Genomic DNA, 144,179 nt, shown 5'->3' with positions numbered 1-144,179 from the left:
GTGAATTTTTTACAATAACTCTAGTATAAATATCACAATAAAGATGCACTAAAACTAGGAATAAACAAACCAAACACAGTGAATGTTACGAGGAGCACTTCGATATTTACAATGTATAATGTTACCGGCCAAACCCGATTTCAGGACAAACTAGTTTGACAGCGTTAGGATAAACTTCTATGGCCTAGGCCAAACTAGTTTGTCCTAGGCCAAACTAGTTTATCCTGACATAAATAAACACACTTCAGGCCAAACTAGTTTGTCCTAGGCCAAACTAGTTTATCCTGATATAAATAAACACTTCAGGCCAAACTAGTTCGGCCTAGGCAAAACTAGTTTATCCTGAAATAAAGACGCACACTTCAGGCCAAACTAGTTTATCCTGATATAATGAAGACTCACACTTCAGGATAAACTAGTACGGCCTAGTCTAAACCAATTTAGCAGAGTCGAAAGTAATTTAGCGAATATGTAAAGACATTTACATGCGGGGAATTCCCAAATCACGTCCTTTATAATTAAAGGATGGTACTAAAAGTAAGAAATTTTACCTAGGCTTTCTGTCTGTCGGTCCGTCCGACCGCGAATATAACTGCTCCGTCACTGTCCCAGGTAGAATGACAAATGAAGTGTCAAATGAAAGCTTATAATCCAAGGATGGTACTAAAGGTGAGAAATTTGAGCTAGGGTGTCTGTCCGTCGGTCCGTCCGACCGCGAATATAACTGCTCCGTCACTATACCAGGTAGAATGAAAAATGAGGTGTCAAATGAAAGCTTATAACCCAAGGATGGTACTAAAAGTTAAGAATTTGAACTAGGCTGTCTGTCCGTCGGTCCGTCTGACCTCGAATATAACTGCTCCGTCACTATACCAGGTAGAATAACAAATGAAGTGTCAAATGAAAGCTTATAATCCAACGATGGTACTAAAGGTGAGAAATTTTGAGCTAGGCTGTCTGTTTCTCTGTCCGTCCGACCGCGAATATAATTCCTCTGTCAATATACCAGTAATAATGACAAATAAGGTGTCAAATGAAAGCTTAAAATCCAAGGATGGTAATAAAAGTGAGAAATTTGATATAGGCTGTCTGTCTGTCGGTCCGTCCGACCGCGAATATAACTGCTCCGTCACTGTACCAGCTAGAATGACAAATGAGGTGTCAAATGAAAGCTTATAATCCAAGGATGGTACTAAAGGTGAGAAATTGGTTCTAGGTCTTCCGGTTCTAGACGCTCATTTCAGGCCAAACTGGTTTGGCCTAGGCCAAACGTGTCTACCCTGAAGTGTATGTTTTTGTATCAGGATAAACGAGTTTAGACTTTGCGATCATTGATATAATACAATTTTACTAATTTCGAGTCATCTTTATTTACATTCAGATCATATTTTGAGTGACTTTAAAACAGTACTTATGATTGCAACCCCAAAACCGAAGTCCGATGACAAATTTCTGATCTTTAAAACCATCCTTGGATTATAAGCTTTCATTTGACACCTCATTTGTCATTCTACCTGGTATAGTGACGGAGGAGTTGTATTCACGGACGGACGGACTGACAGTCATGAAACTGGAAGTATATATTACCGGAAGTCGCGTCAAATAATATATCACTTGTATTGTTCCGGTGACTTTAAAACAGTACTTACGGTCTTATTTAGTACCAGCCTTGGATTATAAGCTTCCATTTGACACATCCTTTGTCATTCTACCTGGTATAGTAACGGAGCAATTATATTCGCGGTTGGACGGACCGACAGACAGACAGCCTAGCTCAAATTTCTCACCTTTAGTACCATCCTTGGAGTAAAAGCTTTCATTTGACACCTCACTTGTCATCCTACCTGGTATAGTGACGGAGCAGTTGTATTCGCGGTCGGACGGACCGACGGACAGACAGCCTAGGTCAAATTTCTCACTTTTAGTACCATCCTTGGATTATAAAGAACGTGATTTGTGAATTCCCTGCATGTAACATGTTCGCTAAATTACTTTCTACTCGGCTAAATTGGTTTAGACTAGGCCGTACTAGTTTATCTTGAAGTGTGACTCTTTATTATATTAGGATAAACTAGTTAGGCCAAACTAGTTTGGCCTGAAGTATATTTATTTATATTAGGATAAACTAGTTTGGCCTAGGACAAACTAGTTTGACCTACGAGCGACAGGATAAACTAGTTTGGCCTAGGCCATACTAGTTTATCCTAACGCGGTTAGGACAAACTAGTTTGGCCTAGGCCAAACTAGTTTGTCCTGAAATCGGGTTTGGCCGGTAACATATATACATTGTAAATCCCAAACCATGATACTTTCAAGCCGGCGCGTCGCAGTAATTTGCTGCGCAAACTAAATTTTTCCAGATAAACTGTAAACGGGATGTGCTATGACATGTATAATATACATGCATATGTATAATATCATAATATTATGATCTTTGTAAAATTCCCTTATTGGTTAATCCTCAGTGGATACCCATCATGGTCTTGTGAAATTCAAGTACAGTTAGTTAGTTATCGTACTTACGTACTTTGTTGTGAATCAAATATTCTAAATGGGAAATAAGCCACAATGTAACTAAAAAATGATTTTATTATCGTTTCGACGCCCAAATCGGATTCGTTGTCAAAATACAAAATATTACTAAATTAAACAAAAATGTTGTTGCTTAGTAAAAAATTATTCTAATAATTTATTTAATCTGATTCATTTATATTTGCAATTCAGACATATATATTATACATTTTAAAGTAGAAGACTTTAAAACGATATTGCCAATATTTAGGTATGAATCTCTGCACTGAACTCTATGTTTATTATAAGTATAGTCCTGAAAGAAACAGATAGTAAAAAGAGAAAAATCAAAGAAGCGGCTTTAATCATGCTAAATGAATCCAATTGTGTCGCAAATTCCTCGGTAGAATGCAGTAGGATGTGGTTACCCATACTGAAAGAGGAAGTCAATAGATATAAAATACCGCGTTTACTAAGTCAATAACATATAGAGTTAGTACATTTTATATTTTATATTTTATATTTTATTATTATGTATATATATATATATATATATATATATAGATATGTGTATTATTAATATTATTTATATTTTAAAATAACATATTAAGGTCAGAATTTGGTATTAGTTTTGAGAGTAAAATAAATGTAAGAGCAAATACTTACGATGTCGGGATAGTATCACGAGTAGTGTTGCCCAAATGCAAGACCAAGACGAGACTTAGATAGTCTTGGTCTTGGTCTTGCGCCAGTACACCTGGTCTTGGTCTTGGTCTTGGTATTGCGCTCCCGATCTTGGTCTTGGTCTTGGTCTTGCAGCAAGAGTCTTGCAAGTCTCGCAGTTGCCCATTAGCATATTGCATATCTTAGAACAACGTAACAGAGTAGGTACATTTTAAGATTGAATGTCATAGCCATAGGAAAAACCAACCAAATGAATACATGTCTGACACCGGGTGGGGGTTGAACTCACGGTGTAAGTGATCCGTGCCCATATTCTAACTAACTAAAGTTTATTAGAAACATGCAATTTTTAGTGTATTTGCTATTCACTATCTGTGATTTGAAACATTTTTTCGAATTATGGATAAATGGCGCTATAATCGGAAAAAACGATTGTTGGAAATGGAAAATTAAATTAAAAATGGAAAGTCACCACTAAAATGGAAAACTTTACTTAACTTTTTTTGGTTTTAGAATCTACTCTTTACAACCCAATAGGTCTCCAAAGCGCTCGAGTGACTGCACATTTAGCATATTTTCCTCCCCTACTATAATAATTTACTTGGAATAATCAAGGCGAATCATAATCAGGTACAACCGATTATGTCTTAATATGTCACAAGAATTTACCAATATTTATATGATCATTAGTAATAGGTTTATCTTAAAAAATGACCAAAGCGGTATTGTTTCGTCAAATATGTTTGAATATACCACATTGGGCGGCCTACCGCCTATCGGAAACAGGGATTTTGACTATTTCTGTTGTTATAAAACTAAGTGTTTGTTTCAGGGCCGGATTTAAGGGGGGCAGGCTGGGCAGCTGCCCGGGGCCCCCACATTTTGGGGGCCCCCACAAAGTCCCAAACTTAAAAAAATCAGTACATTATTCACATAGAATAATTTTTGTCAATCAATTAACTGTAAATTTCGTTATATGAAAGGTTTCTCTCCTATTAAAAATGTATTTTTGGCAAATTACGGTCATAAAGCAGAAGATATATTTAAGACATTCTTGCAAGAAGATGATATCGATTTGAAAAGCTGCAGGAGACAGTCCTACGACAATGCGTCAGTTATGAGTGGAAAATACAATGGTGTTCAGCTAAAATTTAGATAACACAATATCTTGACGTTGTAGATTCCACGTGTCGCCCACTCTCTAAATTTAGTTGCTAAAGCTGCAGCTAAGTGTTGTCCTGTTGCCGTAGAATTCTTTGATTTCATGGAAGGACTGTATGAACCCTATGTATTTTTCACTTCCTCTACATATAGATACAACTTGTTAATCGAATGTTTAAAAACGTCTTTAAGCGAGAGCAACGCCGACCATGGCAAAAATATTATTGTTCCTAAAAAAGAGTAAATACTACTAGATGGTCATCTAGAAGTGATGCCGCAGAAGAACTAGTTAAAGATTATAATCAAATTAAAGGAGTATTATCCAAAATTTCAAAAGACGATGGGCAACAATTTGAAACTCGTAGCGATACAAATCGTTTGTATAATCGAGTGTGTTTACTGAAAACAGGGATATTTGCAATATTTTGGAATGAAATCTTAGAGAGGACAAGCAGTACAAGTCGTATTCTCCAAGATCCAAATATTGACCTTATTTCAGGAGTGGCGGCACTTAAATCAATTAAAAAATTTATATTCTTTTAAGGATTATTTCAAAGACAGAAATGACAACATCAGAGAAATTTAGGACTCAAAATTTTATAGCTATGATAGATCACTTCATTTCCTCTTCAAGTTATAGGCTTTCGGCATATGAATCCATTCATTCCAATTTTGGATTTTTACATTATTTGGAAAATATTATAGCAATGATTTGGATAAAAAAAAATTAGGTGTTGAACTAGTACAATTTGTAGAATTTTTCAATTCATTTAAAGAGGAAATCGGCTCATCAAATATAAGTAAAGAACTTCAATTGTACCGACGGTTAAAAGAGAAAAATGTGAATGATGCGGTTCCAAACGTTGTAGTCACACTTCTTTATATTTACATAGTCTGATGGTAACTAACTGCAGTGGAGAGAGATCATTCTAAAAATTTAAGTTAATTAAAAATCGACTTCGGTCTATGAGGCCAAGAGCGTTTGAACCATCTCCTTATAATGAGCATTGAACACAATGCCTTAAAGCAACTAGACATGCCCGATATAATCAAGGAATTTTCAGTTAATAAATCTCGAAAAGTACCCGGACTTTAACCATACCATAGTCATAACAACAATTTGTTTAATGGTAGGAGGTAGGGCCCCACGCCAATTCTGCCCAGGGGCCCCCACACCAATTCTGCCCAGGGGCCCCCACTGAGTTAAATCCGGCTCTGGATTAACATTAAAATAATTATTGTAGTGTTTATCGCTGATCGGTGTCAGACCTACCTCAACAATTATGTAACGAGTAATGTAGTTTAAATCATCAATAAACCTGTTTTTTCAAGGATGTGTTAAAATATGTTTATGAGTGAATTTTTTACAATAACTCTAGTATAAATATCACAATAAAGATGCACTAAAACTAGGAATAAACAAACCAAACACAGTGAATGTTACGAGGAGCACTTCGATATTTACAATGTATAATGTTACCGGCCAAACCCGATTTCAGGACAAACTAGTTTGACAGCGTTAGGATAAACTTCTATGGCCTAGGCCAAACTAGTTTGTCCTAGGCCAAACTAGTTTATCCTGACATAAATAAACACACTTCAGGCCAAACTAGTTTGTCCTAGGCCAAACTAGTTTATCCTGATATAAATAAACACTTCAGGCCAAACTAGTTCGGCCTAGGCAAAACTAGTTTATCCTGAAATAAAGACGCACACTTCAGGCCAAACTAGTTTATCCTGATATAATGAAGACTCACACTTCAGGATAAACTAGTACGGCCTAGTCTAAACCAATTTAGCAGAGTCGAAAGTAATTTAGCGAATATGTAAAGACATTTACATGCGGGGAATTCCCAAATCACGTCCTTTATAATTAAAGGATGGTACTAAAAGTAAGAAATTTTACCTAGGCTTTCTGTCTGTCGGTCCGTCCGACCGCGAATATAACTGCTCCGTCACTGTCCCAGGTAGAATGACAAATGAAGTGTCAAATGAAAGCTTATAATCCAAGGATGGTACTAAAGGTGAGAAATTTGAGCTAGGGTGTCTGTCCGTCGGTCCGTCCGACCGCGAATATAACTGCTCCGTCACTATACCAGGTAGAATGAAAAATGAGGTGTCAAATGAAAGCTTATAACCCAAGGATGGTACTAAAAGTTAAGAATTTGAACTAGGCTGTCTGTCCGTCGGTCCGTCTGACCTCGAATATAACTGCTCCGTCACTATACCAGGTAGAATAACAAATGAAGTGTCAAATGAAAGCTTATAATCCAACGATGGTACTAAAGGTGAGAAATTTTGAGCTAGGCTGTCTGTTTCTCTGTCCGTCCGACCGCGAATATAATTCCTCTGTCAATATACCAGTAATAATGACAAATAAGGTGTCAAATGAAAGCTTAAAATCCAAGGATGGTAATAAAAGTGAGAAATTTGATATAGGCTGTCTGTCTGTCGGTCCGTCCGACCGCGAATATAACTGCTCCGTCACTGTACCAGCTAGAATGACAAATGAGGTGTCAAATGAAAGCTTATAATCCAAGGATGGTACTAAAGGTGAGAAATTGGTTCTAGGTCTTCCGGTTCTAGACGCTCATTTCAGGCCAAACTGGTTTGGCCTAGGCCAAACGTGTCTACCCTGAAGTGTATGTTTTTGTATCAGGATAAACGAGTTTAGACTTTGCGATCATTGATATAATACAATTTTACTAATTTCGAGTCATCTTTATTTACATTCAGATCATATTTTGAGTGACTTTAAAACAGTACTTATGATTGCAACCCCAAAACCGAAGTCCGATGACAAATTTCTGATCTTTAAAACCATCCTTGGATTATAAGCTTTCATTTGACACCTCATTTGTCATTCTACCTGGTATAGTGACGGAGGAGTTGTATTCACGGACGGACGGACTGACAGTCATGAAACTGGAAGTATATATTACCGGAAGTCGCGTCAAATAATATATCACTTGTATTGTTCCGGTGACTTTAAAACAGTACTTACGGTCTTATTTAGTACCAGCCTTGGATTATAAGCTTCCATTTGACACATCCTTTGTCATTCTACCTGGTATAGTAACGGAGCAATTATATTCGCGGTTGGACGGACCGACAGACAGACAGCCTAGCTCAAATTTCTCACCTTTAGTACCATCCTTGGAGTAAAAGCTTTCATTTGACACCTCACTTGTCATCCTACCTGGTATAGTGACGGAGCAGTTGTATTCGCGGTCGGACGGACCGACGGACAGACAGCCTAGGTCAAATTTCTCACTTTTAGTACCATCCTTGGATTATAAAGAACGTGATTTGTGAATTCCCTGCATGTAACATGTTCGCTAAATTACTTTCTACTCGGCTAAATTGGTTTAGACTAGGCCGTACTAGTTTATCTTGAAGTGTGACTCTTTATTATATTAGGATAAACTAGTTAGGCCAAACTAGTTTGGCCTGAAGTATATTTATTTATATTAGGATAAACTAGTTTGGCCTAGGACAAACTAGTTTGACCTACGAGCGACAGGATAAACTAGTTTGGCCTAGGCCATACTAGTTTATCCTAACGCGGTTAGGACAAACTAGTTTGGCCTAGGCCAAACTAGTTTGTCCTGAAATCGGGTTTGGCCGGTAACATATATACATTGTAAATCCCAAACCATGATACTTTCAAGCCGGCGCGTCGCAGTAATTTGCTGCGCAAACTAAATTTTTCCAGATAAACTGTAAACGGGATGTGCTATGACATGTATAATATACATGCATATGTATAATATCATAATATTATGATCTTTGTAAAATTCCCTTATTGGTTAATCCTCAGTGGATACCCATCATGGTCTTGTGAAATTCAAGTACAGTTAGTTAGTTATCGTACTTACGTACTTTGTTGTGAATCAAATATTCTAAATGGGAAATAAGCCACAATGTAACTAAAAAATGATTTTATTATCGTTTCGACGCCCAAATCGGATTCGTTGTCAAAATACAAAATATTACTAAATTAAACAAAAATGTTGTTGCTTAGTAAAAAATTATTCTAATAATTTATTTAATCTGATTCATTTATATTTGCAATTCAGACATATATATTATACATTTTAAAGTAGAAGACTTTAAAACGATATTGCCAATATTTAGGTATGAATCTCTGCACTGAACTCTATGTTTATTATAAGTATAGTCCTGAAAGAAACAGATAGTAAAAAGAGAAAAATCAAAGAAGCGGCTTTAATCATGCTAAATGAATCCAATTGTGTCGCAAATTCCTCGGTAGAATGCAGTAGGATGTGGTTACCCATACTGAAAGAGGAAGTCAATAGATATAAAATACCGCGTTTACTAAGTCAATAACATATAGAGTTAGTACATTTTATATTTTATATTTTATATTTTATTATTATGTATATATATATATATATATATATATATAGATATGTGTATTATTAATATTATTTATATTTTAAAATAACATATTAAGGTCAGAATTTGGTATTAGTTTTGAGAGTAAAATAAATGTAAGAGCAAATACTTACGATGTCGGGATAGTATCACGAGTAGTGTTGCCCAAATGCAAGACCAAGACGAGACTTAGATAGTCTTGGTCTTGGTCTTGCGCCAGTACACCTGGTCTTGGTCTTGGTCTTGGTATTGCGCTCCCGATCTTGGTCTTGGTCTTGGTCTTGCAGCAAGAGTCTTGCAAGTCTCGCAGTTGCCCATTAGCATATTGCATATCTTAGAACAACGTAACAGAGTAGGTACATTTTAAGATTGAATGTCATAGCCATAGGAAAAACCAACCAAATGAATACATGTCTGACACCGGGTGGGGGTTGAACTCACGGTGTAAGTGATCCGTGCCCATATTCTAACTAACTAAAGTTTATTAGAAACATGCAATTTTTAGTGTATTTGCTATTCACTATCTGTGATTTGAAAAGCATTCAATTCGGTGACAGATCTGCACAGTATACCGGACAGTAAAGTGTCATTGTATACCGGATACCGGGTATACCAATCAAACTGTGTTTTTTTCTCAAAGTTCGCATCATTTTGTGGAATATTCTAGCATATAAAATACTGAAATTAAAACCTTACTATAGTCTAATGTTTTCTTAACATTCTGTTTTTGATTCATTCGCTTATGTTGTATAACAAAAAAGTTAGGTATTTTATCAAATAGCCATGTTTTTCATTAATACAGGGTGTTTTTAAATAAGTATGGCAAACTTTAAGGGGTAATTCTAAACAAACGAGTCATGTTAAAATGACGTATGCCTGACTTTTACGTATGCATGCCAATGGTGAATATTAAATTCTTAATTGTATGTCAAAAATGCGCAATAACTACCTCATAAAACTCACCAAATTTCATTTGCATATCTCAACCGGTTTTAGAGCAATAAATAAATCCTCAGTTTGTAAGAACAATTTTAATACCCCTATTTCGGAAACGAAGCATTTGCGGACATACCCTCCTATTAGAGGTGAAACTCCCAAAGTGCACTTTTTTGAGATTTTGACATTTTCATCAATTTGAACTCAATACGGTACTGTCCAGCTCTGAAGAAATCAACTGGGGCTCTATTCTAATTGCTGAGGTAATTTATGGTATACTTTACTAAGTGCATGATTGTGAATTTCGGTTTCAAGGTAAAACTCATTAAAACTTATTATTGACCTTAGTGAATTTTTCCTTACAATCTGGAGTGCCGAATCGGTAATACATATTATTTAGTGATCTTTCAAACAATACATTATTAAACATAACTGTTTATTATTTTTGTGTTCATTATCTATTCGGAGATTAATTAAAGAAATGAGCTTAAATTATTTCTTTGTAGCAAATATTTTACATAATCTATTTTGCGATCAAGCAGGCGACTTGTGTGTTATATTGTATTGTTGAAACTGTATATTATTCGTGTGCATTATCTGTTCGGCGATTGATTAAAAAAATATGGGTTTAAATTTCTTTGTAACAGATAGCCTACGCTTACATAATGGGTAATACATTATCTATTTTATGGTTAAGCAGGCGACTTTTGTGGCTGTCGCCGAAAATAATGGCATTTATTTTCAAACAACGAAACTTATTGTTCATTTTTTAAAGAATATACTGTTATTTTTGATAAATCGTTAGTAGTTGTAAGTCAGCAAAATTTTGTATAGGTACCTTTGTATGTATAAAATGGATGTTGATATTTTAACAGTAACATTACTTCTGTTTCTATCACATGTGATTTTCTATAGAGGCAACTGTATAAACTTATTTATGTACTTAATAATTATTTATTAACATTGTATTCATTACCTATTTCATTTTGAATCCCAACGTCATGATACTTTATGGAGATAAATTCATTAACTTCTCAATATCCAATAATTGTGTTCATGGAAAAACTCATCAAGTACAAAGTGTAACTATTGAATGTTACCTCTAATAGGACATACCTATGTTTATAAATCAAATCAAACTGTCATTATTTTTCGTGCTGAATTACCCTGTAAGGTTACCATACTTATTTAAAACACCCTGCATTGATGAAAAACATGGCTAGTTAAAAAAGTACCTAAGTTTTTTATTATCCAACATAAACGAATGAACTAAAAACAGAATGTTAAGAAAATATGTATTTAAAAACACAGTTTGATTGGTACACTCGTACCAAAAACCTGGACAATTAAGTCCAGAGCAAAGAAATCGTCTGCTGTTAAAGGTGTGCAAAATATTTTATTCTCCTATATACTTCCTAAAACGACTTTCAGTTCTAACCGCAAGACGCAAGAGTCTCGCAGGCTTAGTCTTGTTCTTGCTTAAGTCTTGCATGCTAAGTCTTGGTCTTGGTCTTGGTCTTGCTAAAATTAGGCGGTCTTGGTCTTGGTCTTGGTCTTGCGAAAACGCAAGAACAAGACCAAGACTGCAAGACCAAGACCGATTTTGGGCAACACTAATCACGAGGTTTTTTCCTGGTTTTTCCTCGTGATTTACTATGGAATCTTTAACACGAGAATTTTACTGTCACCGTTGCATTTGGTTGTCTTTTGAGACAGATCACATGCTATGATTTTTTTGTTGCGGATATTCTTGAGTTGGGATTGATTTCATGTAATCGAATGAACTATCTTTCAGTAAAGTCGTCCAAGGAACAGAACTCATAAATATTAGCAATATCATTTTAAAGTATTTTAGTTTAAAATGTATAATACATGTCTGAATTGCCGATATAAATGGGAGTGTTCCTCGTAACATTCAATGTGTCTACGTTTGTCTATTTCTAGTGTATAGGGGAGTGCAATTAGAACGAGAAGATACAATGTTTCGGAAAAAATCAAACAAGGTTATATTTTTCTAAAACTTTTTTTGTTAGTTTATAAATATGCTAAAGTAAAAAGTTCTACTCACAAATTTCGCCGCTAATTGTTTATTAATTGTTTATACAATAACAATTGTTTTGTATAAATAATGTTAAGAATATGGGTGAATTCAACATTTTATTTTGATAAAAAATGTTTTTATTTTAGTTTTGATTATTCAGAACCCGAATCTGACATTACAATTTTCAAATTCAAAATGGCGGATTCAAAATGGCGGATGTTTTCCTAAAAATCCTTAAAAAGTAATTGTAAAATCCGATTTTTTTTATAAAACGTGTTTGTTTACATATATGTGGATATTTTTGAGAGGTTCCTGAACCTGAATTAAATCTTGATAATTTAAATTATAAAATGACAGATCCAAAATGGCGGATAACTTAAAAAATAGTTGTAAAATCATAATTTCTTTACAAAATATATTTATTTCTACATATATTTATTTTTGAGAGCTTTGATAAACCTAACTTAAATGTTAACATTATAAACTATAAAATGGCGGATTCAAAAGACGGATTTTCTAAAAAGAACATAAAAAGAACATTTTTCTAAAACATTTATTGTCTTTATTTTTAACAGGTTGTTGAATCTGAATTAAAGATTAAAAATTTAAATTTCAAAATGGCGGATCCAAAATGGCGAATATTTGAAAAACAAGTAGAATCCAATCAAACAAATATGGAATTTCATTCTTAAAAAAAAGATAAACAAATAATTTTCACAATAATATTAAAAATTAAAATTTATTAGAAAGAATATTAAAAAAAACAAATTTTCGATTAGAAGGATATAATTACATATTGGAACATAGTTTTTAATTCCAAACAACTTTTCTTTACAAAAATTTTCGATATTGTGAAATATAAAGGTACTTTACTCTTGAGTGAAATTCATATTTTTTAACATACCTCGTACAAAATTAACAAAATTTGATATTTGATGGTTGCATCTTATGTTATATATGATGCAGAGTATTTTAAAAAGAATAACTTTTTTTCGTAAAACTGATATTAAAAAAGTTATCAATAGGTTCCAAGTTACGCAGACATACTGTACAAGAGCTAAAAAAAATTTTTTTGTTAAACATTTATTATTGTTGAAGCTTATTATTAAATGTATTTTAGGTGAGTTTTACAGAAAAAAGTTTTGATCACTCTGTATATACATTTTTTCAGCTGGTAATTTTCGGTTTTTGTATTACATTTTTGTTATCTTTCTTAGTTTTCTCAAAAAGAAATTGTTTATTTCATTTTTAAACTAAAATAGTTCAGTAATTTTTAAAGATTACATTCCAAGATTTAAAAAATAGCAAAAAAATTGTATTAGATGTATTCAAACTTGAGTAATACCGTCTTAAATTGGTGAAAATTCTGTAAAACTACGAAGTTTTCAAAAATTACATTTTTTGAGACATCGTATTATTTGAATTAAATTTTTGAGATTTTTTTTGAATGAAACATCGTTTAGTAAGATAACTAAGAGGTAAGTTGTGCAAATTTGAGAGTTTTATAAGTAAAATTGTATTAGTTACACATTTTTAAATCATTTTTAAACAAAATTCATGTAAGGCTCACCTTCCTCCCACACCGTACTTATGTACATACATTTTATTTCTTTATATTACAACCATAAGATAGCTTATTTTGTCCTCTTTCATGCCCAATTTGTAAAATTTATTTTGATCCGTTAGTTAAAGAATTACATTAAAAAAACTCAACCGAGCAATTCTTCCAACGCTAGTTTACAGTGCGCCAATGTGTGTGAGAAGGGTGACTTCAGCGTTATAAATAAAAAATTACAGAAGCTAGAGATTTAATTTTAAAAAAATCTTTATATAAGGTTCTTTTGTAAAATTTTCTGAATTTTTCAATGGTTAAGTCAGTTTTATTCTAAAAATTATATTTTCGGAGTTATTTAAAAAAACATCTAACTTCGCTGTTCATTTGTTTAATAAAAAATGAAGCACCTACTTCTCGAGTAGAACTTTTTGATATGTTGTTTATTAAACATTTCTTAATGAAATTACAAAAAGTTTTATCTTGTTTGATTTTTTCCGAAGTGAAAATCTAAATGCACTCCCCTAAATTATTTAAAGAATCGGAGTAGAACTTTTTGATATGTTGTTTATTAAACATTTCTTAATGAAATTACAAAAAGCTTTATCTTGTTTGATTTTTTCCGAAGTGAAAATCTAAATGCACTCCCCTAAATTATTTAAAGAATCGGAGTAGAACTTTTTGATATGTTGTTTATTAAACATTTCTTAATGAAATTACAAAAAGTTTTATCTTGTTTGATTTTTTCCGAAGTGAAAATCTAAATGCACTCCCCTAAATTATTTAAAGAATCGGAGTAGAACTTTTTGATATGTTGTTTATTAAACATTTCTTAATGAAATTACAAAAAGTTTTATCTTGTTTGATTTTTTCCGAAGTGAAAATCTAAATGCACTCCCATAAATTATTTAAAGAATCGGAGTAGAACTTTTTGATATGTTGTTTATTAAACATTTCTTAATGAAATTACAAAAAGTTTTATCTTGTTTGATTTTTTCCGAAGTGAAAATCTAAATGCACTCCCCTAGTATCTTTATTGTGATTTTAATATACCTACCTATATCACAATTTATTGACTTTGTACATACATATATTAAATATGTCATGTTTTGTTGCAGCTCTGCAATCAGTGACGGTTTAAGACATCATGGGGCCCTAGGCGGCCATAAGAAGTAGGCCCCTTTATATCGACCATTTACTTAAAACAAATTTACAGATATTTCTGTTGTTTTGGGAAGTAGTTACTCCAAAAATAAATTACGACAATGTAAAAAAGATCATTTTTCTTTTTTTTTACATTTCGCAACAACTTCTAATTAATATTCCATAGCGAATATGCCAAAGAAAAAAAAGGGATATTGTGTCGATATGTGATTTTGCCCTGGGTATGAGTGCCACTTCTTCGGGGGTGAAAAAACATACATTCAAAATAATGGATAACTGATTATTTCTAAGTAACTTTTGTTCTATTGAGTTTTTTCACTAAATCAATACTTTTTGAGTTATTTGCGAGTGAATATGTTCATTTTTTAACAACAAAAAACACCTTTTTAGACGGTTTTTCGCAAATAACTCCAAAATTAAGTATTCTATCAAAAAATATTCTTAGAAAAAAAATAGCGTATACAAAATTTAAAAAAAAAATGGTGTATGTATGAAGTATGTCGACCCAGTATAAGTAGAACTGGAGCTAATGAAAAGTAGATTCTTATTCGACAAATTCCAAATCAAATATTTCAACGTAAATTACCCAACAATTAAGCACTTTTCGGTGAAAAATCATCACAACTTTTTTAAAGTGTTAAAAAAGCTTTATTTTTGTTTTTTTAAGCAAGTTTCAAGTATCAAAATTAAGCAAGTAAAGCTTAAAATAATGTGGATTCCTTTTTTTTTGGCTCAAAAATCTTGAAAATTTATGAAAATCTTGAAAAAACTTATAGTATATTATTTATATGATCTGTAAGTTTCATCGGTTCACATTGCTTATATTTCAAAACATCGGGATTTAAAGTAAAACAAATTTTTTAAATTTTGAAAAAAATGTCTTAAAAATTATTAGTGGTACCAAAAATCTTAAAGAGTAAAAAATATAGGTTTTAATTTTCTGAATATTTCAGATTTTTGTTTTTTTGGGAGATACAAATTGGTTAAGATATGACTGTTCAAAATTTGCATACCCTGGGTAGAGGATTTTTCATTTATTAAAAATTAATAAATGAAAATAGTTTCTATCCTTGTGGGATCGGTACTCACCGGAGGGACCGCAGACGTTCGGATACAATTAGCGTCTCTTTAAAAAAACAATGAGACTTTGCTAAGTAACAAGACATTTACTCAACACACACACACACACTACCTACTACACTAGGTACCTGATTGGAAAAATCCACTGTACCATGTCAATGGCCATTAGTTGTCGAGGCATTAAGCTAAATAAAAAAATTGCATATACTCGTGATTAGTGACTTGTTTAAGCCCTTTCTACTACAGCCCTTTTATAAATAGGCACTTTATACCGATAAAACTTACAAAGCATATAAACAAGACAAAAGTAAAATAGCTTGTGAAGCGGTAATGATTAATTTCATTTGGGATGCTAATTAGGAAGTTATTTTTACCAGTTTTTTTACCCAAAAAATGAGATTAACTTTATTCTGAGCGTATCTTGCTTACTTTTTATGATATAAATTTTTTAAATAACAAGAATAATGCTTTTTTAAAACATTTAAACAAGTTATGATGAGTTTTCCATGAAAAGTGCTTCATTTTTTATTATTTCACGTTGAAATATTCGATTTGGAATTTGACGAATAAGAACTTAATTTTCATTAGCTAAAACTCTGCTTCTACTGGGTCTACAGACTGCACACATACACAATTTTTTCAATTTTTTAAAAGCTATATTTTTGCTAAGAATATTTTTTCGATAAAATACTTACTTTTGGAGTTATTTGCGAAAAACCGTCTAAGAACGTGTTATTTTTTGTTGAAGAATGAAGATATTCACATGAAACTAACTCGAAATGTATTGACTTGATGAAAAAACTCTATTGAACAAAAGTTTCTTAGAATTAGTCAGTTTATCCACTTCCGGACATATTTTAACGGTATATTTTTTCACCCCCGAGAAGGGGCGGACTCAACCGTAGAGCAAAAACACACATTGTCACAATATCACTTTTTTATTTGACATGTTAGCTATGCTTATACCAAATTTTATGTCAATCCAAGCTCTTGTTTCAAATCCAAAGGTTCTTTAAAATCCGGAGGTTTTGCAATATTTTACCGTGAGTGAATGGACTATAAGCCCCATTGGTGGGTCGAAATTGAAAAAAAAACGTACCGTACCAAAATAATTACCAGATTGTATCAAAATTTGCTTGCAAAATTGATTACCAAATTGAGGGAATGATTAGAACATGGAATATAAAAATACCTTTGAAGATAACTGCTTAATTTGTCTTGAAGTCGGTTGTATTTTTCTGATATTTGACAAAAGACAGAGCAAAAAACTGAGTTTGATTGGAAATCATAAATGAACCATTTTCTTTTTTTGTCTAAGTTAGCCCTATTTGATTTTTTTAACATTTTAAATTGTTTTTAAATAACTGCTTAAATAATTAAATATTAATTAATGCATTTGTGTGGGATGCGGGCCCCATCAAGTGCCCGGGCCCTAGGCGGCCGCCTAGTCCGCCTAATGGTTAATCCGGCACTGTCTGCAATTCACGGTCTGTTTTATAAACAGACAAGCTAAATGCACAATATTGAAATTTGTATACTTAACTAAACTTACCTATAACGGCTGCAAAATATAGAAATGCACTGGTCCTTTTTTCTGCATTGTCTGTTGTATGTTTTTCAGTAACTCCATTTGGCACATACTCTATATCCTGAATATGCACTTGTGTTTTATCGGTTACAGAAACTGTCATCTTGGAGGTTTATGGCTATTATTTGTTAAAACATCACTTAATAATTTGACCACTTTTTATATCACACACCATTGTTTAGAATAAAATTTAGTTAGTTTACTAAGTACAATTTGTTATCAATTGTTTAATAATACATTAATAGTTCATTACTAATTTATAAATCTACAAAACGTTGTTTATACTAATTAATTTAAGAAAGTCTGTTAGATTCGTGATATTCTCTTTATGTGATTATATTGAAGTAACACGGTATACGAATAAACAAAGATAAATATATTCATTTTATCGATACTTCTTCTCCCGTTATTGTCACCAATATCAGTGGCGTCCACGTTCTACTCGACAAGAAAGAAAATTGGTACCTACAGTCGGAAAAATTAAAGAATACCCATGAACGAACATATAAAACACGCTGTATTTTCCTGTTACTGAGTCACAAAGAAAATTGCCCAGCGCAAGTACATGTAATAATAATTATTACATGTACTTGCGCTGGCCAATTTTTTGTGTGACATGATGACAGGAAAATACAGCGTGTTTTATATGTTCGTTCATGGATATTCTTTCATTTTTCCTACTGTACTTATTATGGCCGTGCCCAATTAGACCGGGAGATATTATACAGAAGTTCAGCCACGATTTTCTAAGTCCTGTCTTTTGCAATAGTGGAAGGGTAGACGAGGTACATACATACAATTTGTGGAAATATCCACAAATTTCCTGTGACATTTTCCTATAAAAATTAGATTTTCCCAAAAAATAAAAATAGGGTCTTGCGATGAATTTCTGAGTCCTCCCATATCCGTAGAATGACAGGATACTATGGGTTTTATAAAGAAAATTTTTTGGGCAGGAGAGTTGCAAACGGGCTAACGGAGTATATATGTATACAAATATGTAAGGGAAATAATGAAATTGTTATGATTTTATTTGTCCTGCCAACTAAATAAATTAAACATATTTATTTCAAAATGATCAAAAAAAAATGTTGGCATGACGTCTGCTACTGTTTAAGTATACTTGTCCCTTGGAAAATTATGCGCAAAATTTTTACCCTAATTCCGTGATTTTCTGAGTCCTGCCTTTAAAAAGTTGTAATACTCAAATGCAATCAATACTTTTTCGGTACTCGGCAGGAAGGTTAAACGGTTCTTGTAAGACGGCAGGAGTCCTAGATTTTTAAGAAAATTCGTGAAAAATTCCACGATGTTCTGAGTCATGCCATTTTGCATATGTTTCAAGAATCTTAATATAAGTCTATTTACAAAGGGGCAAGATGGTTTTATTGTTATTTCGTATACAGGGTGGGGCATTAATGTGGCAAAGTCCAATTACTCTTTTGTCGTAAGAGATACGAAAAAAAGTTATTTAGGTAAAACGTGGGGCAAAGAGAGGATCGTAATTTAAAAATATATTCTAATATACAGGGCTACCCGTATTGAGAGGTTGACACAAACTTATGTTTTTTTATGGAACACCCTGTATATAATTTTAAGATTCCTAAGATAATTTTAATACAATTCAACACAATTCACATAATCCAAAAATGTTTCCTAAGGGAACTAAAACTCTTTGAAGATGGCGCCTTGTGATTAGATTTTTTTTATCTCCAGAACGCTTCCATTTCGATAGACAAAAACTAGTCCGCCTTTTTATCTTCCAGAGATAAATCGATTACATCAATTGCGAATCTCTAGTACCGGTCATAGGAGTCCGTTTTGGGTAGGGCAACGGTTATTTTATCGCATAACTTTTTTGTCTTTAACTTTAAAGCATTTTTGACACTATATTATTAAATGGTGAGGTATTCTAGTACTAAACGGTACTCTTGCTTGAAGTCGGTAGAATGAACCGTTTTCTAGAAAAATCAATTTCAAAATTTTTCGTATTTTGAGTTTAAAAAAAATTTGAAAAAATAAAAAAAACAGTGTATTTACCGACTTAAAGCAAGAGTAACTTTTAGTACTGGAATACCTCATAATTTAATACTCTAGGTCTACTGTCAAAAATGCTTAACAATTAAGGCAAGTTATGAGATTTCGTTTATCTCCCCAAGACGGACGCCTATGACCGATACTAGAACTTGACAATTGATAAAACATTCATCTATGAAAGAGAAATAAACGTACCAGTTTTCGTTTTTCTAAATAGTTTTTTTATTTTTTTTTCAAATTCAAAAACCGAAAAATTTTTCACATCGATTTTTCTAGAACAGGGCGTATCGTACCGACTTAGAGCAAGAGTACCTTTTAGTACAAGAATACCCCATAGTTTAATAATCCAGTGCCAAAAATCTTAAAAGTTAAACACAGAAAAGTTATGCGATAAAATATCCGTTTCGCTACCCTAAACGGACGCCTATGACCGGTACTAAAAATTGACAAATGATGGAATCGATTTATCTCTGGAAGATAAATAGGTGTACCAGTTTTCGTTTTTCTAAATAGAAGTGTTCTGGAGCTATTAAAAAAAAACTAATTAAAATACGCCATCTTTAAAGAGCTCTATCTTCCTTGGGAAGCATTTTCGGACGAGGTGAATTGAGTTAAATTTTCTTAAGATTATCTGAGGAATCTCCGGGCTTGGATTGTTAGAAGAGTTTCTGGACACTCTGTATAATAGGTACAATCCCTACTATAATCAATTAATTGTAAAATTATTGATTTTCTTCCTATTATTTTTATTACGTTTACTTAGATACAAATATGATCTAATCGCTTAAAATAAATAGGTTACAGTTTGGTATTAGATTTGAACGGTGTGTAAAAATCCGAGACTTTACTCAGGAAAATAATATTTAATACCGTACGATTCTTTTAACGATGTAAAAATTAATTTTTATGTATTAAATATCTTTGCGGTTATCCTGCCACGTTGTAAACGGTTTTAGATTAGTGTTTTTTAAGTAAAGTACAACCTGCAGTAATTTTACTGACTTAAAATTTTATTTTTATACACGAAATAACTACACAACCATCCTGCCTCTTTGTAAATAGCTTTATATTAACATTCTTGAGATATGTCCAAAATGGCATGACTCAGAAAATCGTGTAACTTTCCACGAATTTTCTTACACATTTTTAACTATGTGTAGTAAAAAAGGTGTAACTAAACATCCTGCCATTTTGAATAATGTCTACTTAAATTATTTATTTTTTAATACAATTTATTTTATGACTCAGAAAATCACGGAACCAGGGTGAAAATTTTCAAAGGAACAAGTGCAGTTAAACATTAGGAGACGTCATGACAACATTTTTTTCGATAATTTTCAAATAATTATGTTTAATTTATTAAGTTGCTAAAGGACTTAGTCCTTTAGCAACCCTCCTGCCGAAAAAATTTTCTTCATAAAATTGATAGTTAGTATCCTGCCATTCTATGGATATGGCAGGACTCAAAAATTCATCGCAATTTCACATTTTTTTCCTCGTGGAAAATCTAATTTTCCCAGAAAAATGTCACAGGAAACCCGTGGACTTTTCCATAAATTGTAAGTACCTTTTCTAACCTTCCAGTATTGCAAAGGGCAGGACTTAGAAAATTGTGTTTGAAGTTCAGTTAATATCTCCCGGTTTAAATATGTTTAGATAAAACATGTTGGAGAAATTGGAATTCAGATACATTTTATGGGGAATATTCACTCGATCTCAAGTTGTGGACCTAATTGATTTTTTATGAAATAAAAAAATTTATGAACTAAAACAAACAATCGAAAAACGCGGGTATTACCATATCGAAAACTTTGTTTATTTACGTGTTTAAATTCATAATATGGAACATTGCTTTTATGAAAAGTTGTTTAGAATTAAAAACTTCGTTTTAATGTGTAATTATACGCTCTGAGCTTCGCTGGTGTCGCTACTAGCGGATTACTAATGCAACTTCCGCCGGTAACTTTAAATTTATTATTTAATTGTTATCGCTTAATATTTACAACGCAAAAAAGTAATTAAATTGAAATAGATTTTTAAAAATGTTGCTAATCATTTAAACGTTTTATTAATGAAATATTAATTTCTTACTTCGGATACTTTCACAATTATCGTGTAGATGGCGCTTAGATTAATTTATAATTACATAATATTACGATATATTAAAAAAACTTAAATTCGGTAAATTCGGTAAAAGTATACACCACAGCTTGGACCAACTAATATTTTTTATAATTAATGTTTTTATTTTTAATTTTAAATTAATCATTTAATTAATTTCCCATGGACTTTTTTAATCTACACATCGAGGAGTATCATTGACCAAACTGTCGTTAAATTTAACCGGGACCACTTTTCCATAAGGAGTGTTGCGGGGTCCTTTGTTTAAAATGCTTAACTTTTTGGTAATAGACGAAAAAAGCGAAAATTTACCGTTTTTTGATTTCATTTGTTTATAACTATGTTGTATATCATCAAAATCGGCTGCAGGAAACATATAGGTTATTATTATAGATGTCCATACTACTCAAAAAATTTGGTTTCGGCCTGGAGGGGTTGTGTCACCAACAGAATATTTTTTTCCTTATTTCTCTGAACTAAAAATACATAGGACGTTTTCGTAATCTGACGTTCCAAATTTTTAAACTGTTCCACAACTAAAACTTCCCCTGTTCCAGTGTTCCCGTACATAAAAGTTTGTCCGACTAGACACCGTTAAGCTATTAACAAATTTTCAGCTTGCTATTAATCAACTTTTTTTTGGTACGCGGGATCCAGGTCTAGACTTTCGGCCCTCGTAGTCTTTCATTCTGTGTTTAAATTTTTCAAAATATTATTAGTTTTCTCAGGATTCGAAAAAAAATGAATATTACAGTTAAAACACATGAAAATTTTGACGCATGTCAAAAAAATGACTTGGATTTGGCTCCGTCCCTCTCCTTGCTTTAAATTGTCAGACTCGGATGATTTCATACATCAAATTTTTTAGTTTTATTGGCAATTTAGTTACTTTTTTTTCTTCAATAATCTAATTACTTTTATTGAATAATACAGTGATAATAAATAAAAAATAATTCGAATAATCTTTGTTTTGAATAATAATCAAATATAAAAATATAAAAAATAGATGTGAGTTTTGTCTTCACATCATTAAAAGATAAAATGCATGTAATATTAAATTATCTGTTAATAATAGATATTTTTTTTGGATTTACAATAACACTACTTACTGTGATTTTCGTTGACGTGTTGACTTGTGAAATGTTCTTTTTTATTGCGTCACGTAAAAGATTTATGTCTTAATCTCTGATATTTACTAAGTACATATGTATGTGTCATAGTTTTAGTAAGATTGATAATTTTCTCAAAAATTACATGGCTGCTAATTGCAACTAAAAGTATACGATTTACAAAATATTTTACATTTTACTGTAATTCATAAAAAATACGTTTTTTACCTACTAATGTTGGTATCTATAGTCCATCCTACCTTGACTTTACAGTATAAGGAACCTAGGAAATGCAGTTCTTATTAGAGTTTTAGAGCCGTGATGCCGATTTTATCAAAACGAATTTGTAATCGAACGTTAGAGAGATTAAATTAACCCGGCATCCGACAGGTGGGGTGTAGCACACCCCAACAATGCTGAAGCGCCTAAAACATAAGGAAATTTTGCATGTAGTGGAACTAGCGGCTAGATAGCTTTCTATTGTATATTCATCTATGCCATGACACATAGTTTTTAGTCGCCTGTTTAGTTTCAGCAAGTACATTTGGATTGAAAGTGGTCACATAATCGGATTTTGTACTTTCTGCATAATTGCCTTTATTTTGTTTTACTCCTATAAATAAATAAGTATAGGTAAGTGAATAATAGTCCAGGGCGCATCTGTTTTGAGATGGACGTTGAGAGATGACTGAAATTTTTTTGCAGAAATTGCTTGAAAATAACTCAAATAATAATATTTGAATTATCCTCCCACTCAAAATTGTCCGGAACATTGTTTAAATAATCAAAATTGATTTTTTAATTGGTTTTTTTATTATAACTTTAAAACTATTCATTTCTGAGAAAAGTTGTAATAACATAAAAGTTGCGTAATTAAATTTCCTACAATATAAATTTGGTTAAAACTTTAAAAAATAGTCACCCTTGTTGAAAAATAGCAATACTTGCGAAAAAAACCATACAAAAACAAGTATTCGCATTTTACGTTTTTCAACCATTTATGCTACACCTAAGACCTTCATATTTTACCCAGAAAAACTTTATGATATAGTAAAACAACACTGTAAATTTTATTAAGATCGGTTTAATAGATTTTGCAATCCAGCTTTCGCAAAAAAAATTAATTTTTTAAAAATGTTGCAGGACTGAAAATAAAGCAGATAGCAAGTTTAATTTTTTTTGCTTATAGAAGTGTACTGTACCTTTCATTTGCAATTTGCAAAATTAAAATAGATTAATAACCACGGCGTCAGGAAATTTGTTAAATAAACATTATTTTTTGGTGCTACGCGCAGGACAGCAGTGTTCGATTCACACAAGTTGATTTCCATCAAAATTTCTTCCAATCTTTATCTAAGATATTATTTCCTTACCCTATATTTTGTTGTGTTTTAATATTTGAATTCCAGAAAAATCAAACTAGTTTCATTATTGTTTGTGAAATATTGTTTAAACAATTGCATATGTTTAAAAATAATAAACTTTTATTCTCTAAGTTAAATTATATTAACAAAGAAAGTTTTGCTAAAAAAAGTGTTATTTCAAAGGATAGAGTATGTGTTTTTATTTTGCAAAAAACAGATTTATTTATTTATATCGAAATGTAATAAAAATTAAAATGTATCAATCATTATCAAAGGTCATTGGAATGCCCAATCAGAGCAAACTATCCGCTGTCCTGCGAGTAGCACCAATAATTAATGTTTATTTTAAAAAATTCCTAACGCCGTGGTAGTTAACCGAATTTAAATTTGCAAATTTCAACTGAAAGGTACTTCTATAACCAAAAAAAATTCAACTTGCTATCTGCTTTATTTTCAGTCCTGTTACATTTTGAAAAAATGAATTTTTTTTGCGAGAGCTGGATTGCAAAATTTATTTTGCAAAATCTCTTGAACCGATCTTAATGAAATTTACAGTATTGTTCAACTGTATCATAAAGTTTTTCTGTGTAAAATATGAAGGTCCTAAGTGTAGCATAAATAGTTGAAAAACGTAAAATTCGAATACTTGTTTTTGTATGGCATTTTCGCAATTATTGCTATTTTGCAACAAGGGTGACTATTTTTTAAATTTGTAATCAATTTTATATTGTAAAATATTTAATTACGCCACTTTTATGTCAGTACAACTTTTCTCGGAAATGAATACTTTTAAAGTTATAATCAAAAAACGAAGAAAAAAATCGAATTTTTCCTTAATTTTTTGACATTTTGATTATTTAAACAATGTTCCGGACCTTTTTGAATGGGACGATAACTCAAATATTATTATTTGAGTTATTTTCAAGCAATTTCTGCAAAAAAATTTGAGTCACCTCTCAACGTCCAAATGTACTAATATTTTTACAGATGCGCCCTAGTCTATAATACTTATTACAGAGTTTAACTTATTTTTCTATTAGTCTAAGCTAAAATGAATTACGAACGAGAATAAGCACGCTTTCAGTCCTTATGGGATGAAGCAGACAGTGACGAATGTATTGACAAGAGTGATTCGGAAGTAAGTAAAGAAATAGACAATGTTAGTGTAAATATTGACTATCCTGACCAGCTTCAAGATGTTGACGTTCCACATATCACAGAAAACTAAACGTAAAAATGTTTTTTGAGGTTCTTTAACTCTTTCAATTGTTAAGGTTTGTCCCACCCCACCTGTCTGTTAGTGGCAAAAAAGTTCACCTGTCGGATGCCAGGTTAAAACTGTTTTAGAAAGATAATCTACAATTTTAGGATTTATATACGTAATAACTATGGTATACAAAATATATTTAAACGCATATAAATCCTAAAATTGTAGGTTGATTACAAATTCTCTTATAATCGTCAGCACCGCGCTAAAAACTCTCATAAGCACTGCATTGCCTATGTTCCTTATCGGTGGCGCCCAAAATCCCGACAGCCAAAATTCCGACAGCCAAAATCCCGACGACCAAAACACCGACACGCCAGAATACCGACAGGCCAAAATCCTGACATGCAAGTATTGAAATATTGACATATTATAGAGTATTGAAATTGAAAGATTAATTACTTACTAATAAGTACGGGTACTAATTATTGTACTACAATGGAAGGTTATAAGTGACATGATACTATTATGTGTAAAGTGACTATTATATGAAAGTAAACTTGAATACAGGATTTGATTATACATATATTATTGGACAATGTCAAATAAACGTCAAATTGAAAGGCAGTTTATTTAGAAGTTCTCCTAAAAATTATTAATTTTTAAGGTTTTTTCTTAACTTTTTGAGTATTACGAGTAGTATAAAGAAGTACTAAACCAGTGATCTGTAAGAAAGTGTGAAATTTAGCGCCTAGAAGTTAAATTTCAGAAAACAAATAATATGGAAGGTATACCACCCGAACCTCCAGATAAAGGTAAATTTTATGTAGAAATGGAAGGAGATGGGATGATGGAATATGAGGAATTAAATAAAAATAACAATAGAGTAAATAATAAGGTAACAAACAAACAAAACCAAACAAGTAGTACTATTGAGGTAAGTAACAAATTTAGTTTCAATAACGATGAAAATTTGACAAATTTAAATCAAACAGATAAGTCAGGTAAGCAAAATTTAAATAAAGTAATAAATTTAAGATTAAAACATAGATATCAATTTGGAGATAGTGCACCTTATATAGTACACATAGAAAATAAAAACGGTAACATTGGTCGATTACACAGGATCGGCACGGCCCGTTTGATTTTAAGTGCAGTACCTGAAATTGAAAATAATATCACACAAATTACAGTAGTTGGTAGAAATAAAATCAAGGTAGAACTAAATAATTTTGCTAGTGCTAATAAATTAATTGATTCTCAAATTCTTAAAAGCAAAGAGTATGAGGCATATATTCCAAAGTTTTTTACTCAAAAGAAAGGTGTTATAAAATTGGTAGATAAAGAGATAGAAGATAATGATTTATTATCATTAATTAAACCTAGATTTGGAATTAAATTCGAAGTATTACATGTAAAAAGAATTATGCGGAAAGTGATTCAAGATAATGGTAATACTAATTATGTAAAAACAGGAACCGTAATTGTCACTTTTAAAGGTCAGTCTATACCAAAAAATGTAATAATAGAAAAAATGATATACGAGGTGGAAAATTATACACCCAGAATAATCCAATGTTTAAAGTGTTTGAGATTTGGGCATATAAGTGCCCAATGTAGAGGAAAAGATAGGTGTGAAAGATGTGGCGAAGAACACAACAAATCTAATTGTTCCAATCCGAATAATTTACTTTGTGTATTGTGCAAAGGAAAACACAGCGCTACTGACAAGGGAGCAGATTGTACAGAAAGACAAAAACAGGAATATATTAAAAAAATTATGAATAATGAAAATATAACATATTATGAAGCTAATAATAAATATAAAAAATGTTATTCAACAGTAAGTAAAGACCAAGAAAATACTTCAAATAAATATACAATATCTAAACGAAAAAGATCAAGTAGTATTGATTCTAGTAGTGTAGATAAAGAAACAATGGAAGCACGCAGAAAAATTTTGCAAACACCAAGAATACAAAGTCAGCCTTGTTATAATTTTAATAATCCCATTTATTCTAACACAACACAAACACAAAACGATAATCAAAATAATATAGGAGAAATAATAGTAAACTTTATTTCAGCAACATTAAATCAAATTAATCACAATTTAGATAAAAAAACGTTGGAATTATTAAAAAACAATATTTCACAATTATTATTACCTCGTGATGGCTAACGTTTCATTTCTTCAATGGAATGCGAGATCAATTAAAACAAATAAGGGTTATTTAGAAAAATTCTTGTATGACAATAAAATAGATATAGGATTAATATCAGAAACTTGGTTAAAAAAAAGTAATTTTATTAACTTTACTGGTTATAATGTCTTTAGGAATGATAGAGATGATGGATATGGTGGAGTAGCCATCCTTTTGAAAAAATTAATAAAATTTTACGACAGTCCTACTTTTCACCAAATTAATGACATAATGTGCAATAGCATATCAATTAAAATTCAATCCGGAAAAAAGTTAAACATTTATTCAATATACGTAAAACCAAATCTTAAAATCACTCTAAATGAATGGAAAAAGTTTTTTAATAGTCTAGAGAAGCCTTTTATAATTGGTGGTGATTTTAATAGCCACAATTATGTTTGGGGTTGTAGTACTGTAGATACTATAGGAAAAAATCTGTTAGAAGCTATTGAGGACTGTAATCTTGTAATTTTAAATAATGGTAAAGAAACTTTGATGCGTAGACCGAATAGCAATAATAAATCTGCAATAGATCTTACAATATGCTCAGCAAATATTAGTCATTTTTTCGATTGGGATGTTGTGGACGAGACATTAGGATCAAATCATTTTGCTATTATTATTAAGTCAAATATTAATGTTAATAAAGCGGAATGTGTAAATACAAAATTCCAATGGAACATAAATAAAGCGGATTGGTCTCTTTTCTCTTCTATCACTGATAATTTCATGGAAATAGATAATAATTTAAATTACCAACAATTTTTAAATAAATTAAACGAATATTGTAAGATATGTATACCGGAGAAGAGAACAGGGACTAATCCACGATTTAGAAAAACTTGGTGGAATGACAATTGTAAAAAGGTAATAGAAGAACAAAAACTAGCTTTACGCAAGTTTAAACTACAGTCTAATATACAAAATTATATAAATTATAATAAATGTGTAGCGAAAACCAAAAAAGTTGTATTAGAGAGTAAGCGTAATGCATGGAGAAATTTTTGTAAAACTTTAAACAAAAATACACCAATTAAAGATATGTGGAATCAAGCCAAACGATTACAAAACATTTTTAAACCACAAGTAAATCCAGTGACTGAAGGAGAATGGGTTGAGGAGTTTTTAAGAAAATTATGTCCAGATAATATATTTTCAAAAATTAATGTAATGGAAAGAAAAAACTCTATGCATCCACTTTCAATTCCATTTAGTTTCTGTGAATTAGAAATAAGCCTTAAGAATAAGAAAAATACTTCTCCAGGTATAGATAATGTACATTATATTATGTTGGCCAATTTACATCAAAAAGGGAAAGAAACACTATTAAATTTTTTTAATCAAATATGGTTATCAGAAGATATTCCAGATAACTGGAGAGAGTACCGGGTGATTCCTATTCTCAAAACAAATCGGAATCCTGATTCAGCAGAATCTTATAGAGGTATTTCATTGAGCTCCTGCATAACAAAAACACTGGAAAGAATGATAAAACTTAGGCTCGAAAGTTGGCTAGAAAAAAACAATAAATTATCACAAACACAATTTGGATTTCGAAAAAATCATTCTACTGTGGAAGCTGTGAGTCATTTGGTAACAGATATAAATTTAGCGTTTACGAAAAATTCTTCAGTAATCGCTCTTTTATTAGATGTTGAAGCAGCATACGACAACGTTAATTTAAATATACTATATAACAAAATGATACAAATAGGTCTGCCAGAATGCTTCTGTCAAAAAATAATAAAATTGTATGACTGTAGAAAAATTTATATATCGGTAAATAATAACACATTTGGTCCAAGAGTAGCGATGGGTGGTTTACCTCAAGGAGGAATATTAAGCCCTTTGTTATATTTAATTTACACTTCTGATATAGAAAAAAATTTAAACTCAACAAAAATTTTACAATTTGCAGATGATATAGTTATTTATCAAGAAAACATTAAAATAGAAAATGCAGTCAAATCCATTGAAGAAGGAGACAAACATATTAAAATATGGAGTGAATTACATGGACTAAATATATCTGATTCCAAAACCAAATTATGTATTTTTACAAGAAAACGAAAAGAAATACCCAATCACATCTTAATAAACAATATATCCTATCCTGTACAAAGTTATGTTAAATATTTGGGTATTACTCTGGATAGACAGCTTCTCTGGAAAGAACATATAGACAATATAGTTAAAAAAACAGAAAAAGGAATAAACCTTCTTCGATTCGTATCACACTTACGTTGGGGAACAGATCCAAATATTTCTTTGTTGTTATTTAAAAATAATATAAGAGCTATATTCGACTACGGATCAATATTATACAGTGACGCATCACAGTGTCATTTAAATAAAATAGACAAAATCATTAATAAATCCCTTAGATTGTGTATAGGAGCCCTAAGAAGTACACCGATAAATAATCTACAAGTTGAATGCTGTGAAATGCCGATGGATATAAGACGAAAAAAACTTGGCATCAACCTTTTAGTTAGATTGTATGAAAAAAAGGCAAGTTTAATTTCCAAAATACATCAACTGTTTTTAGCAGACTTGACAGAAAAATATTGGATAAAAAAGAAAACTCTAAATATGGTAGATTTATATTCAAAAATGACAATATATGATAAACAACTTTATAAATATGACATAAACCCAAATTATAATATTGACTTTAATAGTATGGAACAAGTTCAGGTATACTTTTTAAGGGACTATAGCAAGTTGCCTATATCTTTAAGAAAATTAATGTTTATCTCCGACAGTTCACAAATGTTCAAAGATTATTGTATGCTATATACAGATGCATCAAAAAATATTGAAGGTGTGGGATGTGCCTATTGGGATAGCAGTAATAAAATTAGTAAAATGTTGAAACTAAATTCTATTATGAGTATATACACAGCTGAATTAATAGCGATAATGGAAGCACTAAAATATTTATCTAATATAAATCATTCAAAGTTTATAATTTTTAGTGACAGTAAAAGTTCTCTTAGTAAAATTAGTGCTATAAATCCTAAATCAAAAGTGAACTACATTGAATTATATATCATAAATAAAATTAAAGAACTTCAGCAACAAGGAAAGTCTGTTAAGTTGGCATGGGTTAAAAGCCACTGTGGAATAACTGGAAATGAAATGGTAGATGAATTGGCAAAAAACGCGGTGACACAAGGAGTATTAACCCATTATCTTTGTACGCCAAAAGATATTGAATCAAATTTATTCAAAGAGATTAAGAAAGAATGGAAAGAAAGGTATATTGATGAAAACGTAAATACAGGAAACCACTACAGATCAATCAGAAACTATATAACGGATAAACCTTGGTTTTCTAAAATGGAGTCGACAAAAGATATGATAAGAACCATATGCAGAATGAGATTTGACCACTGTCTTACTCCATCATATTTATTTAAAATTAATATAGCTGATAGTCCACAATGTATTTGTGGACAGTTGGGCAATCTACAACACAAAATTTTGACCTGTTCTCTTATCTCTAATAAAGTTAATATATTTTTAAATTCACTGTATTCTTTGACTGATGTCCACCATCCCATTAATTTAAATTATTTATTAACATTAGAAAATAATGAGTTGGTATACCGACTATTGTATAAACATATTTTAGATATTAAGCTTAAATTGTAATTGTAAAATATAGAGTAAGTATTTCTTGTAAATTGTTATATGTTAAAAGAAAAAGAAAAGAAAAGAAAAGAAAAAAAAAAAGAAAAGAAATATAAAAAAAAAATCATAAAATAAAAATAAAAAAAAAATAAAAAAATAAAAAAAAAATAAAAAAAAAAAGAAAGAAAAAATATAAAAAAGATATATAAAAAAAAAATAGAAAAAAAAATATAATAATTAAAAAAAATATAAAAAAAAAAAAAATATGTAGATAAAAATGAATGACGAACTTGGACAGTCCATAGTAAAATAGCTTTCGAATGAAGTAGAGGGCTAAAGAAGAATGTTGCAGTTTTTGCTGTGGAACTCTGAGAACATCATTTGGAAAAAAATTAATAAAAAAATATATATATAAAAAATTATTAAAAAAAAATAAAAAATAATTATTTATTAGTAGAATTGTTTGTTATATTAGTATTAGTTTTAGGATAAGATACGAAAAAATGACTAATAAAATAAAAAATAGTAAAATTGGCGAATGGATTTAGTGTCCGCAGTCATATAAACCCAAACAAACAACAACAATATTATTGGACTATATATTGACACAAAAAAAATTTATTCATATACCCATGTAAGAAATTTTATTTAGAAAATTAGTTCATATTAAATGGTAAATACTTTTGTTTAGCAACAAAAAATAAAAAACAGATGGCCATAAACAAAAAACAAGAAATAAGTGTAATTATATGTTAAAAAAGAACTTATCAAACCTGTCGGGATTCTGGCGTGTCGGCATTTTGTCCGTCGGGATTTTGGCTGTCTGAATTTTGGCTGTCGGGATGTTGGGGTAGACCCGTTCCTTATATACTGTAAAGTCAAGATGGGAGGGACTATAGTATAAAAATCTTAGTACTAGAAAAAAATTCGATTGAATGAGACATCAGTCAAATATGAATACTGTCTGATGTCTATTGATCCTGAATAATCGATTGAAACAGACGGTACTTTTCGTGTCTCAATATCTTTTTTTTTTTTTTTTGGACTGAGGTGGAACGCTCTTAGCTGACTAGGGAAGATGTCCCTAGTACTGTTGGACTCGGACAGGAGAGGAGAACACGCCAAGGCACAGAGACCAGAGTATGACCCATGTGTCCCGCGTGCCCCCCATAACCAGCCGCCTACCAACTAAAACCACCCCCTCTTCCGACCCGGAATATCCCTGAACGTGTTCAGTGGATGAACGAAACATGGGGATATTCCGCGCAGTCTAAAAAGGATGTCTGGAGATATCTTACGTGTTATGAAATCCTATTATGCTTGCCTAGAAGCGGCAGGCACATAGCAGGAAGTCTGTATCTTAAGTTTGAATAACTGGACCCAAAGCACCTGCCTAAAAGCGGCAAACGCTTGTGGACTAGGTCCTGGCTCAAAAAGTTTCACCAGAGCAGCGGAGAAACTTAGCTAGAGGCATTATCGTATCTATGGTCCTGGATCAAGGATTCCTCTCAAGAGGAAAAGAAAATTGTCTTTAGTAAAGAGAATTAAGGTGTTGAAAATTTGTATTGGACCACCATAATAATTTTTTTAAATATATACATATATATATTTTTTATATACATATATTTCATACACGCATATATACATACACATACACACATACGTACACATATACATATATTTTTTTATTTTTTTTGCATTTTTTTTACGTTTTGTAATGGCCTGGAGTGACCCACCTCAGCCATTTTGCTCCAACCTTTCCATTAGGGACTTACGCTTCATTATTTTTGTTACAATATCAATAATGGTTTCAAAGTTGCTCTTACTGCTAGTCGCTATTCGCAGAAAATTATCAGGTCCAAAGTCGCCTAGCCTATTTCGCAGGGTGCCCTGCTCACGGGCGAAAACATTGCATCTAAAAATACAATGTTCCGCATCCTCCCTCACGTGGCAGGTTTGACACGTGTCATCGTTTGATTTCCCGATTGCGAAAGTGAATGCTCTGAAGGATCCATGTCCTGTTAGAAATTGGGTAAAATAATAATTGACACGCCTAAACTTGCAGTCGTACCACGTCCCAACATCTGGGATCAGCCTCTTAGTCCACTGGGCTTTCGTGTGCTCTGCCTCCCATTCCCTTTGCCAGTCTTCTATGATCCGCACGCGTGCGATTGACCTTACTTCCGGTACGTGACCATTGCCGTTTTCGTATAATAATTGGCGTTCCTTGGCTAATAGGTGAATGGGGGGCTCGCCCGCTATCACCTGCAAGGCCTTGGTAGAAGTAGTTTTATATGCACTGGTGACTTTCAACAGAGGTTTACGCTGCGCTCTTGTTATCATATCCCTGTACTTTTGGTATCTTAGTACCCCGAACCAGACTGGGATTCCGTACAGAAGGGTAGACTGAACGATATGTAGGTATAGCCTTCTCCTGGAACTGCTCGGACCTCCAATATTAGGTGTAATTTTTTGGAGGGCCGTCGTCTGCACTTCCGCCTTCTTCACCACTCTTTCCAGGTGTTTAGTGAATCTAAGTCCTTTGTCGAGGTCTATACCCAGATATTTAGCGCAGCGCGTCGCCTGGACGTTGTTATTTCCTAAGCGGAACAACAAGTCTGGCCCATTTCTCGGGGCTTTTAGGATGGTGACCTCTGTTTTGACATCTGCAAGTTCAAGGTCATTGTCAATCATCCAATCATTCACTTTCTTGTAGCAATCTTCTACGGTCTCAACTAACACCCGATACATGTCACTAGTCGTGAGAATGGCCAAGTCATCGGCGTAGGCCACGGCTACACTATCTCTGCCATATGGAATCTCTAGCACTCCATTGTATAGAATATTCCATAAAGTTGGGCCGAGCACCGAGCCTTGAGGTACCCCGGCTGTTAGCTTTATATCTATATTTTTCTCCACAGTTACATACCTATCTGTGAGGTAGCTTTTAACAATGTTTATTAGGTATTCTGAGATATTGGCGGCTTCCATTTTTTGTATAATATAACCCCAGTTTGCACAGTTAAACGCATTTCTGACGTCGAACATAGTTATCACGGCCCACCTCCTTCTTGTATTCCCTACACCGTCGGTGATGTATTTTACCGCGTCAATCGCCGATCTTGCCTTTCGAAAACCGTATTGCCTAGCCGAAATTACGTGCTTCTCCTCTAGTTCTGCTTCCAAGCGGTTTTTGATTATATTTTCGTACAACTTGCCTAAGCAATCTAAGAGACAGATTGGTCGAAAAGAGCTAGCCTCTCCTGGGTCCTTTCCGGGTTTCAGGATTAGTGTGAGGCGTGCCCACTTTAGCGCGTCGGGAAATTCCTGGGCCGTAAGGAGCTGGGACATGATATTCGTTACTAGTTCCGGTTTCGCATTAGTCAACAGTTTGATTGCTTCGGATGGCACACGGTCTGGTCCCGGAGATTTCCCCGTCTTTAATGATTCCACAGCTCTGGTAAGTTCCATGGGGGTAACTGCATCCGGGCGCGTGCATACATTCGGGACGAACGAAGTATCCGGTTTACTGGGGAAGAGGACATTCGCGATTTCCCTTTTTCTATTTTCTGATAGTCTATATGGAGTTTCCATTCTCAGGCTTTTTGTTGCTATCTTGTAGGCCTGACCCCATATATCGTTTTCCAGCGCATCGCACAGATTTTTCCAGCAAGTACGCTTGGAGTTCCTGATAGCTTTATTGAGTTCCTTCTTGGCTTCTTTGTATGCTTCTCTTGCCTGCTGGGTTCTGGCTCTCTGTGCGATACGTCTCATCCTAAAGGAGTTAGTGCTCTTATTCTGTATATCCTCATTCCACCAGTATGGCACAGTATACGATGTGTATGTGCTGCTTTTGCTCGTTTTGTATGCACGTATTACCGCACTTCTGAAAGAGTGGAAGTTAATATCTTCTCCACGCAGATTCCCAATATTCTCGGTAAATCTCTCCTTATTGAAGGAGAGGATCCTTCTGCCGCTACCTGACATCCCCTTGGTGCCGATCTCGTAGAAAATGTATCTGTGGTACGTGAACAAGTTATCGTCCAGCACGTCCCAGTTCGTTACTTTCCTGGCATACTTACTTGACACCAGCGTAACGTCGATGTGGCTTCGTGAAACTCCTCTCTCAAAGGTATGTTTGCCATTATTGGCAATAATCAGGTCGCACGACAAGATCCAGTCGTTCCACATCTCACCCCTGCGGTCATTTCTCGGAGATCCCCATAGAACAGATTTCGCATTTATATCTCCTGCGATTACAAAGTTATTCTCCACCAAAGCTGTTTCCATGATGCTGTCCACCTTGTCCCGATAAACCGTCATATTGATGTTTGGAGATATATAGCAAGCAATGATAGCCACGTCAAGCATGTTGATCTTGACTACCCCCTCCTTCTTGGTTATCTTTTTAATAGCAATATTTTTGTTCACAAGGTAAACAGCAACATCCGAGAGGGTGTCCGAAATCCAGCCAAACTTCGTAGATATGTTCTTGTTCGGCTCCGGGACAACGATCATGTCCGCCTCGATGTCCAGGGCTTTCGCGTGGACCAGATCATGCGCCACCTTGGCTCTTCCTACATTAACTTGCAAAACTTTAAGAGGTTTATTCCTGGGTACCGCCATTGCGCGTGTATGAATCTATACGGGTCAGAGTCTAGGCTCTAGGCTCTGTCTAACGGGTAGGTGGACCCACCCTGAGGGGATTGTTCCCTGGAGCAACGCAGGCCCTCGGTGGCCGCGCCCAGCATGTCGTCAAACTGTTGTAACAGCTTACTCGCATTTGGAAAAACGCCTCCATGGAACACCTCGTCGTCCATTTTCTCCATTTCTTCTTCGGTGGAGGTGCAACCGGAGGCCTCGTTTGTTGGAGTCCCCTCATGTTGCCTGCTTGTCGTAGCGGTGAATCCGGAGGTCTCGTTTGCCTTGGTCAGAGTTTTTTTCGTAGTTGGTGGGTTGGTTGTCCCACTGGTTGTAGCCTCCTTCTCTTTGCTTGTGGCAACTTCGTCTATGGAACCGGTCCCGTTGGTGGGCGGGAGAACTCGGAAAAAGGGGGCATCAGATGTCTTGTTTCGCTCCGCCGTTCTTGCTCTTTGCAAGGCTTCTCTGAAGGCGGTGCATTTGCCGCTTCCATGCCTATGGGCCTGATTGCATGTCACACAAAACTCCTCTTCCTTACAGCTCTCCTCGTTGTGACCGGCCTTGCCGCATCTAAGGCATAACCCCGTGCGGTCCGGACCGTCGCATTTCGATACCTCGTGTAGGAAGCTCCAGCATTTCTGGCACTTCCTCACTATGTATCTCCGTTCGACCTCGCATCGGGCTAGGCCCACCTTCAAGTATCCAATATCCAGTAGTCGACCTGCTGCCTGCGCGCTTAATATTAATGTCGCTGCTTTTGTGTCGCTGCGCATAGGCCGAATCTGTTTGATAGCGAAGTTCGGCTCCCATGCCCCCAGCTCTTGTATTATGGCTGCCTTTATCTGGGCCTCCTCTGTGTTTGCCGTCATACCCCTGAGGTGTACTATGGCTTACTTCTCGGTGCCCACGAGTTTCGCCGTGAGCCCGCTTTCCTTAGTAGCGATGGCGTTCCTAATTTCACTAGCCGCGTCTTGATTTTTGTCGAGAGTGATTAGAAGCCCTCCATCTTTGGTGCTGCGCAAACTCTGGATTGCCTCCCTAGCTTGCGTGCAACCGACAGCCTTTTCCACGCCCTCCAATAGCTGGGAATATGTTGCATCCTTCTTTGTGACTATGAACCCATATGTGGGTCTCTCGCGTCTCGTCGCCGTGGTATGTACTACGACTTTCGACACGTCGGTCTTAGAAAAGATGACCTCCGCCATTTTCCTTAGGTCGGCTACTGTCATATAGCTCACGTGGTGGAGTGCCACGGAGTCTCCGGCTTTTACTTCTTCTCTGACGCGCACCAAGGCTTGCCAAAGCTGCTCAGGTGTACGGGATGTCATCTTTATGATTTTTTCTTCTGTCGTCTCTCTTACTCCCCCCCTTCTCACTGTGTAAGTATTTTCAAGTACTTCGAAATCCCCTTTGAGGGTGGACAATGTAGGGTATCTGTCCCTAAACAATCTTTGTATAGAGAAGGCCATTTCCTGATCATTTGGTTCAAGAGCCACCACTTTAGTGTTGCAGGTGGACTCTAGCGGGCTTCGGACCTCGGTTTTAGTTTTCTTGAATATCCTCTCAGGCCAGTCAAAACGGGCATGTCTCATAAAGTCGACGTACGTATGCACTCCCTCGAGACTCGCCATCTTGACCGCCCCGGGAGGGCCGTGCCAGGCGTCAGTTTGGGTTCCGATCTCAGCTGTGGCTGGTTTTTTGATCTCCAGGTCCACTTGTGTCTCGGTATCAACCGTTAAGGGCTCCACTGGTTCTATAGAGTTATTTATTAGCCACGTCTTTAAACGTTCAAATCTTTGTAGAGCATGATTCTTTCTCATAAGGCAGACCTGCTCCTTTATTGGCTTGGCCGTATTCGGAGTGTCTTTTATTTGCTTGCCAATCTTATCTAACTGTACAGTTAGCTCCTCAAGGTAATCCAGTAGTTCAGTAGCTTCGCTACATGGTCTCTTTTTGTATATACCTTTGACTGCTATGTCATCAATGTTCAGTTTCCGTTTTAGATTATTTTCGATACTATTTTCTGGTAAAGAGTTTTGCCTCCTCCTGAAGTCTCTGTTTCTTCCCGGTGTACCGCCCGGGTCGCCTGCGGTTTTTTGTGTTTGCTGTGTTGCCATTTTGGTCCCACGAGTAGCTAGGGAAATACTATTCCGCCACCACAGAGCCCCGCATGTGGTGGTAAGGCTACGTTTCAACGGGGTTTCGCCAGGTGCCCCGAGGGAACCGTTTATGACCACGTATCGTGTGGCCATCCATCCTTCGACACGGTGTCTCACATCTTGGATTCCGGATTATTTATTGAGGTTTACTCCTCTAGGCTTTTGTCACGGTTGCCTCCGGACGCAGTGGCAGTCTGTATTCACAGTCTACGTGGAGTTTCCGCGCAAACTGCTGCCTCCCCAGTTTAGCGGGATTGGATTAGGAATGTGGTGGGGACATTGATTGGGTGGGGGTAAGACATGTCGGCTACATTTGGAGAGAAATGTTCATTCTAAGAATGAAAAGAGTTTGGCGGAGATCGAGTAGGCCCCGAACCCCGTTCATGTTTGGATGAGGCGATCCGAGCAATGTGGGGTTTTTGTAGCCGCAGGAAAGTTGGAGGGTAGAAAGACAATTGCTGAAGGCGAAGACGCAGCATCTGCTCGCCCCAGTTGCTGCGCCTTTTAGCGTCCAGCGGCGGTGTCCGGCGACCACCCGGTGCACAGACGCTGGACGCTGGGACTGTGTTTGGTTTCACTGGTCGTGCTCTCCTCTCAAGAATCAGAGACCAAGACCAGTTACTCGGCCTCCCCACCAACGTCGAGGATAAATTACAGTTCCCAGAGGAGGAATATCTGGCCTGGAGGAATATCGTGTCTCAATATCTGGCCTATATATTTAAGTGTCCTTTGTTCAAAATTGTGCTTAATATTTCTTTATTTTTTCCAATTCTGTGAATTACCCCTATGTTGGTGAACTTTTCGGTCAAGAAGATATAAAAAATGCGTGGGTAGATCCACATTTCGAAGGCTTCCATTACATAGGATCTTTCGTATTTCGCAGTTTATATTTCCAGACTTACTGCCTTGTTATTACCCAGTGATGCAGTGACATCTTCCATACCTGATTTAACGATAGAAGGTCCTGTTTCTGCTTCTTCATGTTGCTGATTATCAGTTCTGTCTAATGAAAATAATTTTTCCATATAGGATTTCTATGTTTCTAGGATTCTTGGTGGCTTCAAGGTAATATTTCTATCGCTATATATTAACTTTTGGATGACTCTTTGAATTTGTTCTTGTTTGGCATTTATTTTTTTCTTCATTTATTTCATCTTGTAACTGTCGTATTTACTTTCGTATTGTTTTATTTCAGCAACAGGCTTAGAAAATAGGAAATATGAACGACAGGCGCCACAGATGTTATAGAACACATGGAAGGACTGGTTGAGCCATGTGGCCATGACGCGTGGTGTACCTAAGAAATTACAGTGTGGAAAACATGGGCAGACAGAAGCAGCAGAGAGAGAGAGAGAGAGAGAGAGAGAGAGAGAGAGAGAGAGAGAGAGAGAGAGAGAGAGAGAGAGAGAGACAGAAAGAGAAAGAGATAGAGAGAAAGAGAAAGAGAAAGAGAGGGAGAGAGGTAAACAACCTACACGATGGATAGACGATATTAAAATAATCGCTGAGAATTGGCTGGAGTTAGGGGAGGCCTATGTTCAACTTTGGACGCAAAAGGCTGGATGATAATAATATTCATCGCGTAGATTTCGTATTATTTCGACAATGGTCACATTACATAGCAAATTTTTAGTTATTTCGTCTAAGATGACAGTAGATTAAAAATGTAACTTAACACCCACTGATGAATCCATTCCGACCGATCTTGACTTAGTATATTAACTTATTATAAACAAAACTGTATTCTTCTGGAAAATCTATTTTCGCAGCCCCTATTAGGTACCTTCCATTTTCTATATGTGGTATTTGACCAATACCAGGATTTTTGGGAATGTCGCATGGAAAATTGATCGTTGATTATCCAATTTCTTCGTCAAATATCTAGCATCTTTCATCTACCTGTAGGTCAACAAGCTGATATTCGTAAATATTGATTCGAAGATGTAAATTTTTGCATGGTGTTCTTAGCATAGATCTGTCCTAATTAGATTCATTGGTGGATAATAAATCTAAGCTACTTTTAATGTAGAGTTAGCGCATAACGTATCAAACTTAATAACCTATAAAATTCTGATGTAGTAACAGCACTTATGGTGAACAATTGGAGAAAATTAACAGTAGGTATACCTACCTTGGTTTTAATCTAAATGAGAACTGCGGCATGAGCATTAATGAGCAAAGAAGCATTCTTTTAGATGAAGAAACTTCTTGAAAAGCTGTTACTTAAAAGAATTATGAGCGACCTAGAATTCCAAAATTGGATCCCCGAACACGAATTTGGATTCCAACAAGCTCAATCTACATTTGTTTATTTATTTATTTATAGTAAATAGGTACAAATGACCTGGCCTCTTGAGACTAATCCAGGTCGTTTCTTGATGGGATTACAATAGTTGATACATATAATTTTTATTTGAACAATTTTTTAATTTAATTCAACTAATTAATAATGGCCCTAATCTATTACTAATTCTGAAAATTATAAATTATTAATAATTCTAATGAATAATAATTATAATAAACAAAATATTACTTAATTTTCGAAAATTGTTCTGGAAAATCTATTTTCGCAGCCCTTATTTTAGGTACCTTCCATTTTCTATATTTAATCCATGTGGTGAGACTGCTCCCGTCTGGAAAAATTTCTGATTTGGTTTCTTTGTGGATTCCTATTCAAAATTGTCCCCTTTAAACAAATCTGAAGGTTGCCTGGCGGAATTTTTGGGCAGAAATTGTTTAAACAATTTTTTTAAACAAATACAAAAGGTTTTTATTGTTTGACACTTTTAATATTAAAAAATTTTAGCAAATTTTACCTAATTACTATTGTTCAATTTAATTTCAATATCTCCAACAAAACAAATTAAAATATTTTCACAATCACACCACAACTAATACACAACTGACCAATTCTGGTTTAGGAAAATTTCACAACCAATCTTACATCTATTAGTTCTTGAACATCCAGAACAACATCTAATAATCCCAACTAAATTAAAATATACACTATTAATTAAAAATATAAAAATAACATCACTTTATATATAACTAACAAATTTTTTTGGTTTCACGGTTTAATGTCGTGTTTCCTTACTAATCCCCTCAAGATCCTGTCAATTATTTTGGTTTTGTTAATGCATTACATTCAAATCTGTCCCTCTATGATATGAAAAAGTATGATATTGAATACTACTATATTCTTCCCTTATACCGGAAAGTAAGTGTATATTTTATACTTATACTTAACATACTTTTGTTGCCACTACATTTGAATGCGTGCATGTATGTGAGTGTGAGGGTTGTAAACTATATTTACGTACATGTTAGTATTTATATGTATGCATAAATATATATACTTTAATATTGGCTTGATCATTACCCTTTTGATTTCAACGAGACCACTTAACTAACTCTGGTTTTTTGTTATTTGTAGCATTTAATTTTACTTTTACCGTGACCTGAAGATGCTGTGAATATTGTAGACAGCGAAACCGGTCGTCAGTTGTAAAATAAATTGTTTGTGAGAACGTCTCTCGTTTCTTTATTACAATAGTATGGACTCAAACATGCAACCCATTCATTTTTTTTTACAAAAGATTACGTTTTTTTGCTCCGGAACATATATTCTTAGTTTTGTGGGTCATTCCAAACAAGAAAGGCATCTTGTGAATTTTTTCAAAAATTGATATTTTTTGAGTTATAAGCGATTTAAAATCTGAAAAATGCGAAAATACGCATTTTCGATGCCTAAAAACTCATATTTAAATTAGTATTTTTGAGGTTTCCAGATACTTAAATTGAACATTAAACATTCGGTTCAAGATTCTAAAGAGTGATCGCGTCTAACCTTAATTTATACCGTTATTTTTTAGTTGTTAAATATGCGTGTTTACCCGATTTTCTTGCCGGTGCGGGGAGCTCTATTTCAAAAATCTTTTATTTTCCTCCGAAAAATTTTTTCTAGATTCTTTGGGATATTCTAAATAAAATAAGTTTCTTGACATTTTTCTCAAAAGTTAATAGTTTTAAAGTTACAAAGCGATTTAAAATCTAAAAATGCGTTCTTTTGACATTTTTCGGATTTTAAATCGCTTATAACTTTAAACTATTAAATAACCCAAAAAACCTATAAATATATGATCCAGAGCAAAAAAGGTGATCTTTTGTATTTGTTTAAAAAAATTGTTTAAACAATTTCTGCCCAAAAACTCCGCCCGGTACCCTTCAGATTTGTTTAAAGGGGGCATTTTTGAATAGGAATCCATAAAGAAATCGAATCAGAATTTTTTTCAGACGGGAGCGGTCTCACCACATGGACTAATTTGGTATTTGACCAATACCAGGATTTTTGGAAAATTGATCGTTGATTATCCAATTTCTTCGTCAAATATCTAGCATCTTTCATCTACCTGTAGGTCAACAAGCTGATATTCGTAAATATTGATTCGAAGATGTAAATTTTTGCATGGTGTTCTTAGCATAGATCTGTCCTAATTAGATTCATTGGTGGATAATAAATCTAAGCTACTTTTAATGTAGAGTTAGCGCATAACGTATCAAACTTAATAACCTATAAAATTCTGATGTAGTAACAGCGCTTATGGTGAACAATTGGAGAAAACTAACAGTAGGTATACCTACCTTGGTTGTAATGTAAATGAGAACTGCGGCATGAGCATTAATGAGCAAAGAAATTAGAATACTTGTAGAGAAGGTCAGAGATGCATTCTTTTAGATGAAGAAACTTCTTGAAAAGCTGTTACTTAAAAGAATTATGAGCAACCTAGAATTCCAAAATTGGATCCCCGAACACGAATTTGGATTCCAACAAGCTCAATCTACATTTGTTTATTTATTTATTTATAGTAAATAGGTACAAATGACCTGGCCTCTTGAGACTAATCCAGGTCGTTTCCTGATGGGATTACAATAGTTGATACATATAATTTTTATTTGAACAATTTTTAAATTTAATTTAACTAATTAATAATGGCCCTAATCTTTTACTAATTCTGAAAATTATAAATTATTAATAATTCTAATGAATAATAATTATAATAAACAACATATTACTTAATTTTCGAAAATTCTTCTGGAAAATCTATTTTCGCAGCCCTTATTTTAGGTACCTTCCATTTTCTATATTTAGTCCATGTGGTGAGACTGCTCCCGTCTGGAAAAATTTCTGATTTGGTTTCTTTGTGGATTCCTATTCAAAATTGTCCCCTTTAAACAAATCTGAAGGGTGCCGGGCGGAATTTTTGGGCAGAAATTGTTTAAAACAATTTTTTTAAACAAATACAAAAGGTTTTTATTGTTTGACACTTTTAATATTAAAAAGTTTTAGCAAATTTTACCTAATTACTATTGTCCAATTTAATTTCAATATCTCCAACAAAACAAATTAAAATATTTTCACAATCACACCACAACTAATACACAACTGACCAATTCTGGTTTAGGAAAATTTCACAACCAATCTTACATCTATTAGTTCTTGAACATCCAGAACAACATCTAGTAATCCCAACTAAATTAAAATATACACTATTAATTAAAAATATAAAAATAACATCACTTTATATATAACTAACAAATTTTTTTGGTTTCACGGTTTAATGTCGTGTTTCCTTACTAATCCCCTCAAGATCCTGCCAATTATTTTGGTTTTGTTAATGCATTACATTCAAATCTGTCCCTCTACCGTCTCTCCCTTTAGCATAATATAGAGAAAAAGTATGATATTGAATACTACTATATTCTTCCCTTATACCGGAAAGTAAGTGTATATTTTATAGTTATACTTAACATACTTTTGTTGCCACTACATTTGAATGCGTGCATGTATGTGAGTGTGAGGGTTGTAAACCATATTTACGTACATGTTAGTATTTATATGTATGCATAAATATATATACTTTAATATTGGCTTGATCATTACCCTTTTGATTTCAACCAGACCACTTAACTAACTCTGGTTTTTTGTTATTTGTAGCATTTAATTTTACTTTTACCGTGACCTGAAGATGCTGTGAATATTGTAGACAGCGAAACCGGTCGTCAGTTGTAAAATAAATTGTTTGTGAGAACGTCTCTCTTCTTTATTACAATAGTATGGACTCACACATGCAACCCATTTATTTTTTTTACAAAAGATTACGTTTTTTTGCTCCGGAACATATATTCTTAGTTTTGTGGGTCATTCTAAACAAGAAAGGTATCTTGTGAATTTTTTCAAAAATTGATATTTTTCGAGTTATAAGCGATTTAAAATCTGAAAAATGCGAAAATACGCATTTTCGATGCCTAAAAACTCATATTTAAATTAGTATTTTTGAGGTTTCCAGATACTTAAATTGAACATTAAACATTCAGGTTCAAGATTCTGAAGAGTGATCGCGTCTAACCTTAATTTATACCGTTATTTTTTAGTTGTTAAATATGCGTGTTTACCCGATTTTCTTGCCGGTGCGGGGAGCTCTATTTCAAAAATCTTTTATTTTCCTCCGAAAAATTTTTTCTAGATTCTTTGGGATATTCTAAATAAAATAAGTTTCTTGACATTTTTCTCAAAAGTTAATAGTTTTAAAGTTACAAAGCGATTTAAAATCCAAAAATGCGTTCTTTTGACATTTTTCGGATTTTAAATCGCTTATAACTTTAAACTATTAAATAACCCAAAAAACCTATAAATATATGATCCAGAGCAAAAAAGGTGATCTTTTGTATTTGTTTAAAAAAATTGTTTAAACAATTTCTGCCCAAAAATTCCGCCCGGTACCCTTCAGATTTGTTTAAAGGGGACATTTTTGAATAGGAATCCACAAAGAAATCGAATCAGAATTTTTTCAGACGGGAGCGGTCTCACCACATGGACTAATTTGGTATTTGACCAATACCAGGATTTTTGGAAAATTGATCGTTGATTATCCAATTTCTTCGTCAAATATCTAGCATCTTTCATATACCTGTAGGTCAACAAGCTGATATTCGTAAATATTGATTCGAAGATGTAAATTTTTGCATGGTGTTCTTAGCATAGATCTGTCCTAATTAGATTCATTGGTGGATAATAAATCTAAGCTACTTTTAATGTAGAGTTAGCGCATAACGTAACAAACTTAATAATCTATAAAATTCTGATGTAGTAACAGCGCTTATGGTGAACAATTGGAGAAAACTAACAGTATGTATACCTACCTTGGTTGTAATCTAAATGAGAACTGCGGCATGAGCATTAATGAGCAAAGAAATTAGAATACTTTTAGAGAAGGTCAGAGCTGCATTCTTTTAGATGAAGAAACTTCTTGAAAAGCTGTTACTTAAAAGAATTATGAGCGACCTAGAATTCCAAAACTGGATCCCAGAACACCAATTTGGATTCCAACAAGCTCAATCTACAGTGCAACAATGTCATAATAGAGCTTTGGACAATAAACAATATTGCACAGCAGCCTTTCTGGACATCAGCCAAGCATTTGATAAGGTATGGCACCCAGGATTACCTTATAATTATTATACTTAAGGATCAAAATAAATAAACAAGGAGTCATAAATTTTAAATATAATTTTATTAACAATGCTATTTCAGTACAACAAAATATAATTAAAATACGAAAATAAATTAAAAATCAGTCTTTAGAATATTGTTTATAGAAATATAGGTAACCGTCGCTATAACTAAGTATAAATATGTCAAAACTGACAAAAGATCAAAAACGGCGTTTTAAATCTTTACCTACCTAAAAAGTTCACAAGAAATTCTGCATTTCAGTAATAGGTACCTTCAAAAACAATTTAGTTCTAACGTATTTTAACAGAATAAATTAAATAAATGAAGTAAAGAACTTTTGATTTTAAAAATGAAAAATAATTTTATGCCTAGTTGCACCAACAGATCTTAAGCTTCAGCTTACCCCAGCTCACCTTATAGATAGGGCCGCCCTAAGTATCACTTACGTTGCACCATAATTTTCGATTCTAACCTTATTATCAATTATATCTCTTATTTTATTATAATATTCTTATTATATTTTATTATAATTATATTATGTTATGTAATTTTTATCTTATTCTCGTCTTGAGCTTAAGATCTGTTGGTGCAACCAGGCATAAGAGCCTTACAAAGGTTGATCAGTTAGTAATTGAAACAAATTATAATCAATCAGGTGTATCTTACCGTTTGACCTTCCCATGACCAACCTTTTTTTGTTACACGGATAACCAAGGGAGGGAAAAATGACCCCAGGTCAAAAATTTCAAAAATGACAATTAAAAAAAAATTAAGTTTTTTTTTAACGTCAACTTCAGAATATATTTTTTATTCGTAAAATATAGCGAATTTTTTTTTATTTCAAAATATGAGAATATCTAGAATGATATTAAAGTCAAATAAAAAATAATGAGTTAAAAATTGAAAATACTTTAGAATTTATTAAAGAAAAACATACGCTGGGGTAACAATTTCCCCCGCTTGGTCATCCGAAGGTTAATATGAAAACCTAATACAGTGATGAGCGCGCTAATAACCGGGAAAACACATTGTGAAATAAAAAGAGATTAAAAAGAAATAGTAAAGGTGAAAATTGTCGATATAAACGTATAAATTAGCAGTGCATTATATATTTTCCCACCTTTAGACGTCTATGACAGGAGTATTTTATAAACTTCTCCTGTCACAGTGACAGTTGTCATACTACTCCGATACGTCTAAAGGAAAGAAACCATGTAATGTCATGTTAATTTGTACGTTTATATCGATAATTTCCACCTCTACCAGTTTTATCTCTTTTTACTTCACAATGTATTAAGTTTTCCATTTTGTGCGTTATTTTGCCGGTTATTAGCGCGCTCATCACTGTATAGGTACTATTTGCAACCACAAATGTACTGCAAACAATTAGGCGTGGATCCCGAGTACCAAATAAATAGTTTATTAATAGCAAGCGGAAAATTTGTTAATAGCTTAACGATGTCTAGTCGGACAAACTTTGATGTACGGGAACACTGGAACAGGGGAAGTTTTAATTGTGGAATAGGTTACATGTTTCGAACGTCAGACTACGAAAACGTCCCATGTATTTTGTCGGACAGAACTTTTAATTTATTTGTTACTCTTTCATCAACCTTTCATACACAAATCAGACTGCTATTTATCACTAACATAATTCCAATCATTTGACATGTTCTACGTGTCGGACTTGTTAAAATGCCCAACATATTGTCGGACAAACATTATTTCATATATTATATAAAGTTTCCTATTGAATAAACTTAAAATTAACCTGCTAGATTTCACAATCATAAACTTGTTAGGATGACACGTTCCACAATTAAAATCACGTTCCACAATTAAAACTTCCCCTGTTCCAGTGTTCCCATACATCAAAGTTTGTTCGACCAGACACCGTTAAGCTATTAACAAATTTTCAGCTTGCTATTAATAAACTTTTTTTAGGTACGCGGGATCCAGTACTAAATGCATTATACTATTTCTAAATTACACAGATTTACCCATATAAACTTACGTGCATAGAAATCGGCACACTTAAAAATTTGGTCATTTTTGATGTCTTATATTTGCTAAACCTGTTGGCCGATTTAGGTGATTTTTTAAACATGTTATAGCCTGATTTTTTAACAATACCACTGTAATAATACTGTCTCTAACCAGGTAAATTTTCATTGTATACCGGGTGTACCAATCAAACTGTGATTTTTTCTTAAAGTTCGCATCAACCTGTGGAATATTCTAGCATTTATAAAATACTAAAATTAAAACCCAACTATACCCTCAGGTTTTATTAATATTCTGTTTTTTGATTTATTCGGTTTTGTTGGATAATAAAAAAGTTAGGTACTTCAACAACTAGACATGTTCTTCATCAATACACGGTATTTTTAAATAAGTGCGACAAACTTTAGGGTGTAATTCTGCATGAAAAAATAATGACAGTTGGCTTTATAAACGTATGTCCGCAAATGTTTCGTTTCCGAGATACGGGATGTTGAATTTTTTCTTACAAACTGACGATTTATTTATTGCTTTAAAACCAGTTGCGATATGCAAATGAAATTTGGTAGGTTTTAAGAGACAGTTATTGCGGATTTTTTGACATAAAATTAAGAACTTTATATTCAACATTAGCGTGCATACGGGTAATATGATCAATCATATTACATGTATGCGCGCTAATGGTGAATATTTAAATCTTAATTATATGTCAAAAAAATTGCAATAACTACGTCTTAAAGCCCACCAAACTTTATTGGCATATATCATCCGGATTTAAAGCAATAAAATAAATCGTCAGTTTGTAAGAAAAGATTCAACATCCCGTATATCGGAAACCAAACATTTGCATACGTTTATAAAGCCAACTGTCATTATTTTTTCATGCAGAATAACCCCTTAAAGATTGGCGCACTTATTTAGGAACACCGTGTATTGATGAAGAACATTTCAAGTTGTTTAAGTACCTAACTCTTTTATTGTCCGACATAAACGAATGAATCAAAAAACAGAATGTTAAGAAAATCTGAGGCTATAGTTGTGCTTTAATTTCAGTATTTTATAAATGCTAGAATATTCCACAGGGTGATGCGAACTTTGAGAAAAAAACACAGTTTGATTGGTACACCCAGTATACAATGAAAATTTACCTGTTAACCAACAATATCATTACAATGGTATTGCTAAGGAATCAGGCTATAACATGTTTAAAAAATCACTTAAATCGGCCAACGGGTTTAGGAAATATGAGACATCAAAAATTACCAAATTTTTAAGTGGGCCGATTTCTATGCACGTATAGTCCAGAAAGCCACTGCGCATCTGCTAGGAAAAATATTCTAATTCGGATTTTTTGTACAACCTTACTCAAAAAGGACCCCTTTTAACAAATGTGCATGTTGCCAGGACCAAAAGTTTGTCAAAAATTTTTTAAACGTTTTTTTTTTGTTTTTTTCCTAAAACTATTTTTTTTGGAACAAAATTTTTTTAGGTTTTTTTGGATCATTTCAAACAGAAAAGGTCTTTAATGGCGTTTCTCTAAAGTTGATAGTTTTTGACATATAAGCGATTAAAAATTGAAAAATTGCGAAATCGGCCATTTTTAACCCTCAAAAACTATGTGAAAAACTGAAAATTTGAATGTTGCCAAGGCAGGTAGATATTCTTTAAACATCGATTGATGAAATCTCGAAGAGTTTTTTGCAATACAATATGAAAAACCCCTTTGTTTTTTAACTGCCAATCAATCGTGCGCGACACTATTTTCCACCGTTGCATGGGTATGCAGTATGGTGGAAATGAAAGGCATAAATTCGTTATTTCGTAATCCGGCGACTTTAAGGAAAAATCCCGAAACAGGTCGATTTTTATTTTTAAGTTATGATATTGTGACATATATGGTACACTAGTGACGTCATCCATCTGGGCGTGATGACGTAATCGATGATTTTTTTTAAATGAGAATAGGGGTCGTGTGCTAGCTCATTTGAAAGGTTCTTCAATTCTTTATTTAGTAACATAAACATTTACATAATTATTTATACAGGGTGTCCAATAATTTAATTTTTTTGTCAATTTGCCAAATGATTTAATTTAATAAAAATTTTTTGGACACCCTGTATAAAAAATTATGTACATGTTCATATTACTGAATAGAGAATTGAAGAACCTTTCAAATGAGCCAGCACAGGACCCGTATTCTCATTTAAAAAAATCATCGATTACGTCATCACGCCCAGATGGATGACGTCACTAGTATACTATATATGCCACAATATCATAACTTAAAAATAAAAACCGACCTGTTTCGGGATTTTTCCTTAAAGTCATTGGTTTACGAAATAACGAATTTACTCCTTTCAATTGCACCATACTGCATACACATGCAACGGTGGAAAATAGTGTCGCGCACGCTTGATTGGCAATTAAAAAACAAAGGGGTTTTTGATATTGTATTACAAAAAATCTTCGGGATTTCATCAATCGATGTTTAAAGAATATCTACCTACCTTGGCAACATTCAAATTTTCAGTTTTTCACATAGTTTTTGAGGGTTAAAAATGGCCGATTTCGCAATTTTTCCATTTTTAATCGCTTATATGTCAAAAAATATCAACTTTAGAGAAAAGTCACTAAAGACCTTTTCTGTTTGGAATGGTCCAAAAAACCTAAAAAATTTTGTTCCATGCAAAAAAAATATTTTGGGAAAAAAACAAAAAAAAAACGTTTAAAAAATTTTTGACCAACTTTTGGTCCTGACAACATGCAAATTTGTTAAAAGGGGTCCTTTTTGAGTAAGATTGTGCAAAAAATCCGAATTAGAATATTTTTCCTAACGGATGCGCAGTGGCTTTCTGGACTAGTAAGTTTATTATAAAACTAAAATGGATTGTAGAGTTTATTGGTACATTGTTATTAGTTGATTTATTATGTCGGACTGATAGACAACATAACAAATCTAAATGGGTTTTTATACCTAGAATTAATAGATAAAATAAATTAAATTAATCTATTAGTGTAATACAGAAATAAAGGCTTTAAGACATTAAGTCTTAACAGACAAGGCGAAAACGGCGGGTTTGTTGGGAAAAATATTCCCATGAGATTTTTCTACATAATTACATTCGTGAGACATCCCAGAATAAGGTTCAAGAAGTCGCCCACGTGAAAAGTGGGCCAAATTTTTTTTAACAATTTTTTTAATCAAATTGCAAAAATCAATATTTTTGGCCCGGACAGTTTTTTTGGACCATTCTGGATAAAAAGGTCTCTTATAATTTTTCTCTAAAAGTTGATCGTTTTCGAGTTATAAGCAATTTAAAATTGAAAAAAACGAAAAATGGCGATTTTCAAGGCTTAATAACTTGGTTAAAAATTATTATTATGAAAGTCAGAAAGTGACTAAATCAAAGTTTAATGCCCCTCCCCCCCCTACAAGATCCCGAAGAAATTTTTGTCATTATTTTATTACTAGTTATTTTTAAGTAATAATATTGAGCTCCATGCACGTGGTAGGCGGCCGTAAATGTGAGTGCAAGTAAAATGCACAATTGGGCTGCCGGACTCAGCACTCGCAGCTCTCGCACTCAGCATTTACGGCCAGATACCACGTGCATGGCGCTCAATATTATTACTTAAAAATAACAGCTTAGTAATAAAATAATGACAAAAATTTCTTCGGGATCTTGTAGGGGGCATTAAACTTTGATTTAGTCACTTTCTGACTTTCACAATAATAACTTTTAACCGAGTTATTAAGCCTTGAAAATAGCCATTTTTCGCTTTTTTCAATTTTAAATTGCTTATAACTCGAAAACGACCAACTTTAGAGAAAAATTAAACGAAACCTTTTTATCCAGAATGGTCCAAAAAACCTACAAAAAAATTGTCCGGGCCAAAAATATTGATTTTAGCAATTTGATTAAAGAAAAATTGTTAAAAAAAATTGGGCCCACTTTTCACGTGGGCGACTTCTTGAACCTTATTCTGGGATGTCTCACGAATGTAATTATGCAAAAATATCTCATGGGAATATTTTTCCCAACGAACCCGCCCCGGCGTTTTCGTCTTGTCTATAAACAAGTTGTAGGCTAATTTGATTATTAATTACACCTAAAGGTTAGGAATGTAGTTTTTATAACTATTTGATATCAACTGTAAAAAAGCAAAGCCGCCTGTAAAGGTTTAATTAACACACTGAACTATTTTATGAGCATTAACGTTTATAAAATTTCGTTATATAGAGATAACATTTAAAGAGAAAATAATATAAGTTAAAGAGAACACTTTTAGTCTAAAAATCAAGATAATTAAGTAATTTATTGTACATATCAGCAAAGTGCGAATTAATACTGTTTTTATTACAAAAATATAAAATTACTTTATTACTTGATACCCACTTTACCTGATGCAAGTAATTGCGCAATTATTAATTGCAAAATTTTTTGTGCAAGAACTTGTGCAATAAGTTGCAACTAACTTACTAAAATATAGTGATTAGACAGTACAAACAATTGCATAAACTGACATGAAATAAACAGAAATTTCTTTGACAGTTAATAGAGAAGAAACTCTCAAAAGTCTTATTTGATTTAATCTGCATTTATTTACAGTTGTTCTGCATTTCTGCCATTTCCTTCTCAGCCGCCTTTTTTCCATAATTACCATAATACTGTTAAACTGTTACTTAAATAAAGGTTTAAAATGAACCTATTTTATATCGATTATTTAACATTTTATTGTACTTTCATCGTTACTTACACTTAAGTCCAGGTTTCTTTACCCGTGCGTCATTAATACCTGGCGAAACACATACTTTTTATCTAGCATCATTCTCTTTTACGCATAAAGCTACCGCCTGTTATTAAGTAAAATCATAGGTTTTCATTTTATGAACGCTCTAGACTTAGTACATTGAAAATAGATGGTTACAAAAAAGACGTTTGGGCATGTTTTCAGATCTTAAGTACAATAATTTGTGACGTTTCTGGTTTGTTTACTTTTGTGGCTGTCAGTTTGTTGAATTTTTTGCTGTTATTTTGTCTAATTTTTTGCATTTTGAAGTTGTTTATATTACACAAACCGATATTTTGACAACTAATTTTATATTAGAGTTCGAAATCTTATGTAAGTATATTTATTATTAATGTTTACAACATACAAAGCTAACCTCATTCACACAGTTAAGGAATGGTGTTTACGTTTCCGTCAAAATGAATAAAATTACAAAAAGAAAATATGTTATTGAATTTTTTTTATAAATTATTTATTTATTTATTTATTACTAATGATATTAAAAGAATTTATTAAGTTACTTCAAATGTAGCTGTAATTCTACACCAACATTTAAAAGCAAAACTTACATTTTTTGACATTCTATTTATTTGATAACGTCAAATTTTATAATATGTATAACCCGTGATCGGAGCAGTAGCAACTTTCTGTCACTTGCTTTTTCGTTTAGTAAACCGACTTATTTCATATGCTTTAAATGATGACGCACGGGTAAACAACCCTGGACTCAACTGTATTTTATTATTACAACTTAATAAAATTGGTACACAATCAAGCTTGCGAGAATGGCAGAATGTTAATGTCATCAAAATTTGACAGAAAAGTAAAAACACAAACGGTGTAGCCTCAAAAGCACAAAATTACTAAAAATATAACCAAATTGCAGAAAACATTGCATGAAAAATAGCGCATGTTCTATTTACCTGCAACTTCTTGACTGTGCAATTTTCGTATGATATGCAATTTCTACTGCTATAAGAAATTATGAAATTATTTTCGCAATTATTTGCATATAGTCTGGGCAGATTATCGAAGAACAGGCCATTTTTGGGAAAAGTTATTTACCAGCAATTTTATTGCTGGAATCGGATCTTATGATTGTATATATTAATAAAATAGGTATGCACAGTCCGCAGACAGTGTGCTACTTTTTTTATAAACAAAATGGCGCCCAAAAATGGTGTTTTTTTTTCAATTTCTGCTCTATAACTCAAAAAATTTTAACTTTACACCAAAAACACCCAAATAAAAATTCACCGCAATTAAATTCTGCATAGAGACGTGTTTTTTCCGATTTACTTCGACGAAAATTTTCCCCGGAAAATGTGCCGGTTTTTCCAAAAAATCTTTAATTTTCAACTAAAATTTTAGATAAGTAATTGTTCATAAATAACTAAATAACTTGGCAACATAAAAGCTCTTTTCGTATAGATTATAATTCCAGAAGCCGATGGAAAGTGAATGAACAGTTTAGCAACAATTGACCACAATAACCACAATAATTATGATACATAAGAATAAACACGATTTTTGTTTAAAAATACACTGTACCTATCTAACCTATTTTACAGAATTTAAATTAAAAAATCCACAAGGAAAAGAAAAGGTTTTCCTGTAGTTGGCTGTATACCATCAATCACAAAATTGGAAAGAAATCCTTTGTAAAAGGTATAAAATTTTTTTATTAAAAATCCCTTAAAAGGGCTACATCACAGCAAAACGTTTTCGATTTTTATAAAAAATCATCATCAGTGTTCGATAAACTGGATGCTAGCTGAGCCACAAAAGAAAAATATCTGGGTAACTGAGTTGCCATTAAGTCATTGAAATGTGATCAACTCAATTTGGATCCCACGTGTTGGGAAACCTGTATACCTTACCTTAGGGCATTATCCTGTTTGCCATGTGACCATCACAGGCCTTTTTATCGAAGTATGCACTTTTAAGGCATCTATATTATATGTAAAGGGTTTTTACCCAGATATTTTTCTTTTGTGGCTCAGCTAGCATCCAGTTTATCGAACACTGATGATGATTTTTTATAAAAATCGAAAACGTTTTGTTGTGATGTAGCCCTTTTAAGGTATTTTTAATAAAAAATTTTTATACCTTTTACAAAGGATTTCTTTCCAATTTTAGAATTTAAATTGGACTATTTAAACGGTCTCAGGAATATTTAAAAATATAAACAATGTTTTGGCTTATAAACAAATAAAATATCTCGGGAAATATTAAATTAAATTAAATCACGAAAACGGTATTGGAAAAAAAGCGGCAGGACGATTCTCTTAAAAGAAAAAATGTTTAATTGTGATAAGTGGTTCCTGAGACAAAACCGGTCAAAGTTGACCGGCACTTACGGCAAAGATATAAACAATAGGATCATAATTTTCGAACCATCACCTTTTTATTTTTATCCTCTTTCTTCACATTTATCACTTATTACACATTATTATCACATTTATCACTTAACCTTATTTTTGATTGGAATTTTGCTATTTTTGGCAATTTTCACTCGTAATATCGATAGTTTTTATTATAATAATATATGTTATGATTATTTTAAAGATATGAAAATTGGTGTGAAGAAAGGGGATAAAAATAAAAAGGTGATGGTTTGAAAATTATGATCCTATTTTTTATATCTTTGCCGTAAATGCCGGTCAAATTTAACCGGTTGTATCTCAGGAACCATTCATCACAATTAAACTTTTTTTGTGTAGAAGCGTTCTGCCTTTTTTTCCAATACCGTTTTCGTGATTTAATTTGATTTAATATTTCCCGAGATATTTTATTTGTTTATAAGCCAAAAAATTGTTTATAATTTTAAAATATTCCTGAGGCCGCTTAAATAGTCCAATTTCAATTCTGTAAAGTACATTAGATAGGTACAGTATCTTTTTGTACAAAAATAATACTTATTCTTATTTATCATACTTATTGTGGTTATCATAGCGACCGTAAATTTTAATTAACAATTCAATTGTTGCTAAACTGTTTATTTAATTTCCATTGGCTTCTGGAATTATAATCCATTCGAAAAGAGCTTTTTATTTCTAAGTTATTTAATTATTGATAAACAATTACTTATCTAAAGTTTTAGTTGAAAATTAAAGATTTTGTTGGAAAAACCCGCATTTTGCGGCGAAAAATTTCGTCGAAGTAAATCGGGAAACACATCTCTATGCAGAATTTAATTACGGTGAATTTTTATTTGGGTGTTTTTGGTGTAAAGTTAAAATCTTTGGAGTTATAGAGCAAAAATTGAAAAAAAAACACGATTTTCGGGCGCCATTTCCTTTATAAAAAAAGTAGCACACTATCTGAGGACTTCGCATACCTATATTATTAATATATAGAATTATAAGATTCGATATCAGCAATAAAATTGCTGGTAAATAACTTTTCCTTGTATTTGTATTTTGCTAATTAGCCCAGGTTTAATTTGACACACTCTGTATCTCTGTGCCACATTGCTCTATGTGCCATTTGTATTGCTTTCACTTATTTTGAGAAAATGTGAAAACCTTGAATTATCCGTTTCTGCTTGTCCCAGAGACTTTGTCACACAGCGACTCCGTCATTAGACAAGATAGGATGACAAGTGAGCTATTGAATAAAACCGTGTAGCCCAAGGGTGGTATCAAAGGTGAGAAGTTTGATCTAGGACTTTAGGTTTTAGAGTTGCAATCGGAAATACTATTTTTACTTGCCGAAATAGTACAAGCGATATATTATTCGATGCGCCTTAGCAAGACGAGCACAAATAAACACTGGGGAGTGCAATTAGAACGAAAAGATACAATGTTTCGGAAAAAATCAAACAAGGTTATATTTTTCTAAAACTTTTTTTGTTAGTTTATAAATATGTTAAAGTAAAAAGTTCTACTCACAAATTTCGCCGCTAATTGTTTATTAATTGTTTAAACAATAACAATTGTTTTGTATAAATAATGTTAAGAATATGGGTGAATTCAACATTTTATTTTGATAAAAAATGTTTTTATTTTAGTTTTGATTATGCTGAACCCGAATCTGACATTACAATTTGCAAATTCAAAATGGCTGATTCAAAATGGCGGATTTTTTCCTAAAAATCCTTAAAAAGTAGTTGTAAAATCCGAATTTTTTTTATAAAACGTGTTTGTTTACATATATGTGGATATTTTTGAGAGGTTGCTAAACCTGAATAAAATTTTGATAATTTAAATTATATAATGGCAGATCCAAAATGGCGGATAACTTAAAAAATAGTTGTAAAATCATAATTTCTTTACAAAATGTATTTATTCCTACATATATTTATTTTTGAGAGCTTTGATAAACCTAACTTAAATGTTAACATTATAAACTATAAAATGGCGGATCCAAAATGCGGATTTTCTAAAAAGAACATAAAAAAGAACATTTTTCTAAAACATTTTTTGTTTTTATTTGTAACAGGTTGTTGAATCTGAATTAAAGATTAAAAATTTAAATTTCAAAATGGCGGATCCAAAATGGCGGATATTTAAATGAAAAACAAGTAGAATCCAATCAAACAAATATGGAATTTCATTCTTAAAAAAAAAGATAAACGAATAATTTTCACAATAATATTAAAGGGAAATAAGCCACAATATTATTAAAAAATGATTTTTATTAACGTTTCGACGCCCAAATCGGGTGCCGTTGTCAAGTACAAAATAATATTATTTTGTATTTTGACAACGGCACCCGATTTGGGCGTCGAAACGTTAATAAAAATTATTTTTTAATAATATTGTGGCTTATTTCCCATTATAAATAGTTAAAATTGTAAAAAATGCCACAAGAATAATATTAAAAATTAAAATGTATTAGAAAGACTATTAAAAAAAACAAATTTTCGATTAAAAGGATATAATTACATATTGAAACATAGTTTTTAATTCCAAACAACTTTTCTTTATAAAAATTTTCAATATTGTGAAATATAAAGGTACTTTACTCTTGAGTGAAATTCATATTTTTTGACATACCTCGTACAAAATTTAAAAAAATTGATATTTGATGGTTGCGTCTTATGTTATATACGATGCAGAGTATTTTATAAAGAATAACTTTTTTTCGTAAAACTGATATTAAAAAAGTTATCAATAGGTCCCAAGTTACGCAGACATACTGTATAAGAGCTAAAAAAAAATTTTTTGTTGAACATTTATTATTTTTGAAGCTTATTATTAAATGTATTTTAGGTAAGTTTTACAGAAAAAAGTTTTGATCACTCTGTATATACATTTTTTCAGCTGGTAATTTTCGGTTTTTGTATTACATTTTTGTTATCTTTCTAAGTTTTCTCAAAAATAAATTGTTTATTTCACTTTTAAACTAAAATAATTCAGTGTTTTTTAAAGATTACATCCCAAGATTTAAAAAAATAGCACAAAAATTGTATTAGATTTATTCAAACTTGAGTAATACCGTCTTAAAGTGGTGGGAATTCTGTAAAACTACGAGGTTTTCAAAAAATACATTTTTTGAGACATCGTATTATTTGAATTAAATTTTTGAGATTTTTTTTGAATAAAGCATCTTTTAGTAAGATGATTGAGAGTTAAGTTGTGCAAATTTGAGAGTTTTATAAGTAAAATTGTAGTAGTTACACATTTTTAAATCACTTTTAAACAAAATTCATGTAAGGCTCACTTTCCGCCCACACCGTACTTATGTCCATACGTTTTATTTCTTTTTATTACAACCATAGGATAGCTTATTTCATCTTCTTTCATTTCCAATTTGTAAAATATCTCTTGATCAATTAGTTAAAGAATTACATTAAAAAAACTCAACCGTGCACTTCTTCCAACGCTAGTTTACAGTGCGCCAATGTGTGTGAGAAGGGTGACTTTAGCGTTATAAATAAAAAATTACAGAAGCTAGAGATTTAATTTTAGAAACATCTTTATATAAGGTTTTTTTTGTAAAATTTTCTGAATTTTTCAATGGTCAAGTCAGTTTTTTTCTAAAGATTATATTTTCGGAGTTATTTAAAAAACATCTAACTTCGTTGTTCATTTGTTTAATAAAAAATGAAGCACCCACTTCTCGAGTAGAACTTTTTGGTATGTTGTTTATTAAACATTTCTTAATGAAATTACAAAAAGTTTTATCTTGTTTGATTTTTTCCGAAGTGAAAATCTAAATGCACTCCCCTATCCAGTTTCATGGCTGTGTGCCAAATGAGATATCGACTGAGAGCTCATAACTCAAGGATGGTATTAAAGTTAAGTTAAGAAATTTTACCTTGGATATTCGGTTGCAGAGTTGTTATGAAGGACTGAGTTAAATACTTTCTCAATGTTTACAAATAATAATATTAACGGCTTGTTCCTTATTAAAGGTGATCATTAGACATTAAAAACAGCAAAAATAAGGTTAACACTCAAAAAAAAAGAAACAAAAGTGAATTAAATACGTATAGGACATAAAAAACTGCACTTAAAAGACAATAATTTCATACACTTCAAAATATTCAGCTTTGTTTGGGCGGTATTTTTGATAGCTTTTATCGATGAAGCAATCAATTTGACACAAAATTTAAATTTATTTAATATAGTGTGATGCATAATTATAAGCAATGTGCTTACATACAAAGTTTTAAATGTAGAAGTAATCTTTGAGCTCTAAAAAAAAATCCAAACTTAAAATATAGAAGAAATATTCGGTTATATTAAATTCCTTAAAATGTCTTGTATTTCTGCAATAGTCATGTTGATAGTTTCTGGTACTAAGAAATATACAAATATTGTTCCCAAAACACAATTTCCAGCAAAAATCCAGAAGCACCACTGAATTCCCACTGTTTCCATAACGAGTGGTATACCAAAAGTCACAATAGAATTAAGAATTCCAGATGATAAAACCGTCGTCGCTACTGCGGTAGCCTTCATTTGGTTTGAGAACAAATCGTTCATAAGAGCTGCGGGAACAGACGCATTTCCTATGTTATTTACTAAGGTAAATACTACCAGTGCAACAATAGGAAACCAGGTATGTTGTTCAACAAAAGTAAATCCGCTATACTTTAACTGGAAATATAAACCAAATAATATTAACGGAATTATTGACGTACTGGTTGAAAATAGAATAAGGTTTCTTTTACCCACTTTTTCAACAAAAACTGATGAACCAAGGTAGCAAAATATTTGAACTATAGTCACCAGTAGAGCACAAATATTACTAGGGATTGGAGATTCTGCTTTGTCAAAGATGGGTTCTAAATAACTTGTCATAGACTGACTGCCACTCAATACCAGCATATTATACGTGACTACAGCCACGATGAAACCATTACGGGAACTTTTGTCTGACAGTAATTTGAAGCAACCTCCTTGTTTATTATTTGAAGTTATTGCTAACTCATTTTGTATTCTGGTAACTTCTATTTCAACTTCCTTTGGAGATTTTTGTCTAAGCCGTCCTAATACATCTTGTGCTTGGCGTAGAAGTTTGAATTTAACAAGTTGAATTGGCGATTCAGGTAAAATGGTGGCAAAGAAAATAGCATTTAAAGCGACCGGTATAGCACATATTAGAGTGTAATATTTTACTGAGAGGTATGGCCCTGTTAGAAAACTTAACATCATTCCTATCGGAACTCCAACTTGGACTAAACAAATAAATCTACCTCTATTATGGTCTTCGGTTATTTCACCCACATACACCGTAAGGCCTACATTCATTGCACCGTTACAGACTCCCGCTATGAAGAGTAAAGGTATGTACAGGTATATGGTAGAAGAAAATGATAATAATATCAAAGATGTTGTCATGGTTAAGCATAAGTATAATAAAGTTGGTTTCCTACCAAATATGTCATAACATTTTCCAATGAGTAGAGGTCCAATGACAGAACCAGTTGCTTGAGATGCTCCAATTAAAGATAATTGTAAAATTGTGACTGGTTTTCCCAAAGGATTAACATCCATGTTGGTTGATAATATTTGTTCTGAAACTGGTGACATCCATGCTCCCATCAATCCAATTGTTAGTTGAGCTAAATTTGCTGTAACAAAATAAAGTTCTATAACGCAGCAATGCTCAATGTGGTATCAAAATGAATGGCATCAATATTAATAATTTGAGATACGTGGATGACACGGTGTTAATTGCGAGCAATTACGAATAACTTTAACATCTGATAAATAGGATTACCATAACGTGTGATGAATATGGAGTCAAGCTAAACACCGTAAAAGACTAAGGTGATGTTTGTCAGTAAGATGCCAATACAACCGGAAGTAGTAACAGTTTATGGTGAACAATTAGAGAGAATTAACAGTATCAACTACCTTAGTTGTATTCTAAATGAGAACTGGGGCATGAGCAACGAAATTAGAATAAGTATAGAGAAGGCCAGAGCTGCATTATTTAAGATAAAGAATCTTTTATGTGGAAACAACATTACTTTGAAGCTGAAAATTAGATTAGTGAGATGTTATGTGTTCTCTACTCTTTTGTGCGGTGTCGAAGGTTTGACTTTAACAGATACACTTCTCAATAAATTGGAAGCCTTTGAAACTTTGGTATATCGTAGAATCCTACGAATGAGTTGGGTGGATAGAGTTTGTAACGAAGTTGTTTTGCACCAGATGAGAAAAGTCACGGAAATCGTCAGAAGAGTTAAAAATCGAAAACTTGAATATTTTCGCCATGTTATGCGACACCCAGAGAGATATAATATGCTCCATATACAAAGCAAATTAGACGGAAGAAGGGGGCCAGGTCGACGAAAAAAATTACTATAGCTAAATTAGATAGCTAACGTTGATAGCCAACGCTCGATAATCGAGTACAGCACATGAAGAAGAATATAACGCAGTAGTCGAAAGCCACAAGGTAATGCCGGACATTGTTCTTCAAATGGTACAACTGACATTACCATATTAAAACTATCCAAAACCAAATTCATATGGAATCGCCACGTATTTCACACCAATATTTATTTATTGTGAAAAAACTGTTTAGTATTGCGAAGAATCAAGATTTTTGTTGAAAATTAACAAACCAATCCAACAATCAGATAACGCAACTCGGTACGTTCTATTTTTAGATTTATAGTTTTAGTTCTAATTTGAACAAAAATAAAAACACTAACGTTTGGGTTTAAAAACTAAATTGTGCTTTATGTAAGCCTAACAGATGTGCAAAGTTTCATTACGACTGGAAAGTTAAAAACTAAAAGCAAGAAAAAAGCGGAGACACGACACACAGAGCAAAGAAGAAAAACCAGGGCAATATTACGAAACAAAAAGAGACAATTCTATGAAGTTCAAACATATAAAAAAACCATAAAAATAATGTAATTAAAAATTTATATCAATAAAATATATGAATTGTTTATTACCAGAGAACGCCAGTTTTCGTCAGTGGCGCACAATACCCCTATACATGCGACACTATATTATATACATGAAATTTTCGATTTTCTAAATCTGACTGAATTGAAAATTGGGACAAATCCCATCTTAAAGTTTAGGAAAAGACTTGCTTATTTATCTATATGTCAACTCTCCATTTTGGTCCAAGGTTGTGGATTTTACGGCCCTTCCCACTTAGGGTCTGTTTTTCGTTCTCGTCCCCAAAACTCCCAAAAATTTCAAAAATTTAAGTCCGATCTTCACGGCATCTGATAGTACTAATCATGACCTTTCCAAAGCATGTTTAATTTTGAAAATCGGTTATACCATTCAAAAGTTACAGAGCTCAGAAGTATGACTCAATTTTTATTTAAAAAGTGGAAAATGTCTGTGATGTATGTATTATGTAGGTATATGTGGAAAAGTTACACCGATATGAATTTTTTTCTGTGTTTGTGTCAGGACCGATTCAGAACCGGTGTAATTTGTGACTTCTGACTACCCATAAGCCAGCTATAGGGCTACGTAGATACAAAATGGTATATTTTTTGGGCGTATATATCTTGGGTTCAAGGAGAGACAGGAAAACTGAAAATACACCAAATCAATAGCGTTGAGTTAGGCTTTCAAATGGTGCCTAAATGGTCAAGATCGTGCCTACATACGGCTCAGTATAGCCGAAAAGCTTGAAAATTAAACTTTGAAAATTTTGATTTTTTGACAATTACTCAAAATTTCAACCTACGAATTGCGCCAATAACTGAGCGTTTGTAGGAGGACTCTAGTCGCGTCTAACGGTGTATATCTCATATCTGAAAAAAATCGAATTTTTAAGTTATAGGCTTGATAAGTATGATCAAATCTATTTCTTATGAGGAAAACGGGTTTTAAAGCTCAATAATTCATGTAGTATCTTCAGTGATCATACTTGACCTTGGATGCATTAGATACTACTTGTCAACTACGTCTTAAACACATGTTTAATGATCAAAATTGGTTAAGCCGTTCAGAAGTAATCGAGCTCCAAAAGTATAATCCAATTAACTATTATCGCCGAAATGGTTTATGTAGTTGTAGTGGTTACGACGCTAACATAGATCGTACAATCCGAGTTCATTTGCCGGCCATAATTATTAGGATAGCTGGGATATATGAACTCGGATTGTCTTATCACATGTCTGCAGTCGTAACTACTAGATCATTTGGGAGAGGATGCGACCAAGGCGACCATTTGGAACTCTTAACGTGTAATGTAAAAACATTACATTCAACTTCATACATTTAAATATAAAAAAATCTTTGAAAAACTCCTGATACAAGATTAAAAAACCGCTAAACGCCGTAAAAATGAGTCATACAACATTTCTGGTACAAAAGAGCTGATATGATTATTACGTGGCGCAAAAATGTATTTTCATTTTGATGTTAAATAAAATTCTAGTTTTATTTTGAAAAATTTTTCCATAATATTTGCTAAATTTGAATTAAAACGCGCCACAAAAGAGCCTCAAAATGCAACCTGTATCAAAGTTACTCTTTTGTGGCGCGTTTTATTTCAAATTTAGAAAATATTATGAAAAAATCTTTCAAAATAAAACTAGAATTTTATTTTCCATCAAACTGAAAATACATTTTTGCGCCACGTACAATATTGTAATATTGTAATATTCATATCAGCTCTTTTGTTCCTGAAATGTTGTATGCGCCACACTTTTTTACGTCGTTTAGCGGTTTTTTTATTCTTGTATCATATACAAGTATAAAAAAACCGCTAAATGTCGTAAAAATGAGTGGCGTCTACAATATTCCAGCTACTAAAGAGCTGATATGACTATAAGGTATGTGGCGCGAAAATGTATTTTAATTTTGGTGGAAAATAAAATTCTAGTTTTATTTCAAACGATGTTTCCATAATATTTGCTAAAGGACACCGCACACATCTTATGGAAAATATAATGCCACTCAAATTCAATAAAATTTATATGAATAGATTCGTTTTAAATTAACAATCAATTCTTATCATTGCGCCAACTCTTAATTATGATTAATTACGGCGCAAATTGCAATTAAAGTTTATCGAAATCACACTTTTGGAGTCCATAAATGTGTCAGTTACAATCACTATTCCTCTGGGTGCTATTCAAAACAGCTTAAACCCCGCTGGTCCTAAGCGGATTAAACATATCAAGGACAAAGATCCTGCTAGTAGATATACCACATAACAATCATCCACACATAACCGCAATTAACCGGTTTGAGGTTGTGAGCTTATACTTATATCGGGGATCATTAATCACAAATACAGGGTCACTACAAGAAGAAATAAAACGTAGATGTGATCTAGCAAAAGTTGTCACAGCAAAGATGATCACAATATGGAAGGACTGTCAAATTTTAAGAGAGTTAAAGATGAGGTTAATCAACTGCTTAATATTCCCAATATTGAACTACGGATGTGAATCTTGGACCCTGAGAAAATCGGAAACAAGAAAGATAGACGCCACTGAAATATTCTGTTGGAGATGAATGCTACGAATTCCTTTTACCGACCATAGGACAAATAATTCAATTTTAAGAGAGCTAAAAGTTAGCCAACGACTCTCCAGTATAGTCCATCTCCAACAATTAAAATACTTTGGACATGTTATGAGAGCAAACACAGAAAACATGGAAAGAGTAGAAAAGGTGGAAGACTGAAGTGCACGAGGAAAATACCTAACAAGATGGATCGATCAAATTACAGGAATATGCGAAAGACCTATGCATGAGTTAAAAGAAAGAACAAGAGACAGATATCTTGGAGACGGACAATACACGACATCACATCGACCACTACACTCTCTCGGTGGTTCATGGTTGAAGAGAGAGAAATGTATACCCATTAAAACTAATAGATTAATAAATAGTACAGAATAGTATATACACTTAATTCTAAACTTACATGTAATAGCAGCAAAGTAGAGAAACCAGGTTGTTTTTGGTCCGTTTTGGCTATGTCCTATTTCAGGTGGTATGTCTTTCACTAAAGGTTTGTACACAGTACTATCTGAAGTACTCATTTTGTATGGTTGAGCGTACATTTCATGTGCAGACATTTTCAATGGCTTTAGAGATTGGTTGATAATCTAACTAGGACAGAATGTAATATTTAGTTTTGTATTCGACGATTTATATAGTCTCTCTCTAAGGTGTAATATAAATACTAACAACTTTAAGCTTCTGGTATTGTCAGATTTTATTAGTTAAATATTTAGTTTATTTATATTTGACGTAGATGTCAATTAAGTTATTAGAAGATTAACTTGGTTGGAATCTTTTTTAGATATACCGATATTTTAAGATGTGTGCAAAAGTAAACTGCTTATTTTTTCTAGTATTATTAGTGTAATTAAATTTAAGAGGAAACAGTAGCGATCAACAGGTAGCAAAAACGCGTTCCAAGATTGCGGCTGTAATTTTGAATATTTTTTCGAGATATTTGGCACACGTATTCGTAAAATAATAAAGAATGGCGGTACAGAGCCCAATTTTAAAAATATATTAATATGTGGAAATTACTCTGTAATTAAATACAATATTAAAAAACGAGCCTGCGAATTATATTGCGAATAAGTGTGCCAAATGTCTCGAAAAAATATTCAAAATTACAGCCGCAATCTTGGAACGCGTTTTCGTTACCTGCTGGTTGCTACTGTTTTACCATTTCATATGAAAAATTTTTCTTAATAAAAGGTATATTTATTTAAAAACCCATAAAAGGGCCACAAATATCTCAACAAAACGTTTTTGATGAATTCGCGCACATTTACATTTACTCTCAATCGCGCCTTTTTCTTCTTCATGTGTCATCTCCTCTGAGAAGGTTGGCGACCATCACGGCAATTCGCACTTTCGATACCGCTGCTCTAAAGAGATCAGCAGAAGTGTAATTAAACCAAGCTCTCAAATTGTTTAACCAGGAGATGCGTCTTCTTCCGCGACTCCTTCTACCCTGTATTCTTCCTTGTATTATTAATTATAACAAGTTATAACGCTCTCCCCTCATGACATATCCCAGATATTGCAGTTTTCTAACTTTAATTGTATTTAAAACCTCTTTATCGTTTCCCATTCTTCTCAACACCTCGATATTCGTGACTCTATCCACCCAACTTATTCTTAATATTCTTCTGTAGGCCCATAACCCGAAGGCTTCTAATCTGTCCGAAACATCCTTCTTTAATGTCCAAGCCTCCAACCCATAGAATAATACGGAGAACACGTAGCATCTCAGAAGTCTTATCTTTAAAGAAATTGTAATGTCCCTCGCGCCTAAAGAAGTGCAATTTCAAAAATCATAATAATAAATTTTCTCTTAAAACAACCCATATTATAAAATAATGAATTTGTTATAGTGCAGGTGCTATCTCAATAGATGTCTGGATTTCTTTGGTTTGGTCTACATTTGATATTATCTAAATATTTGTTGATAACCACACTTTTAATTTGAGAATCTTCAAGAATAAATTGGATGTTTGCATCTGCATTTAGTCATGGCCAGAACTAACTTTCGTATCCTCTCGTCTGAAAAACGTAAATTATTCAAAATTTCGAGCACTTCTTTAATTACTGCTTCACTGTAGACATTGAAGAGCTCTAGGGACAGCACGCATCTACCAGATTTTTATGGTAAACCTTATCAAATGCCTTTTTAAAGGCTACCAAACATAAGTACCCCCATGTCCCGATTTATATCCATGCATCACTGAGCCAACTCATTGAAGCATCTCGTGTGACCATACCATTCCTAAACGTAAATTATGTGTCACTAATTTCATATTCAAGAGTTTTAACAATTCTAATTATTGTTTATTAACTATTATTTGCAAAAAAGCTCAAAAAGTGTGCGACTGATTAAATCTATTGTTCTGTGATCTCAGCAGGTTGTTGCATTTTATTTTTTGGGAATTGCTACAAAGGCCCGTTGCAGTGATATGATAGCCTGCGGATTGTAGCCGTTGGATATAATTATATTAAAGAGTTTAACTATTATTTACATGTACATCAATAATTAATCAATATCATCTTCACCACTGAGTGTTAGTAATTCTGATGGTCACATCATCTGGTCCAGTAGATTTGCTATCTTTTGTATTGTTGATTATATACATAGATGACTTTTTCTCGTAATATTGGCGGTTCGCTCTCCTCTGTGGTTTCTAATGACAGTTCTTTTCTACCATCGTTAAGTAGTTGTTGGATGTAACTTATCCAGTCACACAATCTTTCTTTCACGTCGTTAATAACTTTCCCTTTATAATTTGTAAGTATATTCGTTCTTGTGTAATTTCTAAAACTGTCATTTCTTTGATTATTTGTGTAAATTAAAAGTGTCATACTTTTTATCCAGATCTCATATTTCCTTGCACCTGTCACAGGGCCACTTCTCTTTTGCCTCTCGAATTTTTTTCCCTGCTATATCCCAGAATTTCTTTATATTAAATCAGGTGTCTTTCTTTTTGTTGTCTTCGTTCTGCCATAAGTTTAGGAATTTTTACTGTCATCCAAGGTTTTCTTTTTTCTCCAAACGTTTTGAGGGTTTATGTTCCAACTGCCACAAGGGCATGTTGAAATGTTTCCCCTTTATAATCAGTATTTAGAGTTTATGCATTATGTTCTTTGACTTTTCTTAAGCTGTTCTATCCATACTGCGATATAAATTATAAATTATTTTAATTTATATCGACAATCTACGGTCGGAATGGTAAAAATCTGTCTTCCTTAGAACCTCATTGACAACAGGTAGACCTAGAAATAGTGCTATCGGGGGATGGAGGAAGACAGATTTTAATCAAAACGAAACCGTAGATTTTCTTATTTTGTTAATGCCATACTCTGCATAGAGTACAAAGACTCGTTTCATATGGGCTCTCTGAACCGCAAAGTGGAATATTTTCCTGGCGGTGCCTTTTGGTATGTTATACCTGGGTTAAGCAGAAAGCTTGAATTGAGTCGAAATTCATTTCGCTTATTCCCCGTTAGAGGGCGTTCTATCCATACTGCGATATCAATTATTTTAATTTATATCGACAATCTACGGTGGGAATGGTAAAAATCTGTCTTCCTTAGAGCCTCCTTGACAACAGGTAGACCTAGAAATAGTGCTATCGGGGGATGGAGGAAGACAGATTTTAATCAAAACGAAACCGTAGATTTTCTTATTTTGTTAATGCCATACTCTGCATAGAGTACAAAGACTCGTTTCATATGGGCTCTCTGAACCGCAAAGTGGAATGTTTTCCTGGCGGTGCCTTTTGGTATGTTATACCTGGGTTAAGCAGAAAGCTTGAATTGAGTCGAAATTCATTTCGCTTATTCCCCGTTAGAGGGCGTTCTATCCATACTGCGATATAAATTATTTTAATTTATATCGACAATCTACGGTCGGAATGGTAAAAATCTGTCTTCCTTAGAGCCTCCTTGACAACAGGTAGACCTAGAAATAGTGCTATCGGGGAATGGAGGAAGACAGATTTTAATCAAAACGAAACCGTAGATTTTCTTATTTTGTTAATGCCATACTCTGCATAGAGTACAAACACTCGTTTCATATGGGCTCTCTGAACCGCAAAGTGGAATGTTTTCCTGGCGGTGCCTTTTGGTATGTTATACCTGGGTTAAGCAGAAAGCTTGAATTGAGTCAAAATTCATTTTTCTTTCATGCTCTCATTTATTTTAAATACCATTTATTTTTTTATTTATAATAATGATAGATAAAATATAAATAAACTTGCGAAGACATTTCTCCTACTTTTACTATTTTTTACAAAAGCTCAACTCTATAATATATTGCATTTATTAGATCATTTTATTTCTGTAATTTTTTATTATACTATCTACTTTTTCTCGGTTATAGTGTTTCCGGCCACGGAAAGATTCCTTCTTAGAAATTGCACTTAGGGATAAAGACAAATAATAAAAAAAATTATAAATTTTACATATAATTTTATTAACAAAGCTATTTCAGTATTACAAAACATGATTAAAATACGAAAATAAATTAAATAATCAGTCTTTAGAACATTGTTTAAAAAAATATAACCGTGCATCGTCGTAGCTAAATATAAAAATGTTAAAACTGACAAAATCTCAAAAACTTCGTTTCAAACACCTTCAAAAGCAAGATTAATATTTATACTGTAATAGTAGGGGAGGAAAGTATGCTAAATTTGCAGTTACTCAAGCGTTATGGGGACCTATTCGATTGTGAAGAGTAGGTCCTAAAATCAGAAAAAGTTAAGTTAAGTTTTCCATAAAGTGGGAAACTTTCCATTTTTTAATTTAATTTTCCATTTCCAACAATCGTTCTTTCCGATTATAGCGCTATCTATCCATAATTCGAAAAAATGTCTCGAATAAAAGTTACTTATTTTTACGTAAAGAATCTAAATCTAGAATAAAAATTGGGGGCACCTATTTAATTGGGGGCACTAATTAAGATTTTAAAGTAACCCCCCACCCCAACTCCATGGGAGGTCGTGTTTGGTGCCATTCGATAGATTTTTCAAAAATATTGAATACGTGTATTTTACAATTTTTCGATCTGATGTTCATTTCGCGAAATATCGCGTAGTTCGTATTTAAAACTTTTGGGGCGTCGTATTTGTTTGATATCATCATCATCATGCATCCACACTCCTATCGGAGTGATTGCCGCCCTCTTTGGGCTCTTCCGATTTGTTTGTCGCGGTGAATCAATCCGCATTAACATTTTGGTTTTACAATTGGTTGTGTGCCTTGGCCTCTTCTACAATTTTTCTCCATTCGTTCCTGTTTTTGCTTATGGTTGCCCATTCTCTGACTCCCATCTTCTTAAGATCCTCGACTATCTGGTTCTCCCATCTAGTTTTGGGTCTTCCTCGTGGTCTGCTTGATACAGGTCTCCATTTGAAAATTTTCTTGATGACGGCTTCTGGATTTCTCCTTTCTATATGTCCCATCCATCTGAGTCTCTGTGGCTTGATAAATCTGATGATATCTTTTCCTTTCAGAAGTCCTCTTACTTCGTGGTTCATGAGTTTTCTAAATTCATTATTACCTAAGTCTAGTGGGCCTGCCATCCTCCGAATTATTTTCCACTCTAGGATCCTCAATCTTTCTTCCTCTTTCTGGGTCAGACACATTACCTCAGCACCATATGTGATTACTGGTCTAATTGCTGCTTTGTAAGTCTTCAGTTTAGTATTCTGAGTAAGCTTCTTATCTTTTAGGAAGTTATTGTATTTCCAGTAGGCTCTGTTTCCTGCCTGGATTCTTTCACTGATTACGATACTTCTATCGTTAGTTCCATTAACTGAGACTCCAAGATATTTAAAGTGTTCTACCTTTTCAAACTTATATTCACCAATATTTAAACTTGTTACATTATCTGCATTGTTTTTGAGCAAATTAGATATTTTGTTTTGTTTTGATTTATTTCTAAACCCCTTTTGGATGCTTCCTTGCAAAACTTCGTAAATTCTTCTTTTAAACTGTTCAGGTTTCTGTTAAGTAATGCTATGTCGTCAGCATACGCCACAAGTTGTGACATCGACGTTATAATTGTACCTTTTATTTCTGTAGCTCTTATTGTTCCTTCTATTGCGACATTAAATAATGACGTTGATAGAGAGTCACCTTGTCGTACTCCACTTGCTATTTCTATATTTTTGGTGATACCGTAATCTGTAATTATTGCTGCAGTGGATCCTTCCATTGTCATTTTCGTAAGTTTTATAAGTTTCATTGGTATATCTAGGTTTTTCATGTCTTCTATTAGGTCGGGTCTTGTTAAGCTGTCAAAGGCTTGCTTGAAATCTATGAAAAGGATGTGTAAGTCGATATCATGTTCGTAGCATTTCTCAATTGACTGTGTGATTATGTGAACTGCATCTATTGTTGACCTTCCCTCTCTAAATCCGTACTGGTAGTCTCCTATTTTAGTTTCAATGTATTTTGAGAGTTTTTGTCTGATTAGTGCTGTCAACATCTTGTAGCAGCTGTTTAACAGTGTTACTCCTCTATAGTTGTTGCATTTTGTAGTGTCCCCTTTCTTTAGGATCGGAAATATCCATCCAGTTTTCCATTCTTCGGGCATTCTTTCTTCTTCTCAAATCCTTAGTATTATCATTATATTGTTTGATATCATTCGATAGATTTTTGAAAAACATTGAACAGGTATTTTTTAGTTTTTCAATCTGACATTCATTTCGAGAGATATTCGCTTTTTTGTGGAACTTTGTGACTCACCCATGACCTTACGCCCCGCTCAAATCGTCAGATTTTTGAAATATACTCTCTTTCGCATGTACTTAAACTTACCTTATCTTAATATGATGATTTCGACTTTTTCTAAGGGCCGACTTTTTTTTCGGGCCACCTTAACGAACTCCCCTGTATTAAGAGTCAATATATGGTAGAGGTACATTTACAGGGTACAAGGTTTCTCGCCATGTGATAATCTGACGAGCTCGAGTAACTGAAGAAATCCCCGCTTGGGCTCCCCTACCATAATTTATGCAACTGTAATGCAATTTTTTAGTGTAATAATTTTCTATATTTTTCCCGATTACAAAAAAGAGAGCGTGAGACTTGTGAAGTGCCGACAGAAGTAAATACTTTTTATATATTCGATTCGATTTAATTCGATTTGATTCCATTCGATTCCATGTCATTCCATTCGCTTCGAACGAGGAAGGTACATTTTATTCCCGTTAAAGGGAGAGTCAGTTATACAAAAATGTAAACATAACCGTTTTAACGTCAGTTGTAAATTATTTATTTCAAATTATAGTCAAATTGTACTTGATACTTACAAATATAATTATTTATAATTATTTGACTATAATATAATATGTTTAAATAGTATATTATATAATAGTCCTGTCGCCAGGGGGGGTACAACGGCCTCCTGTATTCAGATGGACTTACCCAAGTTTTTTTTATGTATTTTGACCTGTAGAACACGAATTTTTTGGGTAACAGTTGATCCGGATGTCGATAAGATTGTTATAAACCAAGAAGTTGAGGAATCACATAACAGCGATTTCTCGCAAAACAAAACATTTTTTTGTATTTTTTGGGCCATTCTAACCAAAAAATGTTCCTACAAATTTTTTCGTAAGATGCATAGTTTTCGAGAGAAACGCGGTTGAACTTTCAAAAAAATCGAAAAATTGGAATTTTTGAACCCGAAAAACTTTTGATTAAAAAATAAAATAGCAATTCTGCTTACCGCATTTGAAAGTTCAAGTCAAATTATATCGGTTTTAATTATTTGTATTGCTAAAAATGTATTATTTTATTGTTAAAACAAAGCTATAAACACCTAGTGCTTGAGTGATGTTTCAATGATTTCTCATTTAAAATCGAACGAGTACGTAGAGGAGGTAAAACTGCAAGCGGGGCTATTTCTAAGTAGCATGCATTAAAACGCATGTATTAGGCACGGGAAACACTATGTGTTTATAGCTTTTTTTAACAATCAAAAAATAAATTTTTAGCAATGCAAATATTCAAAACAGATATAATTTGACTTAAACTTTTAAAGGCGGTAAGCAGAATTGCTATTTTATTTTTTATTCAAACGTTATTCGGGTTCAAAAATTGCAATTTTTAGATTTTTTGAAAGTTCCACCGCGTTTATCTCGAAAACTATGCCTCCTACGAAAAAACTTGTAGGAACATTTTTTGGTTAGAATGACCCAAAAAATACAAAAAAATGTTTTGTTTTGCGAAAAATCGCTGTTATGTAATTCCTCAACTTCTTTGTTTATAACAATCTTATCGACATCCGGACCAACTGTTACCCAAAAAATTCGTGTTCTACGGGTCAAAATACATAAAAAAATCTTGGGTAAGTCCATCTGAATTAAGAAGGCCGTTGTACCCCCCTGGCGACAGGACTATAATTCAATTTTGAAAATTTTATTGAAATATAACGTACTTATATAGAATAACGTACTTAATAAATAAAAAATAATAAGTGTATAAATGTGTGTAGTACCGTATACCGCAGGGTTGCCACCCGCGTCACGATTTTTGAATTACTCCAAAAACGGTTTTAATACTATCACAGGTTTCGTCAAAATTCCATACCGAGCGACAAAAAGTATTCACTTCAAAATTTCTTTAATGTCCGACTCGTCTATTATTGGACAAATAATGACATTATTTCGAAGTCTATTAAGTACCATATAACGCCCAAGGGCGTGTTATTGAAAAACAACGCCCTAGGGCATATTAAATTTAAATAAGGAGTTAAATACTGTTAAGTTAACAAATAAAACTCTAAGTAAAACTAAGGTTACCACAATTACGTTACGACTATTTCTGGTAAATGTACTTATTTGAAAAATAATTAATTCAAAATTCATTCAAATTTTTTGCATATAAAGAATAATTTAGTCGGACATTAAACGTTTAAGGCACCACGGGTATTATAATAATAACGCTCTCGGTCAACGTATATACCTCGGGCCAAAGGTCCTTGGTCTATACACCATTGATCTCAAGCGTTATTATCAGTTGGAATTGCACAAGAAATCTAAAATTATCGAATTTTTCCCGAGTGACACGTTGACAGTATTAATTTCACGACCCGAAGGGGAGTGAAATTATGTCAAAGTGTCACGAGGGCAAAAATTCGATAATAATTTTAGAGCTCGAGTGCAATTTGTTGCGATTATTTCATGAATAAAACTGTTCAAAACAAAAATTTTATTGTAATTTATTTTGAAATTTATTTTGTTGTAATTTGACGGTTGAAAGTCATCACTTTTATAATTTTTAAAACATTAATTGTCATTAATGTCACTGAATGTATTCTTTCGTAGCAACGAAGGGTATCTGACGTAATATACTTGACGACGGGATATTATTAAAAATTATCGGGTATAATATCACAAGAGAGTGTGAATAAATTGAAAATAATGCGACAGTTTTTTCGAAAATTTGTTGTCTGGCAATAGACACGAGAGCCCGCAGTGCTCGAGTGGCTATTGCCCAATGACAACAAATTTGAGTAAAAATGAAGCATTATTTTTTTATTTATTCTTACTGTCGTGTGATATTCGTAAGATTATCTTTTAATACGTATATTATGGATATTTTCTTAAATGTGACAGTTGTCAAAACTAGGAAACTGGTTGCCATTAAACAGAAACAATCTACTTAAAAAAATTCTATCGGTAATTTTCTACAGTAGATAATTCTCAGTATAATTTTAATCTGATTGGACAGAATTAAACACGTGATCAAATATCTTACTATACGATTTGAAGTTAAAATCATTAAAAAATAATCAGTTTAATTTTTATTTCTGTAGCTTTCTATTGGTCAGAATCTCCTATGAATGAAATAATCCTTATAATACCCTTGGTACCTTAATAACTATAATGTAACACATCATTTAAATTACAAAAATACTGCATTTCAATAATAGATTAGGTTGAATAATTCAATAATAATTCAGTTGTCAAACATTCTGCAGAATAAATAAAGAAATAAAATAAAGAACCTTTGATTTTGAAAATGAAAGATATCTAATTTTATAGCTTTATACAGGTTTATTAGTTAGTAATATAATTAAAACGAATTATAATCAACAGGGTTATTATGTATCAAACAATACGGCATTAGGGTACTTCTCAATTACTCCAGGGCAATAAGGTTTTTGTCGGGACACTTGAGCAGCCAGGTTGCAAATGGGTTTTTTGTGTACTATATACCTAATACATTATACATACAAAAATGCCGATCACAGTTCGGACGAGAACTTTAGTTATTAACAAATAAGGGTCAAAAATGGTAGTTTTTTCGTTTAAAGTGCTGCAGGTAAAAATAGGATAATTAAATATCTTATTTATAGTATTCTTCTTTTAGTAGATGAGCCAATGTTTAAAACAGCAGTTGTTTAATTTTCGGCCGATCATTTGTTGCTTAGAAAATTGCAAAATAAACTAAAATTTCGAAAATAAAAAATTTGCTCTAACTTTCGCGAAAGTGACCTTACGACTTTTATATTTTACAAAAAGTTGAGTCAAAGAGTTCATATACTGCACAAAACATTTTAAGACGATTTGTTAATTAGTTTAAATTTTATTCAATTTGTTTATCCCAAAGAGCTGTTTTTGTAATGTTATTGTTCAGAAAATATTAATTACATAGAAATTCTGTGAAAAGCACATGAAAGAACAATAGTCTTGTTTTCAAATTATTAAAGAAAATCATTAAAAATAATTTTTGTCATTACGAAAACATTTTACTAAAGTATAGTCATTTTTGGCTTGAAAACAATTTGAATAGCTTTGTTAATAATGACTGTAGAGTAAATTTACCTTGGAATTTCAAAAGCTGGTATTTCTACAAAAATTTTCAAAAAAGAACATTTCTCCTATGTTAATTACGGTCAAAGTTAGCCACTTTTATTATTTAATTCACAGTTACTTCAATATACATAAAATTCTCCTGTAAACAGTGTTAGTTACCATACTACTCCGAAACGGCTTGGCCGATTTTTATGAAATTTTACGAGTATATCCTATGGGACTGAGAATAGGTTTTAACCTATTTTTCATACCTATAAGTTATAAGGGGGGTTGCCCCCTGATATTTTTTAAATTTTTTTGAACAAAATTGTCTATCTTAATTTTATGTGATGTAGGATTAAAAAATACATACAACCCTTAATTTACACTTTTCCATCACCAACCCCTATTTGTTAATACCCATCTATATATCTACATCTATCAAATTCTCCTGTCACAGTGTTAGTTGTCATACTCCTCCGAGACCGCTTGACCGATTTTTATGAAATTATATATGTATATTCGGTAGGTCTTAGAATCGGTCGTAATCTATTTTTCATATCCCTGAGTGATAAGGGGAACTCCCCCTAATATTTTGAAATGTTAGGTGGGGATTTACGTACATAACGTACTCTACAAGACTACGAGTACATACAATTTAAAAAAATTATGATCAAAATCCATCAACAAACTCTGGAGATATTAATCGCAGCATATGTTTGAAGAATCAGTTTCATTTTTTGAGTGCACGGATTTTAATATTCATTTCCACCGACCACAAATCGATTTCGTTAGAACGTTATTTTTAAAGCTTTATTAACAACTCTGTTGAAGTTTAAAGTTTACTCAAATTTTACACATAAACTATATACCTTCAACTTCGAAATGGCGCTAGTTGGGTTGCTTAATTGTTATAAACAAAGTAGCTGTCAATTAAATAAAAAAAGTGACTCTTTGACTGTAATTAACCTAGGCAAAAAGTGTTTTTTGAAAATTCGTGTAAAAATACCAGATTTTCAAATCCCAAAGTAGTTTTAATCTACAGTTAACCTTTAACTACACGCGCTGGCGTATTTTGTACGCCAGATATAAGATTTCTACTGCAAATATATTTAAAAATTTAATTTTTGACCTTGTTTATCTCTCTAATCTATCACTGGAATGTGCTTTACAATTTAGTTTTAGTTTCGTTATAATCGGCGTTCTGGAAAGATCGTAATTTATAGTTTATTATGTGTTGTTTCCGGTGGTGGATAATATACTCCACGATTATATTAATATAAGTAGTAATATAAGTACATATTTCAATTGATTTTTAGTCATTATGGCACAAAATATATTTTTCTTTATAAACAATACTTTTTCTCCTGTAAAAAATCACATTTCAAACAATTTTTTATTAGTAATTTTATTTATCATGGAATCCAGTTATTCCATGATTCTAGTTATAAATCCCAATTGGTTTACTGGGAAGGAACTCCAAGTATTCACTGATGTCGAATAAGGTTTATACCAAACAACTAAGCGTATTTTTTCAAAAAAAAAATAAACAAATTCGCTGTTTTTAAGTATATTTCCTTGTGACGTATAAAGTACGCCACGCGTGTAGTTATATTTTAAGAGCTAGTGAACCCTCCGACTAACGGTCGTCCTGTAAGGCTAGAAATTTTTCTAGTGACAATTCATAGCGCACCAAGTCTAAAAACCATGACCTGGCAGGCATCAGCGGTGCACGTGTATCTACCAGGTGAATCGAAAAGTGCAAATATATGGGGTAAAATAAACTTTCTCCTGTAAGGTTTAAATTTAAGTATGTGTTTGAGTAAGTCATTTAGAAGAAATGTGTACAATGACAGGCGATTCTGAAGAGCAGAAGACCTTGCCAGGCGCGGGGAAAGATTAGGGGTTTTTCCTAAACTTATTTTTTTTGCATCGAACAAATTTTTTTTAAGTTTTTTGAATCATTTCAAACAGAAAAGGTCTTTAGTGATTTTTCTTTTAAGTTAATAGTTTTTGTTATATAAGAGATTAAAATTTTTGAAAATTGCGAAATCGGCCATTTTTAACCCTAAATCGGACATTTATCTAAAAATTTCAAAGTTGCCAAGGTAGGTAGATATTCTTTAAACATTGATTGATAAAATCCCAAATAGTTTTTTGCAATACGATATTGGAAACCCCTTTGTTTTTTAATTGCTAATCAAGCGGGCGCGACACTGTAGTATAAGTGAGGACGTTTGAGTTGGCATAAATTCATTATCTCGAGAATGGGCAAATTTCAAGAGAAATCCTCAGACAGGTCTATTTTTATTTTTAAATTGGGACTTTTTTGCAGATATATTATACTAGTGACGTCATCCATCTGAGCGTGATGACGTAATCGATGATTTTTTTAAATGAGAGTAGGGGTAGTGTGATAGCTCATTTGAAAGGTTATTTAATTCTCTATTCACTAATATAAATATTAACATCATTATTTATACAGGGTGTACAAAAATTTTTTTTTATTAAATTAACTTTGATTAAATTTGACAAATAGAAGAAAAAATTTTTTTGTACACCCTGTATAAATAATTATGTTAATGTTTATACTACTGAATAGAGAATTAAATAACTTTTCAAATGAGCTATCTCACAACCCCTACTCTTATTTAAAAAAATCATCGATTACGTCATCACGCCCAGATGGATGATGTCACTAGTATTATATATATGTCAAAAAGTCCTAATTCAAAAATAAAAATCGACCTGTCTGAGGATTTCTCTTGAAATTTGCCCATTCTCGAGATAATGAATTTATGCAAACTCAAACGTCCTCACTTATACTACAGTGTCGCGCCCGCTTGATTTGCAATTAAAAAAACAAAGGGGTTTTCGATATTGTATTGCAAAAAACTATTCGGGATTTCATTAATAAATGTTTAAAGAATATTTACGTACTTTAACAACATTGAAATTTTTAGATAAATGTCCGATTTAGGGTTAAAAATGGCCGATTTCGCAATTTTCAAAATTTTCAATCGCTTATATAACAAAAACTGTTAACTTAAGGGAAAAATAACTAAAGACCTTTTTTGTTTGGAATGATTCAAAAAACCTAAAAAAATTTGTTCGATGCAAAAAGAATAATTTTAGGAAAAACCCCTAATCTTTCCCCTCGCCTGGCAAGGTCTTATGCTCTTCAGAATCGCCTGTCATTGTACACATTTCTTCTAAATGACTTACTCAAACACATACTTAAATTTAAACCTTACAGGAGAAAGTTTATTTTACCCCCTAAATTTGCACTTTTCGATTCACCTGGTAGATACACGTGCACCGCTGATGCCTGCCAGGTCATGGTTTTTAGCCTTGGTGTGCTATGAATTATCACTAGACAAATTTCTAGCCTTACAGGACGACCGTTAGTCCAAAGGTTCACTAGCTCTTAGACTATTATGTTATAAATTGATGCGCGGGTAGTTAAAGGTTAATATTAACAAAGTTATTCAAATTGTTTTTGAACTAAAAATGACCCTACTTTAGTAAAATGTTTTCGGAATGATAAAAAAGACTTTTTAATGATTTTTTTAAACACTTTGAAAACATTATTTTTCTTTTTTCTTGTGGTTTTCACAGAATTGCTATTACATTACTATTTTTTGAACAACAATATTGCGAAGAAAAAGCTCATTGGGATAAACAAATTGAATACAATTTAAACTAATTAACGAAGCGTCTTAAATTTTTTTTGCATTATATGGACTGTTTGTCTCAACTTTTTGTGCAATATGAAAGTCTTAAGGTCATTTTCACAAAAGTTATAGCAATTTTTTTATTTTTGAAAATTTAGTCTTATTTTGCAATTTCTGAAGCAACAAATGATCGAACCGAAATTCAAAAACTGCCATTTAAACCTTGGCTCATCTACTAAAAGAACAACAGTATAAATAAGATATTTAATTACCCTATTTTTACCCGTAGCCATTTAAACGAAAAAACTGCCGTTTTTGACACTTAATTGTTAATAACTAAATTTCTCATCCGAACTGTGACGGGTATTTTTGTATGTATAATATATTAGGTATATAGTACCCAAAAAACCCATTTGCAACCTGGCTGCTCAAGTGTCCCGAACATGGTATATTTTTGCCTTATTTCCCTGGAGTAAATTATTACTGGCCAATAACCTTCTATAGTATAAACTTAAAATAGATTATAGTTTATTAGTATCTTGTAAAAAATTTATTACTTGATTTATTATGTCACACTGATCGACAACATAACAAATCCTAAAATGTGTTTCTACACCTAGAATTACCAAATAAAATAAATTGAAATAATCTATAAAGTATTATAAAGAAATAATAATTAATGATTTTGCTTTAGATCTTAACTGACAAACGTATTACGTAAACAAGTTGTAGGTCGTTAAAATAATATTGTAAAGAACAAAGCCGCCTGCAAAGATTTAGTTAACATACTGAACTATTTTACAAAGATCAACATGTATAAAATTTCCAAGTTCCAACACAAGACAATGAGGTAAGTAAAAGAGATGAAAACAGTTCCTCTAGGATTTAGAATATACACAACGATAATCATTCGTCCAGGTCCTTCCAGTAGGGATTTATGGAGGAGTATCACTGAGCAGCAAGCCCTTATCCCTTGCTTACTGCTCCCCCATAGACCGATCAGACACCGACGTATTCCAGTCAGCTGAGTTTTTAGAGCAGTGAGCATAGAGCATAGCGTAGCGGCATTGTTTATCTACACAATGGTCTAGTTATACAATGGTAGCGGTTTAAATAGAGATTGCCCTCTATGTGAACAAACACGCTTGAATTATTGCACCCATTCATAGTAATGCTCTGGAGATAGTGTCAGGATAGTGTCGGAATAGTGGATAGTGGATAGCGTCACGATACTATATACTCAGGATACTATATACTATATACTCAGGATAGTGTCGAGTTTTTTTAAACAAATACAAAAGATCACCTTTTTTTAACACAAAAAATAATTTTTTAGGTTGTTTGGGTCATTATAAATAAGAAAGGTATCTTGTGATTTTTTTCAAAAATTGATAGTTTTCGAGTTATAAGCGATGTAAAATCTGAAAAATGCGAAAATACGAATTTTAAAGGCTTAAAAACTTATATTTAAATTAGTATTTTTGAGGTAGCCAAGTACTTAAATTTTAGTATGAACATTCAGTTTCAAGATTCTGCAGACTGATCGTGTCTAACTTCAATTTACACCGTTGTTATTTAATTCTCAATTATGCGTGTGCATCCGATTTTTTTGCCGGTGCGGCGCGCTCTATTTCAAAAATCTCCTATTTTCCCCTGAAAAATAAATTTTTTAGATTCTTTCGAACATTCTAAATAAAATAGGTTCTTGACATTTTTCTCAAAAGTTAATAGTTTTACAGTTATAAGCGATTTAAAATCCGAAAATGCGTATTTTCGTATTTTTCGGATTTTAAATCGCTTATAACTTTAAAATTATTAACTTTTTCGAAAAATAAAAACAACCTATTTTATTTAGAATATTGGAAAAAAATATTGGATAGATCAGCATATTTAACAATTAAAAAACGACGGTTTAAATTAAGGTGATCACTCTTCATAGTCTTTAAAATTAATGTTTAAACTACAATTTAAGTGCTTGGCAACCTCAAAAATACTAACCTAAATATGAGTTTTTAAGCCTTGAAAACGCGTATTTTCGCATTTTCAGATTTGAAATCGCCTAAACTCTAAAACTATCAATTTTTTTTAGAAAAATTACAAGACACCTTTGTTTAGAAGTAATCAAAAAACCTAAAAAAATATTTTTCGGGTCAAAAAACGTGATCTTCTGTATTTGTTTAAAAAAATTCTTTAAACAATTTCTGCCCAAAAATTCCGCCCGGTACCTTTCAGATTTGTTTCAAGGGGACATTTTTGAATAGGAATCCGAATCAGAAATTTTTTCAGACGGGAGCTGTCTCACCACATGGAGTATTAACTTTATTGTTAATTTTAGAGTATAAACATTAAATTCTGTTCAGTGAAATATAATTTTTAAACGTTTCGCTCACTTCTCGACGCGGTCCTCGACGCTTCACTATCAATTACTTATTGCTAGTTACAACATCAGAATCTCTATCTACGCGCCTCTTACCGCTATCCACAACGCTCACCGCTTCACTATAAACCGGAACTAAAGCCTTAGATTCATTTAGAATTTTAAACTGCTGTGTAGCCTTTTGTTTTTCCGTTCACCGGGCCAAGATTTGAACTCACATACATCACAGTAAAGTGTTGTGCAAGCGACCTCCAGTCCCGTTTGGCTATCTGAACGACTATCTGAATTAAAATATGTAAAACTACTCTATCAGCAAAGTACGAATAAATACTGTTATTACTGGACAAACATAAAATTAGACTAATACTACTTGCAACAGTTCTTTAACGGTAAAATATTGCAAAATCTCTAAATTTTAAAGCACCTCTTAGAATTGACATGGAATTTGGCATACACATAACTAATAAGTCAAAGAAAAAAAGTGATATTGTGCCGGTATGTGCTTTTGCCCTGGGGGTGAATTTCACCCCTTCTCGGGGGTGAAAAAATATATGTCCAAAATAAGTTCGGAATTCGATAAACTGACTAATTCTAAGCAATTTTTCTTCTATAGAGTTTCTTCACTAAGTCAATACTTTTCGAGTTATTTGCGAATGAATATATTAATTTTTCAACAAAATAACCACGTTTTTAGACGGTTTTTCGCAAATAACTCAAAAAGTAAGTATTTTGTCGAAAAAAATATTCTTAACAAAGATATAACTTATAAAAAAGTAAAAAAAATGGTGCATATAAAAAGTCTGTAGACCCAGTAGAAGCAAAGTTGTAGCTAATGAAAAGTAGGTTCTTATTCGTCAAATTCCAAATCGAATATTCCATCGAAAAATGACCAAAAAGCGGAACATTTTTGGGAAACACTCATTACAACTTTTTTGAAGTGTTTAAAAAAGGTTTATTTTTTTAAACTTCTAACATTAAAAGTGAGTTATGCTCAAAATATTGTTGGTCCCTTTTATTTTTTGGTAAAAATAATCGCGAAAAGCACCCCCAAATTAACATCCCAAATAAAGTTAATCGTTGTCGCTTCACAAGTTATTTTGCTTATTTAATCTTTATACGATCTGCAAGTTTCATCTGTTCAAAGTGCTTATTTTTGAAAAGGCTGTAGTTAAAATGGCTTGAATGAGTCACTAATCCCGAGTGTAAGCAAACTTTGAACAGCCATATCATAACCAATTTTGGTCTAATAGGAAAACAAAAAATCTAAAATATCCAGAAAAGCAAAACTATATATTTCAGTATATTTCAAAGTATATATCAAAATATATTCTTCACTACTCTTTGATATTTTTTGGTATTACTAATAATTTTTAAGTTATTTTGAAAAAAAAGTATTTTTTTCAAAATTAAAAATTTTAAAATTTTTATTTTAAAACCATTTTTTTTTTAATAAGCACGTTGAATCAATGAAACTTACAGATCATATAAACACAATATAAATAAAGCAACTTGTGAAGCGGTAACGATTAATTGTATTTAAGTTGTTAATTAGGGGGTAATTTTCCCGATTTTTTTGCCAAATTAAAAGGGACCAACTGTATTTTGAGCGTAACTTGCTTACATTTGATACTAGAGTCTTTTTTTATAAAAAAAGAAATAAAGCTTTTTAGTCTTTAAAAAAGTTGTCATGAGTTATTTCCAAACAGTGCTTCATTTTTTGGTTATTTCACGTTGAAATATATTTATTTGAAATTTGGCGAATATGAACCAAATTTTCTTTAGCTATAATTCTGCTTCTACTAGGCCTAGAGACTTCATGTATACTGTATACACCGTATTTTTCATTTTTTTACAAGCTATATTTCTGCCAAGAATAGTTTTTTTCGACAAAATACTAACTTTTTGAATTATATGCGAAAAATTGTCTAAAAACATGTTTCTTTTGTTAAAAAATGAACATATTCACTCGCAAATAACTCGAAAAATATTGACTTAGTGAAAAAACTGTATAGACTAAAAATTGTTTAGAATTAGTCAGTTTATCGAATTCCGAACTTATTTTAGACATATATTTTTTCACCCCCGACAAAAGGTGAAACTCACCCTTAGAGCAAAAGCACATACCGGCACAATATCACTTTTTTTCTTTGACTTATTAGCTATGTGTATGCCAAATTTCATGTCAATCCAAACGGTTCTTTCAAATTTACAGCAAAAACTGTCAAATAATGTACTATTGAGCAGCTTGAATACAGTAGTTGTACTAGTTGCGCGTGATGTCATCCGACCTCTCGTCTTTGGGAGATATCTTCAATATTGACAGTTCCATTGTTTTGTCTATGATTTGTATTTTATATATTACTTTTCTGGTAAAGGTCAGTGTTTCTGCTCCACACGTTTCGTACAAAGTTTTAAATATAGATCTTTGAACCATAATGTGTTCCAAAGATAGAAGAAATATTATTAGGTTATATCAATTTTTTTAAAATGTCTTGTATTTCTGCAATGCTCTTGTTGGTAGTTTCTGGTACCAAGAAATATACAAATATCGTTCCCAAAACACAATTTCCAGCAAAAATCCAGAAGCACCACTGAATTCCCACTGTTTCCATTATGAGCGGAATACCGAACGTCACAAGAGCATTAAGAATTCCGAATGATAAAACAATCGAAGAAACCGCGATAGCCTTTACCTGGTTTATAAACAAATCGTTCATAAAAGCTATGGGAACAGACCCATGCCCTATGTTGTTTACTGTGGTAAATACTACCAGTGCAACAACAGGAAACCAAGTATATTGTTCAACAAAGTTATATCCGCTATATTTTAACTGGAAATATAATGCAAATAAAGTTAATGGAATTATCGACGTACTGGTGGAAAATAGAATAAGGTTTCTTTTACCCACTTTTTCAACAATTACTGATGAAGCAAAGTAACAAATTATTTGAACTATAGTAACTAATAAAGCACAAATATTACTTGGGATGGGAGATTCTGCTTTGTCAAAGATGGGTTGTAAATAACTTGTCATAGACTGACTGCCGCTCAATACAAGTATATTAAACGTGACTATAGCCACGATGAAACCATTACGGGCACTTTTGTCTGACAGCATTTTGGTGCAGCCCCCTTGTTTCCTATTTGAAGTTATTGCTAACTCATCGTATATTCTGATAACTTCTATTTCAACATCCTTTGGCGATTTTTGTCTGAGCCGTCCTAATACATCTTGTGCTTGGCGTAGAAGTTTGAACTTAATAAGTTGAACTGGCGATTCAGGTAAGATGGTGGCAAAGAAAATAGCATTTAACGCCACCGGTATAGCACATATTAGAGTGTAATATTTTACTGAGAGGTATGGCCCTGTTAAAAAACTTAACATCATTCCTATCGGAAGTCCAGTTTGGACTAAACAAGTAAATCTACTTCTGTTATGGTCTTCGGTTATTTCACCCACATACACTGGAAAGCCTACATTCAATGCACCGGTACAGAGTCCCACTATGAAGAGTAAAGGTATGTACAGGTATATGGTAGAAGAAAATGATAATAATATCAAGGATGATGTCATAATTAAACATAAGCATAGTAAAGTTGGTTTCCTACCAAATATGTCATAAAATTTTGCAATGAGTAGCGGTCCTATAACAGAACCAGCTGGTTGCGATGCTCCAATTAATGATAATTGTAAAATTGTGACAGGTTTGCCCAAAGGATTGACATCGATATTAGTTGATAATATCTGTTCTGTAACTGGTGACATCCATGCTCCCATCAATCCAATTGTTAGTTGTGCTAAATTTGCTGTAACAAAAAAAGAGTTCTATAATAAAGCAGTTGAAAGCTACTAAGTAATCCAGGTTGTAATGACGGACATTGTTTATCAGATGTTTAAGCACAACTGACATAATTAACTTCAAACTACACTTTGTGTTTCCTTACATTATTATCTATATATCCGAAACTACTTAGATAGACGACATTTATGAAAACTTTATAAAGAACGGAATGTTTTATAAGCACAGTTCTCGTTACCGGAGCGAATTAAATTAACATTTAACACAACTATGAGGTTTTCAGGAGCGATGAGAGTTAAATGTCTTTTGTGCTATCAGAGACAACCAAATTACAGATCTCCACATTTTTTTGGCTTTAAGGTAAAACCCACACAGCCAGATACAAATTTTGTAAAAGAGAGTACAAGGATTTAACACAAGGATTACACTCTTCTCGCCCAGGGGCCGATCAGGGCATTTTATAAACGATCAAAAGTAGGCCTCGGATAGATAAGGTATATTATATATGTTACAGTTCAAGTTGATTATCCAGTTGGAGTTGACTCCAACTAGTTGGAGTCAACTCTAACGGCTGGTTTCAGTAAAAGTTGATTATAAATATAAAATGAAGATTTATATTCAACATTTACTAGTAAAAGTAGACTCCAACTAGGAAAAGTATACTCTTCCCAATGTCATTTAGTAAAAGTTGATTCTGATTCACACAAACAGCCGATTCTAGAAATTAAATGTTACTAGGCTCTATCGTCGCCCCCGTTAGGTAAATAATTACTCCGATTCGAATTTTTTGCACAAACTTACTCAAAAAGAGGTCCTTATAACAAATCTACTGGGTGCCGGGCAGTACCTTGATCGATAAATTGTTTAAACAATTTTTTTTAGACAAATTCACAAAAAGAATTTTTTCACTTCGAACAATTTTTTTAGATCATTTGAGTTATTCTGAGGAAAAAAAAAGTATTTTGTGATTTTTCTCTAAAATTGATTGTTGTCGAGTTATACGCGATTTAAAATTTGAAAAATGCGAAAATAGCCATTTTCAAGGCTTAATAACTCGGTTAAAATTCATTATTATGAAAGTCAGAAAGTGACCAAATCAAAGTTTATAGCCCCCTCTACAAGATCCAGCAGAAATTTTTGTCACTATTTTATTACTAAGCTTTATCTTTCATTATTAACAATGAGCGCTAAGTGCGTATTAGGCGACCGTCAATGGTGAGTGCTAAAGAGATGCACCATTCCGGCCGTCCAATGGTCAATCTCACTCGCACTCACATTGACGGCCGCCTCAATACACGCTTAGCGCTCATTGTTGATAATTAAAAATAATATCTTATTAATGAAATAATGACAAAAATGTCTTCAGGATCTTATAGAGGTAGCTTTAATCTTTGATTTTTTTTAGTTTCTGACTTTCATAATATATAATATCGTATGGCATTTTTGCCTTTCGGACAGTTGCGGCACCAATTACAGCTTTAACCCTGTTTCAAGTAACTAGTGTCGATGTCCGATGTACACTAGCCCAGGGGGACCGACGGCTTAACGTGCTATCCGAGACACGGTAAGACGGCTCGTGTCATTATTGGAAATGAAAATGGTTTTTCTTTGGCAGGGCTCGAACTCACGTGCACTGGCATATGAAGCCAGCGATTATGCCGTTACTCCACCTCGCTCGACTTTCACAATAATTATCTTTAACCGAGTCATTAAACCTTGAAAATGGTTATTTTGGCGTTTTTCAAATTTTAAGTCGCTAATAACTCGACAACAGTAAGGCCCAAAGGATCTAAAAAAATTTGTACGAAGTGAAAAAATTATTTTTGCGAATTTGTTTAAAATCATTGTTTATCGCCAAACGTCACTAAAATCATTCATTATTGTACTCATTTGCCCTCATTTCACCGTTACACCGTTCTTAGGCGTCAACGCCCTTCGGTAGGGATCTATGGGGGAGTATCACCGAGCCGCAACCCCTTATCCCTTGCCGTACTGCTCCCTCATAGGTCGATCAGATGCCCGCATATTCCAGTCTAAGCGCCAGATTCATATTTAGAATTTTATACTGACGCGTTAGCCTTTTTATTTTTCCGATGGCCTGGCTTGGGCTTGAACTCTCGTACCTCACGGCGAAGTGAAGTGCGGGTTAGCCGCTAGTCGCACTGAGCTATCCGATCGAAAAATATTTTACAAAATTTATCTTATTATTAATAAAATTTATGTCAAAAAGTAAAATTCTGTATTGTTTCGCAATTATATTCATACAAAATAAATCAAAACTTTACAGATTTAGTAATTAGGTAGGTATACAATATTGATAACTATCGATTAAACATCAAAACCGACCATCATGCAAAAGTCATGTGTCATTACTGTCATACGAATTTTTTATTTCGTCTAAAATTAAAAAAAATTCCTCAAAGTTGTAAGTAAGTGTTAATGTTTTTTATGATTGACGATACAATTTTGTACGCACCACCTCAGTACTCTTTATCGAACGCGTCTGTTGCTCGCTTCGCTTCCTCTGCTCGTAATATCAGACTCGTTCGATAAAGAGCCACTTTACGGACTTGGTACATAAATAACCATTAAACAATTTTTCGACCACGGTACTGCCTGGTACCATCTGTCCGACAGCGAGTATAACTCCTCCTTAATTATAACAGGTAGAATGACAAATCTTCTTCTTCTTCTATCTGTATAGACATTACTTTATCTGTTTTTTCAATGTGCCTCTAGCAAGTTGTCGTTCCATCGTTTTCGTGGTCTTCCCCTTGTTGTCATTCGACTTATGTGGTCATTCTATTCTATTCTTCTGTTTATTACCCAGTTATTAATGTTATCCACCTTGCATCTCCGTCGTATATCTGTACTTCTAGCTCTGTCCCATAGAGTCTTACTATCGATTTTTCGAAGGTTTTTCATCTCGACTGTTTCGAGCAATTTTTTTGTCCTCTCTGTGTCGGGTTGTGTTTCTGCCTCGTATGTAATTATTGGTCTGATGACTGATTTGTAAATTCTGCCTTTCATTTCAAATCAAGGATGGTAATATTAATTTTCTTCTTTCATCCATTAAATCCAATATTTCTTCTGTCATCTATCTTTGCTTCCGTGGTCGAAGTTTTGTGAGCATTTCAGTTGCCGTTTCAAGGGCGTGTCTGATTTCTTCCCGAAAGCGAAAGTTAAGGATGTTTAATTATATGAAAGTGTGCTAAAAACAGTGCGAAAAAGTAAAACCCATTTAAAATACATTGTTACTTCAGACACACTTTAAACCCTTCATGCACTGCTATCTATATTTACAATTATCACACAATAAAACCTTTACACTTTACATAATTTGAGATAGAGTAGATAAAAATTATTTTTGTGAATTTGGTTAACAAAAATTGGTTAAACAATTTTTCGACCGCGGTACCGCGTGACACCCTGTGTATTTGTTATAAGGATTGTTATACGGATGTACATATTTCTTTGAGTAAGTTTGTGCAAAACATCGAATCAGAATTTACCTAACGGGGGCCACGTTACAGACTATACTAATAAGTAGTTGAAACGGTCAAAACAAAGAAACGCACACTCATCAAAAATGCACTTGAGATTCTCGTATAATCAACATTTACTGAATCGATCCAGGAAGAGTCAACTCCAACTAGTAAAAGTTGATTTAAATTTTTAAAATCAATTTTTACTGCTCGTTTCAGTTGGAGTTGACTCCAACTAGTTGGAGTCAACTCTAACTGAGAATCAACTTGAACTGTAACATATACATTAAGGAAAGACATAAGGTAGCAGCAAAAGGTATTGTTAAGTTTGTATTTTTGTTATTCTGACGAAATATAACAAACAATCGTAAATCTCTTTTCTGTCTAAAGCAAGAAGATACATTATATTATATGGGCTTTCAATGTTTAGTTGTAGAAGTTTTCTGAACAGCTCATTGGATTGAGCCCTATATTTTTGGCAATCAAAAAAGAAGTGGTCCAGGTCACCAATTTTATTACAATATTCACAAAGATCACTCTCAAGTATTTTGATTTTATGTAAGTGTGCTGGATAACATGCGTGACCAAACTTCATTCTACTAATAGTGGTTATGCTTTTGCGATTGTAATCGTATTGATTGTACCAAGGTTTTTTCCTCAATTTGGTTTCTAGTCTGGTGTAACGTGTTGAATTTGTAAAGGTGTATTCTTGCCACAAGTAGGACCATTTTCTCATTATTTTATGTTTTGATATGTTTATTTGTTCATCCGTAGTTAATTCGCAATTTATCTAATCCCCCATTTCTATGCTTTCTTTGGCAATTTTATCTGCAATTTCATTGTTTGTTATCTCCACTTTCATGATGGTAACTTAAACGGTTAGACATTGTGGTAGCACGATTGAGCTTCTCCTCATTGTTCCAAAATGGTCAACCAATTTTTAGACGAGGCATTTGATATTTGGTGGTCAACCAACAACGGTCCTTTCCAGCAGCTCCCTCGACCACCAGACATAACACCTCTAGCTTTTGTACATGGGGCTATGAAAAACAAAGTATAGTCTCATCTCTTTAAAAAAGAGGTTCGTATTCACTCGAGCCCAATTATCTATATATTCCCCCATTTTTCTCAGGTCTATACCAGTACCATTTTACTACAAATTCAAATTCAAATTTGCTACATCTTACATATTACGTTCTGATGTAATTTTTTCCAGCAGGTGATTTCTTCTAGTTTTGCATTGTAAGTTTCTAGTTAAGTATTTGTATACTAATACTGGGAATGACTGGAACATATGTGTTAAGGAGAGGTAAATGAAGTAGCAACTGCACTATCGCTGGCCGATGAGGAAGTGCTTATTCATACGGTAGCTTGCCTTGTACTAGTACACTTTAGAAGACCAAAAATAAGCATTATTTTAAGATTTTTTTCTCAGAACCTTTGCTAAAAATGAACATAAAACTTTTTACATCCTAATGTCTAACTCTTAGAGAGTACAAAGAATATATGTTTTTTTATTTATGCACATACACTAATATTGTAGAGGGCGCCAAAATCGAGGCCTCGAAAAAAAGTGCTTCCGATGGCGGACAGCTAATCTCATGATTGGGATCTCTGAAACCAAAAAAAGTCGTACAGCATTTGAAAAAGTAAGGTTTCTTAAGTGATAATTTACCACCGTTAGTAAAAAATTCCACAAGAAATAGCTATTTGTATAACAAGGGAGGAAAGTGCTACTTTTCCTCCCGAGAATGAAGTTTCGGAGGGCAATAATCATTCAAGGCAGGAAAAGGCACTTTACTCCCATATTATACATATGGTTTTTCCACCTTCCTCAAATAACAAGTCATTTTCTCAAAGGTAATACCACGAGTCCTCTAAATTTTATCGATAATTTTTTTTGTTTTCACGAAAACTTCTTTATTTGGTAAAATTACCAAAACAAACCGAATTATAAAATCACGAGTCCGAAGGACGAGTGATTTTATCCATTTCGGTTTGTTTGAGTGATTTTACCCTAAATAAAGAAGTTTAAGTATGAAAACGAAAAAATTTATCAAGCAAAATTTAGAGGACGAGTGGTATTTGAAAAGATTATTTTGTGAACCAATATGTATTATTAGTAAATACGGGCATCTGTGAAATATTAGGTATGTACGTATTATGTGAAATTTAGGGTACCTTAAGTTTTATCAGGGAAGAGACTGTTTTATCAAGGAAGAGGCTGTTTTATCAGTATTACACTCAATGACTGGCTAGAACGACGCGTGGTGATTGGCTGAAAAAGCAAAAACGTCAGAATTTGACAGGTGAAAAAAAAATAATCATTTTTATTCAATTTATTTATGTAACTAACCAACAAAATTTATTAGTACTAAAACTAACAAGTAGGCACAATATAACTGTCAACTGTCAAATATAAGTCAAATTATTAATGTAAACATTATTAAATCAAAATAACAATTTACTGTTTTTGACCATTCTGCAAAATACAGGATGTTTTATAAATAAACGTTAAAATGTATGGATACTTACGTAATAGAAAATAAATATTGTACAGGGCGTCAATAAGTTATATTTCATTAATGAAATACCATGGCGTCACTTTTACTTTTCCTCCCTAGGGAGGAAAAGTACAACTATGCTCCCTACAATCAGGTCCGCAAAAGTATACTTTCGTTACAGTTAGGTGGAAAAAGATTTTACGGAATTTTGAAAAAAAAATGTGAAAAAATCGCCCGTTTTTCCTCAGTTTTTCGTGGTTAAAAATATTTATTTTTTATTTTTTGGTCAAATTGTGGTAAATTATCATGTAAGAAGCCTTCCTTTTTCAAATACCGTACGATTTTTTTCTTTCAGATGTCCCAATCCTGAGATTAACTGTCCGCCATCATTTCTCGAGACCTCGATTTTTGCGCCCTCTACAATATTAGTATACTTGCATAAATGAAAAAAGATATAGTTTTTGTACTCTCTAAGAGTTAGATATTAATATTTAAAAAGTTATATGTTCATATTTAATAAATGTTCTGAGACAAAAAATCTTGAAAAATATTAATATTCAAGGAAACGAAACTGAAAAAATGGCAAAACTTCGCAATTTTTTCGTCCAGCATCGATTCGAAAAAACTTTGGGATTATGCTCATTACACCCTCTAGTTCATTTTCTACATTGAGCTGTTGTACGCTTTTGGTTTTTTAAGGGTGAAAACTACCCCAAATTGTAAAAAATCATAAAATAACATTTTAAAGTTTAATATTGTCAACATTTGGTTCTTATTAGGTACATTATAATTGTTTTATGCTTTAAAATATACTATCATAATATTTCAACCCTTAAAACCACCCTTGTCGGAGCTATATATAAAAAATTTACTTATCCTAAAATAATAATTTCGGCTTGCATTGATTTACATAAAAATTTGGGATTAGGATCATCTCGCCCTGTACTTCATATTCTATACCATGATTAAGGGCGTTGATCCCGTTGGAATTTTAACAAAGCAAATTGGCCTGAATACACCAAAGAGCTGGACACCTGCATTCGCTTCATTGACCGGAAGGCCAACAATTACCACCGTTTTTTAGGAATGGTTATCTCTATCGCCAAAAAACATATCCCCGAGGTTTTCGAAAGGAGTACATCCAAGGCTGGACGGAAGAAAGCCAAAAACTATATAACGAATTTTTGAAATCAGAAGATCCCGAAATCGGTGACAACTTACTCAAGTCACTGGATTCAACTAGACTTAATAAATGGAAGTCTACCGTAGAACATATTGATTTCTCCCGTTCCAGTAGGAAGGCATGGGGACTGATCCGCAAACTGGGCGAAGCAAGCAGAGCACAACACTTAAACAAATCAACAATTGAGCCAAATAAGATAGCCAATAGAATAATTGAGAACTCTCGAGCTCCATCTGAGAAAACTCATACATCGATGGTAAAAAAATAAACGAAGCGCTTAACCAAACCAAAACGGGAAAAGCAGCTGGTTTCGATGGAATATATCCTGAGTTTATAGTCCACACTGGTACAAAAACAAGACAATGGCTCAAAGAATTCTTTAGCGACATTGTGACTACAGCTATGCTACCCCCAGAATTCAAAAGAACAAAAATTATCGCAATCCAGAAGCCTGGCAAAGACAACAAGCTGCCTGAAAGTTACCGGCCTATCGCCTTACTCAGTTGCTGTTATAAATTACTAGAACGACTCTTATATAATAGAATATGTAACACCATTGAGGAAGCTGTACCAATTGAGCAAGCTGGAAAAAAGACGTGAAAAATCTGCTATAACATTTATAGACCTTATGGCTGCCTATGGAGAGAGGGCCTTATTTATAAGTTGATGAAAATCATACCCTGTCTCAAAACTTGTCAGCTGATAAACAATCTACTAACTAACAGACTGTTTCAGGTATATATAAATGATGCACGAAGTAACATTAGAAAACTTAAAAACGGCTTTCCTCAAGGCTCAGTGCAAGCTCCTATTTAACCTTTATACGGCGGATATACCTGACACAAAATCGAGAAAATTCGCTTATGCAGACGACCTGGCCATTGGATTCCAAGATAATAGTAAGGAAGCTGGAGAACGAGCTCTAAACGAGGACCTAACTACACTTAGTAACTACTTTAAGAACTGGCGCTTACGTCCTAACACAAGCAAAACTGAAACCTGTCTCTTTCACCTGTCGAATCAACTTGCGGGCGATACCCTCAATGTAACTCTAAATGATGCAGCTATCAAACATAACAACAACCCCAAATATCTAGGCGTCACACTTGATAGAACACTCACCTTCAAAAGCCATCTTACAAACGCAGCCGGTAAACTGAGAACAAGAAACAATATAATAACAAAACTTGCTGGAACAACTTGGGGTGCTTCTGCAGATACTATTCGGACCTCTGCTCTAGCTTTGGTTTTTTCAGTGGCAGAATATTGTGCACCAGTATGGTTAAATAGTGCACATACAAACAAAATCGATGTCCAACTTAATCAAACCATGAGAACAATCACTTGAACAATAAAATCAACCCCAGTGAGATGGCTGCCTAGTTTGAGCAATATTGCTCCACCAGATCTACGGCGTACAGCAGAATTAGTGATAGAGCATCAGAAAATTGTAGCTAACAAACAATTACTAATTCATCAAGACATACCAGACATCTCAAAAGAGCACCAGCGACTGAGGTCTAGAAATCCTCCAATCAGATCTGCCCGAATAATTGGTGATTCCTATGATATACAAAGGCAATGGTCAACAAGATGGATGCCAACAATAGCAGCAGACTATATTCAGATATCCACCCCAACCCAGGGTTGCATCGGATCGGGTCTGCCCCGGTGCACCTGAGCGAGGCTTAATCGCATACGTACCGGACATGGTAAATGTGCTGATTCTCTGTTAAAATGGGGTCGTGCGGAAAGTCCACAGTGCGATTGTGGATCGCCTAGACAGACCATAAGTAATTGTGTTTCAGATTGCCTAAAACGTGCCTACCGTGGAAACCTCCAGGACTTTGTGGAATGCTTCCCAGAAGCAATTGAATGGCTATGTAAATTGGACATTAATATTTAGATTCATTCATTATATTTTAGTGTTTGAATAATATATATTATATTTGTGTAGTTATCGTACTGTGAAAGTCCATACGCTGAATAAAAATAAATAAGGGCGTTGAATATTTTTAGGGGTCTAACCTACCTCTTATTGTCAAAAATGATATAAAAACATTGTTAACTTTAATATGGGTAACATTTGGTTTTGATTGGTTATATATACTTTAGGTTATAATATCATAATATTTCAACCCTTAAAAATCACCCTTAATAACATTACAATTTTTATAAGTAGATAATTTAATAGATCTATACAGAAAAAAAAAGTAGAATTAAAGAAATACAAAAACATTTATTTACACAAAAATACGAATTTACAAATATGTACAAATACTAATACAAATAGTTTTTTAGTCATCTTCCAGTATATGAACCGGTTCTGTGGTATTATACATACATTGAAATCCATGTCGATGCGGACTATTCGAATTTTTCAAAAAAAAATCGTTTTATACACATAGCTCCTTTATTTTTACAATAAAAAGTTTTTTCAAAAACGATTTTTTAGGATTTTTGAAGAGTTATAACTAGAGTGTAAACTAAATTCCGTAAGATCCCTTAGTTTTTAATCGGGGTGGGTTTCAAAGGCTCAAATAAGGGGTGTTTCCTCCTTAATAGAGGTTTTAAACAGCTATATCTCGCTAAGTATTCACTCTAATGAAAATCTATGTAGAAGGAAATTTTACTTATTCAAAAATCTGCAATTTAGTAGTCCATAACTTTTTTCGTATCTTCAGTATTTTCGGATATATTTTGAAGTAAAAGGTAAAAAATAGGAAATTGCAAAAAATAAATTTTTCTTTAAACTCCAATTTTTTTAAAATTAGGCTTTTGAAATAGGTCCAGCTTCTTGAGTGTATTGATAATACAAATATAGAAGGAATTACAGAAAGGAGAAGACCAATTTTTAATTACGAGGGTAGTTACGGGGTTGTTTTCACTGATTTTTTCATAGAGAAAAGCAGGTAACGGCCTCTTTTTGATCATAAGTCGCTTAATTTTCATGCTAGAAGCTTTATATTATTATTTTTTAAATTGAAAAAAGATTATTTAAGTTTTCCTCCAAAAATGCAAGGTTTCTCTGTTATTTGGCTTTGAATATTTCAAATTATGCATTTGACGAAAAAAGCTAACTTTTAACATGCCGTATCTCGGTTTTTATTGGTCTTATAGATATTTCACAAAAAAAATTTGGTTTGTGTTACTAAAAGATACAATTCTGATATCACAGTTTTTTTGATTAGATGCATATTTTTCGACGTATTCTCAAAAAACCCTCTAAAAAAGTCGATTTTTTCGTCAAAAAACTGTTACTTTCAAGCGCGAATAACTCGAAAAATATTAGTTTTACGAAGAAAATGTAAAAACATTTTTTCTTAGAATTACGTTTTACATCGATTTACATGATTAAAATGTAATAAAAAATCCCCGCTCCCGAGATGGGGTGGCAACCACCCCCAAGGTTTTAGCGTACAGCGGCATGATATAGAAAATGATCATTGGACTACTCGCTACCTTCTTTAAAAATTTCAAGTAAATCCATGCTAGACGAAAAAATTGCGAGCCAAAATGCTTCATTTCCTCGACTATAATATTTTTGGTCTTCTAAAGTGTGCTAGTACCTTAATTGGTTGACTTATTGGGATAGTCCATCCAGTCCTTAGCTTCTCGTGGGACAAGAATGCGCCAGCAAAAAAAAAAAAATAAGAAAGAGGAACAACGCAACCTTAATTATCTGACAACTATAGAACTTAACCTATTTGAAAGCCTTACTTCATAAAAGATGACGAGGAACTACTGAAATGCAGTCAAGAAATACAGGCATAATAGGCCAGGGTAATAAGAAAAAAATATACCCTGTTCGTGACACTTCAGCAGCCAGGGTACTGAAGCGTTTTTTCGACAGGTAGTCAAGTCACGATAAGTCAAAAGTAATACCTATTATAACTATATAGGAACAAATTATAACTATTTCCTGCGTAGGATCTGGCGGCCATTTTTATTTATAAACAATTAACTGTCAAAATATGGCAATTTCCCCTTTTTTTCAAATCAACGGAAAACAATGATAGTCTGGGCTCATTATCGGAGAATAGGCCATTTTTGGGAAAAGTTATTTACCAGCAATTTTATTGATGGAATCGAATTATAAGATCCTATATATTAATAATATAGGAATGCAAAGTCCTCAGATAGTGTGATACTTTTTTTATAAACAAAATGGCGCCCGAAAATCGTGTTTTTTTCAATTATTGCTCTAGAACTCCGAAGATTTTAACTTTACAACAAAAACACTCAAACAAAAATTCACCGTGATTAAATTCTGTATAGAGACGTGTTTTTCCCGATCTTCTCCGACGAAAATTTTCCTCGGAAAATGCGGGTTTTCCCAACAAAATCTTTAATTTTCAAATAAAGTTTTAGATAAGTAATTATTTACCAATAATTAAATAATTTGGTGACTTAAAAGCCTTCTTGGTTTAGATTATAGTTCCAGAAGCTGGTGAAAATTAAACGAATATTTTAGCAACAATTCAATTGTTAATTAATAATTTACGGTCGCAATAATAACCAAAATAATTATGATGCACTGATCAAACTTTGAAATCTTAAAAAGATGAGATTCCTATTTAACATTTTGTTGACAAAATATAAATTTTTTATTTTTTTGCATAATCTTTAAATGTTTAAAAAAAAACAGTTATAAACAAATTAACGTTTCTCAGAAAGTTTTTATTATATTATAATTTTAAAAAATAACTAAAATGCGCATTTCAAATATCTTGAAAACGAATGCTTTAAAATTTTTTTGCAGCCATTTGCAAAAAAGTTATGAAACAGCAAAGTAAACATACTATTACTACGGTGTTAATAATTTTTTTTTAATTCTTTCAAAGCGTAGAAGTGAGTTTAAAGTACAAGCTAATTATTTATAAAACAATATTGATTATCAGCTTAATGGTTATATTTTAATTAAAGATTATAAATATATTTTTTTGTAATTTACATGCGCGAAAGTAGAATAATACAGTACCGTAGCTACCCGCCCACATACACAACTCGCGCGAGTTTAAGCGTGTCAGTCGCTTCGAGTGAACATTTTATCTCCGGCTCTGTATCAAGCCTACTTTCGCGCTAAAAATTACAAAAAAAAGATTTTTTAATCTTTGATTAAAATATAACCATTGCACTAATTTTTGACATTCTTTGTGAGTAATTAGATTGTACCATAGACTCACTTTTAAGCTTTGAAACAATTAAAACAAATTATAAACAATGGATATATCGTATATTTATTTTGCTGTTTCCTAACTTTTTTGCAAATGGTTGGAAAATTTTTTTAAAGCACTCATTTTCAAGACCTATGAAATACGCATTTTAGGTATTTTTTAAAATTAGAATATAATAAACAATTTCTAAGAAATGTTAATTTGTTTATAACAATTTTATTTAAACATTTAAAAATTATGCAAAAAAATGAAAAATTTATATTTTGTCGACAAAATATTAAATAGACATCACACCTTTATAATCTTTCTAAGTTTGATCAATGTCTCTTGATTATTTTGGTTGTTATTGCAACTGTAAATTGTTAATTAACAATTGAATTGTTGCTAAAATATTCGTTTCATTTTAACCGGCTTCTGAATTTATAATCTATACCAAGAAAGCTTTTATTTCACCAAGCTATATAATTATTAATAAATAATTACTGGCCCAAAAAATTTATTTGAAAATTCGAGATTTTGTTGGGAAAACCCACATTTTCCGAGGAAAATTTTCGTCGGAGGAAATCGGGAAAAACATGCCTCTATGTAGAATTAAATTGGGGTGAATTTTTATTTGAGTATGTTTGGTGTAAAGTTAAAATCTTCGGAGTTATAGAGCAATAATTGAAAAAAATACGATTTGTCGGCGCCATTTTGTTTATAAAAAAAGTAGCACACTATCTGTGGACTTTGCATACCTATATTAATAATATATAAGATCTTATAATTCGATTAAAGCAATAAAATTGCTGGTAAATAACCTTTCTTTGTACTTTACTAATTAGACCAACGTATTATAACTATTTTTTTTTTCAAATTTTAAAGATTATGCAAAAAAAAGAAAAATTTATATTTTGTCAATAAAATATTAAACAAGCATCTCATCTTTATAATCTTTATAAGTTTGATCAATGTATCATGATTATTTTGGTTATTATTGCGATCGTAAATTGTTAATTAACAATTGAATTGTTGCTAAAATATTCGTTTAATTTTCACTGGCTTCTGGAATTACAATCTATACCAAGAAATCTTTGATGTCACTAAGTTATTTAATTATCGATTAATAATTACTTACCTAAAACTTTATTTGAAAATTATAGTTTTTGTTAGGAGAACCCGCATTTTCCGAGGAAAATTTTAGTCGGAGCAAATCGTAAAAAACATATCTCTATGCAGAATTTAATTTCGGTGAATTTTTATTTGGGTGTTTTTGTTCTAAAGTTAAAATCTTCGGAGTTATAGAGCAATAATTGAAAAAAATACGATTTGTCGGCGCCATTTTGTTTATAAAAAAAGTAGCACACTATCTGCAGACTTTGCATACCTATATTATTAATATATAGGATCTTATAATTCGATTCCAGCAATAAAATTGCTGGTAAATAACTTTTCCATGAATTTTGCTAATTAACCCAGAGTATGAAACTTATGATTTTTTTAGTACAAATATCTTCGAGATTATGGAAAAAGCTTTAAAATGACGTATTACAAAGTTGGATGTACTCACTTATTGTTAATATAATTGCGAAAAAAAGTCGGAATTGCAAAAAAAATATTTTCGCAATGACTGTTGTAAAAATTAGTGTACAACTTTGAAATTTTTGTTAAATGAGGGTTTTTTGGTGTTTAATATGTGATAAAAATTTCAAAGCGATTCATTCAATTGTTTAAATTTTATTCAAATTGTTTATCCCAGAGAGCATTTTTTTGGCAAAAACATAAGTCAGAAAAAAATGACATTATAACCATTTCACAGGTGTGAAATGACAGAACATGAGCTGCATTTTCAACATGGTTTAAAAAAGTGAATAAAAAGTGCATTTATTAGTACTAAATAATTATGCAAAAGTATCGTCAATTCTTCGTTATAAACTTTTTGAATAACTTTTTCCAAAAAAATTAACTTTTTTACCCTTTTTTAAGTGCACAACTACCAAGTAATGTTATCTATATCATAATTGATAAAAAATTGTAACAAATATGTATAATTTCTTATATAACAAAATAAAAAGTTTATAAGGAAAGATTAACGATACCTTTTCATAATTATTTATTACTAATAAATACATTTTTTATTCACTTTTTTAAATCAAGTTGAAAATATATCTCATGCTCTTTCATTTGACACCTGTGGAATGGTTCTAACGTCATTTTCTTCTGACTTATGTTATTGCAAAAAAATGCTCTCTGGGATAGACAATTTGAATAAAATTTAAACAATTGAATGAATCGCTTTGAAATTTTTATCACATATTAAGCACCAAAGAACCCTTATTTGACAAAAATTTCAAAGATGTACACTAATTTTTACAACAGTTATTGCAAAAATATTTTTTTTTGCAATTCCGCCCTTTTTTCGCAATTATATTAACAATAAACGAGTATATCATACTTTGTAATACGTCATTTTAAAGCTTTTTCCATAATCTCGAAGATATTTGTACTAAAAAATCCATAAGTTTCCCCGTTTTCCATTGATTTGAAAGAAAATTGAAAAATAACATTTTTTGACGCTTAATTGTTTATAAATAAAAATGGCCGCCAGATCCTACGCAGGAAATAGTTACAATTTGCTCTTATAGGTATTACCTGCCGAAAAAACGCTTCAGTACCCTGGCTGTTCAAGTGTCATGGAAAAAACCTTATTACCCTGGACTACAAGCGACAAAGCAAGAAATAAATATGGAAACAAAAGCCCCGAACATGTTTTAATGTAGAAGGTCTACGAGATTGAGCAATTTCGTAATTGTTTTTTTTTTACTATAACTTATCACTAACTCAGGGGAGTAATGTGTAGTGTATGTGTTGAGTAAGTGTCTTGTTACTTTGCAAAGTTGACGTCATTGTCTTTGCAAAGAGACGCTAATTGTATCCGAACGTCTGCGGTCCCTCCGGCGAATACCACAAATAATAGCAAAACGTTTTAATATAGTCCTCTTATTTTTTATAAATCTCAAAATAAATCATTGATAAATTTATACCCTTTCATTAAAACTAATAGGTTAATAAATATTGTAAAATAATATTATACAGTGCGCTGGAATAAGTGTTACCCCCTTATTACCTTTATTTACCCCTTTATTAAATTTATTTTTAGTGCATAAGCAGAACGCTCGGACCGGTCAATTTTTAAAATAATCAAAGTATATTATAGCATCAATGTTTCGAACTTTACGCGATCCCTCTTCAGATGACAGGCATAATTTTGATTTTTTTAAATGGGAAAATACATCATGTGATACCTCATTTAAAAGCTTTTGAAATACTGATTACAAAAATGTAAATCCTTTTTGAGGACGTAGGCGAAAAATTTCGGTCGAACTCTTTTTAAACGCATTAATTTTTTTCGAATCCTGAGAAAACTAATAAGTACTTTTAAAAAATTTAAACGCAGAATGATAGATTCCGTTATTACCGAGGGCTGAGAGTCCCTACGAATAAACAAGTTTCTTTTAAATGACATATTTGAAATTAAGAATCAGACTAAATTTTCTCCTTTTTTCACCCCTGTGACTTATTAAAATAAACAATATAGGAGTTCTCAGGGACTTTCGACTATCGAAAATAATGTAATAATTGATGGATTCGACCGTTACTTGATGGAAGTTCATTTTATCTCACAATAAAACACTGAAAAACGTTTGTTTTTCTATACTTCCACAAAATTTATTACAACTATGTTATTACTACAGCTGTTTCGGCAAAGTGCCTTTCTCAAGTGATATATTTTACAATGTGTTTGCCTTTTTAAGTCTTTAACTGAAGAGGTTGAGGAGTGGGGAGCTGTTTGTCTCGAGTTGGTCATTCAGAATTATATCTGCATTTTTCAATTTATTAATTTCCATTGATTCTAAAAGTGATAGCTTAAGGCCTTTATTTTGAATATGTAGAATTTGAAACTCTTCATTGAAAGAATGATTATGATCTAGAAGGTGAAGTGCGTATGTAGAAGTGTCTGTTTTTCTATTGTTGAAAGCCCTTTTGTGTTCTGCTATCCGTTTGTCAAAAGTTCTGCCAGTTTGACCGATGTAAGTTTTCGGACAGTCACCACAAGTTAGTTTGTACACACCACTCTGTAGTTGCTTTCTCTTTCGGCTTTTATTGTTTTTAATATGTTTGCTTAAGTTGTTGTTAGTTCTGAAAGCTGGTGTTATTCCTTTCTTTTTTATGTATCTGGCTATTTTTGTTGTTATTTTGCCAGTATATGTGAGAGAGCAGAAGGTACTGGGTTCTTTCTGTGGTGGTGGATACACTAATTTCAAGGCTTTCTTATGGAGTTTTTGGTTTAAAATGTTGTTAACTGTTTGTTCGTTATAGCCATTGTTTACTGCTATTTGTCTAATGATATTTAGTTCAAATAGCCGTTTCAATTAAAAATAAATCAATAAAACATGACATAATATTTACAAAAGCAGACAAAGGTTACACTACTATTGCTATCGATAAAAGTGACTATAATAACAAAACAATAGAATTTTTAAATAACCAAAATAGTATAACACTAAACAAAGACCCCACAGAAAAATACCGAAAACAAATTAAACTAGCCATTGAAAATTCAAAATCAATACTAAATCCAACAGAACAGAAATACCTTAATATTATGAACCCACAACCCCCTAAATTATACTCTTTTATTAAACTACACAAACCTGACCACCCAATAAGACCTGTAGTTTCTTTTTATACAGCTCCGTCATATAAACTTTTAAAAAAAATTGTCAGATAATATTACAGAATACACTAAATTTTCACCTAAATTCACCGTAAAAAATACACTAAAACTAGTTAATAAAATACAACATTTTCAATTGCCCAACAACTCCAGACTAATTTCATTTGACGTAAAAAATCTTTTTCCCAGTGTTCCTCCTACAGAAACTTTTGTTTTAGTTAAAAACCTTTTAGAACATAATAGTACAAATCCGATCATTGCATCTGAAATTTTACACCTTCTTGAAATTTGCATAAATCAAGACTATTTTGAATTCAATAATCAAATTTACACAAACAACAGTGCAGGACTTATTATGGGTAATCCTCTAAGCCCATTACTATCAGATATATTTATGAACCAACTTGAAACAACAATTTCTAAACACCCCTTATTTAAACAGTTCTTATATTGGTGGAGATACGTGGATGACTTACTAGTCTGCTTTACAGGAACTAACAGACAACTTGACCAATTTCTATCATACATTAATTCACTTCATAGTAATATTGAGTTCACAATAGAAACAGAACAGAATAATTCCATAAACTTTCTAGATGTAACGATTACCAGACTACACAACAAACATGAGTTCTCCGTATATCATAAACCTACCCATACTGACACAACTATACACAATTCATCATCCCATCCTACACAACACAAATTAGCAGCCTACCATAGCATGATACATAGACTGACAGAAATTCCTATGACAAAAAATAACTTCGAGACAGAACTAAATATCATTAGACAAATAGCAGTAAACAATGGCTATAACGAACAAACAGTTAACAACATTTTAAACCAAAAACTCCATAAGAAAGCCTTGAAATTAGTGTATCCACCACCACAGAAAGAACCCAGTACCTTCTGCTCTCTCACATATCCTGGCAAAATAACAACAAAAATAGCCAGATACATAAAAAAGAAAGGAATAACACCAGCTTTCAGAACTAACAACAACTTAAGCAAACGTATTAAAAACAATAAAAGCCGAAAGAGAAAGCAACTACAGAGTGGTGTGTACAAACTAACTTGTGGTGACTGTCCGAAAACTTACATCGGTCAAACTGGCAGAACTTTTGACAAACGGATAGCAGAACACAAAAGAGCTTTCAACAATAGAAAAACAGACACTTCTACATACGCACTTCACCTTCTAGATCATAATCATTCTTTCAATGAAGAGTTTCAAATTCTACATATTCGAAATAAAGGCCTTAAGCTATCACTTTTAGAATCAATGGAAATTAATAAATTGAAAAATACAGATATAATTCTGAATGACCAACTCGAGACAAACAGCTCCCCACTCCTCAACCTCTTCAGTTAAAGACTTAAAAAGGCAAACACATTGTAAAATATATCACTTGAGAAAGGCACTTTGCCGAAACAGCTGTAGTAATAACATAGTTGTAATAAATTTTGTGGAAGTATAGAAAAACAAACGTTTTTCAGTGTTTTATTGTGAAATAATGTAATATTTTATTCTGCGTTTAAATTTTTCAAAAATATTTATTAGTTTTTTTCAGTATACGAAAAATTTATTGCACTTAGAAAAAATTCGACCGAAATTTTGCACCTACGCTCTCAAACAGGATTAAAGTTTTATACATTTTTGTAACCAGTATTTCAAAAGCTTTTGAATGAGGTAGTACATGATGTACTTTCCCATTTAAAAAATTTATGCTTGGCACCTGAAGAGGGATCGCGTAAAGTTCGAAACATTGATGCTATAATATACTATGATTATTTTAAAAATCGACCTGTCCGAGCGTTTTACTTATGTGCTAAAAATAAATAAGTTAATAAGGGGGGTATCACTTATTCCAGCGCACTGTATGTACATAACTACTTAATTTTAAACTTACATGTAATAGCAGCAAAGTAAAGAAACCAGGTCGTTATTGGTCGGTTTTGGCTCGGTCCTATTTCAGGTGGAATATCTTTCACTAATGGTTTGTACACAGTACTATCTGAAGTACTCATTTTGTATGGTTGAGCTTATATTTCATGTGCAGCCATTTTAAGATTGGTTGATAATATAACTAGGACAAAATTTAACACTCAGTTTTGTATTCGACGATTTATATACAGTCGGAAAAATGAAAGAATACCCATGAACGAACATATAAAACACGCTGTATTTTCCTATTACCGTGTCACAAAGAAAATTGCCCAGCGCAAGTAGATGTGATAATAATTATTACATGTACTTGCGCTGGCTAATTTTTTGTGTGACACGGTGACAGGAAAATACAACGTGTTTTATATGTTCGTTCATGGGAATTCTTTCATTTTTCCTACTGTAGTTCCTCTCTAAAATGTAATAAAAATTCTCCTGTATGCCAACATGAAAATATTTAGTTTTACAATGCTTGATAGTGCTTGGTAATAGGATGTTTTGAACTATTTGCTGTCAAATCTATTAAAAAGACAGTTGAACGCAATATAGAACCTGATAATCTCAAAAGATCTAAATTATGCTGAGACAGCATAATTACACCCTACAGGTTTAAACTAGACAGTACAGCTGAAAAAGGCTTTCAAGTAGTTACTATTAACACACAAAACGGAAGAATATAGACTAATATGGAGTACTTACTGTACAAAAAGAAACTGTAGAAAAACACAATGATAAAAATCAATTCGTTCGCCAGCATTGCAAGCGTACGGTTGTATGTTTTGATCTGTTTGTTGTGTTTACATGTTTTGTTATTTGTTTTGATTAATGTATTGTGAAAACTAGCTGTAAGTGTTTAAATTTTTATTACTATCATCACATCGACCAACTTTCAACGACCTACATAGGAAAATATTTGTATATTTAACCTTGACATTATGGCATACAATAATTGTGAAATTTGCTTAGCTGAATTTTCCCAAAGCGAAAAATATAAGTTACGTTGCCATGGATATTGTAAACGGTATTTTTGCATCAAATGTTCTAGTCTCAACAAAACAACGGCAAAAGCTCTACTGGACCCAAAAAATTGTCATATAAGATTCTTATGTACATTATGTGATTCGCCTAGCCTCAGATATTTAAATGAAAAAATAAACGATTTATCAAAAAATCAAATACCACAAGAGAATTTTGCCGCCTTAATTAAAGTTACAAAAAAAGTCACTGATAATTTGCCAATTTTCATGCAGACATATGATTTATTAACCAAAAATGACGGCAAATTAGACTATGTGACAAACAAAATTGACGAGATCCATAACTTAAATAACCGGCTAAATCCCGAATATCTTTTAAAATCAATAAGGCAGATGGAACTAGATATCTTCAATATATCGTCAGTTTTTTTCAGCTGTTCCAATGACACAATTAAAGTCCAAGTCCAAGATTCAAATTCGTCTGAGATAAAATTGGGATAAGACAGGCTCTCCTCAAACATAAGTGAAATATCTAATCAAATGAGTAATCTTTCACACAAACTACCTGCTATACCAACTAAGAAAGAGGTAGTAAAGAGAAACATAGTATATGCCACCTCAATTACCCAAACTGAAGACACTCATTTCGAAGCTGGTCCAGTCAAAAAATCAAAAATTACAGAAGATAAATGTCACTTTGTCGTTATTAGCAACTTAACCCCAATTTACACCCCTACTCAATTAGTTCACTACATTAAAGAGAAGCTAGGTATTAAGGAATATATTCGATGTTACGCCCTACTTCAAGACGCCAACACAGCAACTGGTTCCTCATTCAAAATAGGCATAAAATCTAAAACGTCTATCGACTTATTATTTAATAAGGAAATTTGGCCACCTGGTGTCAACATTAAATGGTCCACAGAATCTTCATACTCTGAACCAAAGACTTCATCTGAACAAAATATGAATCCGAAATACATCAGAAGCCCGGTAAGCTTGGAAAATCCAATTACCATTCCAAGCAACAATGAAAATGAACTTGAAAACACAAATATATTTACAGACAAGCAGGCCATCACAGTTTGCAAATCAAAAGAGCCTTTCCGTTTCCATATCAATTTTATTAAGAAAGATACTCTAGAACCATCCATAAATTTGGATCCTTTAACACCACCAAGAGTTAGGCTAACTAATAATTCGAACAGTCGATATCTTCTTGCAAGATTAAGGGAACCGGATATCTTAAAAGCAATTAAACTACATCTTGCTTTTCCACACGACCAGCCTTCTTCTGTATTTTATGATGGATACACCAACACCAGCGTGAAACTCTTTTTGGCTTCCGAAGGACTACCTACTAAGACCGAAGAACTACGAAAAGTTCTTCTAGAATTTAACCATGCCTACGGAATTGGTCCAGCTGAAGTGGCCGCTTATAGGTCCTATCTCAGTTCGGAAAGAATAATACACCTACAAAAGTCAAGGGATTGTCACCGAAGTTATTATTCCACTGGCTCTCCAAAGCGAAATTTTTAAAAAGCACAATATTCGTTCTATAAGAAATAAAACTGATGAATTGTTTTTCTTTCTGGAGGAATTAGGATTTCCCCCGATAGTTGCGGTTACAGAGCACTGGCTTGAATTCAACGAGCCTTTTTTTGTAGAAAAATATACCACAATTGCCAGGTATGATCGTCCGAGTTCGGCTCATGGAGGCACCCTAATTCTCTCTAGAAATAATGATTTTTCTCTGGTAACAAAAGATGACTTTTTGTTAAGTGAATCCGTCTTTGAGTTTTCCTTAGTTTATTATAAAAATCTTAATCTTTACATTATTTGCATTTATAGATCACCTGACTCTACAGTGGAACTATTTTTTCAGGACCTGCTAAATTTGTTAGATGACCTGCCTCATAAAAGCAGAAAAATTCTATGCAGTGATTTTAACATTGATTGTGCTGCTGCTTGTGCTACTCAAGTGTCCCTGGTCAACATATTTGAATCGTATGGTCTCTCAATGCACGTTAGTTCTCCTACAAGGATTACAAAAACTACGTCTACCATAATCGATTATATTGTCTCAGATTTCTCACCCCTTAATGTCTGCTCTACAGTTATTAATGCGGGACTATCTGATCATGAAGCAGTGTATACGAAGTTTAACATCTTCAACAAACCCTCCTCAAAAGCCCGACGTTTAGGTAGGATTTTTTCCGCCCAGAATTTTCGTAAATTCCAAAATTTATGCTTGACTTCTGAGTGGCAGTTTCCTTCTATAGACGTGGACTATAATTTTAGTGTTTTTCTAGATGAGCTTCTCCGCATCTTCAATAAGGCCTTTCCTTTAATTCCTATTAAGCCAAAATATCGGAAACCTTGGGTTACGAAAGGTATCCGCATATCAGCCAAGAATATGCGTTCACTTCTATACATCAAGAAATTTACTACCAATGTTTCTGTCACTAAATATATCACGAAGTACAGGACAACATATCTAAAACTTGTCAAATCAGCTAAAAAAGCCTATTATCAAAATCGTCTGGGAAGCTCTAAAAGTGTTGCAAAAGAAACCTGGTCTATAATAAACGACCTTCGAAATAAAACTCATACAGCTCAATCATTTTCCCTTCCAAATCCTGAAAGTCTAAACGATTACTTCGTTAATGTGAGTAAAAATATAACATCAACTATTTTGCTGCAACAAGATCCCATTTTTTATCTCCCTAATTCAAGAAAGGTCTCAAATTCATTCTTTTTAAAACCAGTCGATAACACTGAACTGACCCAAGCAATCAATAGTATCAAAAGCAAATCATCCTGTAGTACTGATGGACTATCTATAAAAATTTTCTCTAATCTCACAGAAAATGTGTTGGAAATCCTCGTCTCACTAATTAATGATTCATTCGAAAAAGGTAAATTTCCAGAGTGCCTAAAGACAGCCATTATTATTCCTCTTCATAAGGGTGGTGAAATATCTAATGCCTGCAACTATAGACCTATTGCTTTACTATCGGCACTCTCCAAAATTATTGAGAGACTCATTAAAACTCGACTTATGTCCTTTATCGTTGATAACAACATTTTATCTCAAAATCAGTTCGGTTTTTTAACTAATAAATGTACCACTGATGCTATGTTTTCTGTACTACATGGGGTTTATCAAGCAATAAACAATAATCTTTATACTGCCACTGTTTTCTGTGACTATGCCAAAGCTTTTGATTGTGTAAATCATGACATCTTGATTAAAAAACTAAATTTCTATGGAATTAGAGGTATTTCTTTGAATTGGTTCCAATTCTACTTGAATAATAGGAAACAACTAGTTAGAGCAAATGATACTGACTCTAGTCTCAAAAACATTGTATGTGGAGTACCGCAAGGTTCAGTATTGGGTCCTCTTCTGTTCCTTATCTTCATAAATGACGTCACTAATTTAAAAATCGATGGGAAAATTTTTTTTTTTGCTGATGATACCAGTATCACTTGGAGCAACTCAACTATTGCATCTCTTCATGAAACTATAACTTCGGATCTACTGACGATAAAGATCTGGTCTGACTCTAATTTACTCTCTTTTAATATAGACAAAACAGTAGCATTATCCTATAAAGGAGCTCTTCAACATTTGCCTCTGAATAACAGCCAGATCAGTACCGTTGATTCTGTAAAATTTCTTGGTATTTTTTTAGACAGCAACCTCAAATGGTCCCTTCATATCGATTCGTTAAGTAAGAAACTCGCCTCAGCTTGCTACGCAATAAGATCTGTCTCAAGGGAACTCAATTTAGCATCTTCTAAAATAACATATTTTTCGTTGTTCGAGTCTCATCTTCGATATAGTCTTCCTTTTTGGGGTTCTAGTACAGCTGCTCAATTTGATGTTATTTTTAAATTGCCAGAAAGAGCAATAAGATATCTGTTTTGCCTCAGAAGATCTACACATTGCAGAAGTTACTTCAGAAATCACGAAATTTTAACACTTCCATCTTTATATATTCTAGAAATGGTTTGTTTAATTCGTAAACACCTTCATGTCTTTCCAGCAAGACCCAATCATACTTACTCCACCAGAAATTCAATTTTTGATATTTATTTACCGATCCCATCCACTGAGTTAGTAAAGAAATCTATATTATATTCCGCAATAAACTTTACAACCATCTCTTTTTACACCTTAAATCTGCAACATCTTTCCCAAAGTTCCGTAAAATGACCAAAGCCTATCTATCTAAAAGACCATATTATTCAATAGAAGAATTTCTTAATGAATAACTAAGAAAATTGGGTTTCATACGCAGTAGCTTAAACTGTAAATTCCTAATGTTGTATTTTATTTGTTGTAAGTATGTTCAATTTGCAATTTATATAAATTTTGCAATTAATTGTTTTTGTCTTTGGTTTTATATCATATTTACTGTATATTGACGATTTATCTAATTTTAGTAAATTGTAGTTGTTATTTGTTATTTGTTGTTGATATTATTTTCCTTTTGACTGCATGTAAACTTTGTCCATAAAATTGTAAATATTTTCAGTGACAATAAAGCATATTTCTATTCTATTCTATTCTATTCTATTCTATTCTATTCTATTCTATTCTATTCTATTCTATTCTATTCTAAAAGGCAAATGTTAGTAAAGAGAAACTCACCGCTTTCAAAGCTCTAAAAGGAGCCGGCAGGGGTAACGTAACTACATATAATTATAGACAAAAGGCAATACCAAGAGAAAATTCAAGAACTGTTCACAAATTTTCACCAAACTAAAGAAGGATCCATCCATATTACTGGAGAACAAAATATATCGAACACTGCACAACTTTAAGGAATACTTGACAGACTTACCAAAAAAGAAGATTTACACTACCACACATACACGGAGTCTTAAAATTCACAAGAAAATGTAGTCCTCAGACTAATTTGCAGTCGTACATATTCTCTGTACAGCTAACTGTCAAAGTTACTCCTAGATATAATACATCCTTTAGCATACAACCCAACTTCTTTTATCAAAAACTCTTCACAAAAACAACATCTCTTACGAAAACTAGCAGAAACAGATGTGCTAGTTAGTTTTGATACCACCAATATTTTCACCAGTCTACCATTGGACAAAACATTAAAGGTAATAAAAGGTAAATTAGAGATGAATAATATATTGATGATAAAATCCCAGCTGAATATTTTAGGTATCATGGAAGTACTAACACTTTAAACACTTATTATCAACTAGGTAATAATTTTTATAAGCAAAATTTCGGATTAGCCATGGGTTTATCCTTATCTCCATTATTAGCAGATATATTAATAGCAGGAGCGTAACAGAGGCTCCCGCAGCGTGAAGCTTGCGGGGGGCCCAATCGAACAGGGGCCCCGTCTTGTCGTCTGATGTAAAAATCTGTTATAGGTATATGATTTTGCTTTGTGTGTTTAAATTGAAAAACGTAAATTTCTGAATAGGCGTATTCGGCAAGTGAATCATATCATATCTAGAACTTAATCCTTTCCGGTCTCACGAACTTTTATGGGTGACGACAATAAACTATAATGCTTTACACGTGACTATTGAAAGATTTGAGAATTGAAATTTGCCGAATTTTAGAAAAATATTTCTAAATCTAAAAATGGGTTTTCCCTTTGATCTTTACCTACGTTTAGTATTTTGATACAATTATCCAGAGACGTAAGAGAGGGCCCAGCTGCATGAAGTTTACTGGGGGCCCCAATATGTCAAGGGCCCCATCTTGTTGTCTAGTATATCGATGGTGAAAGTTCCCAACCTCCTATGTCAATTTTTGGCTATTTTGTTTTGTTACCCTAAATTACAGCTCCTATATAGTTATTTCATTAATCGGCTTATATATGGCCATACATGAATTAACGACATAGGAGCTTGTTAACAGTCAAAATACATATTTCTCTTTAATTTTATTTGCATACATACGTTTTTTAAGCAGTGCAGTATTAAAAATGAAGTTGTTCATCCGAATTAATAAAATTGTAGATATAGGTATTCGCTGATAGTAGATACTGCACGAAGAAAATTGTTCATCTCATATAATAATACTTACTAATGTAATCATTTAGTAATTATTGTTCTATTTTATATTGTACCAATAAAGATGAAAAATGTAAGTCGTCATAAACAATGCATAAATACACCAATAGCTCAGTAAATGACAGTTTTGAAGTGAACTTATCAGCGTCACGACGGACGTATTTGCTTGACAATTTGGATTTAGGTTTTAGTTACACTTCACTTCAAAGTTGGATTTATGCCGTTGGTTGATTTTGCTTCGGGGTGACACCTCTTCTTGGGGTAAAAAAATATACGTTTAAGATAAGTCCGGAAATGTATAAATTGACTAATTATAAGCAACTTTCGTTCTATAGAGTTTCTTTATCTACGTTAATACTTTTCAAATCATTTGCGAGTCAAAATGTTTCTTTTTCAACAAAAAAATAACGTTTTCAGACCAGTTTGTCGCAAAGAAATCAAAAATAAGTAATTATTTATTGAATTAAATATTAGATATCGAAAAAATATTTGTAGCAAAAATGAAGCTTATAAGATACAAAAAAATGGTGTACTTATTCATGAAGTATATCAACAAAGTAAAAGCACAGTTGAAGCTCATGAAAAATTATTCTTATTCGCCCAATTCCAAATCGAATATTTCAACCTGAAATAACCAAAAAATGAAGCACTTTTCGGGAAAAACTCATTAAAACTTTTTTTAAGTGTCAAAAAAAACTTTATTTTTATTTTTTATAAAAGTTTCTAGCACCCAAACTATACGAGTTACGCTCAAAATAAAGTTGGCCTCTTTTTCGGTCAAAAAAAGCGTGAAAATCTGCCCCTATTTCGCACCCCAAATAAAATTTATCATTAGCGCTTGACCAATTACTTTAAATATTTATTGTTTATATGATCTGTAAGTTTGGCCGGTTCGAAGTTCTTATTTAAAAAAAAAATCGGTTTCATAGTAAAAAAAAATTTATTTTGGAAAAATGCTTTTTTTTCAAAATAACTTAAAAAGTGTTAGTGATAACGAAAAATTTCAAGGACTAAAGAAATGCAGGTCTTGCTTTTATAAATATTTTGGCTTTATTTTGTTTTTCTGTAAGACAAAAATTGGTTAAGATATGGCTGTTTAAAATTTGAACATACTTGTGATTAGTGACTCGTTCAAGCCCTTTCAAATAGAATCCTTTAAAAAATAAGCACTTTGAACCGGTAAAACTTACAGTTCATATAAAGAAGTTAAGTAATTTGTAAGGAAATAATGATTAGTTTCATTTGGGATGCTAAATAGGGGGAGATTTTCACAATGTTTTTACCAAAAAATGGAACTAACTGTATTTTGAGCGTAACTGGCTTAGTTTTGATGCTAGAAACTTTTGTAAAAAATAAAGCTTCCTTAAAACACTTTAAAAAAGTTCTAATGAGTTTCCCCGAAAAGTATTTCATTTTTTGGTTATTTCACGTTGAAATATTCGATTTGGAATTTGATGAATAACAAAAACTTTTCATGAGCTACAACTTTTGTTTTACTGAGTCGATAGACTTCATTTTTTTTCATTTTTTTATTAGCTAGATACATTTTTGCTAACAATATTCTTTTCGATCGAATACTTACTGTTTGAACTATTTGCGAAAAATCACCAAACACGTGTTTTTTTGTTGAACAATACACATTTTTACTGATAAATAACTCGAAAAGTCTTGAGTTGACCAATTCGGTGGTGACACTGAAAATTACACAGTATCGCCATATTTTACGTTGATTTACTGGGCTGTAACACATAGGTATTTGGTTACACATGTCGCATTTAGTAATTTTTTAAAGGGGGCCCCATTTCCAATTTGGCGGGAGGGCCCCGACGGGGTTTGTTACGCCACTGATTAATAGAGTATTCTAAACAAAATATTGCACAAAAACAAGACAAGCAACCCACAGTATACTTGTGGAGATTTATGTAGATGACTTGTTTTACATCTGGCCTCACGGTCCAGAAGAATTGACTAACTGTCTGATGGATGTTAACAAAGAATCAATCCAATTCAGCATCGAAAAAAAAAACAATAATTTACTTCCTTAAAGTTTACAGAAAACCTACCCATACCAGCAGATATTTAAATTACCGATTCAACCACAAAGTAAACGTCAAAAAAGGAATAATCAAATCAGTTCAGGAAGAAGAAAACACGCTAACAAAGATTTTAACAGAAATGACTATCCATTTTCATTTATTAACAAGGAATTCTACAAGATGAAGCAAAGAAACCAAAAAAACGCCTTAAGTAAATAATCCAGAAACAGAGGGAACATAGACTTTGACTAATTAAATCCCAGATATGCAAACATGAATGGGATAGCGAGCACAGAGTACAGTGCATCAATGACTAAGGAAAGGAAAAGAAGGAAATAAAAGATACATCAATAATCATGAAAGAAACATGAAATATAATAGTATATTGAAATAGAAAAAAAGTCAAAGAAGCAGATCTCATCCTACTTAAACCCTCTAACTGGCAAGAGGTTCCTGAGGGCCCCTTCGATTATTATTTATTTAAGCTACAGGCAAAATTAATGTAGCCGCAAACTGTTTTGAATCTTCTTCCGTAGTTCTTCTGGAGACGTTTCAAACGCATTCTAAATTCATTACACCGTTTAATTTCATTTCTGCCTTAGTTTTTTGCGACAGATTGAGGTAAACGCAGAACAAATACCTCTCATTAATTTTTTTTTCGAAGTAAAATTTTGATGCTACATGTAATCTGAATTTAGTGAAAATATTTTTTTTCTGAGTGGTTTACAGCTTCAAGTTTCACTACACATATATTGGAATTATTACAAAACTGATTGTGCTTTAGAAACGAAAATAGTAAGGGTTCCTGAAGGACCCCTTGCCGGTCTATATGAAGTTTCGTCTCAATTTGTTGTGATTTTTGTGTGTTGTTGTGCTATTATTTTCCAACATTTGATAATTATTTGTATATTTTGTTTCTGTAAATGGCGGGCAGTATTAACTGGAGAAAGAGATAGTTTGATTTGTCGGCAATGACCCAAGGATGAACTTCAAAAACTTATGGATTCTGTTGAAACGGAATGGAAAAAAAGCAAAACATCCCATTGATGACATTCGCTTCGACAGTATTAATCACTTTCCACTTTGGCTCAGCAAAGAGGGTGTTATAAAATTATGTTTTTATAATTGTCACCACAAAAATAGTTTACACCTATTATGTCTTGTTTGTTTTTTAAGTTTATTTTAATAAAAAGAGTTCAAATTAATAAAACGCTATTTTTAACTTAAACCGGCAAGGGCCACCTGAAGACCGCTTTACTTGATTTTACCTGGACGCCAAACAAAAATTGATAATTAAATTTTAATAGCATTTCTAGGTATCTTAATATATTATTAAATTAAAAAAAAATACCCAATAAATAGATTAATTTTTAGAATCTTGCCAGTTAGAGGGTTAATGAAGAAAACATTTATAGAAAACCATCAGTAGACTGTAACAGGCTTTGGTTGCCAACATATTCCAACATCATACCAATCTCAGATTCTTTAACCTTTAATACGATGATAGTAGGAGACAATCCTTTTTGGAAACGATTTCCGGAGTGAAAATCGAAACGTTAAACAGTACGTATAGTGCAGTCACTGAAGGTTTTCACCTCCGATTTCGTTGAACCTCCATCGATTTTCATGAAAATTGGTGAGTAATTAGAGGATACCTCAAGGAACAAAGGTGACATGATGCCAACTTGCGCTTTTACCCTGGGGGTGGATGCCACCCCTTCTCGGGGGTGAAAATTATTTTATTAAAAATAATACCATAAGTCGATAGAGGGACAAATTATAAGCAAAATTTGTTATATAAAGTTATTAAAATAATTCAACACTTTTTGAGTTATTAAAGACCAAAGATTTTATTTTTTCATAAAAAGTGCGTGTTTTAAATCGGTTTTTCACGTGTAAATCAAAAATTATAAGCTTTTACAAAAAAGTTATTATTACTGAAATTGAAGATAATAAAAAATTGAATACAATACTCACATAAAAAACTAAACTAATGTTAGTTCAAAGTGAGTTATTGGCAATTGAATGTGTATTTTTTGCGACGAGTACTCAAATCTAAGTATTCAAGCTTAAATAACGGGAAAACTATGCAATGTATTATATATTCCTGCCAAACATTTGCCAAAGTACTTCGAAACACCTATCAAATGAGCTTTAGAACAAGGTAATAGCATCAAAATTAAGCAAGTTATAATGAAAATAAAAGAACTGTTTCGAATTTTTTAGGAAAAAGTGAAAAATAAAACATACACCATTTCCACAAAAATTAAAATTTATAGTAAGCCTTACAATAACTTCTTTGTATTAGCATAAGCAATGTTTTCGATTATTTTGACAGGTTTAGAATGCATATTTTTGAAAAAAGATATAATTTAAAAAAATCGTAATTTTTAAAATTATTGTAATTCTCATATTCTTTTGATAATAACTCAATATACGTAAAAAATTATTTATAGCCAAATTTTATTTTTTTCTGTGCCAAATATTTTACCTGTTTTACTATTTCTATAGGGTAAAAAATAACCGAGATAGAAACGTTTAAATCTTAAATTTTGCTGTGGAAACCATGCAACCGGGGTCATATAACCTTTTATTTTTAAAAAAGTAAGGGGTTTAAAAGGTTAAGTTTAACGTGCTTAAATAGCACTTGGAATTATCTTTCAAACAGTTTGTAGATGAACCTGATATCGTTAACACGAACGGAGTTATAAAAAAAAACAATAACATTTTTTGGAAAAATTTTTAAAAGATAAATTTTGAAAACATTTTGGAGCATAAATTTTAACGCTATCAACATGTTCGGGGGCTCATTTAATAGATATTTTTAAGGACTTTGAGAGATACTTAATAAGTTTATGTTATAAAATTCATCAATTTCCCGTTATTTCAGCTTGAATATTAATGTTTTTTACTCGCCGAAAAAATATATATTCAATTACCTATAACTCACTTTTAGTTAACATTAAAAGGTTTTTGTAGTAAGGGATTTATTTCATTTTTTATTAGCTTCAATTTTGATAATAATAACTTTTTTGTAAAAACTTACACCTTTTGAGTTATTGATGAAAAATTGGTTAAAAACATGCATTTTTCCCAAGAAAAATTAAAATCTTTGATCTTTAATAACTCAAAAATTTTGATTTATTTTAATAACTTTATATAACAAATTTTGCTTTAAATTTGTCCCTCTATCGAATTATGGGGTTATTTTTTATAAAATAATTTTCACCCCCGAGAAGGGGTGGCATCCACTCCCAGGGTAAAAACGCAAGTTGGCACCATGTCACCTTTGTTCCTTGAGATATCCTTTAACCACTCACCAATTTTCATGCAAATCGATGGAGGTTCAACAAAATCGGAGGTAATAGCTCATATCCACCTTCAGTGACTCCACTAGTAGAACAATGTAATTTTCATCACATTCATTTGTGGTTTAACCCGGGCGCAGTCGCGCTCACTTCTGTCCCGTAAGTAATCGCGCGTAGAGAAAAAATCTCACAGTACGAATTTAAATATGAATTTAGAACAAATTTCTATTTTATAATATTTTTATTTAATTGTTCTGTTAAAAATATCTATTTCTAACAATTCTAAAGCTAATTGGTTCTCACCAAAGCCATAAATTCCAAAAAAATAAAATATTAAAAAAAAAATAAAAAATTAGAAAATAATTCCCACGCGTTACAACAATCTTCCTCGAGGCACTTACGAGTGGAAACTTATGTTGCAAAATTTTTCATCAAGTTATCACGGAAAAGGATAAAATGTGAGATTTTTTCTAACGGCGCGACTGCTCCCGGGTTAATCTGATATAAACATAATACATTTAAATTAGACATGCCACAAGGAACCGTTTCAGAACCATTTTAACCATATCAATACCTTCCATAAGATAATTTTCCTCTACTTAACATAACTGAATAATTACCGTGTTTTTAATCGCTCTGTAGATATGTTTATTTATTGCATCTGTTCTTTTATTTACACAAGGATATCCAGGTGTTTTATAATAACATTTGCATAAGCATGATCATTTAAAGTATTATATACCCGAATAAAAGGTAAGTTACATATATATGTTTTTATGACTGCAACAGCTGTATTTCCAGATTGAAATTAAAAGCCTTGAACATTTATTTGACTTTAATGTGAAAAATTACCAGAGAAGGGCAGTTCTCGCCAGTGGCGCACACCCAAACCCCCCTACATGGGACACTGTATATACACGAAATTTTCGATTTTCTAAATCTGAATGAATTGAAAATTGGGACAACTCCCATCTTAAAGTTCAGGAAAAGACTCATCCATTCATATGTCAACCATTCATTTTGGTCCAAGGGTGTGGATTTTACGGCCCTTTCTATTTAGGGTCTGTTTTTCGTTCTCGTCCCCAAAACTCCCAAAAACTTCAATAATTTAAGTCCGGCCTTTACAGCTTCTGATAGTACTAATCATTACCTTTCCAACGCATGCTTACTTTTGAAAATCGGTTATACCATTCAAAAGTTAACGAGCTCAGAAATATGACTCAATTTTTATTTAAAAAAGGGAAAATGTTTGTCGATATGTATGTATGTGTGTTAAGCGAGCAAAAGAGGACTGGATGGAACAAAGATGTCGTGAAATGGAAGAACTACAAAGAAAACATGACGAGTTTAATATACATAAAAAGCTTAAAGAAATTACCTACACTCAGAGAAAAAGAACTCCTCACTTTATGAGAAACTCCAAAGGTAACATAATTCTCGACTTGGATGAAAAAAAGGAAGAATGGACTAACTATATAAAAGAGCTCTTCCTGGATACGAGGCCACCACTTAACACCACAAAGTATACGAATACTGGTCCTAGTATTTTAAAAGCGGAAGTAGAGAAAGCCATCAAACAGAGCAAAAATGGAAAATCTCCAGGCCCTGACCAAATACCATCAGACTGGCTCAAACTTCTGGATGACGATAATGTCTCACAATTAACAAACATTTATAACCATATATACGAGACTGGAATGATGCCACAGATATGGTTGGAGTCTACATTTATTCCACTCCCAAAAAAACCTAATACATCATGGTGTAAAGACTTTAGACTAATTAGTCTCATGAGCCACTCTCTCACAACAAAATGAAACAAGGGAAGCTTTGTTCTCAATGTTAACATTACTTCAACGATCATGGGAAGTACAGACACCAATTTACGTCTGCTTTATAGATTTTGAGAAGGCGTTTGATAGAGTTCAACACGATAGGTTGTTTGAATATCTAGAAATGATTGGAATAGATGATAAAGATCTGAGACTTTTACAACATCTATATTGGAATCAAGAAGCTTCTATTCTGGTAGACGGCAAAGAAACAGACAACATTTGCATTCAAAGAGGTGTCAGACAGGGTTGTGTGTTATCCCCAACTTTGTTTAACGTATACTCAGAAATAATTTTTAATGAAGCCTTGGAAGGACAATGTGGAGTTCGAATCGGAGGAGAAACTATTAACAACATCAGATATGCAGAAGACACCGCGATCATGGCTAAAAATATCGAAGATCTTCAATTCCTTATTGATCGAGTCACTAGAGAATGCTCCAATAACGGACTTAACATAAATGCAACAAAGACAAAGTTACTTGTGGTTAGTAAACAAGACGTCGGCCCTATGCAACTAATTGTCAGTGATGAATCAATAACAAAAGTTAACCATTTTAAATACCTAGGATGTTGGATAAACGAGACACTAAATCCGGATGAAGAAATTAAAACTCGTATAGAAATTGCAAGAGGAGCATTTATGAAACTTACATCTATTCTGAGCAACTCTCAGCTGAATTTACAACTAAGAATCAAGTTCCTAAAATGTTATGTGTATCCTGTATTACTATATGGATGTGAAACCTTGTCACCCCCCACCCTTCAACTTACTTACAAGTAGAAGGGGGGACATAGGGGTATGTCCGGCTAGCTGAACCCTGTCAGGCAGCGGAGTGGGTCGGAGTTCTTTATAGACCTAAATATGATGTAATAAGGGGCGCCAGTCCGTTCCAACGGACTACCCCTCGGCTATGAATGTTTTATTTTAGGAACAGACAAGAAATAAAACGAGCCTTAAAGTAAACCAAACATGTATTGACTCTTCTAATACGTAAAACAAATGAATAAATGAATGAAAGGAATAACGGAATCGGTAAGTCCTAACAAACAAAATAATAAATAAATACCAATCGAACAAATGCACCTCTTTTTCAAAAAAATAAATAAAAAAAGAAACTTTAATAAAATTTATCAATAACATGTACCTAAGTTCCTCATTCTAAAAATATAAATTAAACAACCTGTAAAACATAACATATTTTCAGCATAATTAAAATATAAATTAAACAACCTGTAAACATAAGTCAGTTTTGCAATAATAAATATTATATAACATTATTCTCCGCTTGTAACAATAAAATTAAGAAGAGGTGTAGATGTACGCAATACCAAGCCCTGCGTATCTGATCAGATATGGGACCGTCAAGATAAATATTTGATGTCATATATGTAGGGTTAAATATACTATCAATTACACAAATTACAATTAATTAATTTAAAATAGTTGTCAATACCTGGCCTAATATTAAATAATAATAGTAGATATTGTTTGAAACCAGGCAAGTAAATAAAAAAAGTTTTACAAGAACTTACCGTCCGACCATACAACTAAACTTATCTGAATTTAATAACATAGCATTTCTTCCTCCGCCGCGCCGTCGATATGGCCTTTACAGAAAGCCGGTAGGAGAAATATCAACGTACACGAAATCAAAAGTCCATTTATAGAGAGGAAAAGTCCCTATATCATGAAAGACAATTCTGCTTACAAGTCCCTCTACCAGCAAAAATAGGTAGAAATGTTCTGCATACCAGGAAATAGAAATAATTCTTTATACCAGGAAATAAAAATGATTCTTCATACCCAACACAAAAATAATTCTTCAAACCCGGATCAAAAAAAAACCCCAGCAAATTACACCAGTGATTGAACTGGGGTTTTTATACAATTCACAATACCTTCGAAAACTTCCAAATTCCCATATAGTCCAGGAGTCCAATATAGTCAACGGGACATCAGACCGGCAGGAGACGACAAATAAATTTATCCCTTGAGGATAGGCTGACCTAGGAACACTCAACACAATAGGTAGCCCTTATAGAGGGGTGTGCAATATTATCCCTCAGCACGAGGTAGGATTTATCCAGAATATTTGCTATCACGCCCTTTTCAAACTTTGCCTTCCACCATGTCTCACTAACACATTCCCAAAATGTCCCCTCGGACCTCCTCTACCGAAGGAAATTCTTCGGCTTCCACAACAGTGTCGCCAATGCTTAGATCAATTAGCCCTAATGGATAAGCGGCTCATTTAAAAATCTAATACATAAATATATAAAACAATGTGTGTTGCCTACAGGTAGGGCCAAAATACACGTAAATAATTAGTTACTAATTACTATTTAATACCACCAGAAACGTATTTGGCCATACTGATACAATTATACCTTTACGACCAATAACACAAAAGACGTTAGGCCAGTACAGTAAATATTTAATTTATATTTATGACAAATTATATTTGTGCTTTTGCACAAAATTTAAACGTAACAATTCCCCCTTAACTTCGGAGAAATTTTCGTAGAAAATTTCTTGCCAGCCTAGTACTTCCTCAATTCCCTCAAAATTAGTCTTACCCCTCTTAGCTAGGCCTCAGCGCGAAAGTATCCCAGATCACCTCTCTTGCTGCCTCTGTGCTTCTAGGGTCAATGCACCTCAAGGAATCCATGGCTAACAAGAAGAACCAACATTATAATTACTCTAATTCCGGACCTGGTTTCAGGTCTTTTACATGCCAAACCCCCTTATAGAGACCACGTTCATCACACAACTCATATGTCCAAGGAGACAACTTCTTCTTTATAGAAAACGGACCTAGAAACTTAGGTGCCAGCTTGTGTGAGAAATTCCTAGTGGCATCCGAGAGGGCATAATTTTTCCGCCACACCAGTTGGTGGGGAAAATATTCTACATGACGACGTCGCAAATTATACCTATCACAAGCCTTCTTTCCAGCAATTTCCAGACGAGATCGAACATCAGTGAACATCTGTTTAAAAGCCGAATTACGACTAGCATTAACTGTTTGAGTACCATCTTCAGGAACCGAAACATTAGAATAGTCTTGTCCAGATAACTTCATATCTCTTCCGAAATTAATGAAATATGGAGTCAATTTAGTGGTTTCGTGCACAGAAGTCCTAAGGGCACAAGCAATTTTGTGAAGATTTACATCCCACGTTTGATGATTATCAGAGACATACATGGCCAACATTGTCTTCATAGTGCGGTTCATCCTCTCAGTGGGGTTAGCCCTAGGATGATAATTTGCACTAAACTTGATCTTACAACCATAAGCATCGGCAAGCTTTTTAAATTGTGTACAACGGAATTGTGGCCCGTTGTCGCTTATTATTACCTTAGGAACACCAAACAACAAAAATACGTCATTCTCCAATTTCTTAACAACTGCATCACCAGTGGCTTTTCGAAGAGGGAACAAAAGAACAAATTTACTCAAATAATCGGTGACATTCAAAATGAAAGTATGACCTTGCTTTGACCTCGGTAAAGGTCCTACTAAATCTATAGAGATTAACTCCCACGGACGATCTACCTTGGGATGAGAAACCATTTTGTCCGTAGGGCGTTCTTGAGAAACTTTATACTCAGCACAAATGTTACAACGACGAATGAAATTAGCGACGTCACTCCTCATCTTTGGCCAATAAAAACGTTCTGCAATCTTTGAGTATGTTTTGAACACTCCAACGTGTCCTGCAGTGGGTGGTTCATGACAATTCGAAATAATCCGAGGCCTATCCTTTTTAGGTACTACCAGCTTCCAACAATCCGAAGATGGAGACAAAGAAGGATATGGCGAAGCTACATATTTCCAGAGCTTGCCATCTGACTCCCTCCAACTAGAAAAATGTAAGGGCTTATCTCGAACCCTCAACAACATTTTCTGATACCACTTATCAGAGTCCAAACCGACAAAATCCGAAACATCTTCAGCTTCCAAAGCATCAACAACAGGAACAGACCTAGATAATATGTCAGGAACGACATTGTCCTTACCCTTACGATGGATAATCTTAAAATTAAACTGTTGAAGACGAACAGCCCAACGTGCCAAACGACCATTTAAATCCTTCAGATTCTAAAGCCACAATAAACTGTAATGATCAGTTATGACACTAAATGCCACACCTTCGAGATAAGGGCGCAGTTTTTCAACGGCCCATAAAACTGCGAGACATTCACGCTCAGTTGTAGAATAATTGCGTTCCTGACGAGTTAAAGAACGACTCAAGTAAGCTATCACACAATCACCCTCTTCCTGTGTCTGAGTAAGAACAGCACCAATTCCGTATCCAGAAGCATCTGTTTGAACTACAAACGACTTTGTGTAATCGGGACATCGCAAAACAGGGGCAGCAATCAGACATTCTTTTAAACGTTTAAAGGATCTATCACACTCATCTGTCCATTCAAATTTAACCTTTTTCTTAAGTAAAGCAGTAATCGGAGCAATAATAGAAGAAAAATCAGGCACAAATCTTCTATACCAAGAGAAGGTTCCAACAACACGTCTAACTTCAGTCACGTTAGTAGGAGCAGAAATCTCTAACATTGCCTTTACCTTATCAGGATCAACATGTAAACCATTACGATCTACAACATAACCTAAATATTTCAATTCGGGGCGACAAAATTGACATTTATCCATGCTAACAGTAATGTTAGCATCCCTGAGGAGTCGAAAAACTTCTTCTAAGGTAGCTAAATGCTGTTCAAAACTCTGACTTACAATGACGATATCATCCAAATATACAAAAACGTAAGGTTCCAAATCATGACCTATAACATTGTCGATTAGCCTTTGCCAGGTTGCAGGAGCATTATGAAGTCCAAAGGGCATCCGCTTGAACTGAAAGAGTCCACGGTTGGGAACGGTGAAAGCTGTATACTGTCTGGAAGATTCGGCCACCGGCACTTGCCAATAAGCAGATTTAACGTCAAGACTAGACAAAAACCTTGCATCACGAAGCTTATCGAGAGTGTCGGACACCTGGGGTAAAGGATAGCTATCTCTAACAGTGACAGAATTCAACCTCCTAAAATCCACACAAAATCTATAAGTCCCGTCTTTCTTTTTAACAAGCAGGATTGGGGAAGCCCAAGCACTATTAGAAGACTCTATCACACCTAGACTAAGCATCTCATCAAGTTCCTTATCAATTTGATCTTGGACTACTGGATTAACCCTATAATATCGTTGTTTAATCGGTGGGCTATTTGTAACAATAACATGTTCTGTTTTGTCCGTACAACCCAAGGTTGTACCCATTAATTTCACATTACGATCAATAACAGCTTGTAACCTATCTTTCTCTAAAGATGCCAACTTAGTTCTACCGAGCATCTGTTCAACAGTATTTATTAATACTGGTTCATCAGAAAAATGACACTCATTTCTTCGAAGATCGGGCACAACACCCATACTACGCCAAAAATCGGTACCTAAAATTAATAAATGTGGTAATTCTGGGATCAACAATACGTCAATTAACCGAAAGTTACCCCTCAATACTACAGGTAACTCAACGGTTGCAACACTGCTTACTCGTTGTCCATTGGCAACTGTACAAGTGACAGTACGGCTTGCATTCATATGCAGTCCTACCTCCTGAATAAAAGCTAGTCCCTTCGTACCCATAATAGTTCTGGAAGCACCAGAATCCATCAATCCTAGTATCTTCTTACCCAAAACTTCAATACTTAAATAGGGTCTTTCATCCCCTACTACATTTTCTAACACATAATCCAATATCACCTTAAATTTATCGATCGAATTACTCACATCATCACACCCTATCCGATCACTCAGGTGTGATGGTTCTAGTTTTCCTTCTTATTGCAGACAGGACAGGTTTTCACTGTGAACCCTTCCTTTTTACATCTATAACAAAACATTTTACCCTTCGGTTCAGAACAACCAGCAGCCCTATGGCCAGGTTGATTACATCTAAAACAAATAATGGGTTTTGGAGTAGACAGAATATTCGAACGTCTACTACTAGATGTTGTGTGACTAGTATCCCCGCTACTTGTTGAACATACTTCAACATAGGCGAGGTCGGGCTCCATAAAATTCATAGAGGCGTTTCTTCTTCCAACAGGAGAACTGAAACTTTCCATTGCCTCTTTTTTAACCTCTAACTTTCTACCATACTCCCGCAGTTCAGCTAAGGAGTTTATTTCCACCAAGGCCAGCTGGTCTTGATAGAAAGGGGCTATGTTTCTTAAAATAATCTTTAATTTCGTATCCTCAGAGACTGGGCAAGTAAGCCTATTAAAATACCCAGACATCACTGCCAAATAAATTCCCATTGATTCGTCAGGACCCTGGGTCCTTCGGCGAATCTCATCCAACAAATGCTCATTATAGTTAGGGGAGAGAAATTCTTCCCTTAACAATACCAGAAAATCATCCCAACTGTTCACTAGACTCCTATATGCTAAATAAAACTGGTAAGCTCGTCCACTAAACAAATCAATACCACATTCCAGTAAGGTTTCTTTCGAAACATGCCTAGCCACTCTCAGCTCTTCAACTCGGGAGATAAAAGCACTCAACGACATACCCTTCTTATCGCCAGAAAACTTAAGATTCCATTTACTAGGAGGAACAGGCTTAATAAAAGAAGAAGTAGCAGAAGTTTGAGGAGCAGTGGGGGTAACAGGACTCGAAGTTTGAGCTATAGCTGCCGCAAACTGTTGCGTTTGATTAGGACCCAGGAAGTCAACTTGGGTAGGCACTGAAGCCAACCTTTCGTCTCCTTCTGCTTGACGATGCAAAGAGTCCAGCAGGCGAAAAGCCGTAGCCAAAAATTCAGGCCTTTCTTCTTGAGTCTCAGGAATGTTCTCGATTCTACTCAAGATATGAGACTATTTTGACTGATATTTCAAATAATCGTTGCTAGTTTTAGAGCCACGAAACGCTTCTACCAAAGGTCCCAAAACTTGTAACTTATCACGAACAGCCTTAACATCTTCTTCAGGTTTAAAAGGATAAGCAGGATATTTTATACTATCACCACTACTTTCAAGTCGAAGGGCAGTGGATAGCTCACTACGCATACTATCCACCGTACCAGTGGCAATTCCACGAATTTTGAGTTCATAAGTCAGCTCACCCTGACTCAATCGCTTAACTTGGAGCTTTCTTGACATTGCTAAGAAAATGGGCAACAAGAAATCAATAAGAAAACTTGGACAAACAAGTAAAAATGTATGTCTATAAGATCTAACAAATCATTCAGCACTTAAATCTATCCACAACACACAAATCACACACAAAAATATTGGCACAATGGATTACTCAAGTGAAGTATCAAAACTACATTCGAGTACTATAATTAATATTATAATTATACATAGAAGAGTCAAGATAACTAACAACGACATGCGACAAGCTGTATGGCCCCAAGTTGGGCGCCAAAAATGTCACCCCCCACCCTTCAAGTTACTTACAAGTAGAAGGGGGGACATAGGGGTATGTCCGGCTAGCTGAACCCTGTCAGGCAGCGGAGTGGGTCGGAGTTCTTTATAGACCTAAATATGATGTAATAAGGGGCGCCAGTCCGTTCCAACGGACTACCCCTCGGCTATGAATGTTTTATTTTAGGAACAGACAAGAAATAAAACGAGCCTTAAAGTAAACCAAACATGTATTGACTCTTCTAATACGTAAAACAAATGAATAAATGAATGAAAGGAATAACGGAATCGGTAAGTCCTAACAAACAAAATAATAAATAAATACAAATCGAACAAATGCACCTCTTTTTCAAAAAAATAAATAAAAAAAGAAACTTTAATAAAATTTATCAATAACATGTACCTAAGTTCCTCATTCTAAAAATATAAATTAAACAACCTGTAAAACATAACATATTTTCAGCATAATTAAAATATAAATTAAACAACCTGTAAACATAAGTCAGTTTTGCAATAATAAATATTATATAACATTATTCTCCGCTTGTAACAATAAAATTAAGAAGAGGTGTAGATGTACGCAATACCAAGCCCTGCGTATCTGATCAGATATGGGACCGTCAAGATAAATATTTGATGTCATATATGTAGGGTTAAATATACTATCAATTACACAAATTACAATTAATTAATTTAAAATAGTTGTCAATACCTGGCCTAATATTAAATAATAATAGTAGATATTGTTTGAAACCAGGCAAGTAAATAAAAAAAGTTTTACAAGAACTTACCGTCCGACCATACAACTAAACTTATCTGAATTTAATAACATAGCATTTCTTCCTCCGCCGCGCCGTCGATATGGCCTTTACAGAAAGCCGGTAGGAGAAATATCAACGTACACGAAATCAAAAGTCCATTTATAGAGAGGAAAAGTCCCTATACCATGAAAGACAATTCTGCTTACAAGTCCCTCTACCAGCAAAAATAGGTAGAAATGTTCTGCATACCAGGAAATAGAAATAATTCTTTATACCAGGAAATAAAAATGATTCTTCATACCCAACACAAAAATAATTCTTCAAACCCGGATCAAAAAAAAACCCCAGCAAATTACACCAGTGATTGAACTGGGGTTTTTATACAATTCACAATACCTTCGAAAACTTCCAAATTCCCATATAGTCCAGGAGTCCAATATAGTCAACGGGACATCAGACCGGCAGGAGACGACAAATAAATTTATCCCTTGAGGATAGGCTGACCTAGGAACACTCAACACAATAGGTAGCCCTTATAGAGGGGTGTGCAATATTATCCCTCAGCACGAGGTAGGATTTATCCAGAATATTTGCTATCACGCCCTTTTCAAACTTTGCCTTCCACCATGTCTCACTAACACATTCCCAAAATGTCCCCTCGGACCTCCTCTACCGATGGAAATTCTTCGGCTTCCACAACAGTGTCGCCAATGCTAAGATCAATTAGCCCTAATGGATAAGCGGCTCATTTAAAAATCTAATACATAAATATATAAAACAATGTGTGTTGCCTACAGGTAGGGCCAAAATACACGTAAATAATTAGTTACTAATTACTATTTAATACCACCAGAAACGTATTTGGCCATACTGATACAATTATACCTTTACGACCAATAACACAAAAGACGTTAGGCCAGTACAGTAAATATTTAATTTATATTTATGACAAATTATATTTGTGCTTTTGCACAAAATTTAAACGTAACAACCTGGATCATGAAGGTTAACATGATGAACAAATTAGAAGCCTTTGAGATGTGGTCGTATCGTAGAATGCTCAGAATATCTTGGGTTCAACGCATTTCAAACAGAGAAGTCTTAAACAGAGTAGGTCAAGGCGAAGGTGACTTAATGAAGATGATAAAAAAGAGAAAACTTGAATATCTGGGGCATATAATGAGAGGTAGAAGATACAGGATGCTGCAGTTAATACTCAATGGAAAGATCGACGGAAAAAGGGGAATTGGTCGAAAGAAATATTTATGGCTCCGAAACCTTCGTCAATGGACTGGCTTATCAGCAGATCAATTGTTACATGCCGCACAAGATCGAGAACGATATCGGCAAATTGTTATGGAAGCTACCCACGCCTAAAAATTTGGGCTCGGTACTTAAAGAAGAAGAAGATGTATGTGTGTGGAAAAGTTAAACCGATTTGAATTTTTTTTCTGTGTTTGAAGAGGGGGTTAGGGTCGATTCAGAACCGGTATAGTTTGTGACTTTTGACCACCCATAAGCCAGCTATAGGACTTGGTAGGTACAAAACGGCATATTTTTTGGGGGTATATATCTTCGGAAAAAGAAGAGACAGGAGAACCGCAAATACATTAAGTTAAGCTTTCAAATGGTGTTTAAGCCGTCAGGATCAGACATACACACGGCTCAGTATAGCCGAAAAACTGAAAAACTAAACTTAAAAAATTTTGGTTTTCCGGCAAGTCCTCAAAATTTCAACCTACGAATTGCGTCAATAACAGCATTTGTAGAAGGACTCTAGACGAATCTAACGGTGTATACCTCATATCCACGAAAATTCGAATTTTTAAGTTATAGGCTTCATAATTATGATCAAATCTATTTCCTATGGGAAAAACGGCTTCTCAAGCTCAATAATTATTGTAATAACTTCAGTTATCATACTTGACCTTAGTTCCATCAGATACTACTGGTCAATACGCTTCAAACTCATGTTTACTGATCAAAATCGGTTAAGCCGTTTAGAAGTTATTAAGCTACAAAAGTATAATCCAATTAACGATTATTCCCGAAATGGTTTATGTAGTTGTAGTGGTTACGACGCTAAATTTGATCTGGCAACGGGCAATCCGACTTCATTTATCTGAAATCTAGTGTACATTCGATGGACACTAGATCATTTGGGAGATAATGCAACAAAGGTGACCATTTATGAAGCTTAACGTGTAACAGATAACTCAAATAATAATATTTGAGTTATCCTCCCACTCAAAATGGTCCGGAACATTCTTTAAATAATCAAAATGTCAAAAAATAAAGGAAAAATTCGATTCTTTTATTGGATTTTTGATTATAACTTTAAAACTGTTCATTTCTGAGAAAAGTTGTACTAACAAAAAAGTTGCGTAATTAAATTTTCTACAATATACGATTGGTTAAAAATTTCAAAAATACTCACCCTTGTTGCAAAATAGCAATACTTGCGAAAAAAACCATACAAAAACAAGTATTCGCATTTTACGTTTTTCAACCATTTACGCTACACCTAAGACCTTCATATTTTACTCAGAAAACCTATATGATATAATAAAATAACACTGTAAATTTCATTACGATCGGGAATAACTTTTGATTAAAAAATAAAAGAGCAATTCTGATTACTGCTTTCGAAAGTTCAAGTCAAATTATATCGGTTTTGATTGTTTGCATTGCTAAAAAATAAGTTTTTATTTGTTAAATAAAGGTATAAACACATAGTGTTTCCCGGGCCCAATGCATGCGTTTTAATGGACGTAATGTACGTAGAAATTCTGTATGCGCGCCTACTCGTTCGATTTCAAATTAGAAATGCATTGAAAACATACTTCAATTACCATGTGTTGATAGCTTTGTTTAACAATAAAAAAATTAATTTCTAGCAATGAAAATAATCAAAACCGATAGAATTTTACTTGAACTTTCAAATGCGGTAAGCAGAATTGCTATTTTATTTTTCAATCAAAAGTTATTCGGGTTCAAAAATTGCAATTTTTCGATTTTTTGAAAGTTCAACCCCGTTTATGCCGAAAACTATGCATCCTACCAAAAAACTTAAAAATAATTTTTTGCTTAGAATGACCCAAAGAATAAAAAAACATGTTTTGTTTTGCGAAAAATCGCTGTTATGTGATTCCTCAAGTTCTTTGTTTATAACAATCTTATCGACATCCGGATCGACTGTTACCCAAAAAATTCGTGTTCTACGGGTCAAAATACATAAAGAAAACTTGGGTAAGTCCATCTGAATTAAGGAGGCCGTTGTACCCCTACTGGCGACAGGACTATCATAGTTAGAAATCGCTCAAAATTTACCAAAAATAGATAAAAACTTACGAGATCATACGAATAAGACATCTAGATCGCTTATAGGTATACAGGTGATCAACTTCTGTGACAAAGTCCAATATATCTGTTATCATACAATATATGAAAAAAAGTTGTTAATAAAAGTTATAGGCACCTTTAATGTACACATTCTAAAATTAGTGAGAAATATACAGGGTCCTCCATAACACGGTGCCAAACCAAAGTTTTGTTTTTTTAAATGGAACACCCTATATTTTATTTAAAATCTGGTTTCTCTACATTTTTCTGATTCTAGAGATATAACACTTGTCTAGGGTTATACTGAGTGTTTCAAAGTTACGAGCACTTTTATTAAGAAATCATACTGATTTGATCGCCGTGTGTGTTTCTAACGGTGTAATATAAACTTCTTTTTTTAATGCTTTTGACTGTCAATATTAAAGTAGTTTTGTAACGATGTATAATTTTTTTATAACTACACAAATTGTATACAGGGCAAGTCAAAATGTAAATACAAGATTTTCTTCATAATTTTAAATGGAACACCCTGTATTTTATATTATTATCGAAAAGGTCTATCACTATACTTACATATATTTGAAATATTCCCTATACCTAAAGTTATTAGTTTTCGAGATATTTTAGTTTTATTGTTGATAACAACGTGTATTACTTAGTTATTAATAACAATACTTTAATTTATTAAAATTTATTAAAAAAACTAAATTAAATAAAAAAAAGGTTCAACGTACTTCTCTTGTTATAAAAGGTGTTCTAAATGACCTCCCATAACGTCTACACAAGCCTGGAAACGAGTTTCGAAAGACCTAATGATGTTTGTAAGCATTTGTTGTGTGACACTTTGAAACGCGTATTGAATCCTTATTTTCATATCGTCAACTATTGTTGGAGGTGTCCTATACACTACGTCTTTAATATAACCCCAGAAAAAGAAGTCAACTTTGTTTAATTCTGTTGATCTGGGTGGCCAGTGAACTGGCCCATCTCTTCCTATCCATCTTTCAGGAAATAGTTCATCGAGTTCACCGTTGACAAGTGCGTTGTGGTAAGCAGGGGCTCCTTCGTGAAGGAACATATGTTGGCGAATGTTTACTGGTATATTTTCAAGTAGAATAGGTAAATGATTCACTAGAAAATTTAAATAAGTCTCACCATTTACCGATTCCTCAAAGAAAAAAGGAAATATAACGTAATTGCCTATGATTCCACCCCAAATATTTAAGGACCATCTCGTTTGACTATGTGTCTGAGCATAGTACGGATTGGTTGTGGAATAAAAATGAAAATTGTGTCTGTTTACACTACCGTTTATTTGGAATGTTGCCTCGTCTCAAAAAAAAAAGAACAAACTCAAAAAAATCTCTCTGTATCACTATTTGTTGTGACTATTGACAAAATTGTACTCTTCGTTCGAAATAATTTCCAACAAGTTCCTGATGTAATTGTATATGATATGGGTGCATGTTGTTTTTCTTGAATATGTTTTGGATAGATACATAACTAATATCTTGCTCTCTTGTAATATTTTGAATACTTGTATGAGGATTTTATGTAACAAGCAGTAAAACATTTAATTCATTTTCATCCGTAATAATGATTTTTGTTTTTTCCTATGCTTCATAAACAGAACCAGTACGATTAAACCTGTCTAATAAGTTATCAAATGCTCTCTTATTTGGTTGTTGACGCTATGGACACCGTTTCTTATAAATTCTTGTGGCAACTAATGAGTTTTTGAAACACTCTCCTAAAATCCATACCATGTCTGTCATTTCTTCACGACTAAAATTCATTGTTATACAGGTAACAATTATAACAATATGGCAAACAATTATAATCAATAACAAAAATAAAAACGTACAGATTATGAAAATATTACATCTGACAGTTCTTGTGTCAATTATTTCAAAGCCACCTTAAACAAGAACTTGCAGCAATTTATAGTTCCCATTTCTTCGCGGAAAATTAATTGATATCATTTTGTTAGTAAATATAAAATTGTCGTTATTGTATAGAATTTACCATAAACTTGGAGAAACAATGAAATGCAGTCTAATTTTAATTATCATTAACAAACTCATTGGAGGTTTCTAATATTAAGGGTAAATAAAACTAAAATATCTCGAAAACTAATAACTTTAGGTATAGCGAATATTTAAAAGATATGCAAGTATAATGAAAGAACTTTTCGATGGTAATATAAAATATAGGGTGTTCCATTTAAAAATATGAAGAAAATCTTTTATTTTCATTTTGACTTACCCTGTATACAATTTGTGTAGTGATAAAAAAATGTACGTTGTTGCAAAACTACTTTAATATTGACAGTCAACAGCAGTAAAAAAACAAGTTTATATTATACTGTTAGAATCATACAGAGCGATCAAATCAGTATTATTTTTTGATAAAAGTGCTCATAACTTTGAAACACTCAGTATAACCCTAGACAGGTGTTATATCTATTTATTTAAAAAAATGTAGAGAAACCAGATTTTAAATAAAATACAGGGTGCTCCATTTAAAAAAACATAACTTTGGTTTGGCACCGTGTTATGGAGGACCCAGTATATTTTTCACTAATTTTAAAATGTGTAGATTAAAGATGTCTATAACTCTTATTAACAACTTTTTTCATATATTTTATAATAACAGATATATTGGACTTTGTCACAGAAGTTGATCACCCTGTATTAAGTAAAAACTTTAGCCATTAAATGTGTACGCTTGTTCCATGCTTAGCTGTTTCTTTGGTATTGTTAAGTGGACTAAAACAAAAACGAATACCTATAATGAAATCTTCAATGAAAAGTAAGAACACTTCTCATAAATTCACAAAACACCGACCTGGTAGTGCACTGTAAATAACAACATTATCTCGGTAGCAAAGAGAAAGTGGACTCGTGGATATAGCTAATCAATAATTAGTAGAAAAAACAAAGCTGCTTATTTAACCTTCACATTATATGTGACTGATAAAAAACACGTTATAATGACGAGATAGGTACCCTGGTACGAACTGAATTAATTACATATTATACTGTAAAGTATTAATTTGGGATATTCTACTATTAAAATATTCTGGTAATACACACGTAAATGATAATAGTCCAAGTAATGAAGCTTAAAATAGGGTAAAACCTCGCAATTTGTACAGAATGGATCGATTTGCTTGAAAATTTGAGAATAAGCAGTGGATAGTCCAAGCATCAAAATTTATATGAGGCCGAAAGGCGCTTTTACCATGGGGGTGGTTGCCACCCCATATCGGGGTTGGAAATTTTTTGTTTTATTTTGACCGCAAAAGTTTGTAAAACTATCCATTCTAAGCAAAAAACGTTCTATAAATTTTTTTGATAAAATTAATAGTTTTCGATTTATTTGCTATCGAAAGTGTTAGTTTTATATCGAAAAAATCAATGTTTTTAATTAGTTTTCTGCTAATAACTCAAAAAGTTTTTGTTTTATCAAAACAACTTTGCTTAACAAAAATGTACCTTTTAAAAGAATAAACAAAACTGTTTTTTTAAATTTGCTTTAAGACCAATAGTAATCGAGCTATGCTTTATTATGTTAGCTCTTCTTCGTCAAATGCTAAATATTGTAGTATCAAAGTCAAAAGACGGGAAAACTATGCATTTTTCGATGAGAACTTGTTTAAACTAATTGAGGCGTTCTTTGCAAAAACCCCATTTGTCATTATTTCCAACATTGAGGATATTTAAAAAAAAAGTTATTTAATTGAATCGTATTAAGTTTACAGAAATTCTCAAATTAGTGATTTATTATTTTGATGATTACACACAGTTTACAATATAAATAACATTATTTTTTCCTTTGGTTTTTTTATGAAGGGCATTTATTCATTTGACATAAGGGTTTTTGCAGGAAATTTTCATTAATTTATAGGAAAAACGATATTTATAATAATAAACCAAAATAAAAAATAAACGAAAAATGGTGTTTACTTATAAAATCACACAACACAACTATTGGAAAGAACGTTAACCTGTAAAAAGCTACTGACAGCCAAGCGATAAAGTTTCCCGCAAAAACACCAATAGTCATTAACAACTGTGGTTTAGAAGGAAATTGCGCTTGACATAATATGGGGTTTATGCGGAATCGCCTATATTTTTGTCGCTTATATCTTGGACTACTGTGGTTTTAATGGAATTTTCTTACTCAAGGAACGTAGATAATTACCCCTTCAATCCATAGATGGCGCAAGTCCATTTCCGAAAAAACTGACATATGGGGTTTTTGCAAAGAACGCCTCAATTCAAAGTGTATAAAAATATCTATATCTGTCTCTAGCTTAAAAATTAAGTGACTTATAATAAAAAGAATGTGTGTCCCTATTTTTTTCAGAGAAAAAGTGATCGGAAACTTTCCCCTACTCACCACCCTAATTAAAATGAGTTATTGATCTTATTTGGTCTTCTTTATTTATGTATTATTAATAGGTAGTTATATAGGTTTGACCGGCTTAGAATGATTAGTTTTAAAAAAAATGGAGTTAAAAGCGAATAACAAATTTTTGTAGTTTGGTAAAAAATACCATTTTCTTCAGGATAGAAAGATTAACATCAGATATACGAAAAAATGTTTAAATATAAAATTGTAGCTTATTTAATTCCCATGAACTCGGTTTTCAAAAATTTTTTCTACGTCAATTTGAGTTGAACCAACTAATTGAAGTTGAAGTTTGAATTGTCAACGCTTATTGACAATTAAAACTTGTAATAACATGCAAAAACCACCTTTAAAAACCCTTTGAAAGTCACCTCTTTTTGCGATTGAGGATTTTAAAGGATCTAATATTAATATCCTTATAGACCTTGTAAAACCTACAAAATTCTTTTTCGCCAAACTTTCTTGGATAAAAAATAAAAAGTTACAGTTAAAAAATCATTATATGAAAAAAAAAAGGAGAAATCTAATTGGAAACATAATAATGTAAGTTTGCGGTGTTTTTAGCCATTGACCTTATTCATTCTTCTTTATTTGTGTATTATTAATAGATTCCAGAAGTTTGACTGGCTTAGAATGATCAGTTTTTGAAAAACTGGAGTTAAAAGCGAATAACGAATTTCTGTAGTTTGTTAAAAATGCCATTTTCTTCAGAATAGAAAGATTGATATCAGAGATACGAAAAAATTTTTTAATATGAAATTGTAGGTTATTTAATTCCCAAGAACTTGGTTCGAACAATTTTTTCTGCGGCAAAGATTGAATCAATCGTAAATGACATGAATTTTTTCGACATAAAACTAACACTTTCGATAGCGAATAAATTGAAAACTCTTAATTTTATCAAAAAAATATATAGAAGATTATTTGCTTAAAATTAATGTTTTTATCAACTTTTGCGGCCAAAATATAATAAAAAATTTCCACCACCGAGATGGGGTGGCAACCACCCCCATAGTAAAAGCGCCTTTCGGCATCATATAGATTTTGATCCTTGGACTATCCAATACTTATTCTCAAATTTTCAAGCAAATCGATCCATTCTGTAAAAATTGCGAGGTGAAAAGCTTCGGTTCTTGGACTAAAACACAAAAAGAGAGTGGCAATATTGCTAGCCCAAAAAGAAGAAAGATTCTAATAGAGTGGGAGTCGGAGTACTATAATTAGTAAATGTATATGCTCCTACAAATAAAAACGACGAAGATGAGAAAGAATAATTTTATGAACAACTAAAACAACGTATAACAAAATAAAAAATAATACTCGGATACTTTAATTTGAGATAGGCAACGATAATACAGGACCTCAACAAGTGCCGAGAAAGGAGGACATAGAAGGGGAGAGAAACGACAATGGAAATCGATTAATCGAAGCAACTCCGTTGCTCTAAAACAAGAAAATATAAGAAACAAATTCATGAAAAAATAGGTAATTAACATAAGTATAGAAAACACCCAGGTACCTACAGCGCCATTAGCGAATGTAAGAGCTTCATAAAATTATTTACCCACAACAATGAACAAAAAACTAAAAAGGGATAAAGTAAACTTCAAGACTTAGAGATGTCATGGAACCAGAACTAAAGGCAACTTTAAATTCTAAAAAAAAAAACATTTTTAAAAACTACAAAAGGTACCCAGTTACTTTTCCATTCACATTAGGGCTAAGGACGTATTTTCAGAAGAACGCTAAGACATACAGATTTAGTTGCGAAGTCAAGACTATGTCGGCAATACAAAATCGAATTATCAGTTGACATGAAGGAACCTGTTTCTTAAAATATAGGGTATCCTACCCGCTACTGAGGGTCAGGCTGTTTTAACCAAATATTTTTACTACTAGTATCAAGTATCTAACTTAAGATAATATATTTCCTACTAGCTCATGTCTTTACTTATATTCGGCTGCAGAAAATTTAGAATCTGCAGGTTTTACAACTGAGTAACTAAGGATCTTTAAAAATCAATTTTTATGATTTTTGGTTAAAATAGCCTGACCCACAGTAGCGAGTAAGATACCTTCTGTTTTAAGAAACAGGTTTCTTAATGTCAACCGATAATTCGATTTTGTATTGTCGACATATTCTTGACTTCGCAACTAAATCTATATGCCTTAGCGTTTTTCTGAAAATACGTCCTTAGCCCTAATGTGAATGGAAAAGTATCTGGGTAACTTTTGTAGTTTTTAAAAACATTTAGCTATCTCTTAATGGAATATTATTCCATTAAGAGGTAGCTAAAAAATTAGAACTGCTCCAAACCAGCTCTCTGCTTTATTATCAATATACCTTTGAGAGTATGCTTAAAACGCCTACACACATGTGACCTGTCCTCCTAACACGACAGAATCCCTTGACCATTCTTGTCATGGTCAGCTCTACACAAGTGCTTACCAAACTTATATTTTTTCTAAACATAATGCGTATAAGCCGTATTTTTTAATTTCAAACGTCATAATAATTGGGTGTACAGCAATAGCCACATTTTAAAATATACAGCTCCAAGTGCAACCCCCTCTGTGGCGCAGTGGTAAGAGCGCCTACCTTTGAAACGAAAGGTCGGGAGTTCGAATCCTACCAGGGGCAGGAATTTTTCATTTACTATAAATTAATAAATGAAAAATAGTTTCTGTCCTTGTGGGATCGGTACTCACCGGAGGGACCGCAGACGTTCGGAAACAATTAGCGTCTCTTTGCAAAGACAATGACGTCGACTTTGCAAAGTAACAAGACACTTACTCAACACACACACTACACATTACTCCCCTGACTTAGTGATAAGTTATACAATTACGTGGCTAAAGGTTCTAGTTCTAAACCAAAGCCAGAATCAGAGAGAAAAAAAAAGCTCCAAGTAGTTAATTCTCATGTCCGATACAATTTTGTACTGACTATAAATAATTAATAATTAAAAAATAACCTTTTTTAAGAATTTAAAATAAAATAGGAGCGGGCAGATATTATTTTAAATTTTTTGGACCATTTAAATTACCCCGCACAAACCTTATGGAAATTAGGTCCCAGTAGATTTAGTTCATACTTTCGGAAATTACTATTTGAAGCATCCTGATAAAAAGTTCTCATGAGCACATCTCGATCGTATGGAGGAGTTTCAAGATATAGAGGCACAACCTCGGAAAATTATAAGATTTACCGAGTATTCTAACTCCCTGAGTGACTGGTTATCTGGCAACATGTAGAAGTTTGGATTAAATAAAAGTACTAGTAGTCTAGGATTTTTTCCTAGCTATCCAGTGGCGAACTTTACTTTGACCTTGACCTTCAACGGACGCCATCTTCTAGAGTTTCGAGGATTTTCAGGATTAAACTGATATAAATAGATTACTCCTGGGTTTTTGGGATCGCTAAACACGAATATGCTATCAGAATTGACCTCCTGAGGACGTGGTGGCCATGGCGACTGCATAGGACGTCATCTTCTAGAGTTTCAATGGTCTTCGGCATTTAATTGATGCAAATGAATTACTGGAGGGTTTTTTGAGGTCGTTAAACAAGAATATGCCACCAGAGCCGACTCCCGGAGCACCTGGTTTCCAAGGTTAATGAAAGGGACTCGTGGAGTTTCGAGGGTCTTTGGTACTTTATTGATGCAAACGGATTACTCATAGGTTTTTGGAGTTGCTGAATTACTGTTGACATCGGAGTACCTGGTGCCTAAGGCACGTCATGCGTTATAGATTCGAGAGCTTTCTGTACTTAGTTACTTAGACTAAGTTAATGTAAAGTGATTACTTATAGGTTTTTTGGCTGCTGAACGTGAATACGCCATCAGATCCGACCCACGGAGCACCTGGTGTCTAAGGCAGGTCTTCTTCTGAAGTTTAGACAGGTTTCGGGATTAAATTGATGCAGCTGTGTATTACTCATGGGTTCTTGGGGCTGCTGAACACAAATACGCCATCAGAACAGACACCGGGGTACCTGGTGCCTAAGAAACGGCATTCTGGGGTTTCGAGAGTTTTCGTTACTAAATTGATGCAAGCGGATTAATCTTGTGATCTTGGGGTTGATGAACACCAATATGACTTAGATAAAAGACTCGGGAGTATCTAGTGACCACGATGAATAACACTATCAAAATAGAATATATTAAATCGATCTTAAAATAAATGAAGGAAAACTTTGTCAGATATAAATTGAGTTTATATTATTAAATAATTAAAACAATTGAATAGCACAACATAGTTATTTTAATAAAAATCTACAAATAGCAAAAACACTTTTCACCAATTTGTACGCTTTATTTGAACAGCAACTCAGAAAATCTCCGAGTATTCGGTGTGTACAAATCCGTTTGCATCAATTTCGTACCGAAAACTCTCGAAACTTCAGAAGATGACGTGCCTTAGGCGATAGATGCTCCGGTGTCTGTTCTGATATCGTATTCTTGTTCAGCAACTCCAAAAAGCCATGAGTAATCCATTCGTATCAATTTAATGCCGAAAATTCTCAAAACTCGAGAAGATGAATAACCTTAGGCACCAGGTGCTCCGTGGGTCGGATCTGATGGCGTAGTAGCGTTCAGCGACACCAAAAAGCCATGTGTAATCCGTTTTTATCAATTTATTGCCGAAAACCCTCAAAACTCCAGAAGATGAGTTGCCGTAGGCACAATGTGATTCGTGGGTCGGATCTGATCTGATCAGCAACCACAAAAACCTAAAAGTCATCCATTCGTCTCCTCCATTTGATTCCTCCGAAACTCCAGAAGATAACCTGTCTTAGGCACAGGTGCTCCTGTGGCTGTGCTGATCACGTATTCGTGTTCAGCAACCCCAAAAACCTGTAACTAATCCGTTTGCCTTAATGTAGTGCCGAAAACCCTCGAAACTCCAGGAGCCCCTTTCATTGACCTTGGAAACCAGGTGCTCAGTGAGTCGGTTCTGGTGGCATATTCGTGTTTAGCGACCTCAAAAAACCCTCCAGTAATTCATTTGCATCAATTTAATGCCGAAAACCATCGATACTCTAGAAGATGATGTCCCTTGCAGTGGCTTTGGCCACCACATTCTTCGGAGGTCAGTTTTGATGGCATTCGTGTTTAGCGATTCCAAAAACCCATGAGTAATTTGTTCATATCAATTTAATGCCGAAAACCCTCGAAACTCTAGAAGATGACGTCCGTTGAAGGTCAAGGTCAAAGTTAAGGTCGCCATTGGATAGCCAGGAAAAAATCTTAGACTACTAGTACTTTTCTTTGATCCAAACTTCTACATGTTGCCAGATAACCAGTAACTCAGGGAGTTCAAAATACCCGGTAATTCTTATAATTTTCCGAGTTTGTGCCTCTATATCTTGAAAATCCTCCATACGATCGAGTTGTGCCTATGAGAACTTTTCATCACAATGCTTCAAAGAGTATTTTCCCAAAGTATGAACTAAATCCATTGGGACCTAATTTCCATAAGGTTTGTGCGGGGTACTTTGTAATTTTTCTCATCGATTTCGAATTATAAATAATTTATAACTAAAAACTCGAAAAATTACGATTTTCAAGGCTCAAAAACACAAGTAAAAAATATTATTTTTGTAATCATCAAGTACCTAAATTCAAGTCCAAACCTTCTTGTATCAGGTCCCGATAAGAATTTTTACAATTTCTAAAATATATTTGTTTAATTGTTAATGAGGAAGGTTCGCTATAGAAAGACAGGGGATCGGGCAGCGTTAACAACTAAAAACAATGTTTTAACATAAAATAAGTCCAAAATACTTATGAAGAACTGATGAAATAAGGTTTGAACTTAAATTTAAGTATGTACTTTGTAATTTTAAAAATGATTTTTTTACCTATGGTTTTGAGCCTTGAAACTAGTCGTCTTATGTTCTTTTTCGGTTTTAAATCATTGTTTATAACTCGAAAACGATCAACTTAAATTACAAAATACCCATTTTTTTAATGATCCAAAAAATCTAAAATAATAATAGCACGTGCTGATTAATTTTTATTTATAAAAGTAAAAGTATTTCTTGCGCACAACGACATTGACATTCTTCTAATATCAGAATCCCACTTTAACAGTAGTTCTTACTTTAATATTAAAAATTATTTAATGTACCACACAATACATCCAGAAGCTGACAGGATAGCCAGAGGAGGAATGGCAGTGTTTATTAGACACCAAATTAAACACTATGAGTTACTTAAATTCATTAAAAACTTTCTACAGGCAACCAGTATCGTAATTGAAGATTGGCTAGGTCCATTAACAGTATCAGCGGCATACTTCCCACCAAATTACGCACCAAATAAACAAGAGATGGAAGAATACTTCTTGTCTTTAGGTCACAGGTTCCTAGGAGGAGGTGATTACAATGCGAAAAACATAGCATGGGGCTCAAGACTAACAGCGCCAGGTAGAGGTAGAGTACTATATAACATCATCAAAGAACTGCAATTGAGTTACCTACCCACATACACTCCAACGTACTGGCCTAAGGATCCAGCTAAAATACCAGACTTACTTGATTTCTTCATAGTTAAAGGCATAGGAGCTGGTTACCTAAATGTAGAATCAAATCTAGATCTTTATTCTGATCACACACCAATAATAGCACAAGTTAGTGCCACAATTATAGAAAAAGAACTTCCTGTAATGCTGTTCAACAAGAATACAAATTGGGAACAATATAGATACCAAATTAATGCAGAAATTGAGTTAAAAGTATCATTAAAAACAAAAACAAAAATTGAAACTGCAGTAAATCAATTAACAAACATCATCCACACTGCTGCGAAAAATGCAACACCAGAAATATCAAATCACAAAAAAAATCAACACTGCCCAGTAATGATAAAAAAGAAAATAGCTGAAAAAAGAAAACTCCGAAGGATTTGGCAGCATAATAGACACCCAACAAACAGGATAAATTATGACAAAGCTTCTAGAGAATTGAAAGAGCTTACTGAATACTGAATACTTAGAATACTGAATACTGAATACTTAGAAAATCTGACAAGTACAGAAGATACAGACTATTCGTTATGGAAAGCGGTTAAGAACTTAAAAATACAAAATGAGCAAATTCCTCCGATTCGTAAAAGAGACCGAACATGGGCACGCACTGACGAGGAAAAGCAAATACCTTCCGAGAATATCTGGAGGAAGTCTTTCAACCTCTTCCATCGCAAAATACGCCTGAAATAGAAGCTAAAATCAAAGAAAATCTTGAAGCTCAATATCAAATGTCCCAAATTCCAAAACTCTTCAAAAGTCAAAGAGGTACATGAGACAATCAGAAGAAACTTAAATCCAGATAAGGCTCCAGGGTTTGATCTGATCAAAGGCCGTCTTATTAAAGAACTCCCAAGAAAAAGGATTGTGCTAGTAACAACAATATTCAACGCGGTGCTACGATTAGGACACTTCCCTGCTCAATGGAAAGTTGCCGAGCTTATGGTAAACTCCTAGAAAAGCTACTCATAACCCGACTGACTCCCATAATAGAACAAAACCACCTGATTCTTGAACACCAATTCGGATTCAGAAAGTATCATAGCACAATTGAACAGATCCACAGAGTAGTGGACGAAATAAATGAAGCATTTGAGCAAAAAAGTTACTGCACGACTGCTTTCTTAGATGTGAGTCAAGCCTTTGATAAGGTTTGGCATGATGGACTACTATTTAAATTAAATAAATCACTCCCCCACACACTGTACATTATAATGGAATCCTACCTAAAAGAAAGATATTTTACTGTAAGGTACGGACAGTCAACATCAGAAATCATATTGATAAAGGCAGGGGTACAACAGGGCAGTGTTCTTGGTCCACTTCTCTATCTTATGTACACAGCTGATCTTCCAGTAAGCAACCAAACAATCACAGCTTCCTTTGCAGATGATAAAGCTATAATGGTCAAACACAAAAACCCAGTCATAGCCGCAAGAATTCTCCAGCAATATCTAGTGAAAATTCAGGACTGGACAAGAAACTGGAGAATCAAAGTCAATGAAGTAAAATCAGTGCAGGTTACATTTACCAAATGCAGAGGTACAGTGCCACCTGTTACACTGAATGGACAAGATCTGCCTCAATCTGACAGCGTTAAGTATTTAGGGATGCACTTGGATAAAGGACTGACCTGGAGAAATCACATTTTTAAAAAACGATAACAACTTGGCTTGAAACTCAGCAAATACTACTGGCTATTGGGAAGACAGTCAAAGCTTAGTTTAAAAAACAAATTATTGGTGTATAAAGTAGCCCTAAAACCAATATGCACATATGGTGTACAACTATGAGGTGCGGCTGCAAACTCAAACATAGAGATATTGGAACGCTTCCAGTCGAAGGTACTACGGACTACAGACCATAACAAATGCACCTTGGTTTATACCTAACAGAGAAATCAGAGACGATCTTCAAGTAGCCACAGTAAAGGAGACAGTGCGTGAATACAGCAGCCGCTATTTGGTAAAATTAGAAAACCACCCTAATAATCTTGCACTAAACCTGCTGGATAATAGTGAGCAGACTCGGAGACTGAGGAGGCACAAACCACTGGAGCTACCACATAGGTTCTAAGCAGCAGTGAAGTGAAGTGTCGTGCCGTGCAGTGCAGTGAACTACTTACCCTTTCAGGGCACAGTTCAATAATTTAAGAAGCTAGTGGATTCTTTTTTATCACTGAATAACAAATCCAAATTTATACTTACACCCCTTTGAACAAACAACTAACATGCTTATAATTTTTTTATTTATTGATTGCATGTAGTGAATAACCTATAATAAAAAAAAAATTATAAAAAAAGTTAATTATTAATTCGTAATTAATTACAGTCAGTACAAAATTATACCGGGCATCCCTTGTTTTTTTTTATAATTTTGAACATACTAAATTACATATGCCCGTTGACCTGATATCGTATCTTAGACTATATATTATGGAGAAAAAAACAATATGAAACAAAGGCAGACATACATGCATCTGTATTCTGGTATGTTAGGACTTACAACAAAAAAGCAATATCTGAAACGAGCACGATGTAGGATACTTGCTACTAAAAATGAAATAAGCATGCTAAGATAATTCACAGGAAAAAACATGTGCAAGATAGACAAGATAAATGATTGGTTGCAAGAAAGAAAGAAAAAATGGAATAGACATATTAGTAGAAGCAAATCAACGAGTTCGAAGAAGAATATGAAGCACATTGATAAAGAAAACAAAATATAATTTGATGAGAAGTGCGTGTACGATAGTCAACATAAATGAGTGACTGCAAGATAAAAAGAAAAACAGAAACATATGGTTTATTGTAACCGTTGACGTCAATTAGCTGAGATTAAGAATTTTGTGTATTACCTGTACAAATATTTCATACGACTTTTGTACCACTGTTGACGAGTGTTGACAGAATTTAATGATTTCATATAAAAATATGTTATGTAAATATTTTTATTCTGATGGCTTTAGAATACCATAAAGCAGAAGGTATTTAAGAACTTCTATATACTTTGTTATAGATAAAGATAATGTTAATACCCCCCACGACAAAAAATTAATATTATATGAAATCTTACCTTACTCTTGTATTTACTCTTAGGATTCTGGGTTTTCTATCAATGTGTGGTAGTTTTATTCTATTGTTCTAATGATTTTAATTGTTTCCGCTGCTAGAAGGAATTATTGATTATTGGATCTGCACAGGGCCGGCGATAACGGGCCTGCAAGGGATGCACTGCAGGCGGGCGCCCCTGTTTGGGGGGCGCCAAAATCGGCTTTTTTCTGCTGGTGTGACACAAAATATTAATTTAAAAGAAACTGAAGGGCGCCTATGCTAGTTTTGCAGGCGGACGCCTGATACCCTAGCGCCGGTACTGGATCTGCATTTATCCCTCATTTTTTAGGAACCTAACTATTATCTCAGCAAAAATATTATCAATTAACCGATTGAATGTTCTCTGTCTTAACCGTTGTGGCTACTTATGTTACTTTAGATTAAGAATACACATTGAAGAAGTATGAACAGCCTTCGTCTATATATCAAAATAATGAATATTAATGAGTGAATATGAATATAAAAAGTCAAACGTTATGTAATATTAATCACTACAATCAATTATGATTTAATCCCATATACAGTGAGCACGTAAAGGTTGGAATAAATTAATTTTCTCGAGAATGGACAATTTTGTAAAAAAACCAGAAACAGGTCAATTTTTATTTTTAAATTATGACTTTTTGACATATATATTATACTAGTGACGTCCATCTGGGCGTGATGACGTCATCGATAATTTTTTAAATGAAAACAGGGATCGTGTGCTAGCTCATTTGAAAGGTAATTCAATTCTCTATTCAGTAATATAAACATTAACATAATTATTTATACAGGGCGCCCAAACAAAAATTTTTTGAATTAAATTTATTGACATAACAAGAAGAATGTGTATAATTTATTTAATTCAAAATTCATTTTCCTACTATCAGAAAACA

The 144,179-nt window shown here is 33.0% G+C and overlaps 3 protein-coding genes across 3 annotated transcripts in view; all 3 read right to left on the bottom strand.

Annotated features, from left to right (window-relative positions):
• Window positions 1-17,459, bottom strand: part of LOC114332135 (uncharacterized) — a 25,416-nt gene extending 7,957 nt beyond the window's left edge. The window contains exon 1 of the mRNA XM_028281870.2: window positions 17,080-17,459. Coding sequence (XP_028137671.2) covers window positions 17,080-17,218 — 139 coding nt within the window. The 5' untranslated portion in view covers window positions 17,219-17,459. The remainder of the gene's footprint in view (window positions 1-17,079) is intronic.
• Window positions 17,460-56,683: 39,224 nt separating this feature from the next.
• Window positions 56,684-64,441, bottom strand: LOC114332136 (facilitated trehalose transporter Tret1). Its single transcript, XM_028281871.2, has 2 exons — window positions 64,220-64,441; window positions 56,684-59,924 (listed from the first exon to the last, which is right to left on the bottom strand). Exons 1-2 carry the CDS (start codon window positions 64,371-64,373, stop codon window positions 58,585-58,587), a joined length of 1,494 nt encoding a protein of 497 aa, XP_028137672.2. The 5' UTR covers window positions 64,374-64,441; the 3' UTR covers window positions 56,684-58,584.
• An 18,362-nt stretch (window positions 64,442-82,803) lies between these two features.
• Window positions 82,804-143,675, bottom strand: LOC114332137 (facilitated trehalose transporter Tret1-like). The gene is made up of 3 exons (XM_028281873.2): window positions 143,264-143,675; window positions 103,435-103,611; window positions 82,804-84,462 (listed from the first exon to the last, which is right to left on the bottom strand). Exons 2-3 carry the CDS (start codon window positions 103,550-103,552, stop codon window positions 83,123-83,125), a joined length of 1,458 nt encoding a protein of 485 aa, XP_028137674.2. The 5' UTR covers window positions 103,553-103,611; window positions 143,264-143,675; the 3' UTR covers window positions 82,804-83,122.
• Window positions 143,676-144,179: the final 504 nt, after the last annotated feature.

The sequence above is a fragment of the Diabrotica virgifera genome, chromosome 2 (assembly GCF_917563875.1).
Source record: "Diabrotica virgifera virgifera chromosome 2, PGI_DIABVI_V3a".
NCBI lineage: Eukaryota > Metazoa > Arthropoda > Insecta > Coleoptera > Chrysomelidae > Diabrotica > Diabrotica virgifera.
The sequence above is the reverse complement of the archived record's forward strand: the minus strand, read 5'-3'. Positions and strand labels throughout refer to the sequence as shown.

Bases quoted from the DNA above. Each gene is read 5' to 3' on its own strand.
- LOC114332136 (XM_028281871.2), bottom strand. From the start codon at position 64,373: ATGTCTGCACATGAAATGTACGCTCAACCATACAAAATGAGTACTTCA. The intron at 59,925-64,219 runs GTAAGTTTAGAA...ATTTTGTTACAG, and splicing joins CTACTTTGCTGCTATTACAT to CAAATTTAGCTCAACTAACA.
- LOC114332137 (XM_028281873.2), bottom strand. From the start codon at position 103,552: ATGAGTACTTCAGATAGTACTGTGTACAAACCATTAGTGAAAGATATT. The intron at 84,463-103,434 runs GTAAGTTTAAAA...TTTTTGTTACAG, and splicing joins TTACTTTGCTGCTATTACAT to CAAATTTAGCACAACTAACA.